General features: G+C 50.4%; 5 protein-coding genes and 3 long non-coding RNA genes across 16 annotated transcripts; 5 read left to right on the forward strand and 3 right to left on the reverse strand.

Annotated features, from left to right (window-relative positions):
* Nucleotides 1-232: 232 nt before the first annotated feature.
* On the reverse strand, nucleotides 233-7,946 carry PGAM5 (PGAM family member 5, mitochondrial serine/threonine protein phosphatase). 5 transcript variants are annotated; one of them, XR_011994609.1, is made up of 6 exons: nucleotides 7,657-7,946; nucleotides 5,228-5,406; nucleotides 3,636-3,761; nucleotides 3,471-3,559; nucleotides 3,075-3,368; nucleotides 233-1,216 (listed from the first exon to the last, which is right to left on the reverse strand). XR_011994609.1 is itself a non-coding variant. In XM_025988232.2 (6 exons), the coding sequence occupies exons 1-6, from the start codon at nucleotides 7,845-7,847 to the stop codon at nucleotides 1,066-1,068; spliced, it is 867 nt and encodes a 288-aa protein (XP_025844017.1). In that variant the 5' UTR covers nucleotides 7,848-7,946; the 3' UTR covers nucleotides 233-1,065. The 5 variants fall into 5 exon arrangements, 3 of the variants coding, with proteins under 3 accessions (XP_025844017.1, XP_025844016.1, XP_025844018.1); XR_011994608.1 differs by having other exon boundaries at nucleotides 3,075-3,371; XM_025988232.2 differs by having other exon boundaries at nucleotides 3,238-3,368.
* Nucleotides 7,947-8,021: 75 nt separating this feature from the next.
* On the forward strand, nucleotides 8,022-10,972 carry LOC140594118 (uncharacterized). The gene is made up of 3 exons (XR_011994610.1): nucleotides 8,022-8,161; nucleotides 8,675-8,872; nucleotides 9,589-10,972. It is a non-coding gene; the product is annotated as an uncharacterized lncRNA (long non-coding RNA).
* PXMP2 (peroxisomal membrane protein 2) lies at nucleotides 10,805-20,886 on the reverse strand. The gene is made up of 5 exons (XM_072722524.1): nucleotides 20,709-20,886; nucleotides 18,975-19,091; nucleotides 17,223-17,385; nucleotides 13,701-13,820; nucleotides 10,805-11,141 (listed from the first exon to the last, which is right to left on the reverse strand). Exons 1-5 carry the CDS (start codon nucleotides 20,828-20,830, stop codon nucleotides 11,073-11,075), a joined length of 591 nt encoding a protein of 196 aa, XP_072578625.1. The 5' UTR covers nucleotides 20,831-20,886; the 3' UTR covers nucleotides 10,805-11,072.
* Nucleotides 16,421-18,687, forward strand: LOC140594119 (uncharacterized). Its single transcript, XR_011994611.1, has 4 exons — nucleotides 16,421-16,556; nucleotides 17,171-17,405; nucleotides 17,594-17,726; nucleotides 18,208-18,687. It is a non-coding gene; the product is annotated as an uncharacterized lncRNA (long non-coding RNA).
* A 140-nt stretch (nucleotides 20,887-21,026) lies between the features above and the next one.
* Nucleotides 21,027-71,778, forward strand: POLE (DNA polymerase epsilon, catalytic subunit). Of its 2 annotated transcripts, none has more exons than XM_072722519.1 (49): nucleotides 21,027-21,243; nucleotides 24,357-24,498; nucleotides 24,869-24,949; nucleotides 25,350-25,394; nucleotides 25,544-25,636; nucleotides 25,911-26,065; nucleotides 27,014-27,155; nucleotides 27,287-27,367; nucleotides 28,180-28,287; nucleotides 28,840-28,950; nucleotides 29,193-29,278; nucleotides 29,607-29,726; nucleotides 31,083-31,215; nucleotides 31,308-31,421; nucleotides 31,532-31,744; nucleotides 31,938-32,045; nucleotides 35,639-35,767; nucleotides 35,846-35,948; nucleotides 36,053-36,199; nucleotides 36,600-36,745; nucleotides 39,924-40,072; nucleotides 41,280-41,372; nucleotides 41,572-41,716; nucleotides 44,004-44,161; nucleotides 44,491-44,686; nucleotides 45,915-46,129; nucleotides 49,425-49,527; nucleotides 49,986-50,066; nucleotides 50,147-50,269; nucleotides 53,719-53,931; nucleotides 54,211-54,420; nucleotides 54,655-54,798; nucleotides 56,012-56,152; nucleotides 56,300-56,453; nucleotides 56,530-56,636; nucleotides 56,798-56,974; nucleotides 57,054-57,277; nucleotides 57,376-57,596; nucleotides 57,907-58,111; nucleotides 58,520-58,693; nucleotides 59,630-59,755; nucleotides 61,132-61,264; nucleotides 62,713-62,884; nucleotides 63,673-63,801; nucleotides 63,902-64,095; nucleotides 69,886-70,086; nucleotides 70,234-70,359; nucleotides 71,184-71,273; nucleotides 71,415-71,778. In XM_072722519.1, the coding sequence occupies exons 1-49, from the start codon at nucleotides 21,182-21,184 to the stop codon at nucleotides 71,526-71,528; spliced, it is 6,837 nt and encodes a 2,278-aa protein (XP_072578620.1). In that variant the 5' UTR covers nucleotides 21,027-21,181; the 3' UTR covers nucleotides 71,529-71,778. The 2 variants fall into 2 exon arrangements, 1 of the variants encoding a protein (XP_072578620.1); XR_011994607.1 differs by having other exon boundaries at nucleotides 21,062-21,243; nucleotides 63,902-64,082.
* A 2,477-nt stretch (nucleotides 71,779-74,255) lies between these two features.
* On the reverse strand, nucleotides 74,256-77,402 carry P2RX2 (purinergic receptor P2X 2). 4 transcript variants are annotated; one of them, XM_072722526.1, is made up of 12 exons: nucleotides 77,145-77,398; nucleotides 76,896-77,031; nucleotides 76,737-76,808; nucleotides 76,578-76,653; nucleotides 76,402-76,498; nucleotides 76,166-76,246; nucleotides 75,915-76,053; nucleotides 75,420-75,550; nucleotides 75,179-75,269; nucleotides 74,982-75,047; nucleotides 74,813-74,890; nucleotides 74,256-74,668 (listed from the first exon to the last, which is right to left on the reverse strand). In XM_072722526.1, exons 1-12 carry the CDS (start codon nucleotides 77,360-77,362, stop codon nucleotides 74,564-74,566), a joined length of 1,290 nt encoding a protein of 429 aa, XP_072578627.1. In that variant the 5' UTR covers nucleotides 77,363-77,398; the 3' UTR covers nucleotides 74,256-74,563. The 4 variants fall into 4 exon arrangements, with proteins under 4 accessions (XP_072578627.1, XP_072578628.1, XP_072578626.1 ...); XM_072722527.1 differs by lacking the exon at nucleotides 74,813-74,890 and having other exon boundaries at nucleotides 77,145-77,399; XM_072722525.1 differs by having other exon boundaries at nucleotides 74,256-74,890; nucleotides 77,145-77,399.
* LRCOL1 (leucine rich colipase like 1) lies at nucleotides 77,361-105,319 on the forward strand. The gene is made up of 6 exons (XM_072725247.1): nucleotides 77,361-77,537; nucleotides 87,099-87,198; nucleotides 93,923-94,164; nucleotides 94,278-94,403; nucleotides 94,486-94,608; nucleotides 95,774-105,319. The coding sequence occupies exons 1-6, from the start codon at nucleotides 77,361-77,363 to the stop codon at nucleotides 95,777-95,779; spliced, it is 774 nt and encodes a 257-aa protein (XP_072581348.1). The 3' UTR covers nucleotides 95,780-105,319.
* A 6,589-nt stretch (nucleotides 105,320-111,908) lies between these two features.
* Nucleotides 111,909-120,327, forward strand: LOC140594120 (uncharacterized). The gene is made up of 3 exons (XR_011994613.1): nucleotides 111,909-112,027; nucleotides 114,395-114,632; nucleotides 115,131-120,327. It is a non-coding gene; the product is annotated as an uncharacterized lncRNA (long non-coding RNA).
* The last annotated feature ends 862 nt before the right edge of the window (nucleotides 120,328-121,189 follow it).

Consider the following 121,189-nt stretch of genomic DNA (forward strand, 5'->3'; position numbering starts at 1 on the left):
GTGCATAATTGATGCCTGTGGAAAACCGTTTATCTAGCTCACATCCTGAGTCTGGGCCTTGGCCTAGGCCTAGTGAGTGGGCAGATGCCCAAGGAAGCTGTCAACTCTGGGAACACAAAAACACTGGGAAAGAGCTTGCTGCTACTGTGGCTACAACTGTCCCAGCATCTGGGGCTGCCGTTTGTTGCAGTACATGGGCTTCTATTTTTTTAAAAACACTCACAATTAATACTTTGAAAAGTTGGTAAAATAAAATTTTATTTTGCAGTTATTTCCAAAGTTAGAGAAATGGATTAAATGTCCCAATCAGTTGTACCAATTGCAAAAAATGTTCATAACCACTTCATAGAAATTGTAGTTTCTCCTAAGTTAACAGAGTATTTGGGAGGGACACATCACATCTAAACAGTTTAATCCATAAGCATAAATTTAGGATAAACAGCCAGAGGCAAAGACTGAGCTGTTGAGTATTTTATTGAAATGGGATGCCCTGCTGTCCCATCAGCATCCAGCCACCCCCCCACCTGCTAAAGTGGCTGGGTTCAGACCCAGTGGTGTCGGGCAGGGCTCCAGACTGAGAAACTGGTTATCAAAGCAGGAAACCAGATGAGAGTCTTTAGTTGACAAATATTTAAGTGGTAAAAGGCTCTTAAAGAATGTAGGATGAGTTCCGAATGGAAGTGCTGGCGGCCCTCCTCGGAGCTGAGTGCCGGGAAGGGCCCATGTGGCCAGCTGTGGGAGTGACTGAAGACACCCGTGTGGACTGACCGTGGTCCCTGCACACGGCATCGGTGAGGCCTCGTCCTGGTAGACAGGGCAGGAAACCCCAACAGGGAAGTCAGGCTGCTCTGCTCAGGACAATTCCCTTTTCTATCCTGGGCTGCCAAGTATGGACCCAAATGCCACATTTTAGATACTTGAGATATTTGTACTTTCTCACTCTCCAGGAAGAGTGCAATGTAACCACAATGCGGCCTGTGGAGGGAAGATGGGGAGGAGCCATGTCCTGGGTGACACCCATGGGAGCCACAGGGGCTAGAGGAGAGCAGGTCCTCCAAGCAGCTCTCAGGAGCGCGATATCTTGTCTGGAGGCATGAACCCCGTGTCCCCGAGGGTCCTGAGCGCCACTCGGCCATCTGGCCGTACCACCAGGTGGGTTATGCTGCCATTGTTGAGAGACAGGCGGAGCCAGCCTTCAGGAGGGAACTGCAGTGCCCTGGAAAGAGAAAGAACGTGCTAGAACAGAGGGCTCAGCCACCAAAACAGGCTGGGGTCTGGGCAATGCGATAGCCCCCACCCCAGTTAGGGTCTCAGAGATTTTCTTGGGGCTCGGACCCATATAGCCAAGTCTGTCCCTCCTGTTTCTCAGCAAGGGGTCTCTCAGAGGACAGAGCTACTGGGCTGATGATATCCCATCAAATCAAGGGGGATGGGGACAGCCCAGCCCCTCTTTGGGTCAGGGGATCAACCCAACTCCAGATGCGCATGTGAGTCAGAAATACATGGCTTCCACTGACTTCTTTTTCCAGTGTAACCAAAAGGGGGCAGGGGCGCCGGACTGTGCAGTGGACCCATTCCTATTCCACTCTTGCCCAGGAACAGGGTGGTATAATCCACAAGCCCAGAGCCTTTCCTTGTCCTCAGGAACACTTTCTAGGTGCAGTATTTGCTGAAAAGCCCAGTATCATCATGGCTTCCCCAAGTCATCAGACATCCTTTGTGCCCTAAATGGTAAGGGGCATCCCCTTGGCTCACTCTGCAGCCACCCTGGTGCTTTTTAGTCTTCTCCTTGTGTCCCTCACAAACTCCAGAATAACCTCATGTATTGTGACAGGGATGCTCTGGTTCCTTCTAGCCCTTTATGGCACACAGGTCACCTCTACTCCAAGTCCCCAATTCTGATTAGTTTTCAGCATTGGGGTCACTTCTAGTGGCTGCTGGGGTCAGCCTGTCACAGGGTGTTAGATTATGGTGTTTCCACGGTGCAGAGACATCCAGAGCAGCAATGAGGGTGGTGCCGGGGAACAGCATGTGCTGAGCAGAGGAGCTCTGAGACTATGCCCTCTGGAGGCATGAAGTGCTGAGCACTTCAGAGTGTGTGGAGGCCTGTCTGAGGCTCACCCCTCTTCCCCAGCAACACTCCACCTGGCCTGGAGCCCTGTGACCAAGCTGAGAAGCCTGACTCCTGGCATCCGTGTGCCCCCTGCCTCGGATGCCCTGGGCTTCTCACCAGAGGCCGTGCATGGGACATTGGAGGAGAAATGACCCCGTTCCTGCCAGCCCTGGTGAAAGGTCCAAGGATCAAGCATGGTGAGCAAGGACCCTGGGCCTACACTTGGACAGTGCCATGGGCCAGCCGGTGGGCTGTGTCCTGTCCTGCCACTGTCAGACTCATCACAAGAGGAGATCCCGCAGCTGTTAAAATGCCCAATGCACACTTTCTAATGGGTCCAGAGGGTGTCTGGGATTCCAGTTACTTCAAATTTTTCACTAAGTGAACTTTGGTTAAATACATAAGCACCCAGCTGGCCTAACTACCTCCAAGGGCCTTTGGTACATGGCTGCTACTCAGGGCAGGCATCACTCATGAGGGCTCTGGAACCTCCGTTAGTGCCAGGAAGTGAGGCAGGTCCAGAGGACACAGGAGCCTCCTTCTGGGGGCCCAACAGCCAGCGCTGGGGCAGCCCGAGCAGTGAAGGGACCAACATGGTGACGGGTTCTAATCCACAGTGCTAAATACAGATCTGTGAGTCTATAATCCTACAAATAAACAGAGAGTAAGAGTGAGCTCTTACAGAAGGATTTCAAATAACAAATGACAGACAGAAATGCAAAACCACCATTAGGTGAGCACCAGCACTGTATCTGTTGTGGCAGGAACTCCCAATGGGCTAAAGTCAGTCGGTATAAATCAGAGGGACAGAAGATTTGCGCTGTCTCCCAAGACGCTTACAGATCACTGAGGGGGAAAAACCGACTGTACGGTGTGAGGTCCAGCGCACAGTGCCTGAACCAAGTGACCGCGTTAGCATCACCCAGAATGTGCCACTGACTTCTCGGGCACCCCGACCTACCCTGGACAAGTGGATCACATTTGTGCTATTCCCGCCATAAATACACGATCATGGAAAAACTCCAAACTGACATTCTCCCAGAAGGCTAAGGTCTCCAGGGAAGAGGCACTGGCACAGGCTGGCAGGAAGGATGGTGGGCCAGGGAGCCTATGTCACCCCTCACCGGCACACGATGTAGCGGATGACATTGGCATGGCAGATGAAGATCTCGTAACTGTCTTCCTGCTGCTTGACATCTGCCCGATGGATGTAGTTCCGGAAGGCGGCCTCAATCCGGGCTCCATCTTCATAATACTGCTGGGGGCAGAGCAAGGAATCTTAAGGATGGCCACGGCATGCAGGCCGCAGGGCATGCAGGCTGTAGGTCGGGGGGCTCGGGGGGAGTGGGGCTTTTACCACAGCCTCTGGCTTCCAGTGGGACACGGGCGGGTCGGGCTCAATGGGGGCGCCTTCCCTCAGCAGGTCTGTGCTGACCTTGCAGACACCTGCAAGAGATGCCGCAGCTAGGTGCTGCCCCTTCAGGACTAGCCGCCCAGTGCCCTGGAGATGCGGGGCACTCACCTGGCAGGTGCTTGCTGATGATGTCAGTGGTTTCTATGGCTCGGGTCATAGACGAATGGACAATCTTATTAAACTTCAACCCCAAGCTTGCAAGTCGGAGCCCAGTTAGTTCAGCCTGTTCACGACCTTGAAAGTCAAACACCAGAGAATTATAAGTTGCTGGAGTTCCTCTTTTGTTTACTTCAGAAATACTCCAGTCCTTTACCAAGTGCCCTTACGGCTGGGGAACAAGACGGGCAGACCCTCCTGGGGTTTGGCCCTAACTAGGGGCCAAGCATTCGACAGGCGGAACCAATGAGATAATGCCGTTACCTTTAGCTCCATACAGAAGGAATGTTAACGACCAAGGTTGAGGATCCCTGAGATCTGGGGTCCTGTTCCTATCTTTGTGTCCTTTATGCCACTTTTAATTTTGTCCAAACATTGAGTTGCAACGTGCCATGGATCGACCAGTTGTGCATTATCACAGATGTCAACATGTAAAGACCAAATGGCCTCAGCATTACTAAGTTCAGTCTGTGTGCAAATACAAATCTTTCTTCTCAAATATATATTTTAGGGATGCCTGGGGGGTTCAGTGGAATAAGTGTCTCCCTTGGACTCATGATTTTGGAGTCCTGAGATTGAGTCCCAAGTCAAGCTCCCTGCTTAGCAGGGAGTCTGCTTCTCCCTCTCCCTCTTCCCCTCCTCCTGCTTGTGCTCTGTCTTGCTCACTCTCTCAAATAAAATCTTAAAAAAAAAAAAAAATATATATATATATATATATATTAGATCTAGATGAAAATGCTCTCAGAAGGTCAGTTTCAAGTGCATGTGGTAGCACTGAATGTGCACAGATGGCTAATATCCTATCCAACAAAGACATCTTTAAAAATGTAAACCTTATCTCAGACCACCCTGTACTTCCTCTCCTAGGAATTTCTTCTACAGATATGCTTGCACATGGGCACAAAGACCACGGTGGAAGGGCATGCCCCGCAGTGCCGCTCACGATGGCAAGAAACTGCAAGAAGTAGCACTCCTGCCAGGGAGATGGTTAGAGCTATCACTCAATCCTGTCTGTTTACCATTATGAAGCAAACTTTAAACAGATCTGCAAGTGCTGAATAGAAGGATCTTCAGCAACAGGTTAAGTCAAGCAGAACAGGGTGCATGGGCTATGCCACTTACAGAGCATCAGGGAGTACAGAACACCTCTGCTGTGCTTTGGATCTGATCACCTGTGAGATCCACCATACATTTTTTAAAGTTGAGGATTTTTTTTTTCTCAAGGATTTTATTTATTTATTCATGAGAGACACAGAGAAGCAGAGACACAGGCAGAGGGAGAAGCAGGCTCCCCACAGGAAGCCTGATGCGGGACTCGATCCCCGGACAATGGTCATGCCTTGGGCCAAAGGTGCTGCTCAACTGCTGAGCCACCCAGGCGCCCCTAAAGTTGAGGATGTTTTCAATGCCTGTCTTGTATCAGTTAGGCTGATGATCACTGTTAATGACAATTCTTGAATCTGGGCCAAGCCCCTGACACAGGTCCAAAGGGGCCCAGCGCCACTAGGACAAGTGTCAGTTGGGGCTTGAGTCCCAGCACGTACCCAGGGGTGTTAGAGTGCGGTCCTTTTCCAGGGAGGCATCCATGTGGTACTGGGAGTGCCTGATGAGGAAGATGTGTCGTGTGGCCTTTGCTTTGCAGTGGTCCAGCCTGGACGCCAGTTCTTCTTCTCCAGAGTCTAGGTTCCTCTTCCGCAGGTTGACCAAGGATAGTGGTTCTCGCCTAATGTTGAAATATGAGAAGTGTGTCCTTGTGATCTCTGCTCACAAATCAGCCTTGAGTTTTTTTGACAAGACGGTATTTGTGTCTTGGGAAAGCGCCGGGACAAACAATACCCTCTGCCCTCTGCTGTGGCCCCTAAGAGCCCATCCTCTTAGAGCACATCGCATTTACCCAGAGCTGAGTGCCAGGCCTGCTTGGGGTGATCAGTGAATGAAGTGGACAAATGAAGCTCTCATGCAGTTTGTGTTCTAGTGAAAAGAGACTGATAAAAACGGCCAAGTGATAAGAGATGTGTAGAAAACGAAACCAGGTACCAGGAAGGGGTAGCTGGGGAGTGCCCACAAAGCTGGTGTGGCCATGTTGAAGCAGAGCCTGCAACTGTGCTGTCCAATGCTAGATACCGGCCATGTGGCTACTTAAATTCAAAATAATAAAGATATTACTCCATTTCCCCAGTCACACTAAGAACATTTGAAATGGTCAGTAACCCATGGGATAGTGGTGATCACATTGGATAGTGAGGAAGAGAACATTCCTGTTGTTATGAAAAAGCCTATTGGATGGCACTCCTGGAAGGTTGCGGAGCTGAAGAGGTGGTGGGGGGTGAGGATGGGGGGCAGCACCAGTGAAGATGCTGAGCAACAACCTAAGATTTGGTTGTTGGAAGACAGGGATGTCTGGTGGCTCCCAGAACGGAAATTTAAAGAAGCTAAAGGTCTGTGGTATGGGCTAGGAAAAGAGCATCCCCAGCTGGGACAAAATGGTGGCAGGGTAAGTTCTGAGGAGAGCAGTGGCAGCCCAGGGGTCCCGCTGGGCGAGCCTAGGGTGCCCTAACACAAAGAGGCTGAGATGCCACACAGGAGTCCAGGGCTGAGCCAGGGAAGACACGTGGGGACACCAGGCGCACACACAGGAAGCCTAGACTGGATGAAATTCTCCAGGAAGAGGCTGGACATTTCATCAGATGAGGCTCTAGAACTTTCCAGCACACCCTCCTCCTTCATAAACCCGGACCTGGTGAGCAAATACGGTGTGTCGGCTTCCACCAACAGAGCTAGAGTCCAGTGCTGCTTCAAATACATACTTTATTCTCACAACCAATGTCTCCTTAAAAAGAAATTCAGAAGACTGTACCGAAATTTGAAAAAGGGAATGTGACCCTTGACTGAATCCTGAGAAAAACAGACAAATCCCAACAGAGGGGCAGTCTTTAAAACTCCTGAGTGTCAATATTCGAAACTGTCAAAGTCATCAAAACAAGGGAAGTCTGAGAAACTGTCGCACCCGAGAGAAGCCCGAGGAAACACGACTAACTGTCAAGCGGGATCCTGGAAGAGGCAACAGACAATAGCTGGAAACTGAGGAAACCTCGAAGTATGAACGTCAAGTCGATAATAACAAACGGCTATTAGTTCACCGACTGTGACCACTACGGCGCCGCGGTATCACCAGGAGAGCAGCCTTAGCAGCAGGCAGAATCGGGGGTGGAGTGACTCTTCGGAGCTTTCCAACGTTTCTGTAGAGCTAGAACTATTCGAACGTTTTCTTGAATTAAAGGCCTAAAGCAAAGAACAGCCACGCAGTTCCCGACGAAACGGGGCTGACAGGGAATGCTCGTTCTGTGCCCCTCAGTCAGAGCAAAGCCGTCAGGGGCTGCGGCTGGGGCTGGGGCTGGGGCCGGGGCCCACGGTGACCGCCCCCGGGCCCCGCAGCTGCGCCACCAGCAACAGACGCGCTTTCACACTCCCAACGAGCCTACGTTTAAAAAGAAAGGGACGGGCGAGGTCACGAGAATTCACTTTATTGGATCCGACGCATCAACGACGCTATCACCGCGACACAGAAGCAGCGTGAAAACCTGCGCCGTTTGGTCTTTCAATTCAGATTCACGAACATCCACCACCACCGAGCAAGGCTCCCTGATCGGAGGCGCCGCTTCTCGCGTGTGGCCGCGCGCGGCAAGGCCTGGAGGCTCGCGCTCCTCCCGCGTGTCCTCGCACGTCTTCCGGCGGAGCCTCCTCGGGGCCCAGGCCGCCCCGAGGGCCCCGCACCCACCTGCGCTCCGCCCTCGGGCATCGTCCAATCCGAGGGCTCCCGGCTGACGGCCTGAGTCTGGGCCGCGCCGTCCCCGGCCCCGCTGTCCTCCTCCGGCCCGCGCGCGCCCCGCCTGCCCTCCGCGGAGCCGACCCCACGGACCCAAGGCCCTGCCGCCCACCGGCCCGCGCGCCCCACGCCACCGCGGCCCCGCACCTGTCCCAGTTGGGGTCCCAGACGCCCGGCCCGGGACGCGCGGTCCCCGCCCACGCCGGCGCCTCGACCACGCGCGGCTCCGCGTCCCCGCCCGCGCGGGGCTTCCCCACCGCCACGGCGGAGAAGAGCACAGCTGCCGAGCCCCCGGCCAGGCCGCAGGCCGCCAGCTGCAGCGCCTGTCGGAACGCCATGCCCACCCGTCCCCGCCGACCCCGCGCCGACCCCGCGCAGGGACCCACGGCTGGACGGCGCGCCGCGAGGGACACGATTCCTCAGGGGTCCGCTTCCGGCCGGCGGGCCGCGCGGGGCCGGAAGTCCCGCCCCCAGGGCCAGCGGGGCGGGGGCTGCAGGGGAGCTTCCTGGCCAGAGGTGCGCAGCTTCCGGGGACAAAGCGGGAGAGGCCTGCCGTGCGACGGTCCTTTTTTTTTTATTTTTTTATTTATTTTTTATCCGTGCGACGGCTCTGAGTCCTTTTCCCAGACTCCGTGCTGAAGTCCCGGGGCAGGTCAGTCCCGCCTTCGAGCGGCGACGTTACGCGCGGCGTCTCGGGTTTGCAGGGCGCCGCGTGTGTGGAGCCGCCTTCCGGGGCACAACCGGGGCACCTGAGCTGGCGGAGGGCGTGTGTGCGTGAGGGAGACGAGGCCGCGGCGCCGGCGTGTATGAATGTGCGCGACGGGGCCGTGGGTAGGGTGTGTGTGTGAGAGAGGGCCGCGGCGTGATGTGGAGAGAGAGCGTGACCCGCTTGTGTGACCCGGCCGCGGTGCGCGGGTGAGACACGGGCGGGGCCGCACCACTCCCTGGGGGGGGGGGGGGGGGGGGTACTGCGGGGCGCGCCAGCCCGAAGCTGCAAGGAGCTGGGAGGCGGGAGAGCCGCACGGATGGAATTTAGGATTCTAGTAAACTAGAAGTGAACTGGGAAACCTCTGCAGGGTTTGTTTCTACTGTGGTAAAATACATGTGACAAAATTTACTGTCTTGCCCACTTTTTAAAAAGATTTTATTTATTTATTCATGACAGACAGAGAGAGAGAGAGAGAGAGGCAGAGACACCGGCAGAGGGAGAAGCAGGCTCCATGCGGGGAGCCCGACGTGAGACTCCATTCTGGGACCCAAGGATCACGCCCTGAGCCGAAGGCAGACGCTTAACCGCTGAGCCACCCGGGTGTCCTGTCTTAACCATTAAAAAAAATTTTTTTTTAAGTAATCTATACCCAAGGTGGGGCTCAAACTTACAACCCTGATGTGAAGGGCCCATGTTCTACTGACTGAGCCAGCCAGGTGCTGCCCCACTCTCTTAACCAGTTTCAAGCATATAGTTCTGTGGCATGAAGTACATTCACACTGTTGTGCAACCACCACCACCAACAACCAGCTCAGAACCTAAATCTTCCCAAAGTGACACTCTGTCCCTATTGAATACTGACTCCCTGACTCCCCCAGCCCGTGGCACTCACTATTCCCTTTTCTGTCTTTTGGATTTGACAAGTCTAGGGACCTCATGTAAGTAGAATCACACAGTATTTGTTCTTTTGAGACAGGCTTATTTCACCTAGCATAGTGTCCTCAAGGTTCATCCACGTTGTCACATATGTCAAAATTTCCTTTTTAGGGCTGAATAATATTCCACTTTATGGATGGAACACATTTTGTTTATTCATCTGTCAATGGACACTTGAGTGGCTTCCATCCTTTGGCTACTGTGAATAATGCTGTGAACATAGGTGTGCAAATATCTCTTTAAGTCCCTTTCAGTTTTGGGGCATATGTACCCAGAAATGGAATGGCTGGGTCCTCTTTGTAGGTTTTTAAATTAGGAATTGACATGATCTGACTTACATGGTGTCCTGAACCCATACGTTTATGCCTACTTCTTCCAGAAGGTTGTTTACTAAAATGATAGTATAAAAATAATTTTTTTTTTTTTTTTTTAAGTACACTCCACACCAGCATGGGGCTTGAACTCACAACCCTGGGATCAAGACCTGATCTGAAATCAAGACTCAAGATACTTAACTGAGCCACCCAAGTACCCAGTAAAAACATTTTAAGAGGAAAAAAAAAAAAAAAAAGATAAGCCCATAAGAAGAAATAAAACAAAAAGATTGGTTGACAAAATATTGGAAGCTGGAAATCAGATCATTTTTGACCTGAGAAGATGGAACATCAGCTGCCAGCATTGCAGGAAGCCAAGAAGCAAGCTCAGTTAGTTCAGTGAGTCTGGGAGAATCTGGGAGTTATAGGCTGTAGCCGCACCTCTGAGGAAAGGTGTGGGATTGAACAAAGGATGATTGAAAAACCTATAAGAAGCTGTCCTCTATACTCCCTCTGTTACCTGTATCTTCAAGTGAATACCTCACCTCCATCACGGCTGAAGACTTTCATTCCAGAGGATTTAAACCAGAAGGACTATGGATTGAGAACACCAGACAGCTGAGATTAGGATGCATAGTACAGCTGAGATTATACTAACAGGACCTCTTTTCCTCTAGTTAGCTACAACAGTGTTGGCCACTAGACTTATACCATGCTCTACTACAACCATGACCCTTCCCCTAGGCAAAAAATTAAAGAATTCTTCTCTGGGGAAACAGGCTAGTCTAAGAGAAAAGGCCTCAGTTACTCAAAATGAGTGATCTTCAACAAAACTAGCTCCATGCTTGGTTAGTCCACAGTGAAGGCACTGCCTGAATGGCTGACTCTTAAGGACTTAGGTACAATCAGTAGATTTTGGGGAAATCCTGATTGGAAAAATAAAGAGCAAAACAAACAGGAAAAAAGACCCATGAACCCTGAGAAAATGGCATATGAGACAAAATTTTTTAAATTAAATATAAAATTAAGATCCAAGGGTATTGTATCCATAAAACAAGAATGGGATACTGAAAATGAAAAAATGTGAGTAGGGTTAACAAAAGAGCAGTAAGAGCAGAAAAAAGTCAGCTGAAAGGGTGGCATACACTTCTCCTAAGGCCTCCAAATGTCAAGGTAAAGTCCTGTTCTGGAAGGGCCCTTTCCCAGTGGCTCCATGTAGATAAGCAATAGCATTATAGATTTTACAACTTTTTTTAAAGTAAAAAAGTCTGCGGGCAGCCCTCTGGCCACCCATTTCTACCAAAGTGACAAAAGCGTTCTAAAAAAATCACACAGAGAAAGCTACATAATTTATTGCCATCCTAATTCAATTCAAGGTGATAAGAGAGAGGTCAACACTACTGTATTTTATGATTCTAAGGCAGCATTGCCTGAAGACAGTTCCTGACTTTTTAAAACACAAGATTCTTACATTAAAAGATTTCTGTTTCTCCATCTTCATTCACATGATCTGGAATCAGATATTTATTTCTGTTCCCTCACCCTAAGCAGGTGGGTCCCTAGACCCACATGGGCAGTGCATCTGCATTCACTCCAGGTCATCTTCACTTCCCCAGAGAGGCCAGGTAGATGTACCAGAACAGAGACACCAGGTTGGCAAAAAGCACTCGGAACTGCCAAAGAGAACACAGACCACAGTAAAGTGAAGCCCTGACCATATTTACCACTCACTGATCTCCCAGGACAGCTCATTCACTGGTCAGTCCACTGATCTGCCCACTATTGTATTCACTGAGCCTTTATTTCATACAAAGCACTGTCCTAGAGGGGTGACCAGGACACTATGCCTAGCAATGCTACAGGCCAGTAGGGAAAACAGACAATAACTGTCCCATATCCTTCTTCACTGAGCACCAGCTCCAGGCTCAACTTCTGACCCCAAGACCGGCCATCATGCAGCGGTTTCACCCAGCCCATTGGTGATACCCCTCCCCCAAGCCCAGACCATTACCCTGATTTGATGATCTGATGGATGTACTTCCACCTGATGCTACCTCCCTGGCATATAAGCTCCATGAAAGTAGGAGTCTGTTCTATCTTACTAATCACTGTATCCTTAGAGTCTAGAGCAGTGGTGCATATAGTAGGTGCTCAGTAAATATTTAATAAATTCCACTGCCTCTTAACGCTCACCTGCAACCACCTAAAATAGAAACTAACCACAGCCTCCAGTATTCTGTCCCTAGGTGGCCCAGAAGGGTCCCATTTACCAGGCTCTCCTGCTCTTCCATCCATAGATCCCTTAACATCCTCAGCCATTCTGCCTCTCCAGGTGTTTTTATTTCCTTTTCTATATGCATTAGAATCCATGGCCGAAAGCCTTTGTTGCCTTTCCTTTCTGTTCCTTAGTTGTCCTCCCTGGAGAAACTTCCATCCTCCCTGATTCCCTGGGGCCCTATGCCCAAGAGGGTCTTCAGTTAGCTCTCTCCACTATTCTCTACAAGTTTACCCTATCTTTTCTCCTCTCAAGACACCCATCCTATCTCCTCTCTACTCAGTTTGGCCCTGACCTGCCCTCTGCCCTCCAGAGTAAAGAGGTATAGAAGGCAGTCCCCAGTGTACAGGCACCTCTCTCCTGTCCTAGGAAAGAAGGGCCTCTGCCTAAAGCACCTCTCTGCTTATGCCCAAATCCCATGCCTCCCTCTTTAGGGTACATATGGCCTCTCCTAGCTTCAAAGCCCTGTCCCATCATTTCTCCCCATATCTTCACAAATTTTTTTGATAGAATTTTACAGACTTCTGATTTCTTCATTCACTACTCAATTCATAGCAGTCTGGCTCTAGCCCTCATTGAGCCACTGAAATTGCTTTTGGGAAGGTCACTGATAAGATCATTGTTAAAGCCAATGAAACTGATTTTCATTTTGCTTTAATCCTGCAATATCTGTGGTTGTGTGTCACTGCCTTCTGGTTTTCTGCTACTCCTTGATGCGTATGGTGTGTGTGAGAGAAAAAGAAAGAGAGACCCTGCCCCTCCCTTTCTCTTCCCATCCTTCCAGTGGAGCTGTTGCTCAAGGGAGTTCTGCCCAAGTCTCTCTCCTCTCTAGAACAGGGGTGAAAACAAGCAGGTTACCTAAATAGTGTGGGGGGAAAAAAAAAGCTTGAGGCTGCTGTCCTTGGAAAGGTCTGTTTGAGAGGCTAGCCCTTACTTGGAGCTTGGGAACTTAAGAGTTCCTAAGGGTTCTCACCTTTTTCCAACTGGTAAGAATGGCTCCCTATGCCTAGACTGCTTGCTAAAACATGGGTCATGCTGAGCACTTGCTCTCTTTCTGGGAGTTTAGAATTCTGATACATGCCAAGCAAAGGGTGCCTACATGACCAGCCTTCCCAAAAAACCCTAGGTGCTGTGTCTCTACAGGGCTTCCTTGGGCAGAAAAATGGCCTACGTGTTGCTGCATTTTGGTGGTGTATGAGAGCTTGCTGTGTGACCCTCATGAGAGGGAGGAAGCACAGGAAGCCTAGAGTGGATTCCTAGGATCTAGTTGTATAACCTTGCTTTGAGGCTGTAATATTCCCAGGCCGTGCGCATGCAGATATGCCAAACCCCTCTACCAGATCTCCAACCTTGGGTATGGTCTTAGGGCCGGACATAGATGATCTGTACTTGGTGTATAAACGCAGTGCTCAGCCTTACCCTGGTAAGCTGTTCCTGAAGCTTAGAGTCCCTCCAGGCTCCCACCTTGCTCAGATCAGGGGTTCGAGGTGTGGCATACAGGGCAGTTTCAGCAGCCTGCCTCAGATCATGACCTACCTGGTGCCCAGACGTGCTGAACCCCATGTGCATGGCACCCCAAGGGCTGCTCCACCCCCATGTCCCACTCTCTGCTAGGGTGCACTCTGGTGTCACTGCAGGTAAGGCTGCCCTTGCTTCTCCTGCACATCCTGCTGGGCACTGACACTGCCTGGAAACTGTGTGAACTTTCAACTGACCCACAGGGCCAGGCACTGGCAGTACCACATCCCTGGGATATCCAAGCTGTTCCTGGACTGGGGGCTTTTCAAAAACATCTCTGGGACTAACAGATGAGGTGTGGACACCTGCTTCATCTCTCCAAATCCAGAATTGCTGATTCTGGGCAGAAAGAAAATCACCAATCATTCTAAGCAAAAATAAGGCTGGTAGTAGAAGATAAGGCCCCCTCTGGTTCTGCATGGTGTCAGCTGGCCCTCACCTGCAAAGGGACGTAGTTGATGTTGATGAACTGCGCTGGGGTCCAGACTCGCCAGTTCATGCACAGTGCTGGCCAGAAGCTTCTCCTTATCTGGACAGCGAAAGCAGCTGTGTCTCTCCCCTGGAAAGGAGGGGAGTATGGGTGGTGAGCAGTTGCTACTGCCATCAAAACAAGCTGGGGTTGCAATGTCTGGAGGGCCCCAACATGATTTTTAAAACTGTATTTTATTCCATTTGTATGTAGACAGCACACCTGTGTGCCTAATTAGTGTTGCAGCTATAAGGAGCCAACCGCATGGTTGGGAAATCAAGAGTGAGATAGTCCACTTGCTGACACTGTACCGATGGCCCTCATGGACTTTCATCACTCTTTACAGAGCTGACTGAATGGTGGGATTTGTGCTGCTGGCCAGGGGCAGCTATTTATGGCTCAGCTGTCAGTTCTCAAAATAATCTCAAAAACTGATGGATTTTTCAGGCAAAACTTGAAGTGTTTAAAAATTGAACCCCAATAAATTGATTCTAAAAGATAAGTGCAATACTCTGGTTTCTTTTCAGATCGTATAATCTTTTGCCTTTTAAAAGATAAGAGCATAAGAATAGCCATCTTGAAAAAGAATAGCAAGGGGAGGCCTAAATCACTAAAAATTTTAAAAATACTTTGAAATGATGGTAAAAGCTAAAAAAAAAACTCCACCATACCATGGAAATCAATAGAATTCAGCAAAAGATCAGAGGTCCAAATAAAGGCCTGCATGTATGGGAATGAGAGAGTGATAAAGTGGATGTTTCAAAGTACAGGAGATTGTTCAATAAATGGTAACAAGACAATCTGCTATTAAATGGAAAGAAACAAGACAAGTATATCTCCCACATATAAATAAAAAAGGATACTAGACTATTTCCATTTATCTGTTTATCAAAATGTACACAATAAAATCATAAAACAAACTATAGGAGAATATTCCCAGTATTTTCCTTGAAGGAAGCCCACAAAGGAAAAGAATGACAGATTTGAGTACATATATTTTTTAAATCCTGTATGGAGTAACACACTATAAATAAGCTTTATTTATGTAACTTCAAATGTTTAACTTTATCTGTAGCTAAAAGACAAAAACTTGAAAAATGGGAAAAGTATCTGCAGTCTGTATTTGGCAAAGGATTGAGATCCTTAATATACACAAATATACAAATCAGTGAGAAAAAAGCAAACACTGATAGAAAATAAACAGTTCAGGGATCCCTGGGTGGCGCAGCGGTTTGGCGCCTGCCTTTGGCCCGGGGCGCGATCCTGGAGACCCGGGATCGAATCCCACGTCAGGCTCCCGGTGCATGGAGCCTGCTTCTCCCTCTGCCTGTGTCTCTGCCTCTCTCTCTCTCTGTGTGACTATCGTAAATAAATAAAAATTAAAAAAAAAAAAAAGAAAATAAACAGTTCATAGAAGAAATACAGCAAGCATATAAAAAGTTCAATCTCATAAGTAAAGATGTATATGTTATTTTTTATGTGTCAAATTGCAAACTATTTAAAAGAAAAATACAATCATGGTTATCAAGAGTGTGTGGAAGCCAACCACACAGGACAAAGCTGCGAGGGTTAGGTGCTCTGGGATCATAAAGCCTGGGTTTTACTGGACTCACAGGCTTGCAAGTTATGGCAACTTACGCTGTGGGCCTTAGCTTCCTCAAATATGGGGTTGACTTGCGGCTCAGATGACACAAAGCACTCAATGCAGAGCTTGGAACAAGTGCTCAATAAATGTCAGTTGTCCGTACTATTCTGTACCACTGCAGGAAGGACAAGCAAGGACAGCCTTTTTGGACAATTCTAGGAATTAACCAAACAGGAATCCTTACACAAAAGGGACAGGCAAATGGTGGAATACTATGCAGTCCAGATATGGTATCCGTGATCAAAAAATGCTGGACGTTGACACAACACAGGGAATAGGGTCAATGATATAATAAGAGTTGTGGTACACATAGTGTAATGTATAGAGAAACTGAATCACTGTGCTGTATAACTGAAACTAACATAACATTGTCAACTATATTCAAATTTTAAAAATTTTTGTTAATTTTTTAAAAAAGATTTATTTATTCATGAGAGATACAGAGAGAGAGAGAGGCAGAGACACAGGCAGAAGAGAGAAGCAGGCTCCATGCAGGGGGCTGGACATGGGACTGGATCCCGGGTCCCCAGGATCACACCCTGGGCTGAAGGTGGCGCTAAACCGCTGAGCCACCCGGGCTGCCCCTTAATGGTTTGTTTTTTTTTTTTAATATTTTATTTATTTATTCACGAGAGACACACACACATACAGAGAGAGAGAGAGAGAGAGAGAGAGAGAGAGGCAGAGATACAGGCAGAGAGAGAAGCAGGCTCCATGCAGGGAGCCCGACTTGGGACTCAATGGGCGGGGGGGGGGGGGGGGGGGGGGGGGGGGGGCGGGGCTCCAGGATCACGCCCTGGGCTGAAGGTGGTGCTAAACCGCTGAGCCACCCGGGCTGCCCCCCCACCAATTTTTTTTAATGCAGATGCATAGGTATCTGTAGTGTGTGTGGTATAATGTGGTCCCACATATATCATTTATTTGTTGGGTACTTTACACACTTTGCTACCTCAGATTTCCTAAGAGCTTCTCTGACACTTCTTTTTACTATCAGGGACTCATTACTAACCAGTTAAGTTGAAGCATCTTTCCTGCTTCCCCCCAGGAATGCTTTAGACCACAAGAGGTGTTCTCAGGAACAAAAACTCAAGATGCTGTTTCAAAATAAAACCTGAAGAAGGATTTACCTGCTGTGATTGGTTGGAACATTTACTTTCAGAGCAGAACATGACACATCCAGGGTAACACATCCAGGGTATACACAGTGAATGGAGAGATGGGTGGAGGTGCTAGTGAACTGGGAAGGGACTTCGGCTAAGCACAGTGAACAGACATGCCTGGTGATTAGAGGTGAACACACCTCTCATGTGGTGGGTTTTAATGTTTTAAGTCTACGCTGACATGTTAACCTCTTCAGAGCACTTGTGATGTTCAGGCATTGAGTTAGCGTAGGCTTCTGCAATACCATCAGGGGCCTAAAATTTCTGTTTCATGAATCTCACGGACCCCCTTCTGAGAATCCTGTTTGTATAAAAAAAATATATCAACTACACTACTGTACTGAAATATACTTTTCAAAATATTCAGGAAAAGAATCCTATGATAGACCAGTAGATGTGCTTCCATATTAACCTATGCAGTAATGAGCCTTGAAGGCAAGTACGAGGAGTCACAAAACAAAAGATATCCTGTCGAGGATAAATGATGTGTGATATCAAGATATTTGTGACTTTACTGTGGACCAACACTTACTGCCAGTACAACTGTGGTTTACGTTGATGTTTACACAGAGAAGTGAAAAATTTCAGTTTGAGTGTACTGAAAAGTTCACAGACCCTCTCAATTCCACCCACAGATGCCAAGTTAAGAGCTGCTGTGCCAGACAAGGAGCTATGGCAGAGACCAACCTCCAGGAAGTTCATGATGAGGAAGAACAATAGCAGGAAAGCTGGTGCAAAGAAGAGGCGGTCCAGGAGAAGCCTCTTGACCCCAGCCAAAGGGACCTCAGGAGGAATCCAGTGTTCCATGAAGAGGTAGAAGAAGTGATTCAGTGGCCCTGTGAAGAAGAACCTGAGGCCCCCCCGGTGATGGTGAGCAGGACTGCCATTCTCTGGATGTACCCTTCTTGTTCCAGCTTCACCTCCAAACCCTGGAGTCCTAAAACCTGCCTTCCTGGAGTTCCCCATCACTAACCACACAGGCCTGTGTGGTCCTTCTAGAAAACAAGCTCTCTTTGAATCTGTTTCAAGAATTCTTTTTTTTTTTTTTTTGTCTCCAGACTTGTTCCTGCCTTGGATCTCTAATCAGTCTCTACCTGGCCAGCATCTTCTCAACATTGTCAGCTTGGAGACTTTGTTCATGATTTTTCTGGACAATGAACCCACTGCTCTCCCAGCCATTCTCTATTCCAGGTCCTGTTTCATTGTCTTGATAGCATGTATCACTATGTCATGATCTCATTTGTTTAGTCATATGGTGCCCTCTTTGTCACTTAGAGGTAAATGTCACAAGACAAAATTGTGTCTGTCTATTCACTGCTGTGCTTGCAGTGCCTAGAACATGGCCTGGCTCAGACTTGGTGCTCAAGAATAAAACCTGGTGCTGTGCATTGACTTGTCTGTACTGCTACTATGTATTTCAAAGTGTAGAGTACCTGGGACAGAACTGAACCCAGCCACTCCATCTCCTGGTGCAACAAAACTGTAAGTCTGTAAAATTCAGCAATAAAAAGATGGGCAGGGACCCAGGGGTCTTCCAATTTTTGACACTGGGAAGTTCTTACACCAGTGGTTCTCAGCTGTTATTTCCTATCCTGCCACACATTAAGTAGCCTAGAGCAGGGGTCCTTAGTGGGAGAAAACAGAATTTTAACTGTATTTATTTTTTTTTTAGTGATCTCTAAACGTGAAGCTTGACCTCATGACCTCGAGATCAAAAGTTGCATGTTCTACTGACTGAGCCAGCCAGGTGCCCTGAAAAGGAACAGAAGTCTTGAAGATGGAAACTGAGTGGATAAAGCCTCCCAGGGATTCTGACATGCTCCCTCCTTCCCGGGTGATTATGGCTTTAACTATAGTATGGAAACTTGTGATGACTGCAACCAACATGCTTACAAATACAAAGTGATATGTGTGAACTTTAAATTGAAAAAATGACTCATGTTGCAAAAGACTTCAAAATAATCCATCTATACAAACACTATTGTTGGCCAGAGAACTCAGCGTGGATTTAATTGGTAAAACTCCTGAATCTCTGTGGTCTCTGCAATTCCAAAAGTGGTTCAGAAACTGGACATTTTTCAGGATACCTAAGTATTTATTTTCTGGATGTTTACACTATGAAAATAACAGAAACAACTGGCCATATTTGAGTCCATTTTCCTTTTTCATGGTCTTTGTGTCTTGAAATCTCATTCAGGTTCAAGTGAGTTATCTGCTCTCAGGTCTCTCAGCCCAATGAAGATAGCCGCTCCCACCCATGCAATTCAAATGAAAACCATAAAACCAGTTCACATTATCCACCATTCTGGTTTTTTTCCCCATGATAACTTCAGTGCTTTTTAAAAATTATTTTTCCAAGTTAGATTATTTCAGAAAGTTGGTCTTGATACCCTAGCTTTGTTACAACTAGTTTTCTACCAGGTCCTTTATGGAACTCACCCATAAATGGCGTATCTGAGAGGCCCACTGACATCTAGCTTTTGAGAGCAGTTTTCTTTTTCCCGCTTCTTCTTAATCATCTGGGCCAGGAAATTCCCAAGTGCTGACAAAATGCCACTGTGGACAGAGATATAATCAGAAAACAGGAGCAAGGGACGCCTGGGTGGCTCAGTGGTTTAGCACCTGCCTTCAGTTCAGGGCATGATCCTGGAGTTCCGGGAATCGAGTCCCACGTCTGGCTCCCTGCAAGGAGCCTGCTTCTCCCTCTGCCTGTGTCTCTGCCTGTGTCTCTGTGTGTCTCTCATGAATAAATAAGTAAAATCTTAAAAAAAAAAAAAAGAAAAAAAGAAAACAGGAGCAAGCAGCAGAAGTGTCTCATTCCTGCATGTAATCAGCATAGCTGTTCTGAGATCATGGTGGCATGGGTGGAGATAGGTCCTTTTTTTTTTCTTTAAATATTCACTATTTTATTTTATTTTTTAATTTTTATTTATTTATGATAGTCACACAGAGAGAGAGAGAGGCAGAGACATAGGCAGAGGGAGAAGCAGGCTCCATGCACCGGGAGCCCGACGTGGGATTTGATCCCGGGTCTCCAGGATCGCGCCCTGGGTCAAAGGCAGGCGCCAAACAGCTACGCCACCCAGGGATCCCTGGTCCTTTTTTTTTTTTTTTTTTTTTTTAAAGGCAGATGCTAAACTAAGCCACCCAGGGATTCCCCCGCTCCCCACCCCCACCCCGCGGAGATGAGTCCTTTTTAAAACAGCCCCAGTGTAAGGTCCCTACATCTAAAGGTGGAGACTGTAGAGCTTTACACACACGCACCCTTAACCTGTGGACTGTGCCCATGCCAGTGACCTGCACGTGACATTGTACCACAGTGTTACAAAGTGTTACCAATGGGGGAAGGTGGGCAAAGTGTACAAGCAACCTCCCTGTATTATTTCCTACAACTGAATGTAAACCTCCAATTACCACAGTAAGAGTTTCAGTAGAACGGTGGGGACGGGCCCAGGTACTCCAAGGTTCGGTCTATAGCTACCTTCTGGTAAGCCCTGGGCACTTAAAGACTCCAAAATTCTTTGTATGGCGGATAAGGACCTTTTTGATCTGCTTCCTGCCTCACTGTTAATTTTCTGCAGCAACGCAGACCTCCTGTCCACTGCTCCATTACTGGCTTGCTCCTCCCTGAGGGCCTTTGCACTTGGCACCCTCTGTCCAGGGAGCCTGTTCCCTTCCTTCAGGTCTTGGTTCAAATGCTGCCCCCTCAGATAAAACCTACCGACCGCTTACCTGTGCGATCTGTTTATCTGGCTTTTCTCTACTTTTTCAATAGAATAGAAGGTCCGCTGAGGGCAGGGACCTTCCTTCACTTATTTGCTGCTGATGCTGGCACACCGGGGACATGCCGTACGTATTTATAAAGGCTGCATTTAATAAAAAGGGACGAACTTATAAAATTAGCTAATTAAGCTAACGAGGCAGAGCGACGTCCCATAAAACGTCAGAACCCGATTCAGAGGGTGCAACGCGGCAGCCGACCCGGGGCCTTCGGGCACCTTCCTCCCAAATTCCAAGCCGCTAAGACCACGCAGGTGCACACAGGCCGCCCCGCGGGCTGCGGCCGCCGGCCGGGGAGGGCGCAGGCGGGCACCGGGCTACCCGGGACCACCGTTCAGAACCCGCCCGCGAGGAGCTCCCCGCCCGCCCGCCGCCGCGGCCGCTCCTGCCGACCTGGTGGCCGCCTTGGTGAGCACTGGGTAGAGCCGCAGGAGGCGCAAGTACTGGGCGAGCGCCCGCTGCAGCAGCGCCCGAAGCCCGGCGCCCGCCCGCAGCCTGGACGCCGCCGGCGCCATCGCCTCCCGCTCCCCGCCGCCGCCGACCCCGACCGCGACCCCGCCTCACGCCAGCCGGGCCGCGGGGACCGCCTCACATTTCCCGCCCCGCCGCGTCCCGCAGCTCCGCCCCCGGGCCGCCCCGCCGTACGCGCCGGGCGCGTCCTCACACTTTGCCCGGAGTCCCTGTCCGGCCGCGTGTCCCCGCCCCCGCCCCCGCCCCCGCCCGGCCCCCGCCGCGGCTCCGGGAGTTCGCGGGGGGCGGCGGCGGCGAGCTTGCCGATTGGGCGGCAGGCGCTTCCGGTCTCTCGCGAGGCCTGGTGGGACGCGCCAAATTTCTCCGGGAGAGCCCGGCGGCGTCGGCGCGGCGCGATGGTTTGGAGGAACAGCGGCCGGCGTCGCGCGGAGCCGGGCCCGGACGGCGAGGCCAGCCGGTGAGGGGCGCGGGGAGGGCGGCGGGAGAGGGGCGCGCGGGCCTCTGCGGAGCGCCTAGCGCGTAGCCGCGGCGGTTTTCGGCAGACGGCTCCGAGCGGCGCGTTCCTCCCGGGCTAGCGCTGGGTCCCGCGGACCGAGCGCTGACGGCGACTCCGGGCGGAGCAGGTACCGCGGCCTCCCGTGGTTTGCAGAGCGGGGCCGGGGAGCGCGACCCCGCTGGGTCATGGCGCGTGCGAACGCTTCTCCCTCACCTCTCCCGGCTGGCTGCGGGGCGCCGTGGAGCTGTGAGGGGACCGGGAGGGCTGTGCGGGGGGCTGTGAGGGGACCGGGAGGGGTGTGAGGGGGGGGAGCTGTGAGGGGACCGGGAGGGGTGTGCGGAGGAGGGGACCGGGAGGGGTGTGCGGGCGGGGAGCTGTGAGGGGACCTGGGCGGTGTGTGCGGGCGGGGAGCTGTGAGGGGACCGGGAGGGGTGTGAGGGGGGGGAGCTGTGAGGGGACCGGGAGGGGTGTGAGGGGGGGAGCTGTGAGGGGACCTGGGCGGTGTGTGCGGGCGGGGAGCTGTGAGGGGACCGGGAGGGGTGTGAGGGGGGGGAGCTGTGAGGGGACCGGGAGGGGTGTGAGGGGGGGAGCTGTGAGGGGACCTGGGCGGTGTGTGCGGGCGGGGAGCTGTGAGGGGACCTGGGCGGTGTGTGCGGGCGGGGAGCTGTGAGGGGACCGGGAGGGGTGTGAGGGGGGGGAGCTGTGAGGGGACCGGGAGGGGTGTGAGGGGGGGGAGCTGTGAGGGGACCTGGGCGGTGTGTGCGGGCGGGGAGCTGTGAGGGGACCGGGAGGGGTGTGAGGGGGGGGAGCTGTGAGGGGACCGGGAGGGGTGTGAGGGGGGGGAGCTGTGAGGGGACCGGGAGGGGTGTGCGGAGGAGGGGACCGGGAGGGGTGTGCGGGCGGGGAGCTGTGAGGGGACCTGGGCGGTGTGTGCGGGCGGGGAGCTGTGAGGGGACCGGGAGGGGTGTGGGGGCGGGGAGCTGTGAGGGGACCGGGAGGGGTGGGGGGGGGCTGTGAGGGGACCTGGGCGGTGTGTGCGGGGCGGGGAGCTGTGAGGGGACCGGGAGGGGTGTGCGGGCGGGTAGCTGCGAGGGGACCTGGGCGGTGTGTGTGCGGCGGGGGGGCTGTGAGGGAACCGGGAGGGGTGTGCGGGGGGGCTGTGAGGGGACCGAGTGTTTTGTGCCCCACAGGGGCCTGGACTGGGGTCAGTGAGCGCTGCGCAGCTCCACCGCCCGCCTCGCAGGCTTTGTGAATAGAAACCAGTGAACCGATCAGGTCTCACGTAGTGTCTTTCAGATAATGTCTTGGTTGCAGAAGTTCACCTGTAGACAGCAGAAAGTACACATATTCTTACGTCGTGTTGATCTTTAATAAGTATCTCAAATGCTGTTTGTTGAGTGTCCAATGTGAGCAAAGAATCCTGTCTATCATATGCATATGACTTGTCACTGCTCGTTTTTTTGGCAAAACTAGAATCCAGTCCAAATTGGTCATCAAGATTCTTGCTTTTTTTAGTACCCTGCTGCCAACGTTGCAGTTTTCATTGTTTCTTACAATATGCATCAAAACCTCCTATGGTAGATATGTTACTTTTTATTTTACCAAGAAACAAACTAATAATAAATTTGAACGCTGTCACTTTAGAAATAAATAAAAATACAAAGAAACAATTTCTTTGAGTTAGGTGTAGATTCTTATGCAGTTGTAAGAAATTACACAGATCCCATGCACCCATTAGCCAGTTTCTCCCAGTGGTAATGTAGGAAATTGATGCTCATACACTGAATGGACCCCCGTTCCGTATTATGTGTGTATTTAGTTCTGTACACGTTGTGTGTTTGTGACCCTGCCCGTAATCAAGACACAGAATAACCCTTTTGTAGCCATGTCCACCTTCATTCCTCCCTCTTCCTCATCCATGGCAGCCACTAATCTCCAACTCTAATTTTCTTTCAAGAATTCTACTTAAGTTGGATTAAAAGTGTTTAATTTTGGGAGGTTGGCTTTTTTCACTCAGCATAATTCCCTTGAGATCCATCCAAGTCATTGCATGAATCAGTTCAGTTTCTTCTGTTTTATTGATGGATAGTATTCCATGGGATGGATATAACATAGGTTAATTATTCACCTGTTAAGGGCTATCTGGGTTGTTTTCACACTTTGGCTATAATGAAGTGGAATGAATGTTCACACATCAGTATTTGTATCAATGAGTTTTCATTCCTCTGGGGCAAATGCCCAGGAGGGGGGCAGAGAAAGAGTTTTTTGTTGTTGTTGTTGTTGTTGTTGTTTTGTTTTAAGATTTTATTTATTCATGAGAGACACAGAGAGAGAGAGGCAGAGACACAGGCATAGGGAGAAGCAGGCTCCATGCAGGGAGCCCGCTGTGGGACTCAATCCTGGGTCTCCAGGATCACACCCCTGGACTGAAGGCAGCGCTAAAGCACTGAGCCACCCGGGCTGCCCCAGATTTTATTTATTTATTTGACAAAGAGAAAGGTTAAGGAGGCAGAGTGCTAGGCAGAGGAAGAAGCAGACTCCCTGCTGAGCAGGGAGGGGATGTGGGACTTGATCCCAGGACCCTGGGGTCACGACCTGAGCTGAAGACAGACAGTTAAATGACTGAGCCACCCACGGAACCCCAGAGAGAGAATCTTAAGCAGGCTCCATGCCCAGTGTGGAGCCCAGTGTGGAGCCCAGTGTGGGGCTCAGTCCCATGACCCTGAGATCGTGACCTGAGCTGAAAGAGTCAGAAACAAGAGTCAGGCTAAGAGTCAGGCACTTAGCCGACTAAGCCCGTGGGGTGCTCCTGGGCATTTTAATATAAGGCAGCAGTGGCTTGCCGTGATGGTTATTTTTATTAGTGTTCTGGTTACAGAGTTGAATAGGTTTTGAGGCTCCTGCCCCAGTCATGGTTCCTGCAACTTCTGTTATTTTAATGAACTGTTTGGCCAAGGCTTTTCAGGGAGGCATCTACTATGTGGCATCCAAAATGCTTACACTGGGTGAACTGAGGGTTGTGGGAATAGTGTCATGATCAGTGAAGACAGAATTTCCTTTCTCCTTTCATTCAGGGATGATGGCCTCTCCTCTTCTGTCTCAGCACTTAAGCGCCTGGAGCGCAGTCAGTGGACAGATAAGATGGATTTGCGGTTTGGTTTTGAGAGACTCAAGGAGTCTGGGGAGAAGACGGGCTGGCTCATCAACATGCACCCTGTAAGCACCTGGGCAGTTGCACTCTCCTTGTGGCTTAGGCCTTTGAAGAGTGGGTAGTGCAGCTGGAGATGGGATTGTTTGTAGCTCTCCTCCTTATTTAATGTCACTGGGCTGTATAGAGGTTACTGGGAATACAAAACTGAGGGGTGTCCCTGTTAACCTATAGAAAGTTTTCAAAGATGAGGGAGAGATTGAGAGAAATCCTCATTTGGAAGATGTGGTGTGGTTCTTGTGAGTAGGGTTGGTAGTGTTTATGTGGGGGTGGAGAAGGGTTTTGTTTTTGTGCTCAGTTTCCCAAAGAGTAGGAGCAAGAGGGTTCTTGTACTACATAGAGGATAACCTGTGCCCGTGTTGACTCATTCTCTCATAGACTGAGATTTTAGATGAAGACAAACGCTTAGTCAGCGCAGTAGATTACTACTTTATTCAAGATGATGGGAGCAGATTTAAGGTAAGCTCCTGAACCCCAGGCAGCTAAGACCCACTCAGTGATGAGGTATAGGTGGGGTCCAATATGGCAGGTGTTCATTTATCTGGGAGGGGAGGGGTTGGGAGGCTTCTAGTGTTCAGCTGCTTGAAGCATGTCAGGGACATGGACCCCTTGAAGCCACATGGGTCACTATTTAAGGTATCATAACCAGCTTGGAAAGACAGATTTAGTTTGTCTCAGACTTTCGCTCCTGCCATATGTGCAGGTCCTAATTCCTGACCATGTCATCTGGTAAAAGATGTCAAAGTCAAGGACATGTCGGATCTTGGCTGCTTGTGGGTATAACTGCAAATAGCCTGTCTTCACTTTTCTCCCTTTTTTTCTTTCTTATTGCCCCTGAATGGGTTGGTGGCTCTTGCAGGTGGCCTTGCCCTACGAGCCGTATTTCTACATTGCAGCCAGAAAGGTAAGTCTGTCGTCCATAGAATTAAGTCACATGACCTGTGCCTCATTTTATAGGGGGGCTTCAGAACTGAAAGAGGCCTCTAGAGGAACGTACAAGGAAAACAATAGTTTTTACTAATAGGAAGTCTTTTCATTCTGATCTTGATTTAGGGTTGTGAACGAGAAGTTTCATCTTTTCTCTCCAGGAAGTTTCAGGGTAAAATTGCTAAAATAGAGACTGTCCCCAAAGAGGATCTAGACTTGGTGAGTATCACCTGGACCTTCCAGGGTAAATGAGGCTGGGTCTACCCTGTTCCTGGGGTGAGATGGGAAGAAGCCAAGTTGAGCACCTATGCGATGTGACTGTCTATATGTCTTCTTAGAGAACTCTAGTGGTATAGAGTTGGACAAGATGCTTTGGACTTGCCAACTCTTCTACCTGTGTATTTACTTTTGAGTTGTTCTCCCTTTATTTTTTTTACCCCAAATAAAGTCCTTTTTCTCTTGAACTCATGAACACAATCTCATCACTTTGTAGCCAAATCACTTGGTGGGTTTGAAGCGAAATTACATTAAGCTGTCCTTCCACACTGTGGAGGATCTTGTTAGAGTGAGGAAGGATGTCTCCCCTGCTGTGAAGAAGAACCGGGAGCAGGGTCATGCTGGTGATGCCTACACAGCTATGCTGTCCAGGTAAGCCTTGTAAGCAGAGCAGCTAGGCAGTCCACAGGACTGTTTTCCCATTTTTCATAGGTTGACAAGATGAATAGGAAGCAGGAATGCTCAGCAATGAAGTTAGCCTTAAGGCTCTGTTCAGTATGGATACACTTGCAAGCAATTAGGTGGAATTTCTTTTTTTAAAATAAATTAAAATAATTTATGAGAGCAAGGGAGTAATGGGAGGGAAAGAGGGAGAAGAAGAGAGAGAATACTAAGGAGGTTCCACATCTAGCACAGAGCCAGGTAGGGGACTTAATTTCTGCATCTTGAGGTCATGACCTGAGCCAAAATCAAGAGTCGGACGCTTAACCTAGCCACCTAGGTGCCCCAGCCTAGGTAGAGTTTATGTGTTGCATTTGTGTTAAATGATTTCCTGGGTTGTAGTTTTAGCTGTGCCTCTTTTCTTACATAGGGGTGGATTTCTGGCTGTGATAGTAAGGACATTTTGGATTCCCAGTGACACTACTTTATTTCTTTTTTCCTTTTTAAGATTTATTTATTTGAGAGAGCGAGCAGGAGCTAGTGTGAGCCTGGGGAGAGGCAGAGGGAGAGAGAGAATCCCAAGCTGACTCACCGCTGAGTAGAGAGCCTGATGTAAGGCCTGATCCCAGGACTCTGGAATTATGACCTGAGCTGAAGGCAGACACTTAATCCACTGAGCCACCTAAGCACCCCAATTTTTAAAAATTTTGACTTACATTTTATAAGACACATGTCTTAAGTGTGCATAGAATTTCCTCTGTATGGCCTGCTGCTTGTGGGAGGATGTCATCCAAGGCCATTCTCTAAGAAGAGCCTCTTTGGTCATCTCTGCCACCTTGATTTACCTTCTGTGTTTATTCCACATAGATTCTGGTCTTCCCTCTTTTTTGACCCCTAGTAGGGTATAGTTGAATAAGCTGGCCTCTCATTGTTTTGCAGCGTTCTGCAAGGGGGCAGTGTGGTTATTGATGAAGAGGAAGCCTCTAAGAAGGTCACTGACCAGTTGGACAATATTGTGGACATGCGAGAGTATGATGTGCCCTACCACATCCGCCTCTCCATTGACCTGAAGATCCATGTGGTGAGTGGGCCATTACTTTTGGGCAGCCGGATGGACAGTCAAGAGGTGACCCTGAAAGGATAAATCTGTAGAGAAACACACCTCCCAGGACAGATGCAGAGCTCTTTATTAACGTGCTGCGTGTCCTGCAGGCTCATTGGTACAACATCAGATACCGAGGAAGTGCCTTTCCTGTGGAAATCACCCGCCGAGATGACCTTGTTGAACGACCTGTGAGCACTGCTTGCATTTCCTCCATCCTGACTTTTCCACTTATTTCTGGAGAGATCTCATTTGGTGCTGAAGGATGAATTTGATTCAGACTTGTTTTTCTTTTTCCTCAAATACTTTAAAAAGTTGCAGAAAAAATATTTTTCTGCAAATATTTTTCTGAAAATATTCATCCTTATACTCAGTCAGAAACTGACCACCCCCCCAAAAAAATATTTTTGGGGGGGTGGTCAGTTTCTGACTGAGTATAATTTCATTCTGTGCTTATGTATCACCATATGATGTCTGTGTTTGAACTGGGCTGGATCTGAACATTTGAGGGAAGGCTCTGACTTTGATTTTGAGTGGTTGATGGTGAAGTGTTGTGGTGAAAAATGAATTTATAACTGGCAGACCTTGATTCAGGATGGCTTTATGTTCTTGGGCAAGTCTGTACTCTGTTTTCTCATTTCCAGAATGAGAAAGCATTTCTACCACCATCTCCTATCTGGATTATCATAAAGGTCAAATTGAGGTCATGCATTTGCGTGCACATCGAGACTCAAATATTCTGTAATTCTAGGATTTTCCTATCATGCTCCAACCTCTCATATATGTTTAAGTTTTCATAACCATCAGTGAATCATAGAATTCTTGATATAGGTCAGTCAACCCCCAAATGCCCGTCTCACTTCTTTTGGAACCTCTCCCTGTGGCAGCTCAACTCTTGCTTTTAGCAGCTGGAGGTGGAGGGGTGGGTGTTGAGAAGACCATTGGGGTCTCTGGAGCTCGGATTGGTTTATGTCCAGCTTAACAAGACATCTCATCCCTGCAGGACCCTGTGGTTTTGGCATTTGACATTGAGACAACCAAACTGCCTCTCAAGTTTCCTGATGCTGAGACTGACCAGATTATGATGATTTCCTACATGATTGATGGTCAGGTAAGTGGTATCTTTTGGGATTTAAGCTTCCTAGGAGCAGGAACCTTGTCTGGTCCCTAAACCAGAGCAGTATCCACACTGTGGTTAATATATTTTGGGCGAAGGCAGCCTGGGTGGCTCAGCGGTTTAGCGCCACCTTCAGCCCAGGTTGTGATCCTGGAGACCTGGGATGGAGTCTCACGTCTGGCTCCCTGCATGGAGCCGGCTTCTCCCTCTGCCTGCCTCTCTCGTGCATTCTCTCTCTCTCTCTCTCTCTCATAAATAAAATAAAATAAAATAAAATAAAATAAAATAAAATAAAATAAAATAAAATAAAATAATACGTGTGTGTGTGTGTGTGGTGAAAAATTAGTGAGTTGAGTTCAGGAAAGTGAACAAACAAGCCATACTCCTTCCTTCCAATAAAAATTTGAGACACTTGGTGCTCTTCTTGGGAGAACTGGGGGCCTTCCCATTGCTGCAGATTCCTATAGTAGGGTCTTCTGCGCCAAAAGTGGAGTGTTTTGGCTTTGTGTGTCCTAACTCGCGCTGACTGGTGCACGCACTTTCTAGGGCTACCTCATCACCAACAGGGAGATCGTTTCAGAAGATGTCGAAGATTTCGAGTTCACCCCCAAGCCAGAGTATGAAGGACCTTTTTGTGTCTTTAATGAACCTGACGAGGTAAAGAGGTATTCCTTGGGAGACTGCCTAGTATTTGGGGTGAAATGGGAGGAAGAGGCACAACCCAGCAGTGTGCTGGACTGGATATTGAGTGGTGTGGTCCTCATTCACATTGGTGGCACAGGGCGAGTGTGAAAATAGTGACATGAGGTCCCTGCTTTTCCTAAACTTGGGGAGGGGTGCTTGGAAATATCTCAAAGAGAAACAGAAATTCTCTGACAGCTAAGAATCATTGAATTCAGGTTCATCTAATCCAGAGATGGTTTGAACATGTCCAGGAGATGAAACCCACCATCATGGTCACCTACAATGGGGACTTTTTTGACTGGTAAGTCTGATGTCTTCTTTGTGAGTAACTAAAATGCGTTTGGGAGGGGATGTTGCACAGTGGTGTGAATATGCTTACCAGTGTGAATATACCGCTTACTGCTGCCGAACTGTACACTTACTTACAAGTGGTTGAGATGGAAGGAAAGTGTTTGGGAGAGGAGGGAGGTATAGGAGGAATGCCACTTGGTGGCCGAAGAGGCTCCTTGTATTTTGAGAAGTGTGGGGGTTCCTGGCTTTGCTTGGGGGTATGCTAGGCGCAATCTTCTTGTCTCTGAGGGACTAAAGGATAACTGCCCATGTGCTTGTCGGTCTGCCCTTATCCCTAGGCCGTTTGTGGAGGCCAGAGCAGCAGTCCACGGACTAAGCATGTACCAGGAGATCGGGTTCCAGAAGGACAGTCAGGGAGAGTACAAGGCATCCCAGTGCATCCACATGGACTGTCTCAGGTAGGCCCGGCAGCTCATCGCACTATCTTAGGAGGGCCTTCTGTGACTGGCATCCAAAGCTCCTTTTTTGCACTACTGGTCCTGTCCACCTCCCTTTGAGGAAGGGGCCTTCTGAGAAGCAGCAGCCATCACCTTCGAGGACAGTGGCTGGGGCTCTGGCTAGGTCCAGGAATGTGCTGTCTTCATCATGTGCTCTTATTCCTTCTGCCAGCAAACATGTTAGCATTGGACCTGCTAGGGAAGCCAGAACAGAAAGATGGCCAAGTAGAGTAAGGTCTTGATGCTGTGAAAGCCCCCCACAAAGGTGGGGGTGCAGCCCCCAAGGATGTCCACACTGGAGATAGGCATTTGACGGGGCTCAGGGTGTTGAGAGGGAAGGCTGAAGGGAAAGGAGGTCTTGTGGGCCCCTGTCCCCTGTGGGGAGGTGAATTTTGGGGAACCATTGACACACTTAAAGTTTTATCTCTTTCCTCTGTAGCCTTGGCATTACCGTGCATGGGTTGGAAGGGGCAGGCCAAATCATAATTAGGATAGGGGTGAAGAGGGATGGACTTGGGGCCGGGGGCCTGTGGTCCTCAGGGTTTGCGGTGGGCTTCTGGGCAAGGAACACGTAGGTTCTAGGTGTAAGCAGGCCTGGGAACCCCATTCCCATGGGGCACGGTAATCAGCGGTCTCTGAGGAAAGGTCGTAAAAGGATGGTTGGGGGCTCTTAGAGGAGGTGGCAATACTGGGAGGCCCCAGGGGGCATTTCTGGAGACAAGGATGGCAAGAGTGTGGAGGCCAAGGAGGTGAGACTCGATGCAATCAAGAGACAGCTGTGAGTGCTAGAGACCTAGCTGTGTCAGTCGTGGGCTGAGCCATGGGGAGGATGTGGAAATGGGCACAGGGTGAGGGGTGTAGGGTGGCTTCCTGTTTCCATGCTGAAGGGATTGTGTGAGGAGAGAACAGGAGTTTAAAACTAGTTTAAAACAGGAGTTTAAAACCCCCTGGGGGCGGGGAAGAGCACAGCAGACTAGCAGCACCCACAGGAGAACCTGGAGAGGTTGAGGGAGGCTGGAGGTTATGGGTTCCCACTTGCTCATCTTTATATTTCTCCATGAGGGAGAAAGGGAAGCCATGGGGCTCAGAGGACTGGCCCTGGCATGTCCTCGTGTTTGTGGGCACATGGGTGAAGCCAGCTGGATCTGGGGGAAAGGCTTCACGGGAGGCCAGGGCCTGCACTGTGTGGGGTCTCAGTGGAGATCTTTGGGGTGCCTGTTAGGACTGCATCTTTCTGGGGTATATGCAGCTTTGCCATCTCTCATGGTTCTCGGTCTTTATCTCGGACTCATCTTTGACCTTTGGTCTCGTTCCCAGGTGGGTAAAGAGGGACAGTTACCTTCCTGTGGGCAGCCACAACCTCAAGGCAGCTGCCAAAGCCAAGCTAGGCTATGACCCAGTGGAGCTGGACCCTGAGGACATGTGCCGGATGGCTACCGAGCAGCCCCAGGCACGTGCATTTCCTCACCATGTCACTTTTAGCTTTGATGTTGTGCCTGCTTGGCTCCTTGTTGCTCTTACTCTCTAATGTTTTCTCCTCAGACTCTGGCCACATACTCCGTGTCAGATGCAGTGGCCACGTACTACCTGTACATGAAATACGTCCACCCCTTTATATTCGCCCTTTGCACCATTATCCCCATGGAGCCTGATGAGGTCAGTGCCTCTCCTGACCCCATGTGCGCAGTGGAGCCGGGCCCAGCAGCTGACGTGGATGTGGCTGTGGGATTTTGACATGTGATTGAGGCCTGGTGTCTCCCCCACAGGTGCTGCGGAAGGGCTCTGGGACGCTCTGTGAGGCCTTGCTGATGGTGCAGGCCTTCCACGCCAACATCATCTTCCCCAATAAGCAGGAGCAGGAGTTCAACAAGCTGACGGATGATGGCCACGTGCTGGATGCCGAGACCTATGTGGGTGGCCATGTGGAGGCCCTTGAGTCAGGCGTCTTTCGCAGTGACATCCCCTGCCGGTTCAGGATGGTGAGCCTCTCTCTGGTCTTCCTGGCCTCACCCCTTTTTTGCCCTGTGGATTCCTCCCCAGGCCTCCTTCGTTTGGCCTGCTCTGGACTTGGCTCCTCTGGAGCATTCTCTGCAGTGTCCCACCTGAGGCAGATTGGCTGGGGCAAGGGCACTTCCTATCTCATTCCTGTCCTCTCTTGGTCATTTGTGCTAGAATCCTGCTGCCTTTGACTTCCTGCTGCAGAGGGTGGAGAAGACCATGCGCCATGCCATCGAGGAAGAGGAGAAGGTGCCCATGGAGCATGTCACCAACTTCCAAGAGGTGATGTTCCACCGGCCAGGGGAAATAGTCTTTGCCTGCCCTGCCTGTAGACTGGCTTCTTTCAGTAGCGTGTTTGTCACGTACCTCCTGGGCCCTGACACAGATGACACAGGGTCTCTTCTGGTCTGGCTGTGGGGGGCAGGACAGTGTTGCGGTCACAGTGAATGACCCAACTTGGAGACGTAGGAGAGTTTTACAGGGAGATGGGGTTCTTGGGCTGGCCCTTGGAACATCATGGTGGGTGGATGTAGGGCAGAGGTGAGTGCTGGCTCTCCTGCTCAGTTCATTTGGACTATTCTATAGGCAGTGAGGAGCCATTGGTTTTTATTTTTTGTTGAAGAGACTTTAAAAGTGCTGAGAGTCAGTTCCTACGAGTGATGGAGTATAATATAGTGACCTTAACACCTATCAAATAACAGCACCATTTACAACATGCCCCAAGCCTGGAGACCCCAGGTACCTCCCAGCTTACCAGTCCTGGTCTTCAGACACGGCACTTCTCAGGTGCCTCTGCTGAGCACTGCTCAGCACTGGGGTGTACTGAGAGACTAGTGGTTTGGAATTTTTACCAGTTTTAGGATTAATTTCAGGAAACATTCTAATAGGCAGAACTCAAGTCAGTTTGCGTACTCTGGAAACTGAAGTGCTATGCAGCGGTTGTCAGCTCCAGTTGCCATTTGCTTCAGGAACTCTTAAGGGACAATATGTGAAGAGCGTCTAGCCTGAGTTAGCACCCAGAAGGAACAGATACTACTTTCAAGTTGAAGAAGTGGCAGTATGAGTGAGACCATGGTGTGCTGGGCAGAGGCCTCCCGACGCCTGGGGAAGCCCAGCAGGGGGCTGTCTCCACAGTGATCTAAAGGGCAGCCCAGGGTTTTTAGGGAAAGGACAACAGGCTCATCACGTTTCTGAGGGACCGTCCCAGCTCCAGGATGCTGACAGGAGGCGCCAGCTAGGGGTCTCAGCAGCGTAGGGCTCATCCTCTGGGAACTTTGCCTCCCGGGTAGCATTTCAGAACATGACTCAGGATAAAGAAGGATGGAGTGTCTGTTTTCCTAAAGATTCATTAGCTGAGAATTTAGTAAGAAACAGAAGGTATTGATGCTTCTGGCATTTCCCAATCTATAGGATAGATTTTACTTTTTTAGTTATGGTTTTTTATGATTTTTGGTGTGTTTTTTATCTTGACTGCTTTGGAGGACGGGTTTTAAGGAGTCTTTTAATTCTAAGGGCATTTTTGTGTTCAAGTGATATCTCTCACATGACTGCCGACTGTAACATATGGCCACTTTCCTGGTTAATCTTGTGTCTATTTAGATGTTTTCCAGTTTACTCAAAACGGTCTAAAACAGAAGTGGGCAGATGATAGCCTGTGAGACCCATGTAGCCACCAAGCTAAGAATGGTTTTCACGTTTTTAAAATGTTATGAAAAAAAGAGTATGTGACAGAATGTGTGGCCACAAAACCTAAAGTATTTATTATCTGGTCCTTTACAGAAGTTTGCCACATTATTAGATTAACCTGTGAATATACTAGTTCTCAAACGTGGGGATTGCATTCCTTGGTGTTGTGTACATTTGGTGCAGAATGAATTTACCAGATAAGTGCATGTTAATGCTCTGATTTAAGTAGATGTTATGTTTTGGGGAGTGGATAAAAATATCTGTTCATCAGAAGCCATACTTTATTTTTTAGGACAATATTTTTGTTTCTGGAGGCTCGGGATCCCTGGGTGGCGCAGCGGTTTGGCGCCTGCCTTTGGCCCAGGGCGCGATCCTGGAGACCCGGGATCGAATCCCACATCGGGCTCCCGGTGCATGGAGCCTGCTTCTCCCTCTGCCTGTGACTCTGCCTCTCTCTCTCTCTGTGACTATCATAAATAAAAATTAAAAAAAAAAAAAAAAAATTTTTTGTTTCTGGAGGCTCTGTTCTTTGTTCTTTTCTGATGTGCTTCATCTTTTTTTTTTTTTTTTTTTAATGGACTCTTTCTCTTCCTTTGTTTTAGAGTTTTAGTCTTCAGTATTTTTAATTGTGCTCATTTTCCCACATTTAGGAGATTTATTCTCAGATTCTCAGGGCTTCCTCCCACTGGGTATGCTCTTGGTCATGGGGTATTCTTCTCTCTGAGATTTGGAATGTGAATTTATATTCAGCAGAGAGTCTCAGGCTGAGACTATAAGGAGCTGTCAGGTTCTTTGATGCTGTTTCTGGCCTGGAGTCCCTTCTTATGTGGATCCATGGCTGGAGGGTTCCTAGACCAAGTGGAGAGTATAATGTCAACCACACACTTGTTGGAGGGACCAGCCTGTGGTTGCCAGGTGCTCAGGAAGACTTTCTCCAGGAACCCAGAAGAGATGTGATTCTACTGAGCAGACTTTTCTAGTTTATCCTTTCACAGAGGTGGCCTTTGAGGATCTGGCCTTTATTTGGGGTTCTATTTCGTCTCCCTGTTGTGTGCAGGTTGCCGCTTGCCAAGGAGGCATGGGAAATGTGTGGGAGCACTCACACTGAGGGCTGAAACGGCCAGCCTTGGGAAGGCTTGTGTGTGAGGCTGGGACTTGGGGTTCAGGGGTCCTCAACTTCCTTGGACAGGAGTGCTGCGTGAACTTTACTCACGTATACAAACACCGTTCATGCCGAGCATCCGCTTTCTTTCTCAGAGTCAGCAGTGTGTGTGCAAGCAGAGGACCCTACCTGACCAGCCCCAGTAGGGACCGTGAGCCCTGGGCCTGTGAGCCTCCCTGCACCAAGGCACTTGGCATATGTTGTCCTTGTTTGATGCTGGGAGCATTAAGCTCATCCCAGCTCAAGCCTAACTTCCTGACTCTGCCCCATGTGCCTTTTCCCTTGGCTGGTTGAGTTCTATGTCCTTTCACTGTGAGTCACTGCACTATGGTGTGGTCCTGGGGACCCTGACACAGCCTGGTGTCTGCCAGGGCATAACCAAATTAGCTGACTACTCTGGTTTTGAGTCTACTCTTTGCTTTTGCCCTCTGTGGGTAACTTAGAAGCTAACTTCTACATTTACAGGGTTCTCATATTTCATGCAGGATACCTGGGTATTTGGGATCAGGAGGGCTTTTTAAGCTAACTGCTCATTTTCTGGTTTATAAAGAAACGCTGGAGACCATCTAGCACCGAGGATCAGAGCATAGCATTTGGGCTAAGGGGGCCTATGCTTGAGCCCCTGCTAATCTCTTGTGACTTCTCATCTATCAGGTGAGGGGTTGCTGAGGGAGGGGTGTCACATGCCCCCACCATGCAAGGCACCCAAGAAGAGTGCTATTGATATTCTAGCCGGGTCTTATCCTCACTGGTGGACGGCCCTGCCGTGCAAGGCTACTACTGTCTTTCACAGTTTTCTCCCAACACTGAAGGTCCTCTAGGGTAGAGGCTTCTGCTCCCCGAGATGCTGTCCTCCTTAGGGCTCTGTCTTTTCTTGCAAGGGTCCTGTACATCCAGGCCCTGGTGTTGGTGGCCATTGTTTACTGTCCTTCTGGGACCTACGGTGCTTTCTTTGTAACCGACCATACAATGACCATACAATCTCAAGTTTTTGCCTTGGGTGCCACTCCTTTGTCCTTTCTCCTAGGTGTGTGATCAGATTAAGACCAAGCTCACCTCCCTGAAAGATGTTCCAAACAGAATAGAGTGTCCCCTTATCTACCACCTGGATGTGGGGGCCATGTACCCTAACATCATCCTGACGAACCGCCTGCAGGTGAGACAGATTCCCACATCATCATTGAGCTCTTTCTGCCCAGACCCTAACTGATGCCCCTGCTGCCCTGCCCTGCAGCCCTCTGCCGTGGTGGATGAGGCTACCTGTGCTGCCTGTGACTTCAATAAGCCTGGGGCCAACTGCCAGAGAAAGATGGCCTGGCAGTGGAGGGGCGAGTTCAGTGAGTGCAACACCAGGGCAGGGGTGGGGTAGCTCGGTGGGGTGGCTCAGTGGGGACCAGATGCGTAGGTCCCTGTCATGGACTCTCCTCTGTCACCCTCCTAGTGCCAGCCAGTCGCAGTGAGTACCATCGGATCCAGCACCAGCTGGAGTCAGAGAAGTTCCCTCCCTTGACTGCAGAGGGTCCAGCCCGGGCCTTTCACGAACTCTCTCGAGAGGAGCAGGCTAAATATGAGAAGCGGAGGCTGTCAGGTGAGCAACTTTCAAATGCTGTGCTGCCTCTGACTTGGGCCTTTGTTGGGTCGTGTTGGTACATCACTGCCAGAGGTCACTTAAAGGAGATGTTGCACTAGATGAGATCACTGTGAATGGGTTCTTCCTACAGCCTTTATTTCTTCTTTAGTCAGTGTTCAGATGATGAATTCTCCTTACTGTGCTCTTGAGGAATTTGGTCCAGTCACACTGGGGCTGTCCTTTTCTTGATAGGATAAACCAGCATGTATCTTCCTGACTTTTCTGCTGCTTTGTGTTAACCTAGAAAGCTGCATTTGTTGGCGTCTGTTGCTTCCTAGCTTTCTTTGGCTATGTCCAGGAGGCCTGGCTCCCTCCTATGTGGAGTCTCTCATGCTCCCCTGCTCTCTCTCGGCCTCAGATTACTGCCGGAAGGCATACAAGAAGATACACGTCACCAGGGTGGAGGAGCGCCTCACCACTATCTGCCAGCGGGAGAACTCTTTCTATGTGGACACAGTGCGCGCCTTCCGAGACAGGCGTTATGAATTCAAAGGTCTCCACAAGGTGAGCCTAACCTTTATGAGGTCAGGACAGAGTCTAGTTTCTGAGATGAGACTCTTTCATATGGGCAGTTGTAACTTCACCTAGGATGTATGACTCCCAACCTCTAGGCTCTCATGGGTTTGGAAAGTAACGAGTGTGCAGTTGTTTTTAGCTTTTAAGAATTAAAAACTTGAGGCCTTGAAACTGTTCTGAATGACTGCTTTTGAAATATTTATGTAGAGCCAGGGTCAACATACTATAGCTGAGTAGTCCATTTTTATCAACAAACTTTTATTGGAACTGAGCTGCATTCCCCTGCAGCAGGAGGTGAGCCCCTGGCACAGAAACAGGCTGCACGAGTACAGTAACCACCATGTGGCCCTTGAGTTTGCCAGCCTCTGATGGGAGGAGGCAGAGGACAATTCACTGACAGGTTTCATTCAGTAGGATCAAGGAAGGTCCATAGCAACACCTCAGTGATCGTCGCAGATTGTTATTTTAGACTTGAGCAGGTGGAGTTATTTCTCCTGAAAGACCTTTCACGACTAGGCTCCGTAAGGCCCCTGCTCTGATAGATTCTTGTCATCACATTTTATTATTACTACCTGTTTTGCTGTTTTTTCGTGTGGTCAAATAGACATAAAACTTAACATATTGGGATCCCTGGGTGGCGCAGTGGTTTAGCGCCTGTCTTTGGCCCAGGGCACGATCCTGGAGACCCGGGATCGAATCCCACGTCGGGCTCCTGGTGCATGGAGCCTGCTTCTCCCTCTGCCTGTGTCTCTGCCTCTCTCTCTCTCTCTCTCTCTCTGTGACTATCATAAATAAGTAAATAAGTAAGTAAATAAATAAATAAATAAATAAATAAATAAATAAATAAACTTAACATATTTAATAAGCGCACAGTTCTGTGGCATTAGAGACATTCACACTGTTGTGCAGCCCCACCCCGTCCCTCTCCAGAACCCTTCATCTGACAGATGTGCCCATCCTTCTTCCTGTCTCAGAATTTAACTCCTGTGGGGCCTCTAGGTCAGTGGAGTCATGTGGTGTCTGCTGATGACCAGCTCCCTCCCTCAGCATCATGTCTTCAGGGCTCGTCCTGGTCGTGGCAGGTGTCAGAAATTCCTTCCTTCTGAGGCTGAACAACAGTCTGTTGTGTGGATGGACCACATTGTATTCACCCTTCATCCATGGGTGCTGGGTGGCTTCCACGTTTTGGTGTCTGAATGATGCTGCTGTGAACGTGGGTGTGCAATACCTCTTCAGGTCCCTGCTTTCAGTTCTTCCAGGGGTTTGCCTAACTGGAATTGCTGGGTCCTATGGTAATTCAGTTGTTAATCTTTTGAGAACTGCTGTATCATCATCTCATTTTGTTTCAATTGGGTATTAAGTTTCTTATTCCTTTGTCTCTCTTCACATAAGCCCTAAAAGTATAGTGAGTGTATTTGTTTCATTTTTCAGAATGTAACTAAGTATATGGCAAGAAGTAGGTATTCAGTAAATATTTTGTTTTTTAAATAGATAACAAACTTTCAAAAAAATTTCCTTCTCATACTGGTGAGAAGTGAAATATTTATGGCCTGCTCTGTGTCTCTTTGTTAGTTGCTCTTACTAGGGGCCTCTTGAGTAGCTCTTGTTACCCGAAGTCCAGTTAATATAGACAGAGACATCTTGGCCTCAAGAAAGCCAGTCCCATCACAGAAATGCACCCCACAGTTTCTGCTAGCGAAGACTTGCTTCATCTCAGCGAAGCAGGTGTAGCTATTCTGCCACTGTGAGTCTCATCCACACACTGAGGATGTCCTCCGGCCTTGTCTTCTAGGCTGAGCATCTCAGGATGTGCAGCCTGTGGGTGTGATGGCCAGGTGTCACCATGTGCCCCCCTCAGCTGCACTGGGTGGTGCTAGAGTCTGGTACCCCAGGCCCAGCATTCGTGATCTGTGGCTTCCAATCTGATTCAGACTCCAGAGAGCCTTTCATTCAGTCAAGATGTTTGTTGTCTATTTTTTGCCAGGCTTCTTGGTATTGAAATGCATTAGCCGGGGGAATGATGGTGAGGTGTTATGGGGCAGGAGAAACTTCAAATGTTTGACAACTGTGACAGCAAGTAGGGACAGACATGCAGCTTGGGCAGGAGTGAGTTCAGGTGCCCCTGAGTGCCCATGCTGGTCACCTTTCCATGTGGGCAGTTCTGTGGACTTTGACAAAAAAACATACAGCTGTGTAACCACCACCACAGTGAAGAGAACATTTCGATCACAACCATTTAGAACAAGGTCCTTTGTTAGCTTGATCATGTCTGTCTTCCAGTGCTTGGTACAGGATCTGATGAGCAGCTGTTGGTCTACCTATGGGCTCTTGAGTCAGTTGTTATCTTGAGATGTTGCCTTTACTGCTGTGCATTTTGCTCTCTGCCTGTTAGTAGTTTCTGAGTTCTGTTGTTGGAGAAGACCAGTAACTCAGCTTATTGACTTCACTAAATCAGAGTAATTGGAATAACAGCACATGTTGGGAACCCTGATACCTCTTGGGTGGTGTGAAGCCTCCGTCTCTGTTGCTGGTCTCAGACTTCGGTTTCATAATTTCTCTAGTTTACTGTTGGGTTCTGGGTTCTGTCCCAGGAGACTGAAGTTGTTCCAAGTGTCCAAGAGAGTTGCCGTGGTATTTTCTCCCTGTCTTTGATCTCACAAGAATAAAAACATAATGTGGATACAATCCTTTGTGTTCAGAAGTCATTTCAGGACGTCTGCCTTACACCGGGGGCAGTACTAGGTTACTGATGGCTCAGGACACATGGGGCCAAGTGTGTGGTTCTGGCCTGGCTGCAGGATTGTGGGTTGTGCAGACCTGGGAGGGACATGTTGGTACCATACCCTTGTTGAATTTTTCAGGTGCAGCAATAGCGTGGTGGTTGTATAAAATGTCTTTATTCTTACAAATTGTGTGCTGGAGTCTTTAGGGGGGGTCAGGTCATGATGTCTGCACCTTTGCACTGGCTGTGCCTGTGAAAGGAAAGGGATAGAGTAAATGCTGAGGGTCAGCAGTGGTTTTTCTGGAATTGTCTATTGTCTTCAGTTCGGTTGATTTTTGAAGTTTTCTATAGATTTGAAATTTTCAAGCTATTAAACTTTTGGGCCTTTGTGTGAAATGTGAGCTGAAGAAGCTAGGAGGCCATCAGTGTTTTTGTTGTTTTCAGGTGTGGAAGAAGAAACTCTCTGCAGCCATGGAGGTGGGTGATGCGGCTGAAGTGAAGCGCTGCAAGAACATGGAGGTCCTGTATGACTCCCTGCAGCTGGCGCACAAGTGCATCCTCAACTCTTTCTATGGCTACGTCATGCGCAGAGGGTAGGCTCCTGCCTGAGGACATGAGTCAAGGGAGGGCCAGGAGAGTTGGTGCCTGTGGGCTTCATTCTGAGGGAGGTGGGAGAGATCTGGCTAGGGCGGGGGGCTGGGGTACGGCCACACTGTGTGGGGTGCCAGGAGATCCATACTACAGACATGTTGTCTCCAGGTCTTGGGCTAGAGATGGTGATTTGGTAGATTCCAGTATATTTATTTGACTTAGTGAAAGTCATCACTTGGAGGCTGTGGCGAGGCTCTAGGCAGTCCCTGAGCAGCACAGCGTGACGAATGAGGGGTGTGAGGCCATTCAAGGAGTCAGGATGGCCAGGAATGGGGGGCCTTAGAGCCAAGGTGGACTATTTCTGATGGACATGGGACCAGGTGGGACCTGAATGGTGGGCAAGGACCTTGGGGGAAGGGGGGGGGGGCGCGGGTTGTGGAGGCCTGGCCACTGTGGTAGGGGTCACGAGGAGGATCAGCATGGTGGCTCTGGAGAAGGAAAAATATGGGGCACTGGGGATTAGGTTTGAGGGAAAGTTGTTTTATTTTTATTTATTTATTTATTTATTTAAGATTTATTCTAGAGAGAGAGCACGTGCTCACATGTGTACAGGGCAGGGGGTAGGAGCAGAAGGAGGGAGAATCCCAAGCAGACTCTTCACAGAGCGTGGAGCCCAACACACGCCTTGATCCCATGACCTGAGCCAAAACCAAGAGTTGAATGCTTAACTGTCTGTGCTTCCCAGGCGTCCCTATTTTTTTGCTTTTTAATGACAGAAGGAGGGGCCAGAAACAGGGCAAGAGTGGAGGCCCCAGGGGCCGGAGGGGTGGACCTTGGGTCACCTGACACCTCTAGATGAGACTTAGTTTGGGAGCCGTGAGGCAGATCTAGCGGGAAGCTGAGGCTGTTGCGAGCTTGTGTTTTCCTTGAGAAGTCAGAGGATGAGCATGGTGTCTGGGAGATGGGGAAGGCAGGAGATGGTGCTGGGGATGGTGAGAGGGCTCATGGGGACACACAGTCTCTGGGCTGGTGCTGTGGCAGCCTGCTATATATTCCAGCTCTGCACCCTGAAGGAAGCACAGAGGTGAGTGCTTCTGTGGTTCTCCTGCCCTGCTTCAGACATCCCCTGCTAGGTGTCCTTCTCTTGCCCTCTAATGACCCTTTGAGGGGAGCCCTCCTCCCCCGCAAGGCTGTGACTCTCTTCCTCAGGGCTCGCTGGTACTCCATGGAGATGGCAGGCATTGTCTGCTTCACAGGGGCTAACATCATCACCCAGGCACGGGAGCTGATTGAGCAGATCGGGTGAGTGCTGTGCTCTGGTCAGCCGCTGTGAGTCAACAGCCTAGAAAGGAAGGGTGAGGAGTGGGAATAGGGAGTGAGCAGGTGAGTGTTGTGTTTCATGGGTCTCCAGCCAGGTAGGGCCTTCATGCTGGGTTTCTCCCTACATGGAGGAGGCCATGGTCCAGTATTCAAATGGCCTTGTTTCTCTGTTTCTCTGAAGGAGACCCTTGGAGCTGGACACAGACGGAATATGGTGCGTCCTGCCCAACAGCTTTCCTGAAAACTTTGTCATCAAGACAACCAGTGTGAAAAAGCCCAAGGTGACCATTTCCTACCCTGGGGCCATGTTGAACATCATGGTGAAGGTGAGCCTGGGTCTCCAGGGAGGACCTGCCATCTGGGCCTGGGTTCCTAGCATCCTCACTCTGATGGAGATTTGGGAGGGGGACTGCATTGGCTCTCAGGTGTGTGTATTCCCTCTCCAAGCATCAGACTACCCTACCTGTGCCATTCGGCTTTTCTGTAGCCTGGGGATCTATATAGAAAATGCTGTGCTCTTAAGTTTTCTCGTCTAGCACAGTGTCAGACTTTTTGCTTTTAACTTATTTTAAAATACTTGTAGACTTACAGAAAAGTCATGAAAATAGAACAGAGATTTGCATGTATCTTTTAGCCAGCTTCCTCTCACGTTAACATCTGTAAACTGTTATCAGAACTAAGGAACTCAGGTTGACACAACACTGACCAAGCTAGAGTCTTTATTTGGATTTCCCTGTTTCACCAGGGCTCCACACTGGTGTGCTTGTCCTGTCTCCTCTGTCCCTTCCAGGCTGGCCATTCCCTGTCTTCAAGGAATCCTGCTAGGTGTTTGTTGAAGGTGTCCCTTTTGGATCTGTGTGTTCTTTCTTGTCGTTAGAATGAGGTCATTACGGGACGCCTGGGTGGCTCAGCGGTTGAGCATCTACCTTGGGCTCAGGGTGTGATCCTGGGGTCCTGGGATGGAGTCCCCATCAGGCTCCTTGCAGGGAGCCTGCTTCTCCCTCTGCCTGTGTCTCTGTCCCTCTGCACTTCTGGTCACTTCTAGGTCAGCTCCTGCCTGGTGGCCTCCCCCTGTCCCACCCACTGTTCTGCTCACCTTCTCCCTGCAGGGGTAAGTCAAGGAGCCCACACTCTGGGGGACGAGCATCAGAGAGTCTGGCCGTGTGTAGAGACCAGCAGAGCCTTGAATGAACACTGGAGGAGATACTTGCGACTCTACAGTTGTCCTGTATCTCTCTAATTTTCCTTCGTTTGAGTATCTGTTGGTGATTCTCTGGTGGCTTTTCCCTCTGGCAGCTCTCTTTCCCACATTCCTGGTACATTTATTAATTGGAATCCTTGTGTAAGGAAGCATTATCACCTTTCCTTCCCACTTAACCCTGCTTAGTGATTTCCTCGTCCTATCCTGGTATGTTTGTGACTCTGATTGTTCCTCCTTCACATTTGCCTACATATTCTTGACACATGCCTCTGTTCTGTGGTTGGAGTTCAAGTGTGGATTTTTTTGTTTTGTTTTTGTTTTGTTTTGTTTTTTTAAATTGCACTTTCTTACTTCCTGGTCCTGTAAGATGCTCCAGCCTCATCTTGAGTTTTCTTAGTCCCAGCCCTGGAATCAGCCATTTCTCTAAGGAGCCAGGTCCCTTTTATTGGAAACCAAGGTCAGGTGCAGGTGCTTGTTGTTACTGGGTGTTACTGCTTCTAGTTGCTCTCAGTGAATCAAGCTAGGAGAGATGTGTATGCCTGAGACCCGCCTCACCCACACATGCATGTGGATTTGTTTGTCTGCATGTACACTCTAAAATACAGAACGTGAGTCTGCATTGATCTGTCCAGCCCCTAGCTGGTCCCCTTTCCTCATTCTTTCTCCTATAGTGAGAAGCCTATCTCTCACTTTATTGGTATGTTTATTTGCTTAGTGTGTGTGTGTGTGTGTGTGTGTGTGTGTGTAAAGTGGCTTCAGGATTGTGCCATCACGTGTGTAAACTTACTGGCTACAGCACAGTGTGTGTGTGTAGTTGTTTTTCTCTTTGGTTTGTACTACCCTGTCAAAACAGGGTTTGCAAGAGTGACTTCAGTCGGCCCTTTAGCGGGATTCTGTATATAATGCGGTCAGCTCGTGTCTTCCAGTCTGCAGTCCCTCTAAGGTCTGCCCCATGTCCTGGTTGAATATTTTTTCATTTGCTTCTGGTAAGATTCACTCTTTACAGAGTGCAGTTCTGTGGTTTTTGACCTACATGGAGAGTCATGTTTCTACCACCACAGAGCAACACAGGACAGTTCTATCACCCAGAGGCTCCTGAGTGCTGCTCCTTTATCATCAGCCCCTCTCCCCATCCCCAGACCTTGGCTACCCATTGTGTTCGTTGTGCAATAATTCTATCTTTTCTAGAATGTCCTGTGAGTGAAACAAGTCATAAAGCTTCTGGATTTCGCAGAATGCATTTTAGTTCATTGACGTCTAACATGTGTCAGAACTTTTAAAAAAGAACTTTTTTCTTTTTCTGGCTGAGTGGTGTCTGCTATACAGTTTGCTGGTCCGGCCAGTCTTCAGAGGGCACCTGTCACTTCCAGGATGGTTGGGAGTGAGGCAGCCCCCTTCCTCTTGGTTTGCAGGAAGGCTTCACCAATGATCAGTACCAGCAGCTGACTGAGCCATCCTCACTCACCTATGTCACCCGTTCAGAGAACAGCATCTTTTTTGAGGTTGACGGACCCTACCTTGCCATGATCCTTCCAGCCTCCAAGGAAGAAGGCAAGAAACTGAAGAAGAGGTAGGAATCTCATAGGCTTGTGTTTGGGAAGAAAATGAATGGATGATTGAACAACCCATCCAGGAAGTAGACCAGGAGGCCAGATGGGAATAGTGCTGGTTTTTTACCTTTTTGATTCAATTTGAAAAGGTAGTAGCATGAATACCACCAGCTCTTGCTCTCCACCTGTTAGATTCTGGTTGTACAGACTGTAGGCCCTTACAAGCCTCAGGTGGCAAGATGTTTGCTGCCTGGTAGATGCTGGAGGGGGAGGGTCGGACAGAGGGCCAGGACATGGAGCCAGCATCCCAGGCTCCCATTCACTGCCATGCTCGCCGGGGGGATTCCAGATATGCTGTCTTCAACGAGGACGGTTCCCTGGCTGAGCTGAAGGGCTTCGAGATCAAACGCCGAGGGGAGCTGCAGCTGATTAAGATCTTCCAGTCCTCGGTGTTCGAGGCTTTCCTCAAGGGCAGCACCTTAGAAGAAGTGTATGGCTCTGTTGCCAAGGTGGCTGACTACTGGTTGGACGTGCTGTACAGTAAGGTGAGGCCACCCCCTCCTTCCCTGGCTGCGAGGGTCCTGTGGGCAGAGCGGTGCTGTGTTCCCTGGGCTCCTGGAGAGCCAGGGGATCAGGGCTAACCCTGACAGAACCCTAGGACTGCCCTAGTTCTGGTGCCTCTCAGGATCCCTGTCAGCAGGAACCCCGTGTCCAGGGACAGAATTCTGTGAAGGAAATAAATGGCACAGAAAGATCAGTTGTGAGAGATAAATTTACCAGTGATCCCATCAACTTCTTTGATTTTCTAAATCTTTGTAGACTCTGTAAATGGGTATGTAGTTTCTACAGTGTAAACAATGGTGCTGGCTTCCCTTTAGAAACATCTCACAGAATTTTTTCTTCCCTCTTTGTTAATCATTAGTCTGTATTTCATCAAGTTCACATTACTTAACTCCCATAACTATCCACTGCTGCTGGGGATCAGATAGGCTTCTGGTTTCCACTGCAGTAATGTTGCCTTCAGCATCTCTGTACACATGATTTTCCTTCCTAGCTTGCATTGTTTGCTAAGAGGAGGCTTTCTAAATGAAAAGTATCCTGGAATATTCTGGAACATTTTTCTGTCTTCCTTTGTTTTGTGGGCTCCTGTAGCTTGGCATGTTGTCTTGTTCTGAGGGTTGGCCATAAATGAGAGTGAGTGCCAAGAGAGAAAAACACACAACACAGGATCCAGGCAAATATTACAGAATGTTGGGGGCAGAAGACCAGGGGTACATGTACACAGGAGCAGCTGGACAGAGAAGGCAGTGCTTGCATGTGGGAGCAGTGGAGCTGGGAGGTCAGGGGTGTGTGCACGCAGGAGCAGATAGAGCTGTTTGCTCTCGGCCTCTGACTCCTCATTGGTGGGGAGTGCTTCTACCCCTCAATGGGTCCATGGTTCTCCAGCTGGCATAGTAGCTCCTCCTTTCCCTTTTTTTCTCTTCCTTTTAGGAGAAAAATCACCAGTTCTGTCTCTCCTCTTTTTTGCAGCTCTGGTATCAGTAACCCAGTTGTTAACATTTTCTACATAGTTTAATGGTGTGGCAGTTAAGGGTTCGTGTATGGATTTGTAAGTGTTGCTGTTCGCTGGTGGGAGACAGCCCTGGTATACTTCTGCCTCCAGCTCATCTGGCTGGAAAAGGTCAGATGACTCCGGGAGGAATGTTGTCAGTGAGCCTGGGGTAGCACTCCTTCCCTTCTGTGTGATGTTGTACCTGTTGCCTCTCTCTTCAGGCAGCTAACATGCCCGATTCTGAGCTGTTTGAGCTGATCTCTGAGAATCGCTCCATGTCTCGGAAGCTGGAAGATTATGGGGAGCAGAAGTCCACGTCTATCAGCACAGCCAAGCGCCTGGCTGAGTTCCTGGGAGATCAGATGGTGAAGGATGCAGGGCTGAGCTGCCGTTACATCATCTCTCGGAAGCCCGAGGGCTCTCCGGTCACAGAGAGGTAAGAGTTTTGAGGTTGAGGAAGGGATTGATTGCTTCATGTCTTAGATGCTCAGTTTGGAAGCCTGAGTCTGTTATGGAACTTCTGTACCTTCATAGTGAAGTGAGTTTCCTTGAAAAAGGATGGTTAGATGTTAGAGGAGGTAAGGGGACTGAGCCTTGGGGCCCTGCAGAACCTGGGTTCTTAGCAAGGCCAGACTGAGAGTACCCTTAGGCATAGAAATGTGGGGGTGTTTGGGGGGTCAGCTACTATGGGCACCATCACAGGGTTCAGTTGAAGTCTAGGGCAGGGCCTTGGATCTCTCACATCCTCAAGGAGGCTGTTGCCACCCTGGCTGGAAAGGTCTCAGTGGTGAGCTGCACAGAATGCTCCAGCATCCGAGGCTCTGTTGTACTGCCAGTGCTGTATCCCTTAGCCATCTCTACTGACAGACGGAAGTGTCCTCCAGCTTCTGAAACATGTCCAGAATAATAGCAAAGGATTCCATCAGACAGCATCTTCCACTCTCGACTACAGAAGTTTCGGAGTCAGCAGGTGGTTCTCTTGTCTCTCCCTTGCTCATCAGGTTGCTTGAATTGTGCAGGGCCCACATGAACAAAATAGAAAACAGTGCATTGAAGGCATGGGCTCCTAGAATGATAGGTCTTATTCCTGCCCGTCATTGTGTGTCCGTGGTAGGGCTTCCCACCAGGAATTCAAGGGTTAGAAGTGGTTCTGTGGACAGGCCTTGAGAAAAGTGCACAGATGGCCCGGGGGAGGGCAGGTGGGGTTGGGGGGACAAGTACTAAGTACCAACAAGAGAAAATGTTTCAAAGATGGCCAAAGCTGTGCTTCTGTGACCCTTTGTAACAGGGCCTTATTGCTCCTTCCACAAAGGGGTGTGCCTTCCTTCTCTTGTTCTCTGAGCAGCCCTGTGACTCACTGTGGCCGATGCAACATGGCAGACACGACCCCTGGTTGCAGGAGGCCTTGTGGTTCTGCTCTTGCCCTCTTGCTGCCTGATTGGCCTGCTGGGGGCTGAGAGGTCCTATGCAGAGGGAGGTTCAGGTGACAGCACCAACTGCCACACCTGGAGGGGAGGCCATTGCAGCTACGTGAGTGACCTCACGCAGGACTACCTCAGTTACAGACTCGTAAGCCAAAAAAAGGTTATTGTTTCAATTCATTGAGTTTGGAATGGTTTGTAATATAACAGTAGACAACTGATAAAGCTACAAACATTGATAATCACTGTTCTTGCCTATGCTAGGAAGGTTGGGGGAGAAAAGCAAATGAATGAAATAAACAGCAAATATTTCTTTAAAAAGAAATCCTCAGAGTTCTAACAAAAAGAGAAGGAATTTGGTATAAGTCTAAATAAGGTTTTATACAGAGTAAAATAAAGAAGTCCTATATGTCAATAAAAAAAAGACATCATGGGATCCCTGGGTGGCGCAGCGGTTTGGCGCCTGCCTTTGGCCCGGGGCGCGATCTTGGAGACCTGGGATCGAATCCTACGTCGGGCTCCCGGTGCATGGAGCCTGCTTCTCCCTCTGCCTGTGTCTCTGCCTCTCTCTCTCTCTCTCTCTCTCTCTCTCTCTCTGTGACTATCATAAATAAATAAAAATTAAAAAAAAAAAGAAAAAGAAAAAGACATCATAAAAAGCAGGCAACAGATATGAGCAGGCAACTCACAAGTGACGAATATGATGGTCAGTACACGGAAAGATCTTTAAACTCAGAGTAATCAGGAAGTGCAGATTTTGGAAGCATCTATTGGTTGGAAAGGAGGAGTGTGGTGGTAGCAGTTGTCACGCATGTGGACAGGAGTGTGGGTGACAGTTACTTCAGAGCGAAGCCAGCAGTGCGTAGTGAGGTAGATGATGCCTGATTCCCCTCACAATCGAGCATGCCTGGGGATGTGCCCTGAATAATTGCCCCTGTGTGTTTACATTGTGTTGAAGAGTAAATGTTGGGAATGCCATAGTATCCCTCAACCAGAAAATGGACAAGTGTGTTTTTTTTTTAATGCAGTGAAATGCTATGAAGGCGTTGGAATGATTGAATCACAGCTACATGGTGTGCTGCCAGGTGGCACATGAATTACATTGTACCAATAACATTTGTATAAAATTTACAAACATGAAGTTCTTGTTTCAGGAACATATGGACAGGAGTAATATAGAAGTATTCATGGGATTGGTAAACACTAAAATGGGGATCACATTTGTCTCTATATATGAGGTCGGTCTGGAGAGCTGCACAGAACTTCATCCTTATATTTATTTTCTCATATGTGAAGTAAAAATGGCAGGCCATGAAGGTTGATAGGACTAGGTGATGTGTGCACAGGTGTTTGTTGTGTTTTAAGTTTCTTTGTTTAAAATATTCACAGTAACAAATATTTCCTCCATTGAAAGGAAGGGGTATTGACAGTTGCTCTGTTGCTTTCCTAGTGACAGGAAAGCTGGCTTATTCTTTCCAGAAGCACGTGGACTCTGCCTGTATCTTACTGAGTAACGTTTTAGAAATGTCTAATTGTGGGGCACCTGGGAGGCTCAGTGATTGAGTGCCTTCAGCTCAGGTTGTGATCCTGGGGTCCTGTATCAGGTTCCCTGCAACGAGCCTGCTTCTCCCTCTGCCTATGTCTCTGTCTCTCTCTGTGTGTCTCTCATGAATAAATAAATAAAATCTTTAAAAAATAAAAGAAATAAAGTAATAAGCTTCATGCCCAGAGTGGAGCCCGATTGGGGCTTGAACGCACAACCCTGATATCAAGACCTGAGCTGAAGGGACGCCTGGGTGGCTCAGTGGTTGAGCATCTGCCTTTGGCTCAGGTCCTCATCCCAGGGTCCTGGGATAGAGTCCCGCATTGGGTTCCCTGTAGGGAGCCTGCTTCTCCCTCTGCCTATGTCTCTGCCTCTCTCTCTTTGTCTCTCATGAATAAATAAATAATAAGAAGAAAAAAAGAAATGTCTGATTGTATGTACACACATGAATATGCGAGTTACGTAAGGACATTTGTCAATAGCTCTAACAGTGGCCAAACAACACAGACCAAATGGCCACGAGTTGGGATTCTGCATTAATTAATCCATGATACTTTAATACAGTGGAGCATTATGTAATTATTAATATGATAAATATTAGATGTTAGCTGTACTTTATACAAAGTGATGTAATTAAGTAAAAGCACGGGTTACAAACTAGGTTATGATCCCTTACTTCCATGTGAATTACACGTATGCTGGTGAGTGCTGTGACCGGAATCGGGGAGATTCCTGTGTTCCTGACTTTCGTGCCTCTCTTCACCCAGGGCCATCCCGCTTGCCATTTTCCAGGCAGAGCCCATGGTGAGGAAGCACTTTCTCCGGAAATGGCTTAAGAGTTCTTCCCTCCAAGACTTTGATATTCGCACGGTGAGTGCTGGCTTTGTTACTCTGAGAAGTTTAGGAGGAAGAGTCAACAGCAGAGTATCCCTGATTTGGGTCAGCATTTTGTCTGGAGTCTTCACTCTTGACATCCTCATTTCTCATACACAACGGGTGAGGAGGTAGTTCTGCTTTAAGGCAACCCAGCACTGGGGATGGCTTGGATTCTGGTGCAGGGTTCTTGTGCTTCTTCAGCCATCTGCTAAGTCTGGGATCCTGGGAGTCATCTAGGTGCTCTGCCTCAGTTTCCTCTCTATATAAAGTAAGTACGTTTCATCCCACAATTTCAAGGTGGGTTAATAAGTACAACACAGGAAACATTCAGAGCAGCACTTGGCCTAGAGTGGAGCAAAGCGCTGCTGTTGCTGCTGCTGCTGCTGCTGCTGCTGCTGCTGCTGCTGCCTCTTCTCCTATACGCTGTTGTTGTCTCTCTCCTGGACCCCCAGATTCTGGATTGGGAGTACTACATCGAGCGGCTAGGGAGTGCCATACAGAAGATCATCACGATCCCTGCAGCTTTGCAGCAGGTGAGGCCTTGCCAGTGTGGACGGCGTCTTGTGCGGCTCAAAAGCCATGCAGACAAATGATCAGTGTCCCTTTTGTGCAGGTAAAGAACCCAGTACCACGTGTCAAGCACCCTGACTGGCTGCACAAGAAACTTTTGGAGAAGAATGATGTCTGCAAGCAGAAGAAGATCAGCGAGCTCTTTGTCCTCGAGGGCAGGAGACAGGTAGTGGGCCTGGGACAGCAGAGCTGCCATTATGACCCCTGTGCGGCCTCCTGCTGCTGCTGTTTGAATGCTTCCATTCAAGTGTCTAGAGTGTTTCTTTTCTTTGTAGAAATGTGTGCCTGACAGTCGACTCTATTTCCCTCTGGGGATCTTCTGGGGTAGGACATACTGGATCTTCTGTTAGGGAGAAGGACTGTTTTCTTCTCTGTGAATAGGGTGGTAATTGGTCTCAGGGACTCTGTGAATTACTGTGCCAGAGACTTCGGTTTTCTTTTTTTCTTCTTTTTTTTAAAGATTTATTTATTTTATTTATTTATGATAGACAGAGAGAGAGAGAGAGAGAGAGAGAGAGAGAGGCAGAGACACAGGAGGAGGGAGAAGCAGGCTCCATGCCAGGAGCCCGATGCGGGACTCGATCCCGGGACTCCAGGATCGCGCCCTGGGCCAAAGGCAGGCACTAAACTGCTGAGCCACCCAGGGATCCCCAAGACTTCAGTTTTCTAAATTACAAAATAAAACCCTGTAGAAACCCTAGGAAATACTGAAGGGCTTAGCTAAAATTAGAAAAGCCAAAAGAAAATTCTCAGGTGCTGAAAATGAAAAGTGAACTTTATTATTATTTTTTTTATTACTGACTTTTTTTTCCCTAGAAAAGTGAACTTTAAACCAGAGCAGTAGGGATCCCTGGGTGGCACAGCGGTTTGGCGCCTGCCTTTGGCCCAGGGCACGATCCTGGAGACCTGGGATCGAGTCCCACGTCCGGCTCCCGGTGCATGGAGCCTGCTTCTCCCTCTGTCTGTGTCTCTGCCTCTCTCTCTCTCTGTGACTATCATAAATAAATAAAAATAAATCTTTAAAAAAAATAAAAAAATAAACCAGAGCAGTATACAAACTTACCTGCAAAACAGATTCTCAGGTGGGAATTTTGAAACCTAATTTTATTTTAATTATAAGAGCTATCCCTAGGAGGCGAGGGGAGAAAGATGAAAAGGGTGGAAAGTACACTATCAGTCAATACTAGCCTAAACAAAGGTAGTGTGGCTGTATTAATGCCAGCAAAATGATCCTTAAGCCAAAAGGTATTCGTAGGGTTAGGATGATTATTAAATAGTACTGAAAGTCCACAGTTTACCAGAAACTGTAATTCTTAAATTAAACCCAATTTAATTTTGAATTACATAATGTAAATATTTACCTGATTAGAAGAAATATTTGACATCCAGTCAAATTTGGGAGATTTTAACAAATCCCTTTCAAATGAAAGATCTAGCAAACCAAAACACGAATACATAAGGTTGGAGTGACATAGTTGACCAACTATGTTTAGTAACTAACCAGATTCACAGATTCAGTGAATAAATACTGGCTTGCACTCAGTGATCAGGAAATACACACATTCTTGTCAAGAACGTGCATTAGGGGCGCCTGCATAGCTCAGTCAGTGAAGTGTCTGCCTTTGGCTCAGATCACGATCTCAGGGTCCTGAGGTCGAGCCCCACATTGGGCTCCCTGCTCAGCAGGGATTCTTCTCCCTCTCCCTCTGCTGCTCCCCCTGCTCATGCTCTCTCTCCCCCTTTCTTGTGTTCTCTCTCTCTCTCTCTCTCTCTCTCTCAAATAAGTTAATAAAATTAAAAAAAAAAAAAAGAAAGAACTATGTACAATGACCATGTGCATACCAAAAATGACATCTGTATAATAATAACAGAAAGTAGATTGCAACAGATTCTAAATAGTTCGTATGCAGACCAATTTGTTTGGAAATTTTAAAAAATATTGTAAATAACTCATGGATCAAAGGAATCATAATGGGAACTAGAAACACTTAATGAAAGTACTAATCCGGGCAGCCCCGGTGGCGCAGCGGTTTAGCACCGCCTGCAGCCCAGGGCGTGATCCTGGAGACCCTGGATCGAGTCCCACGTTGGGCTCGCTGCATGGAGCCTGCTTCTCCCTCTGCCTGTGACTCTGCCTCTCGCTCTCTCTGCATCTCTATGAATAAATAAATAAAATCTTAAAAAAAAAAAAAAAAAAAGAACTAATCCTATCAAAATTTGTGGTATGCAGCTGAAGAGCACCTATGTGTACATTGTATCTGCACAGGTAGATATTAAGAAAGCAAGTAGGAAATTCAGCTTCCAATGAGTCAGAGAGCAGCAGAGTGAGCTGTGGAGGTAGAAAGACAGAAGGTACGAAAGCAAGAACAGGAATGAGGAAAATAACAGTAAAACCCAAACAATCGGGATCCCTGGGTGGCGCAGCGGTTTGGCGCCTGCCTTTGGCCCAGGGCGCTATCCTGGTAGACCCGGGATCGAATCCCACGTCGGGCTCCCAGTGCATGGAGCCTGCTTCTCCCTCTGCCTGTGTCTCTGCCCCTCTCTCTCTCTCTGTGACTATCATAAAAAAAACAAAACAAAACAAAACAAAAAATCCAAACAATCTTCGAAAAGGCTTAGAAAATGGACAAATCTTTGTCAAGGTAGATGAATCTTTTGAGTTTTATTTTAATGAAAACAGACACAATTGTAGACACAGTAAACCCTAAAACAACGTTAGGAATTACCTTTCCCCACTAACCATGTGGGTGAAAGCTTAGATGGAAAGGACTGAATTATTCAAACTGACCTGAAAACCTGACTAGAACTTAAGCCATTAAAACATTGAATCACAAGTGAAAGGAAACAAACCAAATGGTTTTTCATAGGAATTTTTTTTTAAAGATTTAATTTATTCATGAGAGATACAGAGAGAGAGAGAGAGAGAGAGAGAGAGAGAGATGCAGAGGGAGAAGCAAGCTCCATGCAGGGAGCTCGACATGGGACTCGATCCTGGGTCTTCAGGATCAGGCCCTGGGCTGAAGGTGATGCTAAACTGCTGAGCCACCTGGGCTACCCATAGGAATTTTTACCAAAGTTCTTAAACAGATTATTTCAGAGAATAAGAAAAGAGGAAGAGGCTCCTTAGCTCTTTGGAATGGACCGTATCTATATTATCTGTAGGGATCTATCTCAAAAACGCGTCATTGAGTGGGAAGAGCACAGGTTGCAGTGGGGCTGCGTGCTATGGGACTCTAGAACACCCCAGCCCAAGGGAGGGGAGCAGGTTAGTAGGCTTGAAGTAGAAGAACAGAACACATGGGAAGTGACAGATGCTGTGCTGGGGGCTGGGATGCAGAAAGAAGGTACCCATCCTTTGCAATCGTTTCTTACAAGAAGGAGAGAGTCTTGGAGGAAACATGGAAAAATGTAAATGTGTGCTTCATAGTTGTGGTGTTTGAGTGACATTTTGTTTAACCTCTTCACTATTAGAAATTAGAAATAGATCGGTCAATGACTACCCATCTTTGTGTACAATTATTTTATCCCATTCAGTTGATACCCATATGGTTTATTTCTAGAGGTGGAATTATTTGAGGGGTGGTGGCATTTTAAGTCTCCTTTGGGTCTTTGCAGGTGGGCATGGCCCAGGTTCCAGAAGGCACCCAAAGCCTGAGTGCTCCTGACATGGAGGATTTTGGCCTCATGAAGCCATTGCACTTGGCTGTTCCTATTGCCACTAAGAGGAAGCGTGTCCTCTGGGAGAGCCAGGAGGAGTCACACGACCTGGAGCTGACGGTGCCCTGGCAGGAAATCTTGGGGCAGCCTCCAGCCCTTGGAACCACCCAGGTGATAAGCCTTGGAGCCTGGAGGGGCCAGTGGAAGGAGGCAGCAGGGACACCAGCAAGGCCTGAGCTGTGGCAGACTGTCTCCTATGGAGTCTTACGTAGCTTGGGAGCCCCAGGATGGGTCTTGACCTCTGAGGTGGCCAGTAAGAGAGGTTTAGTCCTTATAAGAGACAGCCAGGCCAGGCTTGGAAGCTAGGTCATGTGATTGCTGAAAAAGGCTGTTTCTGATTCGCTGTCTTCATTGTGTCCTCTTCCTGACCTGTTCTGCCATCTGTCCTAGGAAGAGTGGCTGGTTTGGCTCCGGTTCCATAAGAAGAAGTGGCAGCTGCAGGCCCGGCAGCGCCTGGCTTGCAAGAAGAGGCGGTGTGTGGAGGTGGCAGAGGGCGAACCTCTGCCTGGGGCCATGCGAGAAAGGCCTGCCACTGGGTTGGGGGGCTTCCTGCGAAGGACCGCCCGCAGCATCTTGGACCTTCCATGGCAGATTGTGCAGGTGTGGACCGCTATCCATTGACAAGTGGGATGCCTCCAAGGGCAGCAACACAGCCAGTGGGGAAAGGGTGTCTGGCAAGCTCATGATCCTGGGGACCCTCCTGTGGTCTGGCAGGGAAAGGGCAGGCCTCTGCTTTGGTGCCCCGGTGATTGGGGCTGGTGCCGGGGAGCACCTCGGAGGCCAGCATTTCCTGTGACCAGATGACACACCTGCTGTGTGCTCTCTCCCTTTCAGATCAGTGAAACCAGCCAGGCTGGTTTATTCAGGCTGTGGGCTGTCATCAGCAGTGACTTGTACTGCATCAGGCTGAACATCCCCCGAGTATTCTATGTCAACCAGCAGGTGGCTAAAGCTGAGGAGGGGCCTTCCTATCGCAAGGTATGGAGTAGCAGGTATTGCTGGTCACTGTGGTCAGCTGCCTGCTCAGCCTCTGAGGTGCTCTCCACACCAATGGAGGGGGCCTCATGGAGAATGGGGCTTTGTGGATATAGAGCCTACTGAGCCAGGTGACCCTGAGCAAGGAGCCTCTGTCTCCTGAGAACCTTCTTGGGCTGCAATAAGAATTGAAATGGTGTCTTTGAAGCCCTCAGTGACCAGAGTTGCCAATGTCATCCTGGGTGCATTATCCTCTTGTGTCCGATGTCCATGTAGCAGGGCAAGGACGAGGTGGATATCTGTCTGGAGAGGCTGGAGGCCTTTCTCCATAGGCTTTTCTGATGTTAACAGCTTCCCTGGGATACACTTCAATGCCACATGACTCATTTAAAGTGTGCTATTCAGTGGCTCTTAATGTGTGTCTGTCATGCGGCATCTGCCACAGTCTGCCATAGAACCTTTTTATCACCCTCAAAAGAAACCAGGACCCTTAGCAGTCTCCCCTTCCAGCCCATGGTAACCACCACACAACGTTTTGCCTCTGGATTATCCAGTCGTGGATGTTTTATGTAAGTGGAATCCACATAACTTTGAGCTCCACCCAAAGCTCATTTACTGAGGCTGTCGGCGCACATTTCTCAGTTGGGCACTAACAAGCTGATGTCTAGTTTATAACTGGGAACTAGACTGTAGAGGCTTTCTGGAGAAGGTGAGATTTAGTTCTGACCAAGGATTCAGCAGAGTGTGGGCCCAGAAAGGGCAGCAGAGAACATATGATCTGAATTCCTATGCTTTTCTTAGATGCAGCGCAGCTTTGCAACTTCAGAGGGGAACATCTTTTGGGGGGATATTTTCCTGTTGAGTGCCCTCTCCTCTCCCCAAGGTCCCCCTGTACTCTTTGGCTCCTCTAGAGCAGTCTTCTGACCAGGCAAAAAAGGTTCCTCTCAGGTTAAACCCAGCAGACAGCAGGAAAATAAACTGGGAACACCTACTCCCTTGCAGTCTGAGCGTTCCTCTGCTTTTCGGGAAGCTTCAGGCTGCCTCTCAAAGTAATAGAGCTTTCGGTTTTGTTCATTAGAAGAAATGGGCTCTAGGTGGTTCACTCTGTGTGCTTGTGGGCTCCAGAAGCCCTAGGACTGTTTAAGTGATGCACATGTGAGTTTAACAGGTATCACCACTTAGCCTTGTGACAAGGTCAACCCTCTGTTGTCACCAGGTCAGCCGAGTCCTTCCTCGCTCCAACATGGTCTACAACCTCTATGAGTACTCCGTGCCTGAGGACATGTACCAGGAACATATCAATGAAATCAATACTGAGTTATCAGCCCCAGACATTGAGGGCGTGTATGAGACTCAGGTAACAATCTTCCCAGCTCAACTGAGCAGGGATGGATCCATCTTGATGAGATGGAGGAGTGGGACTCCATATGGCATGGACAGCCTTGTAGCCCAGTTATGTGTCTACTGAAGACACGGTGACCCTGCCCCATCTGCCCTCTTCCAGGTTCCATTACTCTTCCGCGCCCTAGTGCAGCTGGGCTGTGTCTGTGTGGTCAATAAACAGCTGGTGAGGCACCTTTCAGGCTGGGAAGCAGAAACCTTTGCTCTCGAGCACCTGGAGATGCGCTCTCTGGCTCAGTTCAGCTACCTGGAACCAGGTATGATGCATGCCAGCTACCCATGCCTGGTCCAACCTCCTACACTCCTCAGGGTGACGGCCATGTTCTCCTACAGGGAGCATCCGCCACCTCTACCTGTACCATCATGCACAGGGCCACAAAGCACTCTTCGGCTTGTTCGTGCCCTCCCAGCGCAGAGCATCTGTGTTTGTGTTGGACACTGTGAGTTCCTGGCAAGAGGCTGGGGGAGGGGCAGACCTTTGGGCAGATCTAGCCTTCACCGACCAGTGCCTGTGGAGATTGTGTCTGAAGTAGAGCCATAGAGGGGCCCTGCCACCCACAGCTGCACAGGGAGAGGGCTGACGTGGCCTCTGTTGGTCCAGGTGCGAAGCAACCAGATGCCCAGCCTCAGCGCTCTTTACTCAGCCGAGCACAGCCTTCTGATGGAGAAAGTGGGCCCCGAGCTCCTGCCTCCTCCCAAACACACTTTTGAAGTTCGGGCGGAAACTGACATGAAAACCATCTGCAGAGCCATCCAGCGCTTCCTGCTGGCCTACAAAGTGAGTGCAGTCAGGCTTCTGTGGGCGAGCCCCTCCCCTAGCCTGGGTCCTGCTAGCTGCTTTCTTCTGGTATGTCCAGGAGGAGCGCCGTGGGCCCACACTCATCGCTGTTCAGTCCAACTGGGATCTAAAGAGGCTGGCTGGTGAGGTTCCTGTCCTAGAGGAATTCCCACTAGTGCCTGTCCACGTGGCAGATAAGATCAGCTATGGAGTCCTAGACTGGCAGCGCCTTGGAGCCCGGCGCATGATCCGCCACTACCTCAACCTGGACACCTCTCTGTCACAGGCCTTCGAGATGAGCAGGTGAATGGAATGAAGGGAGTTTCACTGTGTTTCTGAGCTCTGACTTCTTTGCCATTTGCTCGTTGACTTTCTGGGGCTGACCCCATGTCCCTGTGCAGGTACTTCCACATCCCCATTGGTAATCTGCCTGAGGACATCTCCACCTTTGGCTCCGACCTCTTCTTTGCCCGCCATCTCCAGCGCCACAGCCACCTGCTCTGGCTGTCCCCTACGTCACGCCCTGACCTGGGTGGCAAGGAGGCTGATGACAATCGCCTTGTCATGGAATTCGATGACCAGGCCAGCGTGGAGATCAATTGTCCAGGCTGCTACTCTACAGGTGGGTGCTCAAGGCACATGGGGTCCACACCTGCTGGTGTTTCTGCCATTTATTGCCATTCATTGGTGGTGGGAATGCCTACTCATGGATGCTCAGCGCTTGGCTGTGCCGGTGTGGGAAATGAGTGTGCAGGAGCCTCTGCAGATATGAGATAAGCAAGGGAGGGCTCCATCGGCTGCTCAGTGATGGTTTTGTCAGCCACCCCTAGCTTCCCTGAGTACCTAGCAGTATGTTTTCTGAGATACTGCTTGCTGTAGTTGGACTGAAGATACAAGAGGGTTGTTGGACAAGTTCGTTTCTCTGTATGCAGTGTGTGTGGAGCTGGACATCCAAAACCTGGCTGTCAACACCATCCTGCAGTCCCACCATATCAATGACAAGGAGGGTGCTGACAGCATGGGCATCAGCTTTGATGTGATCCAGCAAGCCTCTCTGGAGGACATGATCACTGGCAACCAGGCCGCCTGCACCCCAGCCAGCTACGATGAGACAGCCCTCTGCTCCAGCACCTTCAGGTATCCAGGAACCTTCCTCCTTGAGAATGTCCCCTTGACTCTTTGTTTTTTTGTATCCTGTCCCCTTCCTAGGCAGAACAGCTGAGTTTGGGATCTAGAAGGAACATTAGAAACTCTTTTACCTTTCCCCTTGTTTTAGAAAATTAAGAACTAAGTTATTGGGGCTTCCCCCCGCTCCAGGTGGCAGAGCCAGAAGCTCACAGGGGTCCAGGCTCTTTCCTCCATTTACTGCTTAGCTATCCGTTGAGCATTGTGTTCTGGCCAGAAGCATGCTGTAGGTGTTGAGGCCTGAGGGTGCAGGAGAGGGCCCAACAATGAGGTCTCCACAGTGAGGAGGGAGGACACAGAGGGTGACGGAGTAGGGGGATGCTGGTGACAAAGGGGACACCCTGTGCACCTTTTTTCCAGGATCCTGAAGAGCATGGTGGTAGGCTGGGTGAAGGAGATCACACAGTACCGCAACGTCTATGCTGACAACCAGGTGATGCACTTTTACCGCTGGCTCCGGTCCCCATCATCACTGCTCTATGACCCTGTGCTGCACCGCACACTCCACAACATGATGAAGAAGCTCTTTCTGCAGTGAGTGCTGTCAGTGGCTTGCCCCAGGTCATGCTGAACTCTCAGTCCCCAAAACCAGAGATATGGCCAGCCAACACCTCTGATCAGGAGCTCACTTCTGAGCTGGTGGCCCATGGCAGTAAAGGTCCTGGGGAAGGGTTAGCTGCTGTCACAGGCTGCAGCATCCTTCAGAGGTGTGCTGTGTGGTACAGTCTTTCTGCCCCCTTGTGATACAAGTCATCCTGCCCTGTGTTTGCTGTTCTACACCTCTAGTTAACAGTAGACCTTGGAGATGCACGTGTGGATGTGTCATCCTAACGGGCACTCAGGCTGCTGTCAGAACTTCAGTTGCTGTAGATCACCAAGCAAGAATAGTCATGTGAAGGTATCTGGAGAGTAATCTCCAGCAAGTACCACTGATGCAGGTTTGGTAGATGTCATAACTAAATAGAAAAATACTAATTTGATTTATAGTGACACATGTTCTCCATGGAAGTTGTACAGCTGATTGTACTAACAGCAGTCATTAAGAATGTGTGTCCCCAGGCCCACCAACACGGCAGACACTGGTACCAGCCTCCTGCCATAAAATGCTATCTGGGCATACTCTTAATTTTCAATCCTTATTATAAAAGAATTTGAATTTTCTTTTCACATCCTTTGCTCATTTCTCTGTAGTTTTATTGGTTTTTTTCCTCATTGATTTATAGCGGTTCTTTCTACATAAAAATTAGCCATTTTTGGGTGATATAAATTGCATGTTTTTTCCTGTCTTTGATGATCTTTTCTTTTGCTTATGGTGGGTTTTTGCCCTGCAGAAATCTCCATTAATTGTTACTTCTGGATTTCAAGCATATTTAGAATAGCTTTTTAGCTCAGGATCATCAGCTTGTTTTTTATGGTGTCTTGTGGTTTCTCTGTGGCATTTTGATCAGTGGTTCTAACCTTGGTCTGCAGGCTCATCGCCGAGTTCAAGCGCTTGGGGTCATCTGTCGTCTATGCCAACTTCAACCGCATCATCCTCTGCACGAAAAAGCGGCGGATCGAGGATGCCATTGCTTACATGGAGTACATCACCAGCAGGTGTTCACATTTCTGGATTTCTGCTGCTTCTCTTGTTCTCCTCTGATACCATTTAACTTCTGCTGCGGGACTTCATGTCAGGAGCTTATAGTATGGATCTGTTCGCCATGAACACTTTCTGCCAGTGGATATCCAAAGATATCCAAAGGAACCTTTATTTTACCTTTTTTAAAAGATATTTTTGCTGGCATAGAATTATAGGTAGATCTGATTTAAAAGTTTTTTTTGTTTCTCTCTGTATTTCTTTTTGGGTAATTTCCTTAATTGCATCTTTAAACTCACTTATCGTCTCCTCAGGGTTCAGTCTGCTGTTCATCTTATCTGTTGGAGTTTTCATATCTAGATGCCTGGTGGGGGTCTTAGGTATTCCTAGAGTCTACTCGGCATGCTCTGTCTTCGTTCTAGCTCTGTGACTACATAGAATTCAGGTTTAATAAGCTTCACAGTGTCCTGTTTTGTGCAGTATAACACTTGTTTCAGCTCTAATTTATATTCAGTTGATAGATTTTTCTCTTGATTCTGGGTTTTCTCTGCTCCTTTGCTGACCTTGTGATGCCAGATTAGATGCCAGCAATTGTGAATCCATGTGAATGCTTGTCTGTTGGATACTTTTGCATTTTATTCTTCTGTAAATATTCTAGAGCTTTGTTACTAGGAAGCAGATTGACCCTTTCTGGCATTTTTGAAGATCTGTAGGCCGGGCAAGATCCAGGTTTAGTCTAGAGCTCATTATTCCTCACTGTTGAAGCAAGCCTGTTGCAAGCACAGCTTGGGTGCCTCATGAGTTACGAGGCTGTCAGTGGTGGGATCACGCACTCTGCGGTCCTTGTTCTAGCTTCATGTGGTCTTCTTGCACACATGTGCCATGCCCTGTGGCATGCTTAGGGCCAGCCTGGGGAGGTCTCATGGTCTTACACAGCTCTCACTTCTCTGGTCCCCTTTGCACCGGTTCTTGCCACTCCCTCCTGGTTGGTACAGAAATCGCCTTAGTGTTGGGTTTATCATGTTCTCTAGAAAGTTTGAGAACAGATATAATCTGAATCCACTAAGTTTTGTGTTTTTTTTAAAGATTTTATTTATTCATGAGAGACACAAGGAGAGAGAGAGGCAGAGACATAAGCAGAGGGAGAAGCAGGTTCCCTGTGGGGAGCGTGATGCGGGACTCAATCCCAGGACCCCAGGATCATGCCCTGAGGCAAAGGCAGATACTCAACCACTGAACCACCCAGGCGTCCCAAGTTTGTTTTTAAATAAGTGGAGGATAAGCAGATAGGTATGAAAATAAAAGAAGAAAAGTGGAGAATAAAAGAAGAAAAGTGGAGAAAAAGGAAAACTATTGATTTCATTTAAACAGTTTCTGTTTTGATTCTTTTTAGCATCCATTCTAAAGAGATCTTCCATTCCTTGACAATATCTTTCTCTCGGTGCTGGGAATTTCTTCTCTGGATGGATCCCTCTAACTATGGTGGAATCAAAGGAAATGTTCCATCTAGTATCCACTATGGACAGGTAAGACATAACCATCTTGGAGAGCTGAGGCTGGAATCTGAAATGACTTTGAGGTCCATATTTGTATCTTTGCACACACTGATGGTTATGGGCTGAGTGCCTGGCGTGGTTCTCGGCCACATCCTGCAGTATATTCAAGAGCATGCTGCTCCTCCTGTGGAGTCTGTGAGGGAAGATTAGCGAGTAAGCAGGTGTAGAGGGTGGAGCACCAGCAGTGGTGAGGGCTCAGAATAAACACAAAGCAGGGTAAGGGCAGAGAGCAGGCTGTGGGGCAGGGGCTGATTTAGATGGGAAGGTTGTGCAGGGCTCTAAGGAGAGGACAGGCAAGCGAGGCTGGAAGAACTGGGCCAGGAGCCGGTGTCAGATTGCCATGTCAATGGGGTAGGGTTGGGCTTGTGGTCACAAGTGCAGCACAGAGCGGCAAGGGCCAGGCCACTTGGGTACACAGGCTGAGTTGGAGATTTGGTTTTTAGTGATGGAGAGATCGTGAGTGGGGACATGTCAGGGCCTGACTTCTACTAGGGCCCCACATCGTGGACAACACCGTAGGTCAGGCCTCGAGTAGCAGCCCAGTTAGCATTGGCCCAAGGGAGGGTGTAGGGCGGGTAGGGTCAGCAAGACAGACTCAGGTGGGTTTTGAAGGTGGAGGGAACAGGTCAGTGGAATGGATATAGTTGACATCTGGGGGTTTGGGTGGTACCCAGGGGTGTGGAGCCATGTGTCTATTACAGATAGATGGGGAAGGAGAGCAAGTATGGGGTGAGGGGAGCATGCTTAGCCAGGGCATGAGGTGTGCACAAGGTCAAGCTGCCCTTGGTGCTGAGACTGGGTGGGAGACCGGGCTGGCCTCCGTACTAAGTGGTTGGGGGATGGCCGCCCTCCTTGCTGAGTAAGAGGTCCTGTGGGGACCCCAGTGGGAGTAGAGTGTAAGTATTGTAGCTGGATCAAGAGAAAGGCAGTGGTGGTTGCTGCTCTAAGGATACGGGCTCATGCCAGAGTTGATGTGTTGATGTGAAAGGCCCCCTTGAGAAGGGAATTTGGTAACACAGGAGGTATGTGTAGTAGGGTTGTATGGATAGAATTGTCTCCATCTCAGAAGACCTGGGGTTCAGACAAGAGAACTACACCCCAGGTCACCTGTTTGTGACTCTTCCCTACCTGGGAGGAGGGAAGTTGAAAAATTTTAAAGTGAGTTCTCTGGAAGAACAAAATGAGCATCACAATCACCATATCTGGAGTGTTTCTACACATTGGGTGCATTACATATGTGACCTCATCCTCAGCGCCATCCTATGGAAATCGTACCCAGGCCCAGGGATGTGGACTAGATGAGCATCACAGTAGGCAGGTGGGGTCAGTAGACCCAGGTGTAAAATGACTTGTGCACTTCCTGCTGTGTAATACTGCTACGGCAAAGTCACAGCTGGGTCTTTGTGTCTGTATTACAGCAAGACTCCCAAAAAGGGGGCAGAGTAGAGGAGGAGGAGGAGGAGGAGGAAGAGGAGGAGGAAGGCAAACAGGAGCCAGATGTGGAGGACATGCTGGAAAACAACTGGAACATTGTGCAGTTCCTGCCACAGGCAGCCTCCTGCCAGAGCTACTTCCTCATGATTGTTTCAGGTGAGCCATCCACACTAGCCACTGTGTCTGAGTTATGTGGTGGGAATAACATGGCTCTGGTGTGTTTGCATAGCAAGAAGGTAAACAATTGGAAAATAAACCCCGGCAACTAGAGTTCCAGATGCCCTGATTGCACACCTCCCTGCAAGGTGGAGAGGAGACCCCTGTCTTCTGCCCAGGGCCTCAGCCTTTTCCAGAACCCAGGGAGAGTGGCTGCCCTCAGACGAGTCACCAAAGGGTTCATGGTTCTGCCCTAAGACTTGTCTATGCACAAATAGGAGTAAAAATAAGTAGAAAAGATTAGAAGTTTCCTGAATCAATCCCCACTGGTAGGTCTTTAAGGCCTAACTTGTGTCAGAAAGTCCTAAGTCTGATGTAGGGCTAAGGGTTCAGCGTTCAAAAAATAATATGGTTCAGTATTTATACATCAAGGTGTCTGGAGTGGCTATGCACATGAAGTGTGTGAATTTTCCTCTGTAACAGCCCATTGCTGCACGAGCAGGTAAGGACAAGCACGGCAGAGAGGCCGGCTGATACATGGCGACCATGGCCGTTCTGTGCTGTGCACATTTCTGTGTGCTTTGGAATGGATATGGCTGCTGGAGTTGTCCAGAGAGGGTGTGCAGTCCAGCTTTGGTTCTGTTGTGGGCCATTCTGTGGCCCTGCCCAGCGTACAGGTGGATGGTGGTGCCAGGCATCCAACCCCCCAGGACCCCCCCGCGTCTCCAGCTGAGCGTGGTCCACCAACAGCCGCAGGCAGACCCCTCAAGGTTGCCCTCTCTCCACAGCATACATCGTGGCCGTGTACCACAGCATGAAGGAGGAGCTGCGGCGCAGTGCCCCAGGGGGCACACCCCTGAGATGGCGGGGGCCCAGCCAGCTCTCCCAGGATGCCCCGGCCTCCAGTGCCCTTCCTGGTGAGCATGCCCTCACCGTGTCCCAGGGATCCTCAGGGCCTGCCCTCCACGTCCTGCTGTGGCTCAGTGGGGAGCTCAACTATGGTCCTTGCCCTCCTAGGAATGATCACCTTCTCCCAAGACTACGTGGCCAACGAGCTGACTCAGAACTTCTTCACCATCACTCAGAAGATTCAGAAGAAAGTCACAGGCTCCCGGAGCTCCACTGAGCTCTCCAGCATGTTTCCTGCCCTTCCAGGTTCTCACTTGCTGCTCAACAACCCCGCTTTGGAGTTTATCAAGTACGTGTGCAAGGTGAGACTGCAGCACCCATGTGCGAGGCAGGGATTCTCACACTAGCGAGGGTGTGCTAGGGGCTGGGAGGGCAGGAGGGTGGCCAGGTGCCTGGGTGCTGGCATGCTGGTGTGCACAGAGGTGGGAGTATATTCTTGTGGACTCCCCCACCCCTCACTACCCATTCTGTGCAGCTGCTGTGTGAGTCATTTGGGATGAGAAGTGGATGGGACAGGAAAGACCCCTATCCTCATGGAGCCTGCGCTCCAGTGAGGGGAGGACATGTGAGGAAGATGGGGCCCCCAGTGAGACCCTGTTGACCCAGAGGGCCTGGTCAGGTGCACCCCGTGCACCCCAGGAGGAACAGGATGCAAAGGCCTTGAGGTAGCATGATCTGGGGTTGCTGCTAAAAGACACATGCAGAGTGGGCATGAAATGGCAGATGCTTGCAGATCTCATGGCTGGTGGGTCCAGGGACAGGCTCCCATAAGGAGTGGGCTGTGGTGGAGCCGCAGGGGAGAGCTTGCTCTGTTGCTAAATGCCTCTCTGGGAAGGCAGGCCGAGTCAGCGATGGGATAGCATTACTAGATGGCAACCATGCAGGCGTCACCTCTTACAGAGAGAGCACTTTGCTGTGCATCAAGTTACCTCCCCGCAAACTGCCTTTCGGTGACAATATGCTCCAGGCTCAGGTGACTGCCGCTGGTAGTGGAGAGGTAGTTTAGCATGCTGTTTCCCTGCTTTGGTGGACTTCAGAATTCTCAAGGTTTATTTATTTCTTTATTTTTTCAAGGTTTATCTTTAATTGAAGGATAACTTATGTACAATGAGATCTCACAGTTGTTAGTCCGTGTCCTGTGAGCTTTGGCAAAGGCATACAGTCGTGTCTCCAGCACAGTCAGGATGCAGAACATTTATCATCCTGCACACCCACCTCGGCATGCACTCCTCTGTCCCATCTGTCCTGTGTCCCTGTACTTTATGAAATTCACACACAGTAAGACCTACTCTTTGGAGGGCAGTCATTGGAGTTTCGCAGAGGGATGGAGCTGGGCCCCCAACAGCAAGGTTCCCACCATCACCACCTGGGTGAACTCCCCCTGCTTGCCTGGCACCACTGACCTGTCCCTGCACTGTCACCTCTTCCAGAATATGACATCGTGGATGATGTAGCCTTTTAGGTCTGGCTTCTTCCCCTTAGCAGAATGGGTCTGCAGTTCTTCCAGATTATCCCATGTTTCAGTATTTTGTTTCTGTGGCTGAGTGGCACCCCATTGTGCAGAAGAACCACGGTTTGTTGTTCACTGGTTAAAAGTACATCTGGGTTTTTATTTTTTTATTTTTAATAGCAAGGCTGCTATAAACATTCTTTTTTTTTTTTTTTTTTTAAAGATTTTATTTATTCATAGAGATGCAGAGAGAGAGAGAGAGAGGCAGAGACACAGGCTGAGGGAGAAGCAGGCTCCATGCAGAGAGCCTGACGTGGGACTTGATCCAGGGTCTCCAGATCACGCCCTGGGCTGCAGGCGGCGCTAAACCGCTGCACCGCTGGGGCTGCCCTCCTTTTTTTTTTCTTTTTTTTTAAATTTTTAATTATTTATGATAGTCACACAGAGAGAGACAGAGACAGAGACACAGGCAGAGGGAGAAGCAGGCTCCATGCACCGGGAGCCCGACGTGGGATTTGATCCCGGGTCTCCAGGATCGTGCCCTGGGCCAAAGGCAGACGCTAAACCGCTGTGCCACCCAGGGATCCCTATAAACATTCTTATATAGGTTGTTTTTTTGTTTTTTTGGGGGTTTTTTTTTTGAAGATTTTATTTATTCATGAGAGGCACAGAGAGAGAGAGAGACAGAGGGAGAAGCAGGCTCCATGCAGGGAGCCCAGCATGGGACTCGATCCCGGATCTCCAGGATCACGCCCTGGACTGAAGGCGGTGCTAAACCACTGAGCCACCCGGACTGCCCTCTTATATAGGTTTTTGTGTGAACAAAGTTTCATTTTATTGGATAAAAATGGAGGAGGGGGATTTCTGGGTCACATCCTAAGTGCATTCTTCTAAAGAGGCTGCTCCAGTGTGCATTCCCCCTGGTGGTGTATGACAAGATCCCAGCTGTTCCACATACCTCTAGGAACTTGGTAATCTTCAAAAATTTAGCTGTTCAGATAAGTGTGTGGTGGTATCTCATTATGTTTTTAATTTGTATTTCCCCAATACTGACAATGCTGTGTATTTTTTCACATGGTGTTTTTTGTCCATATGTCTTCAGTGAAATATCCAAAGTTTTTTGCCCATTATTAAAAATAGGGTTATTTTTCTACTTTCGAGGGTTTTTTTTTTTTAAAGGTTATTTTTATTTATTTCAGAAAGAGAGAACATGAGTGGGGGCAGAGAGAGAGGGAGAAGCAGACACCCCGCTGAGTGGGGAGCCTGACTTGGGACTCAATCCCAGGATCCTGAGATCATGACCTGAGTCAAAGGCAGACACTTAACTGGCTGAGCCACCCAAGTACCCCATTATTTTAGTTTTAAAAGTTCTTTATATATTGTGGATGTAAGTCCTTTATCAAATATGTGATGTCTAAATATTTTCTTCCAAACCTTTACCTACCTTTACCTACCTTTTCAAAATTCTCAACAGTATTTTTAGGTGAATGGATCTTAGCTTTGATTTGTCAATTTTTTTTTCTTTGGGGGAGGGGAGGAGAAGGGCAGACAGAGGGAGAGAGAATCCTAAGGCATAGAGCCCAACATGGGGCTGGATCTCACAACCTTGAGGTCATGACCTGAGGCTTAACTGACTCAGCCACCCAGGTGCCCCTGAGTTAATTTTTATAGAGTGTGCAGGCTGCAGATTGAGGTTAATATTTCTGTGTAAGTGTGTCTGATTATCCCAATACGATTTATTTGAAAAGATTGTCCTTTGTAACTTTTTCTTTTTCTTTCTTTTTTTTTTTTTTATTTATTTATTTATGATAGTCACAGAGAGAGAGAGAGAGAGAGGCAGAGACACAGGCAGAGGGAGAAGCAGGCTCCATGCACCGGGAGCCCGATGTGGGACTCGATCCCGGGTCTCCAGGATCGTGCCCTGGGCCAAAGGCAGGCGCCAAACTGCTGCGCCACCCAGGGATCCATTTGTAACTTTTTCAAAACGTAACTGGCCATATATATACACACACATACATATGGGTCTTTTTCTGAATCTCCATCAGTCTCCTTGTCTATTTTCCAACACTATGTTGTCTTGATTTATGTGACTGTTGAGTCTTAAAACCAGATGGTGTGAATGCCTCAACTTCGTTTTGTTGTTGGTCTTTTCAAGATTGTTCTGGCTTTTCTGTCTAGTTCATTTGCTTTAAATATAAATTTTTGAATCAGTATATGAGTTTTTTTTTTTTTTCCTTTTTAGATTTTATTTATTTAACAAAGAGAGAGCACAAGCAGAGGGAGCAGCAGAGGGGAGGGAGAAGCAGATACCCTGCTGAGCAGGGAGCCCGATATGGGACTTGATCCCAGGACCCGGAGATCTTGACCTGAGCTGAAGGCTCACCCAGCCGAACTACCCAGGCACCCCAGTCTATCAGTTTCTATCCAGAAGAAAAAAAAAAAAATCCCTTTCAAATGTTGATTGGAGTCATTTTAACCTATAGATTAACTTAGGGAGAATTAACATTTTAGTGCTGAGACTACTCAATTCGTGAACCATTGTATCTTTCCATTTATTTGGGTCATCTTTGGTTTTCTTCATCAGTGTTTTGAGGTTTTCAGCATATAAATAATTGCACACATTTACACCTAAAGTTTTCAGGTTGTTTGGTCCCATTGTGATGGCAGTGACTTCTTTTAAACTTGTTTCCAGCTGTTCATTGCTAATATATAGAGATACATGGATATTTGTATATTGACCTTGTATCTTGTATCACATCTTTTTTATCCATTCATTATCAATGGACACTTGGGCTGCTTCCATAATTTGACTATTGTAAATAATGCTGCAGTAAACATAGGGGTGCATATATCTTTTTCAATTAGTGTTTTCATTTTCTTTAAGTAAATACCCAGTAGTGGAATTACTGGATCATATAGTAATTCTAGTTTTAACTTTCTGAGGAACCTCCATACTGTTTTTCACAGTGACTGTACCAGTTTGCATTCCTACTAACTGCCCATGAGGGTTCCCTTTTCTCTGCATCCCACCAACACCTGTTCTTTCTTACATTGATTTTAGCCCTTCTGACAGGTGTGAGGTAATATCTGATTCTGGTTTTGATTTGTATTTCCCTGATGATGAGGGATGTTGAGCATCTTTTCACATGTCTATTGGCCACCTGGCTATGGCACTCTTTTTTTTTTTTTTTTTTTTTTAAGATTTTATGTATTCCTGAGAGACAGGCAGAGACACAGGCAGAGAGAGAGAGAGAAAGAGAGAGAGAAGCAGGCTCCATGCAGGGAGCCTAATGTGGGACTCGATCCCAGGACTTCAGGATCACACTCTGAGCCAAAGGCAGACACTCAACTGCTGAGCCACCCAGGCGTCCCTGACACTGATTTTTTTTTAATTAACTAATTTATTTATTTATTTATGATAGTCACACAGAGAGAGAGGCAGAGACACAGGCAGAGGGAGAAGCAGGCTCCACGCACCGGGAGCCCGACATGGGATTCGATCCCGGGTCTCCAGGATCGCGTCCTGGGCGAAAGGCAGGCGCCAAACCACTGCGCCACCCAGGGATCCCCCCTGACACTGATTTTTAAATAATGATCCAGCCTTGCATTCCTGGGATATATCCCACTTGATCATGATGTGCTATTCATTTTGTGTATTGGTGGGTTCAGTTTGTTGGTATTTTATTGGGGATTTTTGAGTGTACATGATGGTTGTTGGTCTGTTATTTTCCTGTACTGTCTTTATCTGGTATCAGGGTGATGTTAGCCTTATAAAGTCACTTAGATGTGTTTTCCTTTTGGTGTGTCCTAGTAGATACTGTGTAGAATGTTGTTTTTTCTTAACATTTGGTAATTTACCAGTGAAATCTCTTTTCATTTTTTTCTCTTTAATTCAGTCCAGTTTTTTAAATTGGAAATAAGTAATCTGTATGTTTTTAAGCTTAAGTTGTCGTTCTTCATTATACATACTTGCCTGTTTACTTGTTTTCCATAATCTACTTATCTCACTGAATAGGGTGGTGTGCTTCAAATTTGACTCTAAATAGTTATGCCAGGAATGTCTTCTAAGTGCTCTGTAGTTTTGTGGTGCTTTTGGCATTAATTTGACTATGGGAGCCAGAAAGATGTCTGTCCTGTCCTTCCTCTCCTTTAGGGACAGTCCTTCCCCTCTCATCTGTGGCTCTGTAAGCACCACCACGAGAGCCAGGCTTCCCAGCACCAGGTACAGGCTGTAGCGTGAGGTAGAAGAGGCTTCTCTAGGCGGGCATGGGACTCCCCCCACCATTGGGGGTCAAGATCACGCACTCTGCAAATGAGAATGTGATGTCCCGTTGATTTAGGACTGCCGTCATTGAGGAGGGAGGAATCAGTAGGAATGACAGGTAGAGAATGTCGGTATGCTCCAGGGTCCCCTGGAACTGGGACTTGGGATCAGGGTAAAGCCTCTGTGCAGAGGGCTCTGCACTGAGGAATTGCTGGTGTGGATGCTACCACACCTCTCCTCTGACACTTGCAGCAGAAAAAGCCAGGGGCGAGGTGATGCTGAGGAACTCCAGCTTCAGGAGTTCACCTCAGACTTTTCCAGTCCAGACAGAGCAAGGAGGCCCAAGGGGCCATCCCTGACAAGCTCTGTTCTCCAAAGGTTCTGTCTCTGGACACGAACATCACAAACCAGGTGAACAAATTGAACCGGGATCTGCTTCGTCTGGTGGACGTTGGCGAGTTCTCGGAGGAGGCACAGTTCCGAGACCCTTGCCGTTCCTACGTGCTCCCTGAGGTCATCTGCCGCAGCTGTAACTTCTGCCGGGACCTGGACCTGTGCAAAGAGTTCGCCTTCTCGCAGGTGGGCAGTCGCTGGGTTCTTGCGCTCGCATTGGGTGGGAGGTGCTGCCGGGCCCACTGTTGAGCTTCTGCTAGTTGTGACATAAAAGGCACTCACTGGCCTTGAGGACAATAGAAGACTGACCTGGCCCTGTCCTCCTCTGCCTAGGATGGGGCTGTGCTGCCTCAGTGGCTCTGCTCAAACTGTCAGGTTGCCTATGACACCTCAGTCATCGAGATGGCCCTGGTGGAAGCCCTGCAGAAGAAACTGATGGCCTTCACTCTGCAGGACCTGGTGAGCCTGATGGACCTGGCCTGCCCTCGAGTGGGCAGAGGGCTTTTTATTTTTATTTTTTTTTAAGATTTTATCCATTTACTCATGAGACACACACAGAGAGAGAGGCAGAGACACAGGCAGAGGGAGAAGCAGGCTCCATGCAGGGACCCTGACATTGGACTCGATCTTGGGTCTCCAGGATCACGCCGTGGCCTGGGCTGAAGGCAGCACTAAACTGCTGAGCCACCCGGGCTGCCCCAGAGGGCTTCTTAATAAGTAGTTTGCACCCGTGAGAAACTATGGGTTTGCACACTTCTCAAGTCACAACCCAGTCCTCTGAGGTGACCATCCCTTGGTTCAGGCATTGTCCTTGTGATTCATTCTCCTAGTGTCTTTGGGGTTCCTGCAGGGGCCAGGTGCTGGCTATGTGGACTTCTCATAGTGGGAGGGGATAGCAAGCAAGGTAGAGTGTGTGTCATGGTAAGTGTCAAGAGAACAGGATGGGGGAGAGAGAGACAGGGGTATTCTCACTGAGAGGAGACATCTGAGCAGAGATCTGAGGGGGTGTGATGGAATGGGGAGGCCCAAGGGAGGAGCAGGGGTGAGGGAGCAGAGTGAATGCAGCACCCTCAGTGATGGTGTTAGGAAGGAAGCGAATAGCGCATTTGGATAAATCCTATTGCAAAATCTTGAATTTTATTCATAGTTGAGCTAAAGGCCATGGCGGTGGAGAGCAGGGAGGGCCAGTCAAGTGAAAGCGCTGAGCTGCTGACCACTGCTGGCTGTTACCGTTACTGGCCTAGGCTGGGGAGACTCCTGACCAGGACTGCTCCTCATTGCAGATCTGCCTGAAGTGCCGAGGTGTGAAGGAGACCAACATGCCTGTGTACTGCAGCTGCGCCGGGGGCTTTACCCTCACCATCCACACCAAGGTGGGGGCTCCACAGCCAGCTAGCTCTGCAGCCCTTTACCATGTTCCTTTATCTGCTTCTTTTTCTACGTATGGGGCCTCTGCCGTGCTTCCCTGTTCCTCCTCTGGAACCAGGTCTCACTGTGATGGGTCATTTCTGCAGGTCTTCATGGAGCAGATTGGAATCTTCCAGAACATTGCCCAGCACTATGGCATGTCCTACCTCACAGAGACCCTGGAGTGGCTGCTGCAGAAGAACCCTCAGCTGGGCCACTAGCACCGTGAGCAGCATTGCCATTCTCTGCCCTGACTTCCCAAACTTGTCACCTTGTCTGGGATGGAGCACCAAGGAAAATAAGCCCCGGGGAGCTTCGGGGAGCAGGTCACATGGCTCCGGAGAGGCCTGACCTAACTAGTGCAGGAAGCGCCTCCATCTCTGGGTTCCCTGGGCCTCCAGCTGTGGTCAGGCCACCCATGTCAGGGAGGGGCCCCACCACTGTCTTGCTGAATAAACAGTCCTCCCTGCAGCCCTGCCCCCCTACCCTCTCCACTGCTGTTTCAGCGGGGCGGGGTTGGGGGGGGGGGTTGTCTTGTCTGTGTGGAGTCCTTGAGGGTAGGTGGGTCTAGTGATGCCTAGAGAGTCTGTGGCCCCTGGCCCATGTTTTCTGATCACTTGTTACCTTGGAGAACATGTCCTGGGGCTTGACGTCAGCAGGATTTGGGCCATTTCCAGGTACTCCAGAACCGAAACCTGTGGGGACCTGTATGTTTTTCGCACGATGAGTTCCCGAGACTTGGGCTTCTTGTCTGGAAACTTCCTGGACAGAGTAGGGTCTACTGGAGCAGTCCCCTTGTCTGCAGCACCCCTACCCTCTGATGCATCTATGCTGTGACAAGTGCCCTCCAGGTCCAAGCGCTGCTCCCAGACTAGCAGGGAGCCAGAGGGCCCAGTGGGGGAGGCAGGTGCACACCATCTACTGCAGACTTGAATGTCATCAAGTGTTAGCACCTGGGTTTAAGGAAAACATTTCTTTCCATGAAGACTTCAAGTTTTTTCCTTCAGCTCTGAGGGATCTGTGTCTGGGGAGAGACAGGAGAAACACAACAGCAGCAATTTTGTGGGGGTTGAGCAGTTCCATTCTGGCTTCTCAGCCTTAGGGATTGGTCCAAGCCCTCTTTCCCTGGTGAGGCCAGCCCAGCCTCCAGAGGCCAAGTGGTCCATAGATCTGGGACCTGATGCTGTGCTCTCCCCGTGGGTGGGGCTGGGCAAGGGGAGGAGCCCCAGGCCTGGGGGAGGGAGGGTCTGCCCTTCAGTGACCCCAAGAAGACTGCTGAGCATCTGCTTCCGCTGTTGTTTCATCAACCCCAGAAGACCAACTCCACGCTTCGTTTTTAACTAGATGAGACTGGAAGCAGAAAAGGAACAGCAGAGTTGGCAAGGCAACAAGCAGGCTAAGTGAGTCCTTTGCTCAGACCCCAAATGGGCAGCCCCCTGGGAAGCCCTGGGTGAGCCCCAGGCTGCTGTTGGCGCTGCATCCACCAAAAATTCACCCTTGTTGCCTGACTTCTCAGTATTACACTACACTTGGAACTCTCATTTTACTCTTTGAATTTTACGTTTCTTAAAATTTTACGTGTGTGTGTGCAAGGTGTCTGTCTCTACAAGGATAGAAGGAAGAGTAGCTACCATCTGTCCAGCTGGGTGCATTGGCCCCTGGGTCCTGTGCATGGGTGTGTCTAGGCCCCGTGGCCATGAGAAACTTGACACTGGCTGGAAGGTGGACAGAGGCTGCATCAGCCCCCAGATGGAGATCAAATCAAATTAGGGCTAGATGGTGGGGGAGGGGCACTAACTAGGCTTCCTGGAAGCAAAGCCAGGGAAGTCCCAGGGGGTGGGGGTGGGGCTAGGGACCTGGACACTGCACCGTGTGTCCCTGCAGCGGGGCTCGGGCATTTGGGGTGGGGTAGCTGTGGGCCCCAGGATCACTCTCATGCTTGGGAATGGGAAACCTGAACCCTGGCCACAGTCCTTGAATCACAGTCCAGCCCTGACTGGAAAAGCCAGTTTCTCCAAAGCTAGAGCTGGATGTCAGCAAGCCAGACACCTAGGATGTTGCAGGCTTTGGGTGACCGTGGAGTTATCACCTCAAGGATGGGAGGGTCTCTACAGGATGCCAGGCGGAGGCTTCTCAGATGTGTTATTGCTGGCCAGGTTGGGTGTGGGCAGGTGGAAGGGCTAGCTCTGGCCACTTGCTAGTGCCGCTTGAACTTGGGGACTTAGGCTGGGCAGGGTCTGAGCCTTCACTGGACCTTGGAAGTGACAGGATCCCAGCTGAGGTGATGTGCGCAAAGCATGACCCATGCTGCCTCAGAACTGTGTACTTGCCATCCCTGTTGCTAGGAAACCGCCGTCCAAGTTCTGGCAGCCCCTCAAGTGGGGGCTTGACCAGGCAGGCACCCAGCAGGGTTGCTGAGTGTAACGACTGCTGTGGTCTCTGAGGGTGTGGTGTGGCCAGCTGGCGCCAACATGTATGCCTCTTCAACCTGGCCCACCTTCTCCGTCCCCCTGACCAGCACTAAATTCCTGCCCTGCCCAGGCCCTGCTTTAAGTGGGGCCTGGGAAGCTTGTACCGGTATTTGAAGCAAGAGCCAGTGTTTGCCTTAGCACGACTCTCCTCATCTCCCTGGCCTCCCTCCTCCAGAGTCCCCATCCTTTCCCATGTTTTGGGTCTGGGGTGATAACTCCTGCCCCCAGGAGGCTGCTAAGCTACCTGAACCGTAGGCGCTGGGACCAGTCTGAGTTCCTCATGCACTGTCTGAGCCCAGCCTTGTGGCCCTGCTGCTGACCTTACCATGACCTGGCTGGACGTGGGGGTAAACATGCCTGTGCGCCGGGCTGGGGAGACAGGGCCAGAGGCGTCCACTGCCCCCACTGCAAGGATCCTCTACTACATGTTTGTATTCAGGGCCTCAAGATGCTTTTACTGAAAAATGAGGCCAGAGCTTCTGGTCACAGGTTTATTGGATTCTGGATGTGTGATTTCTTGGCCATGAAGCAAGCAAAGGGCCGGGTGGGGAGGGGTAAGAGGCCTGTGAGGAAGTCAGGGGAGAATGAGGCAGGGATCTGCCCCTCCCTCCAGGCCTAGGGACATGGCCAGGGTCTGGGTGCCACCCATTTCTGTCAGCCCGTCACCCGGTTGCACGGGGATCTTTGGGTTCCTGGTCTCCGTGGGCTACCAGGGAAGTGCAGACACCAGGGACCCCCCAGGTGGGGCCTTGCTCAAGCAGCAGGATGGAGAGTGTGTGGTGGGCTCAGAGCTGGGCCAGACCTCGGGGATCTGCGAGTGTGGAGTCCTGCCGGGGAGGCTCGGAGGCGCACAGCTGTGGTCCAGTGGTCTGCTCGGGAGTATCCACCATCTGCTTGGGTGGGGGCGGGACAGCCAGAGCTTGGCAGGCCTGGCTGGGGTCTGCAGGGCAGGGAGGGACTGGGGGAGGGGCCTGGCCCAAAACCAGAGCCAGAGTCACCGGCCAGCTACCAGGGGAGTGTCTGGGTGCGCAGACCTTGTCGAATTTCTTATGGCTGTACACCTTGTTTTTGTTCATGAACGTCAGCAAGATCCAGTCACACAGGAAGGAGCCCTGGGCCAGCAAGACCCACGTGTGAAGGCCAGGGCAACACCCTCCTCCCAGCCCCCCACCAAGACCCCAGGCCCAGCATGTATTTCCTTACCACTCCAATGGAAGTCAGTGCTGTGGCCAGATTAATGATGGTGGGAATCAGGCTGAACTTCCCTGCCTTGGGAGGGGAGGCTGCCTTAGATGGTTGTGGGGTCAGGGGCACAGGGGACTCAAGGGAGAATGAGGGAGATGGGACGAGCCAGCTCAGTTCTGGGCCTGCTGGAACCCCTGGAACCCAGGCTGCTTTACCTGTCCATGCACAATGACATCAATGCGGATCCCATAGGCCTTGATGAGTGTGCGGGTTGTGCTGCCGTTTGTCTTGTAATATTTGGCAAACCTGGAAAAGAACGACCCTGAGGAGCATGTGGTGGGCGCCCACTCATCACCTGAGATGAGAAGCTGCAAGACCCCACCAGCCCCTGGCCCGGTTGTGTTGGAGCTACTGCAGCAGGGCCAGCGAGGACCCTGCCCTCCCAAGGCTGTTAACCTGAAGTTGTAGCCAGACGAGGCTGGGATGTGCTTGGGGTCGAGCCTTCGGAAGGAGTATTTGGGGTTGCATTTTGACGCCGGCAGGTCCAGGTCACAGTCCCAGTTGATGACGACTCCAATGACGCCACCCTGCCAAGAAGTGGGCACAGAGACGGGTGTTAGGGAAGGACCCTCAAGAGCCAGGGGATCCTGCCCTGAGACTACTCAGATGGGGTGCTCATCTCTGGGTACCTGGGGCAACTCAGGGCTGAGCCAGGAGTGCTGGGGGAGTGTCCGCTGCTTCTGAAGCATGAGGGGACACCAGTGGCCAGCTGTGTGACCAGGAGTCAATAATTCAGCAGGAGCCCTGCACACCCTGCACGATCGGGTTGGCCGATCATGTTTCTCTCCTCTGCCTGGACAGCGCCAAGGTTGGCAGACCCTTGGTCTACAAGTGGGAGCCAGCACCTGGTCGGAGGGCTGGTTCGCCCACTCCCCTCTGCTGCCCCCTCACCGTATGTGCCAGCTCCGTGAAGTTCTCCCCTGCTTGCTCCACGATGAAGCCCAGCTTGAAGATGGGACAGTAGAGGTCAGAGACCTCATCGAACGTGCAGTGTCTCAGGTAGCCGTCCTCGCGGTGCTCTATGTTGCCCCTGAGGACAACATCGGGTGGGGGAGGAGCAGAAGCTCTGCCCACACACCCCACATTCCCAGGAGGGAGCTCCCATCCCTAGCCCGTTGTCACCATACCCCAGTGGCTCTTACTTGGAGAACTGGAATTTAGGGTAGTGGATGCTGTTCTTGATGAGGATGGTGAAATTTGGGGCCATCTTGCCGAGAAACTGGCTGAGGAGGCACAGACTGGGTGTGTTTCGGGTTCCTGCCCCAGCCCCCCTCCCCAGCACATCCCAGCTCTGGTCACTGAGGTGAGAAAGGGGCAAAATAGTCGTGCTGGGGTGTCCGCTGGGTCCCAGGGAGGTGGGGTCACTGGGCGTGCACACCTGACAGAGGCCCCATCTTCCACTGGGCACCAGCCAGACACTTCGCAGGTCTTGGCTGAGCCTTGGTAGTAGGGTACACAGCGCCCGGTCCGAAGGCCTGTGGGCAGACGTGGGCTCAGGGGCTGAGGGGTGAGGCCCTGCCCCGCCCCGCCCCACCCCGTCCGGCCTGCACTAACCGTTTCCCAGCATGTCCAGCTGCCCCCGCACACAGTCCTCGTCCGAGTCACAGGTGGCGTCGCTGACCCTCACACTCTGGGGAGGAGCCCGCTCGTCAGAAGCCCCACACCTGGGCAGAGTCCCCGCCCTCCAGCCCGCGTGGCCCTCCCCGGCCTCACCTCTGGGCAGTTGCCGAGGGTCTGGGAGGCCGTGACCTCAATCCTGGTGATGATGCTGAACACGCTGCCTCCCTGGGCTCAGAAAGAGGGGACGGTCGGCCAAGGTGGGCGGCGCAGTCACCCCTCGCCCCTTCCCGGGGCCGCGGGCCGCGAGCGCACCTCGGGGGGCTTCACGTACTCCTCCACGTCCCACACTTTGTGCTCGGAGTAGGTGATGCCCTTGACCTTGGTGATGACGGAGCTCTCGGGGCCCGTCTCGCTGTCCTGGTAGCTCTTCTGCACGATGAACACGTACCTGCGGGGCGGGCAGGGCCGCTCTGGGGGCGACCCGGGACCCTGCCCCGCCGGTCGCCGCTGCTCCCGGCCCGGCCCCGGCCCCCGCCCCGGCCCCCGCCCGGCCACACGCACCACACGAAGTAGAGCAGGATGAGCAGCTGCACCGCGCGGTACACGACGCCCAGGCGCCGGTTCTTCACCACGATCACCTTGGGCGTCTCGTAGTCCCAGAGAGCGGCCCAGCAGCCCCCGGCCAGGCGCCGGGCCGCCCCCGCCCCCGCCCCCGCCCCTCCTCCCGCTCCCGCTCCCGCTCCCGCTCCCGCCGGGGGCTTGGGCTCCGCGGCCGCCATGGCCCGGGACTCCGCCCGGGGCGGGAGGCGGCGCGCACCCTGCGGGCTCGGGGCGCGGGCAGGGGAGCCCCACGGCACCGCCCCGGGGCGTGGCCTGGCGCGCCCCGCCCCGCCCCCCGGCCGGGTCCGCGCAGGGCTTGGCGCGCGCGGGGTCTACCTGGCAGGTGCCGGCCAGGTAGGCCCGGAGCGCGGGGCGGGCGGGAGGGCGCACGAGGGCGCACGAGGGCCTCCTGGGGATGCGGGGACGTCCCGGGGGCGCGCACCAGGGGCAGCCCGGGGCACTCCCCTCCCCCGGCCTTGGCGGCGTCCACACGCGTAGGACGTCGTGTTGGCCCAGGGTCTGCGGGGTCCCAAGGCCGTTCTGGTTCCCGCCCGCCCTCGCGTCCCGGCGCAGCCCGCAGCCCTGGGCAGGCTCAGAGCCACTGGGTTCAAGCCCCTGCTCCGCCGAGCGTCCGACCCTCGCGTCTACCCAGTTGGCTGCGGCTCCCAGCTCTGCCTTCAGCCACTTCCAACCCATTTGGTTTCTTTGCGACCAAAGTTGTGGTTTTTTTTATTGATCCTTGTTATATCTTCACCCCATTTCATTATTTTGGAGCAAATCCCAGACATCATAGTATTTCACAGAATGACAAATTTCTTACTTTATTTAGGTGAAATTTACTCAGCCTCTAATTAACTGTCTTAACGAACAATTGTTTAATGAACAATTAAACACTGTTGTGCGACCATCGTTATCTGCTTCTAAGATACTTATATGGTTCGCAAATAAACTCCCCGTTTCCCCCTCCTCCCATGCATTGGCAACCACCAATCTCCTTTCTGCGGATTTATCTCTTTTGTGTATTTCATATAATGGAATCATATGCTGTTTTTCATTTTGTGCCTGCTGTTCTATCACCGGGCATAATGTTTCCAAGGTCCATCCAGGTTGTAGCATGTATCAATACTTCATTCCTTTTTGTGGAAGAATGATTCCAGTGAGTGGTTATTTCACAACTTATCTTTTTTTTTTTTTTTTATGATAGTCACACACACACACACAGAGAGAGAGAGAGAGGCAGAGACACAGGCAGAGGGAGATGCAGGCTCCATGCATTGGAGCCCGACGTGGGATTCGATCCCAGGTCTCCAGGATCGCGCCCTGGGCCAAAGGCAGGCGCCAAACCGCTGCACCACCCAGCGATCCCAATAAATTTGGATTTAGTAATCGATAATAGATTCTTAGAAATGACACCAGAGATGCAAGCAACAAAAGAAAAAAATAGACAAACTGATCTTGTTGAAATTAAAGACTTTTGTGTCTCAAAGAACATGACCAAGACAGTGAAAAATGGCCCACAATGGGAGAAAACACTTGCAAATCATGTATTTGACAAGGGCCTCATGTCCAGAATATATAGAGAATTGTTACAAACCAACAACAAAAAGGCAAATCTAATTTTAAAATTGGCAAAAGATTAAGTAGAAATTTATCCAAGCACATACCATTTCCCCCACTAGAATGGCAATGACTAAATGAGCAGAAACTAACAAGTGTTGACAAGGATGTGCAAGTACTGGAGCCCTGATACACTGCCGACTGGAACATAGAGTGGCTCAGCTGCTTGGATCACGACCTGAGCCAAAGGCAGACACTCAACCACTGAACCACCAAGGTGCCCTCCATTTTCAAATCTAAGGCCACAAATGTTTACTCCCATGTTTTCTTCTAAGAGTTTTATGCTTTTAGTTCTTACATTTAGGTCCTTGATGCATTTTGAGTTAGTTTCTGTATATGGTATGAGGTAGGGGGTCTAAGTTCATTCTTTTGCATGTAGAAACCCAAATTCCTAGGACTATTTGTTGAAAGACTACTCTTTCCCCATTAAATTATTTTGGTACTTGTTAAAAATCAATTTGTTTTATTCTATTTTACATATTTATATTTCACCTCTTGGCTCTCAGTTCAATTCCATAGATCTGCATTTCTACCTTTATGTCAATGAGAGTGGAATTGCTAGATCCTACAGTAACTTGTCTTGATTACTATAGCTTTGTAGTAAGGTTTGAACTTGGAAAGTATAAGTCTTCCACTTCTTTTTCTTTTTCAAGATTATTTTGGCAACTCCAGGTCCCTTGCATTTCCATATGAATTTTAGGATCAGTGTATCCATTTCTGCACCTGTAACTTTGATAGGGATTGTACTGAACCCTTTTTTTTTTAAATATTTTTATTTATTTATTTATTTATGATAGTCACAGAGAGAGAGAGAGAGGCAGAGACATAGGCAGAGGGAGAAGCAGGCTCTACGCACCGGGAGCCTGACGTGGGATTCGATCCCGGGTCTCCAGGATCGCGCCCCGGGCCAAAGGCAGGCGCTAAACCGCTGCGCCACCCAGGGATCCCTGAACCCTTAATTTGTATTTATTTACGATAGTCACACACACACAGAGAGAGAGAGAGATCTCTCTCATGATCTCGTGATCCTGGGGTCCTGAGATCTAGTCCTGTATCAGGCTCCCTGCAAGAAGCCTGCTTCTCCCTCTGCCTATGTCTCTGCTTCTCTCTGTATCTCTCATGAATAAATAAATAAAATCTTTTTAAAAATAAAAAAAAAAAGATTTGGTTGGGGGATGCCTGGGTAGCTCAACAGTTTGGCACCTGCCTTTGGGCTGGGGCATGATCCTGGGGTCCCGGGATGGAGTCCTGCATTGAGCTCCCTGAATGGAGCCTGCTTTTCCCTCTGTGTCTCTGCCTCTCTCTCTCTCTCTCACGAATAGATAAATAAAATTAAATATATATATATTTGTTGGGACGCCTGAATGGCTCAGTGGTTGAGTGTCTGTCTTTGGCTTAGAGCATGATGCCGGAGTCCCAGGATTGAGTTCTGCATTGGGCTCCCCAAAGAACCTGCTTCTGCCTCTGCCTATGTCTCTGCCTCTCTCTGTGTGTCTCTCATGAATAAATAAATAAAATCTTTAAAAAAAAAAAGATTTGGCAATGGATTCTTGTAAATTACAACAAAGATATAAACAAAAAAATAGATAAACTGGACTTCACCAAAATTAACAACCGTGCTTCGAAGGATGCCATTGAGAAAGTGAAAACCCCCACAGAATGGGAGAAAATATTTGCAAATCACATATATGATAAGGATTTGTATCTTTTAAAAATTTTTTTTTTTTTATGATAGTCACAGAGAGAGAGAGAGAGAGAGAGAGAGAGAGAGAGGCAGAGACACAGGCAGAGGGAGGCAGGCTCCATGCAGCGGGAGCCCGACGTGGGATTCGATCCCAGGTCTCCAGGATCGCACCCTGGGCCAAAGGCAGGCGCCAAACCGCTGCGCCACCCAGGGATCCCAAGGATTTGTATCTTAAAAAAACAACCCTCTTATAATGATGACGAATAATGGATTAAAAAATGGGCAAAGTTAAAAAAAAAAGGGCAAAGTATCTGAATAGAAATTTTTCCAAAGAAGATACACAAATGGCCCATAAGTACATGAAAAAACTCTCGACATCATTAGTCAGGAGGAAGATATCACTACATACCACCGGGAAAGACATCCAACATTGTTGGAAAGGATGTGGGAAAATCACATTCTTCTTACATCTGATGGGAATGTAGATATGCTGCAGCCACTGTGGAAAGCTGTGTGGCAGTATATCAAAAGATTTGAACCTAGAGTTATCACAGGATCCACAATTCTACCTTTAGGTGGAAATGAAATGAAATGAAAACATGTTTTTTTTTTTAATTTTTTTTTTTAAATTTATTTATGATAGTCACAGAGAGAGAGAGAGAGAGGCAGAGACACAGGCGGAGGGAGAAGCAGGCTCCATGCACCGGGAGCCCGACGTGGGATTCGATCCCGGGTCTCCAGGATCGCGCCCTGGGCCAAAGGCAGGCGCCAAACCGCTGCGCCACCCAGGGATCCCGAAAACATGTTTTCATGCAGAAACTTGTACATAAGTGTTCATAGCATTACACATAATGACGAAGATTGGAAACAGCCTGAATGTCTATCAACTGATGGATGAATAAATAATACATGGTATATCCATGCAATGAAATAGAACTCTGAGATAAATAGAATAAAGTACCTTATATGTTCCATATGTTACAACATAGGTGAACCTAGAAAACATCATGCTAGTGAAAAAAGCTAGTCCCCGAAGGCCACCTGTTGTATGAGTCCACTTATATAAAACATCCAAAATAGGCAAATCCATAGAGAGAAAAGCACATTAGTGGTGCCAGGGGCTGGGTAAAGGGGGCAGCAAGTACAGACTACAGGGTCATGGTGCTGCCTGGGTGCGTGGTGGGATGGGCCACTGCTCCCTGTTGCCTATGGCCTGGGGATGACAGAGACCCTGCCCCCAGACCTGCAGATGTTGGTGTTGGCAGAGAGGGTCTCTATGCCTTAGAAGGGGGTGCCTGGTGAGTATGTGCCCCTTAGGAGCACAGGGTACATGGCTTTCCCGCTGGCCAGGGGCTGGTCACTGTGTATCTGGTGCAGTGACCAGCCTGATGCCAACAGCCAGGAGGGGCACACATCCTCACTCAGCATCTGGCACACTGACCTGACCAATAGAGGCTTTTATAAAGTCTTCTGGATCCAGTCGAAATTCAGGTATGTCAGGTGAAGGAGAACAGCTCTTCCGGGAGGCCAAGTGGAGGGAACATCGCTGACTCCGAGCACAGAGGTGGGTGCCAGAGCGAGAGGACGGTTGGGGTGCGCAGGGCAGTCGGGAGCCTGGGACACAGGGTTTGAGAAAGAGAAGACAAGAAGTGATGAATAATTGAAGCAAATTTCCTGATTTGAGCAAAGACTTGAATCTGCAGGTGGGTATGGCTTGTTGGGTCCCAGGGAGGATGACTTTAGGAAAGGGCCCAGACAGTCTGGGTTAGATGTTTAAATTCCAGGGATGAAGACAGGTGGACTCAAAGAGTGTGCACTCCGTGGCTCACCTGGCTCCCTGTCCGCGAGGCCCCGCCCTGGCAGCGTGCACAGGCATTTTTGTCTTCTGCATACACTCGGCGCATCTTCCTCATCTTTTCTCAGAGAAAAGGTATGCTAGGTAACCTCGCGTTTGTCCCAGAATTTACTGATTTCTGTTCTTGAGATGGGTTTCCTGCCCTGTGTCATTAGGAATGACGTCCTGCAAGGAGAGGGAAGGGCCCCGGGGAAGGCTCCAGTTACTAGCGTACAAGCAGCGTCTCACGTTCAGTGTGGAGTCGATGTTCGACTGGCTCGGGGACGCGAAGCACTTACAGTGAATTTCTGACGTATCCAGTCTGCTGGAAAGAAAATTAAGAAATCAAATGGGAGCGGCTGGCTGGTTCAGTTGGTAGAGCGCGTGACTCTTGATCCTTGTGGGTTCAAGTCCCACACTGGGCAAAGAGCTTACTTAAGAAAATAAAAGTGTGTGTGTGGTGGCGGGGCGGGGGGGGGGGGGGTACCAGAAAACCCTCCTGTTTAATCAAAGAAAGCAGTAAAATGAAAACAGTTAATGCTAACTCCCCAGGCTGGGAGAAAGCCAATGTGGACTTTAGTCAAGGAATTTGTAAGAACAGCCAGTGTCCATTAAAACTCATAATTTGCATAATACTTTTAAGATATTTTATTTATTTATTTGAGAGGGAGACAGCACAAGCAGGGCGAGCAGCAGAGGCAGAGGAAGAAGCACATCCCCACTGAACGGGGAGCCCAGCTCGGACTTCACCTGAGCTGAAGGCAGATGCTTAACGGACTGAGCCACCCAGGCGCCCCATATAATACTTTAAAAAATAAGTTAAAGAAATTAGTCTTGGGATCCCGGGGTGGCTCAGCGGTTGAGCATCTGCCTTTGGCCCAGGGCGTGATCCTGGAGTCCCGGGATCAAGTCCCGCGTCGGGCTCCCTGCATGGAGCCTGCTTCTCCCTCTGCCTGTGTCTCTGCCTCTCTCTCTTTGTGTGTCTCTCGTGAATAAATAAATAAAATCTTTTTAAAAAATTTTTAAAAATTAAAAAAAAAAGAAATTAGTCTTAGGAGGACTGAGTCTCAATAGTTTTTCAAGTGGAGAAGTTTACAAATGAAAAAATTAAGTTATTCAATTGAATTCTAAAACCTTTGGTTAACAGGAAATATTACACTATGGCAAGAATCGAATAAAAATATCTATAAATAACAATATAAAACAACCAAGTTATAAGTAAAAGTTCAAAATAAAAAGTAAAAATAGATTTCCTTTATTGATATCAGATTCACATGCCTTATTTTTTTTCCATTTGGAGTGGAATTCATTGTTTCTAGTATCTTCCCAGGGTTGTGCAAACATCAAAATCTGACTTTAGAGCATTCCCTGCCCAGAACAGCAGCTGCATACCCATCCCCAGTGCCCGGCCCCTGCTCCTGGACCCCCTGGACACCAGGACACCAGGACTGCCTGAACCCCTGGACCCCCTGGACTCCCTCTGGACCCCAGGACCCTCTGGGCCCCTTGGACCCCAGGACCCCCAGACCCTGGACCCACTGGACCCCAGGACCCTCTGGACCCCCTGGGCCCCCTGGGCCCTCTGGACCTCTGGACCCCAGGATCCTCTGGGTCCCTCGACCCCTGGACCCCTGGACCCGCTGGACCCCAGGACCCTCTGGACCCCCTGGGCCCCCTGGACCCCAGGACCCCCAGACCCTGGACCTTCTGGACCCCAGGACCCCCTGGAACTCAGGACACCCCTGGACCTCTGGACCCTCTGGACTCCAGGACCCCTGAACTCCCTGGGCCCCCTGGACCCCAGGACCCCCAGACCCTGGACCTTCTGGACCCCAGGACCCCCTGGACCCCAGGACCCCCCTGGACCTCTGGACCCTCTGGACTCCAGGACCCCTGAACTCCCTGGCCCCCTGGACCCCAGAACCCCAGGTCCCCCAGGACCCCTGCACCCTCTGGATCCCAGGACCCCTGGACTTCCTCAGCCCCCTGGGCCCCTGGACGTTTGGACCCCAGGACCCCCTGGGCCCCCTGGACTCCTGGACCAGGGGACTCCTGTGTCTCCACCAGTGCGCCTGTGTGCAGCCCAGGCATCTGGGCTCCCTCCACACCCAGCTGCCGGGCTCCGGGCTGGGGTGCAGAGCCACTTGGACCCTGTGGGGACTTGGACCCGAGAAAGAACCACCCCTGCGCGCAGCCAGCCTACAGGGCCTGAGAAACAATACCGACAGATGGCCCTCCAGATGTGTGCCTCATTCTGCATCAGCTGTCTGTTGACACAACCATGTCCCCAACTGGACCAAGCACGCCCAGCTGGCAGGGGACGCACAATCCTTTCCTCTCAGAGCCTAGCACCTGGTTAATAAGGAATACGCTGGTGCACGTACCGATGGGTGAATGGTGTCTGCAGACACGAGTGAAGGCCACCCCCTGAGGCAAACAGGCCATTGATCCAGAACTTGGGAGCCAGCCCCCAGGTGGGACCGGGGAACCCACAGGTGGGGATGCTGTGCCCAGAGGAGAGTAGAGGGCAGCCCACCCGACTGGCTAGGGTGCATATTTGGCTGGTCCTGACTTGGAAAGGGGGAAGTGGGGGGATCTGGGGTCACTGACCCGGTGCTGGCTGTCCAGCCAGTTGCTGCCTTGGCTGTGGTCAGCTTCCCCGGCCCCTGTGTGCAGGGGACATGCCTGCTTACATTCGGTCCCTCCTGAGAATGGTGGACGACTCTCGTGGGGTGGAAGGTGGGGACAGGGTGGAGACAGGACGGGACGGTGGGACATGTTCCAGTGATGCCACGGCACTATGCCCTGGGCTCCCTTGGCCTTGGGCCTCCTGGTTCTCCCTTGGGGGTTAGAGTCTTTTCTGGAATTACAGCTTGGCTGGTCACAGAGGAGCAGCTGAGGCCCAAGATAAAAAGGTAGGACCAGGGACGCCTGGGTGGCTCAGTGGTTGAGCATCTGCCTTAGGCTCAGGACGTGATCCTGGAGTCCCGGGATCGAGTCCCATGTTGGGCATCCTGTGGGGAGCCTGCTTCTCCCTCTGCCTGTGTCTCTGCCTCTCTCTCTGTGTGTCTCATGAATGAATAAATAAAAATCCTTAAAAAAAAAATCCTTTAAAAAAAAGGAGGGGTGCAGCCTGGGTGACTTGGTGGTTTAGTGCCGCCTTCAGCTCAGGTCGTGATCCTGGAGTCCCAGGTTCAAGTCCCGCGTCGGGCTCCCTGCATGGAGCCTGCTTCTCCCTCTGCCTGTGTCTCTGTCTCTCTTTCTCTGTCTCTCATGAATAAATAAATAAAATCTTAAAAAAAAAAAAAAAAGGTAGGACCACCAACTACTTGAGCAATTATCAAGTGCAAGGGAGAGATTTCCTGCAAGAACCGTCCACTCTCACACATTCACCGGTGTGGCCTGCTTCTCTGTGTGTAAGTGGGCCAAGGCTGCCTGCCTGGGGCCAGTGCCCTGGTCAAGGCCATGCCACCTCTTCTCAGGCAGTGAAAGAGGCAGGGTGGGTAAGGCCCCAGTGGGAGGGGTTTGTGCTCAAAATATAGTAGTCATGATTCAGGGAGTAATTTATTGGGATCTGTAATCTTTGGCAAGGTTTGGCATCAAGATTTTATTTGCCAGATCAAAATACTGTGGAATCATACCTGATATTGGGGTTTGGAAGGAAAGATGTCTGGTCTGAGAGATTGATTAACAAATATCCAAGAAATGAGACTCCATTCATAGAAGAATATATTCTTTTAAAGATTTTATTTATGGAGGGGATCCCTGGGTGGCGCAGCAGTTTGGTGCCTGCCTTTGGCCCAGGGTATGATCCTGGAGACCCGGGATCGAATCCCACGTCGGGCTCCTGGTGCATGGAGCCTGCTTCTCCCTCTGCCTGTGTCTCTGCCTCTCTCTCTCTCTCTCTCTGTGTGTGACTATCATAAATAAAATTAAAAAAAAAATTTAAAGATTTTATTTATGGAATGCCTGGGTGGCTCAGCAGCTGGGCATCTGCCTTTGGCTCAGGGCATGATCCCAGAGTCCCAGGATCAAGTCCCACATCAGGCTTCCTGCGTGGAGTCTGCGTCTCCCTCTGCCTGTGTCTCTGCCTCTCTCTCTCTCTCTCTGTGTCTCTCATGAATAAATAAATAAAATCTTAATTTTTAAAAAAATATTTTATTTATTCATTTGACTCCCCTTATTTTAAAATACTCTTTTTTTTTTCTTTTTATTTATTTATGATAGTCACAGAGAGAGAGAGAGAGGCAGAGACATAGGCAGAGGGAGAAGCAGGCTCCATGCTCCGGGAGCCCGACGTGGGATTCGATCCCGGGTCTCCAGGATCGCGCCCTGGGCCAAAGGCAGGCGCCAAACGGCTGCGCCACCCAGGGATCCCCCATCTTAAAATACTCTTATATGGGGGTGCCTGGGTGGCTCAGTGAAGCGCCTACCTTCCATCTCAGGGTCCTGGGATCAAGCCCCATGTCAGCCTCCCTGCTCAGTGGGGAGTTTGCTTCTCCTTCTACCTGCCCCCTGCTGCTCGAGCTCACTCTCTTTCTCTCTCAAATAAATAAAATATTAAAAAAAGCAAAATAAGTGGGGGCCGTGAGCGCCCATTCTTTGAGTTCGGAACAACCATAGCCTCAGGGCTGTGGCCTGTGATTCACTGTGTTGAGACACACATAGGCACTTGGCCGTTGCAGCCACTGCATTGTGTGCAGTTCAGGGGCGTTAGGCGCATCCACACCGCTGTCAGCTGCCACCACCGTCCACCTCCAGGACTCTCTCATCTTTCCAGATGGATGCTCTGTCCCCACTAAACCCTGACCCCACCCAGACCCTGGCGTCCACCATCTACCCCGTGTCTGTGAGTCTGCCCGTGGCTCTGGGGCCCCCAGGTCAGTGGAGTCACGTGGCGTCTGCTGATGACCAGCTCCCTCCCTCAGCATCATGTCCTCGGGGCTCGTCTGGGTCGCGGCAGGTGTCAGAAGTTCCTTCCTTCTGAGGCTGAACCATAGTCCATTCTAGGGTTGGACCCCGTTTTGTTCATCCTTCATCCTGGACACGTAGACTGTTTCCCACTCTTGGCTGTGGACAGTGGTGGGCTGGAGATTCTCTGTGTGGACAGTGTGTTCCTGTGGGATGTGAACTGTGGGACGGATCAGGCACATCAGGCCCATTTTATAAACTGGTCTATGAACTTTTCAAGAACCCATGAAAAGGTCTGAGACCATAAAGTCTCTTTTTTTTTTTTTAAAGATTTTATTCATCCATTCATGAGAGACAAAGAGAGAGAGGCAGAGACACAGGCAGAGGGAGAAGCAGGCTCCATGCAGGGAGCCTGGTGTGGGACTCGATCCCGGGACTCCAGGATCATGCCCTGGTGCTCAACCGCTGAGTCACCCACGCGTCCCAGTTTGAAACTTTATTTTTTTTAAAGATTTTTTTTATTTATTCATGAGAGACACAGAGAGAGAGAGAGACAGAGACACAGGCAGAGGGAGAAGCAGGCTCCATGCAGGGAGCCGGATACGGGACTTGATCCCGGGTCTCCAGGATGACACCCTGGGCTGCAGGTGGCGCTAAACCGCTGAGCCCCCCGGGCTGCCCCAGTTTGAAACTTTAAAATGTTCAAGTTGTGATTCAGATTTAGCTTTTATATAGTTATAATACTTACATTCATTAGGTTTGATATGATATGGAAATAGGACTTTCAAAATTCATACAATGGCTATGGATTTGACCATTTATCTTCAAAATCATTTCTCCGACTCCATCGTCTGGTGTTATTTCTCCAGAATATGCGCTGAGGGGCATCTGGGAGCTCTGACCTACAGCGAGGGGGCAGAGGGGTTCCTGTGCCGTTCCCACTGTCCCTCCAGCCCCTGGCTCGTGGGGCTTACCCATCAGCAGAAAGGGGTGCCGCCCAGCAGGTAGCTCAACACAGGGACTGATGCGTCTGCACCCCAGGAGGGGAATGCCCTGGCCCTACCCTGATCTGCATGGCCCGCCTCCAGGACAGGGAGGCATGAATGTCTGTGGTTAACTTACCCTACTGGTGGTAGGATAAGTCAGGCCCCGGAGGACTGGTGTAGATGTACCACAGGACTGGTTAGGGCACTTATTGGGCTTCTCAGGTTGGTCCTGGGGTGGGGAGGCCATAGCCACTGGCCCAGTGCCGGTCATCCAGGGCCAGCTGAGAGACCATGGCCAGCCAACCCGGGTTGGCTTCTGTAGTCTGGTGCTCAGAGTTCCACTTTCATGGACGGTCTGGCCATCGTCTGTATGTTCAGTCTTCTGGAACCAAAAGGCGGGCCTCGGGGTGCACTATGGAGATACCTGGTGGCTTCATATAAGAGCTATTTCTGAATGGTGTGAACGAGAGCCCGACCTCAGGGGCCTGGGAGCCTGGGAAATGCTGGTGGGCGCAACAGGTGGGCAGCCTCAGGATCCCCCATGACCTCTGGGCCTGAGGCCACCCAGAAGGCCTTGCTCATGGTCACCATCCACTATGCTGGGCAGTGCGTGGGGAACCCCCAAACTACATCAACCTGCTAGCAGGTGAGACCCACACTAGCACGGATGTGTCTCTTCTTTGCTGCTGCTTCTTTTGAGACAAAAATATTTAGACACCATCACATACTGAAATAGGCCTTGAAGTTCCTTTTAAAAGGTAAAAAGTAGAAGACTAATGCCATGGTTTGTGCCAGGTCCAGTGGCTTCTCTCTTCTCTCTTCCTCTGTGTCTGTCATTCTTCAGCGACTGCGGATCAAGCAGGCTCAGAGTTTATGCTACCGCATCTCCTTTGAAACCAGTTAGCAAACTTGTGAATGAAATGCCCTAGCAGGGCTTCTGTTGTGTGTGGGCCACAGTTTATTGCAGATAAATTGAAGTATAAAGTTATAGAAAAAAAAAAAAAAGAAAAAAAAAGTTATAGAAAACCCCAAACGCAGACAGGTGATGTATCCTGTGACTTGCTATTTTTGCTAAGAAAACTATAAATGGTGCTAACCTCCTCTTGCCTTTCTGAGATGTCTTGTGTTGCTGAATTTGTCCTTACGGGAATTTGCATTTCACACTGGCAACAGGTAGTTCCTGGGTATTTCTGTGGAGGAGAAATGATACTGTGCTGACGCATATTGTAAGCACTCGGGGAAGATGCTGTCGTTGGTTGTTCAGACCAGCAAGTGCTCCTGTGGGTGTGAGATGAGCGGGAGGTAAACCAGAGTCACCGTGGCCCCCTCCCTGATGCTTGCTCCCCTACCCCAGCACCTCTGCCCGGCTCTGGCTCCAGAGTCTCCTCATGACCTTCCTATCCATGGAGCCTGCCCCCATCAAGGCATCACGGGGCAGCCCTGTGCCCTCTCCAGGGCTCTGCTCCCAGGCTGGCCTCCTCCATCTATGTCCTCTCCGAGCACGTAGGCCCCCGTGTGTCTGCCTTTCTCCCAGGGGGATTCTGTGTTTCTGAGTACAGGCCAGCCCAGGGGACAGCTTGCCTTGCAGTTGGGGGTGATCCGGGCCTCAGGACCTGAACAGTCTGGGAAGCTCAGCGAACAGAATTCCACTGTGCTTTGCAGCACACGTGACCCCAGCAACGAACCAAGGGGTAGAATGAGCATGGCTTCACTGGAATCATCTGGAAACCACACCAGTGGGACTGTGGGAACCCACCTCTCACCTCATAGACAGGGAGACAGGGTCCAGAAAGGCTCAGCTGTCCCTCTCAAGTCCCCGCAGTGAATGAGGGAACCTGGGATGGGCACACCAAGGTCTGAGTTTGAGACTCCAGGGCCTTGGCTTGGGGGCTGGCAGTCCTGAAGGGAGCCCTGCCACGGGTGCAGGAAGACAAATTCCAGGAGAGGTTCTGGAATGTGGACGAGGGGGCGGGGAGAGCATAGGCCTGGGGTAGAGGTTCAGAGTTGAGTTGGGGGGACAGCCAGTCCTGCACCACAGGGCTTTGGGAGACAGCGTGTGGGGGTTTTGAGGCATCAGTGTCAGAACGCTTCCCAGGGCTCTGACCGCTGGAGGTATTGGAAAGAATGGGGGGAGAAGGCTGATGGACTCCAGGTTGTACTACGGGATGATGGAAGGCTCTGGAACTAGATAGGGGAGGTGGTTGTGCAACATTAAGAATGCACTAGATGGAGGTGCCCAGGGGGCTCAGTCGGTGAAGCATCCAACTCAGTTCTGGCTCTGCCTGCATTGGGCTCCACACTCAGCAGGGAGTCTGCTTGGGATGCTCTCCCTCTTTCTCCCTGCTCCTCCCTGCACTTGCTCTCCGTGCTCGTGCTCTCTCTCTCTCCAAGTGAATAAATGAATCTAAAAAAAAAAAAAAAAAGGGCAGCAGCCCAGGTGGCTCAGCGGTTTAGCACCACCTTCAGCCCTGGGTGTGATCCTGGAGACCTGAGATCGAGTCCCACGTCGGGCTCCCTGCATGGAGCCTGCTTCTCCCTCTGCCTCTCTCTCTCTCTCTGTGTCTCTCATGAATAAATAAAATATTTATTACAAAAGAAAAAAAGAAAAAGCACCAAATGCCACTAAATTGTTCATTCTCTTTTTAAAAATTTTACAAAGACATGTATTTGAGACAGAGAGTGTGCATGTGAGAGAGCACGAGCCAAGGAGTGGCTGAGGCCGAGGGAGGAGCAGACTCCCCACTGAGCAGGGAGCCTGATGTGGGGCTCCCTGCGGTCATGACCTGAGCTGAAGCAGACACTTCACTGACTGAGCCACCCAGGCACCCTGAATTGTTCTCTTTCAAATGGTTGGCTTTGTTACGTGACTATCACCTCAATTAATTGAGAGAGAGCGTGCCCTTGTGCCACGCAGGCGGAGGGGCTGAGGGAGAGGGAGAACCCCAAGCAGTCTCCCTGCTGAGTGCGGAGATAGGTACAGAGCTCGACCTTGCAACCCTGAGGTCACGACCTGAGCCAAAACCAAGGGTCAGATGTTTCACTGACTGAGCCACCCAGGTGCCCCAATATCACTTTATTTTAAAAAATAAAAGAATGAGGGATCCCTGGGTGGTGCAGCGGTTTGGCGCCTGCCTTTGACCCAGGGCGCAATCCTGAAGACCCGGGATCGAATCCCACGTCGGGCTCCCTGCATGGAGCCTGCTTCTCCCTCTGCCTGTGTCTCTGCCTCTCTCTCTCTCTCTGTGACTATCATAAATAAATAAAAATTAAAAAAATAAAAAAATAAAAGAATGAGAGGCAAAAATGAGATCCAAACTGTCAGCTTCATGAATGACCAGGCAACCCGCCAAACACCTTCAGGTGGGTGCAGCTCAGGCTTCGATCTGAGGCTGACCTGGGATCCTAACCCACATGCAGGACAGGAGAGTCACCTGCGCCCACTTCCCCAACCTGCAGGTGCCCCTCCCCGCCCTCACACAGCACGATTGCGGGGCAGGTACTGCCTACCTGTGGGGGAGACAGGAGCTGGACTGAGCAGGGAGCTCAGCAGTGAGGCTCTCAGGGGCCCTGGGTGCTCTCTAATGCCAGAGCTTCCTGTTTCACTCAGAGACTCAGAAATCAGTTCCTGGAGAAAGGGATGTTGGAAATTCGTTTTCCGTTCAATGATAGAGATTTGCTATCAGGCCTTAGAAGACACAGGGAGGAACCTTAAGTGGGCACTGGTGAGTGCAGGAAGCCAGGCTAGTCTGGAAGGGCTGCATCTGGATGGTTCCAACTCTAGGACATTGGGGACCAAGGAAGATGCCCCCCAATCCGTGGTTGCCAGGGTGTCGTGGGCAGGAGGAACAGGTGCAACACTCCGTGTGCTAATGTGCTGGCATTTGTCCAACACACAGAACATCCAGTACCTGGAGCAAGCCTAGGCCGCAGTGGCCTTGGGGTTGTGATAATCGCCCACGTGAGTTAATGTGACGGAAATAGGCAGGGGGCACGGGCCCTATGGGAACTCACCGTGCCTTTTTTTTTTTTTTTTAAGATTTTAAATAAATATTTATTCATGACAGACAAAGAAAGAGAGAGAGAGAGAGAGATTGAGAGAGACACAGGCAGAGGGAGAAGCAGGCCCCATGCAGGGAGCCCGACGTGGGACTTGATCCTGGATCTCCAGGATCACACCCCGGTGGAAGGCGGCGCTAAACCGCTGAGCCACCAGGGCTGCCCTCACCGTGCTTTTTGCACAATTTTTCTGTAAACTTAAAACTGCTCTAGAAAATATCATCTATTAATTTTTAAGAATTTATTTTGCAAAAAAAAAAAAGAATCTATTTTGCAAGAGAAAGATTGGGCAGGGGTGGGGGAAGGTTGTGGGTGCCCACCCGGGGGCCGTGGGGACAGGGCTGGCGTCTGGGGCGCTGGCCAGCCGTGAGCCCAATGGCGTGTGCTGGGCATCTGGTCTTGCTGCTCCTCCTGCTGCCCACATCCATGGCCTGGAGGACCAGGATCCCGTTCCCGTCCCATAAGGTAAGTGTACACCCCACGGCGTTGCACCAGCGGAGGCGCCCCCCTCACGGGCTCTCTGGGGCCCCCAGCTCCTTTCCTGCAGGTGCATGCCCCCATCCACCGAGTCTCATCTGGGCTCTTGAAAAGGAGGGTACCTGGGAGCACGTCCCCTTCCCCAGGCATTTGGGCATCCAGAACGCCTGATTCTGGTGCCCAGGACTCCAACACCAAATCCAGGCCAGACGGCGTGGGAGGAGGTGGGGGGGAGCAGAGCAAGGGTCTGTACTGGGAGGGGTGTGGGCAACTCGGGAGGGCCTGTCCTGCTGTCCCTCCTCCCCTCCCTGCTGCACACGGTGGTCAGCCTGGGCAGCTGGCGTGGGCCGCAGGGCTGAGCTTCCTCCTCTGGCCGCTTCTCCCCGCAAAGCCGCCTCGCCCCCAGCCCTGAGCGCCTTCCCCAGCTCCAGCTGCACGAAGACCTTCAAAACCAAACACATTTTTCCTGTGTGAAAACGCGAGGAGGCAGCAGCCCCATGTGCTCCGGGGCCCTGGGCCCACCAGCCCTGTAGGGAGACCCCCGAGCTCCGTGGGCTGCTACTGACTGTGTTCAGGGCTCTGCCCTGCATCCCCTCCCCATGCTACAGGCCCCCGCCTCCCGCAGCAGGTAGGAAGTGCTGTACCCAGGGTGCAATGGCACCACTCTGTGCTCAGCACATTTTGTTTTGCTTTGGAAAATATACCTGTTTGTCATTTAAAAGTTGCTATTTATGTCAACAGTGGACGAGGATACTACTTTTAAGCAAGTTTATGCAAAGCTTCTCTCAGAGTTAGTGCCTACGCCGGAAAATTCAGTAGGTAGAACCCACACCAACGACAGTTTTGGGGCCCTTAGTAACTTTTTGAGTTTGCAAAGGAATTTTGACACCAAAAGTTTGACAACTTTGATCAAAGGCTTTGAGAGCAGGTGGCCTCCCGGGGCTGGGGTGGGGCCCCAGACACAGCTCTGGGCTGGCTCTGTGACCCCAGGAGGCACCTGCCCTCTCTGAGCCTGTAAAGCCACGAGACACAGTCTCCTTCCTGCCCTGCTCCTCCTTCACTCGTCTTCTGTACCTCAGTTTACCCTCCTGTCCAGGTAGCTCACGAGATACAGACCGTGTTAGCTCCCTTCCTCTCCCTTTCCTTGGGCTCCCCCAGCCATCTGACCCACCAGGTGGGAAATATTCCAGGAAACTTGAAGGAACACAGAGAGAAGGGGACAGTGTTCTTACACTGAGCCGCCCTGGAGGGAAGCTGGGCCTCTATATCACCTGGTGCTCGGCCTTGCAGGGGATTGGGGAAGCCTGCGAGGGTCACTCAGAGTGCCAGAGCCACTGCTGCGTCACCAATAGCCTGAACCCGCGGACTTTCTGCACTTCCAGGACCATCTTCCTCAAGTGTTTGTCCTGGCAGAAGGTGTGTTGGAGCAGGGTGGCCAGGGTGAGGAGGGGAGAGGGCCCTCCTGCCCAGAGCCACCCTGGGAGGGGGCAGGGGGGCTAGTAGAGAACCAGGTCTCCATTTCCTGGTAGCCCAATGGCCACACCTGCTCTGAGCACTCGGAGTGCCAGAGCAACTGCTGTGTCACCACCAACGACAACATGATGACGTTCTGCAAGCCTAAGACTATCTTCCTACAGTGTATACCTTGGCGCAAGGTGAGCCAAAAGATGAGCCACGACAGGTAGGGGCAAGGCGAGAGTGGGGGGCAAGTGCCAGGCTCCTGCTCTGCATCCCCAGCCCAACGGGCACGACTGCACTGACCACACTGAGTGCAGGAGCCAGTGCTGCATCATGCCGAATGAGGTCAGCCGCCACCGGTGCATCCCCCGGAGTGGGCTCCTGGCCCAGTGCCTGCCCATGGTGAGTCCCCTTCACACGTGAGGTGGAGGTGCTTCCCGGAGGAGGGAGCCTTGATTTGCCTGAGGTCCTGCAGCGAGTAAACATGGCTCTGTCCCCAAAGCCACTGGTTGTCCCCCTCCAGGAGAGGCAGCCACCTGCTGTCTGGAGATTGGCCCCCATGTCCATTTCCTTGAGCAGGAAAGTATGGGTGAGGCCCCAGGAAAGCAGACAGGTCATGGGCAGAATGAGGTTTGCAAGTCTGCCAGGGTTCCAGTAGGAAACATGTGCCACCTGCCATTGGATGTGTGGCGGGGTGGTGAACCCAAGGCACCAGGCAGCATCAGGATTTGCAACAGTGGGGTTGAGGGGTCCCAAGTGGGGGTCTCTCCAGAGCTGCTCTCTCCTTCTACCCTACCTCCTTCTGGACCTTTGTGATACCTGAACAGTAACTAGAAAACCCGAAGGACGGAGGTCAAGTGATGCAGCCCCAGGTCAGCCTCCTAGGGCACAAGACATGCATAGTGCCCTGGAGACCGCGGCAGCAGGCATGCGGGGACATGGGCAAATGGAAATTGGGGCTGGGGGTCAGAGTCAGGGTGATGGTGGTAGAAACATGGGAATAAAGTTGGGGGGACAGAGGTGGGAGTGTCAGAGACAGTGGGAGGATGGGGGTGGGTTTGGGAGACAAAGGAGCAGATGGCAATGCGGAGGGTTGGAGATGGCAAGGGGGTTGCTGACAGACACACGGGGACAGTGCCACGTGGGTGTTTAAGTACATGGTTTGATGCTGGAATCTGAAACTTCCTTCAGGTCATAAAGGGGTCTGTGCTCCCACAGGCCAAGGACCACATATCTGAGCACGTAACCGTGTCCAGCCAAGTGTGGTGTCAGCTCCTATGGTAGCAGGAGGCTCAGCAGGTGCTCACGGAAACGTGTTGAGTGCTGGGTGCCTCCGGCTGCCCTGCCCCAGGGGAACTGAACGCATCGGCGAGGATGGGACAGCCGCTGGAGCCTTGCGGGCCGCATGTCCCACAGGCGGTGACACCAAGCTGCGCTGAAGGGCCAGCATGGACCCGGGGAAGCTCACCCTGGGTCTCATGCCTGAGTTTCACTGGTGGCTCAGAGCTGCTCTCTCTCTGGGCTGTGAAGGCTTGTGGGTACCAGACACATACGTCCCCTCTCCTAGTGGTGACTCCTGAGGCCAACAGTGGGGAGTGTCTCTGAGGACAAACCACAGCCCCGGGAACGCGCAGCTTAACGACTTCGCATCAACAAACGCCGCTGACCGCCTGAGCGTGTTTTGTCCCTTCCGTTTCCCCCCAGACAACAAGGGTAAGAAAAACAATCCGTGGACCCCTGGGAAGGTGGGTCTAGTCTGAGATCAAGCCCTAACTGCAAGGGAAGAGCCCGAGCGGCAGCGTTTAGGCCGCGCCGTGACAGCCCGCCGAGCGCGCAGCCTCTCGTCCGGCACGTCCGTCCGTTGTCCCGCGCGGAAACGGCTCCCTAAGCAGTGCGGGCGGATGCGGATGCGAAACGCGGTGGAAGGGCCATTGGCGCCGAGGACGCCCTGGGGGGCACCTGCTTCCCTGGTCTTCCCCCTTTGGCCTTCTTCCCCCTTTGGCCTGAGTTTATGCAGCGTCTCCTGGAGCAGATGCCCCAGCCGCAGATGCCCCACCAGTGGCTTCTTGGTGGTCCCAGTCCCTAGGACCTTAGTGTGTCGCCTGGAGAAGCGTTTTCTGAGGCTTCCGTCTCCCACACCTGCTGACGTCAGACCCCTTGTCTGGGCTCCATTAGAAATAATTATCTTGTTCCTCTCCTCCTCCTCCTCCTCCCTGCTCCTTCCCCTTCCCCTCCTCCCCTCCCTCTTCCCATGTCCTCCCTTCCTCTCCTTGGCCAGCTGTCGGGGCAGAGGTGGAGGGGATGACGACCCTGAGACCCTGAGATCCTGGCGGTCCGTGCTTACACCGGCCCCACGGCCCAGAGTCACTCCTCCACGCCTGTATTTCTAGCAGCTAAACATGGTTCCTAAATGTATCATCCAAACGACAAGCTCCGTTTAATTGAAGATTTGGAAGAGGTTTCTCTGTCCTCAACTGCACCCGACGAAGGCCTGCGTTTAGAGGTCACGGTGGGTGAAAAGACGTCACATGGAAGTTGCCTCCCGGCTGAGGCACCGCCAGAGCCCAGCTGAGGACGGCCGGCGGCTCAGGCCCGCGGGAAGGCCTGGCCCTGACACGGGGTCCCTGAGCAGGCTCCTGGGGCAGCATCCCTGACCCCAGCATCCGCCCAGGGCCCACAGGCAAGGTAGCCTGGCAGCACTCAGTGAAGGCACAGCTGGAGGCCCACAGGTGGTGAGCCAATTGCCCATGGGCAGGCACCACAGGCCTGGGGTGGCCTGGACCTAAGAGGGCAGCCGATGCAGAGCGTGGGCCCGGGGATGCCTCACAGAGATGCTTGGCTGCGGCAGATCCGAGCCCGATCCCACACATGGGGCAGATGGGCCCCGAAGCCAGAGCTGGAGCCATCTGGACTGCCTGTGCCGCCAGGGCCAAGGGGACACCTGGGCGCCTCCTTTGCTGCAGAGGCCTGGCCTGTCACAGACAGGTAGCCCACCTGGGGACCACGTGCCACCTCGAAGACCATCCCGGAGTGGGCTCCGTCCACGCAGAGGCCGGTCCAGTGCTCTGAGGTCGACCCCGAGCTCCACGGGACTGGGGAGCCCCCTAAGCCCAAGGGGGGCAGGCAAGGGGCAGAGGGCAGGGTACAGGAGCGCAGGGGCAGCAGCTGGGAGACCAGGGACAGGGCAGCTGTAGGAAGAGGCCGGATCACAGGACAAAGCTATGGGGGCACAGGGAATTGGCCTCGTTCAAAGTCTAATAACACAGTGGCACATACACCCCCGAAAAGCCGATTGGGACACAACTGCCCTAGGTTTCCAGCCTCGGGTGAGGTGATGGTGAATCCTCCCACGAGAGACCCGGGGAGCCTTGAAGGCTGGAGAAGCCGGGGACCCATTGGGACACAAGCCAGGAGGAGACAGGCTGCTCCCACATGAAAGCCGCCAGCTTAGAAGGAGCCTCGGAGTTGGGGCCCTTCCACCTGGAAGGCAATCAGGGTGGTGTGGGTGTGGATGGAGCCCCCGGCACAGAGGGACCCGGCTTCCAGGGCACAGGAGAAGGGGCCCCTACCGTGCATACGCGAGCCACGCAGGTATGGGGATCCAGGGCCCCAGGGGAGTGTGAATGTGAGGAGCAGCCCGGGGGTCCGATCCCCAGGCCCAGGCCAGCCAGCTGTGCCCGTGTCTCCCCCAGAGGTCACCCGGAGGGGCTGGGGTGGCCCGCGGGGTGCTTCCCAGCAAGAGACCCCTGGGAGGCTCGATGCTCAGGAACCTGGGACCCCCTCAGGCAGCAGCTGCAGGCAGGCTCGGCACCACTACAGGCTGTCACCCCACAAAGTGTTTGGGGGGATCTTTTATTCCAGAGGCTGTGGGGTGGTGGCGGCTCTCCCGCACGTCCGCACGTCCACAGGGCCTCAGCTGGCTGCCCGGGGCAGGGGCGCCCACGACGCAGGCGCTAGAGTGTGGGGTGGCGGCGCCCCAGGCTCCAGGGTCATGGCCCACACACTCTGCCACTTGCAAGCCTGCACCTGCGCACACGGCTGTGCGTGTCCCTTTCAGCTGGAGCTGGAGGAGCTGGGACCGTGTGGCCAGGTGGGCCTGAGCCCACGACTGTGTTGTCTTTCTGTGAGACACAACTGGCGCCTGGACGTGGGGAGAAGGCAGGGACTTCCTTCCGCAGCAGCGCAAGTGGGCGAGAGTCAGCACATGAGAGCCACTGCTCAGAATCCTTGCTGGGCTTTGACCCCAACGACTCCCTGTCAAGGTAGGAGGCTCAGAGCAGGCTTCAGGGCCCCACTGCCACTGGGGGACCGGTGGGAGCGTACTGTGTGGGGACAGGATGTGGGGGGCCGCGTGGCCCGCAGCCTGGAACACACCGCATGGCTGGAGAAGCTGGGTCCCTGGGGTGGGCGGTCGGATGCCCCTTCCAACGACCTCCTGCATATTCTCCCGAAGGTGTGGCGGGGATGGGGGTGGGGGGTCAGGGCTGCTTTGCCAGGACACGGCCTGGTGGCTGCAGGAATAGCCCCCCAAGGACACACATGGAGCCTTGATACCTGGGAAGCCCGGACCCACCAGGCAGCCAGTCCAGACGGGGGCTGAGCTTGGCCACTTGAAAGGTACATCTAAGGTTTGGGGGGGGCGGGCTCCCCACGGCCTGGAGGCTGCGTGTGTGGTCCCACCCCCACCCCAGCTCCCCAGGGCGGGCTGATGGTGCCTCCTGAACATGCTCCAGCCACACACATGGGTGCCTGGAGGGGCCTGTTCGCCCCTGGGGCATCTGCCTGTTTCCAGGGGCCAATCCACACAAATTCATCTCTGCCCCACGAAGGCAGAGTGGAGGGACCTCGAAGCCTTGCAAGGACTGGCTCTAGAGTGTGACCATGGTGTCCTCGAGGAGAGGCACCTGGGTCTCGTGTGCTGCAGAAACAGTGAGTCCATCTGGGGACGGACTTGCCCCATTTCCCTGCTGCCTCGAAGGCATTTCAGGGGAGGGGGCTCCATGGTTGACGCATGCAGAGGTGGTGGGAGGTGGGCGCTGCTCCCAGGGCAGTGACAGCGTGAGTGATGTGCCTGGGTGAGCCTCCCAGGTCAGGGGACCAGGAGCCTGGGACAGGGCCAGGCCGGCGGGGGCGGGACACAGGAGACCCCTGTGTGGACCCCATCCAAGCCGGAACCTGCAGGAAGGCACTTACCCCCTCTAAGGTCTGCGGGTTTCAGGGGCCGATGATGCTCAGGTTGCTGGTCTTTGCCATCCCCGTCGCCTTGTGGTTGCTGTTGTTCCCGAGAAACGCCTCCGTAAGGCCTCAAGTGCAGTGTGGCTCCCCGCGGTGTTGTTAGTTTGGGGCGCACACCCCGCGGTGCTCCCGGGGTGCTGTGTGCTTCACCCCGGACCTAGTGCACGCTCCCCCGCCCCCTGCGGACCCGAGTTCTCTACACGGAAGGGTCGGTGTCCCGGATTGTTTCTCGTCTTTCCTTTGCTCGTTTTGTTTCTAGAATTCCACACCCGAGCGAGGCAAGCGTGTTTCCCTTCCTTTGACCTACTCCACTCAGAACCACGCCTGCTGGGTCCACTCACGCTGCCGCAGACGGCAGGATCTCCCCTTTCCGACGGCCAATGTTCCCGCGTGAACACACGCCACCTCCTCTCTGTCCATCCGTCTGTCCACAGGTCCCCGAGCTGCTTTTCCACATCTTGGTCATTGCGGGTCGTGCCGCAAACCCTGGGCCGCATGTGTCCCTTTCAATGATCGATTTTGTGTTCTTTGGGTAAATGCCCAGTAATGGGATTACCGGCTTCTGGGCCAGCTCGGTTGCTAACGCTCTGAGGAACCTCCACACAGTTTCCCGGGGTGGCTGCCCCAGCCCGCGGTCCCACCAGCAGTGCCCAGGGCTCCCCTTTCTCCGCCTCCTCTCCGACACCTGTCGATTCTGGCCTCCTGACAGGTGTGAGCGGACGCTGTGGTTTTGCTTTGTATCTCCCTGGTGATGAGCATCTTCAACAGACACATGTCTGTTCGCCATCCACATGTCTTTTTTGGACAAATGTCTGTTCATGTCTTCTGCCCATTTTTAAATTAAATCTTTTTTTTTATTTCTTATTTATTTATTTATGATAGTCACAGAGAGAGAGAGAGAGGCAGAGACACAGGCAGAGGGAGAAGCAGGCTCCATGCACCGGGAGCCCGATGTGGGATTCGATCCCGGGTCTCCAGGATCGCGCCCTGGGCCAAAGGCAGGCACCAAACCGCTGCGCCACCCAGGGATCCCCCATTTTTAAATTAGATTATTTGCTTTTTGGGGTATCGAGTTGTATCAGTTATTCTTTGGATACTAGCCCTTTATCAGATACGCGCTTTTCAAATATCTTCTCCCATTCCTTGCTTGTCTTTTAATTTCGACGACTATTTCCTTCACTGTGCAGAGCTTTTTATTTTGATGAAGTCCCAATAGTTCATTTTTGCTTTTGTTTCCCTTGCCTCGGGAGATGCCTCTAGAAGGACGTTGCTACAGCCAGTGCCAGAGAAGCTACTGCCTGTGTCCTCTTCTAGGATTTTGATGGATTCCTGACTCATATTTAGATCTTTGATCCATTTTGAATTTACTTCTGTGTGTGGTGTAAGAAAGTGGTCCAGTTTCATTCTTCTGCACGTCCAGCTTCCCCAGCACCATTTGTGGGAGAGATTGTGTTTTCCTCATAGGATATTCTTTCCTGCTCTGTTGAAGACGAGTTCTCTATTCGGTTCCATTGATCTCTGTGTCTGTTTTTGTGCCAGTACCATAGTGTTTGGATCACTACAGCTTTGTAATATAACTTGAAGTCTGGAATTGTGATGCCACCAGCTTTGGCTTTCTTTTTCAACATTCCTTTGGCTATTGAAGGTCTTTCCTGGTTCCATACAAATTTTAGGATTGCTTGTTCTACCTCTGTGAAAAATGCTGTTGGTATTTTGATAGGGGTCGCACTGAATGTGTGGAGGGTCTCGGGTAGTAGAGGCATTTCAAGAATATTTGTTCTTCAACTCATGAGCATGGAAGGCCTTTCCGTTTGCTTATCTTGAATTTCTTTCATCAGCGCTTTCTGGTTCTCAGAACACAGGTGTTCCACTCTTTGGTTAAGTTTATTTTAGATGTTTTAGTGTGTTTGGTGCAATTGTAGATGGTATTGTTTTAATTTCATGTTCTGCTGCTTCATTATTGGTGTATAGGAAAGCAACACGTTCTGTATATTTATTTTGTTTTGTATCCTGCAACTTTCCTGAATGCATGTGTCAGTTCTAATAGTTTTTTGGTGGAGTCTAGGCTGTCCCCGTTCTAGCAAAGTCTGGACACAGTGTCCGCAGATCAAGGGTTAATGATCTAATCATGACTGTTGGTCTGCAAGCTCCTGGGAGCTTCCCAGATGTAATGTGAACCCGGCCGCTGTTCTGAGGACAGGGAGAGGGCAAAGAAACAGGCCCCTCCAGGTTGGTAGGTGGCAGTCTGGAGGAGCCAGGGAACTCACAGACGTGGCTTGTCTTGGGCAGCGGCCAGAGGGGTAGGTCTCCACACTCCCCGCCACCTCTTAGAGGTTTGCGCAGAGCCCGGAACTGGGCTCAGTCACGTCTACTGTCCAGAGGGTCTCAACACCACATCACTGTCTTAGGGCCACATCCTTGGAGCAGCCACTGGGAGTGGGGAGGGCAAGGAAACCCACATTCCAAGGACAGGGGAGAGGTGGGGAGCCTCTGATTGCCTGGGTCCGGGTCACGGCCGCTCTGACCTTTCCCAGCACCTACCCCTCGTGCCTGGCTCTTACAGCCTCACATGGAAACTCTGTTCTGCAGTGGCCCCTGAGGGGCCAGCAAGGGCTTTCACGAGCACGGAGATGCCTCCTGTGGCAGCTGTCCTGCTGTGTTGCAGGCAGAGGCCGCAGCAGCGATACAGGTGCATCCAGGAGAAAGCAGAGAAGACAGCAATTCCCCAAATGAGCAACGACTCTCCCACCAAGAGGCCCATGATCCCAACCACTGATTTATGGAGACTGCCCTGGAAGTACAGTGACCGGGATGAGGTCCGAGAAACATGACACAGTAGCAGGCTCTGTCAGGCGCAAACCTGCAAGATTCTGCTTGGATAATGACCCCGGTGCCTCCCATTCGATTTGGGAGAACAGCTGTTCTCATTAGAGATGCTTGGGTGTTCAGTCAAGACAGACTTTCTGCCACCCCCCAAGGCTCACTGAAGCAATTCAGTCAGGGCCGTCTGTGCTGCAAAGTCTGCAGACCGATGGAGTAAACGCCAGCATCCAGGTGATCCTGCCGTCAGAGTGTGTTCATTCGGCCTTCAGGAGAGGGGGCTTGTCAACTGTGCCCATGGGGCAGATTCTCCCCTGTGCCTAGGGGAACCCCAGGGTGCAGCGGCCCAACCACCCAGGTGGGAGCCATGACCAAAGATTTGTGCACAAAACCGTGGAGGCCCATTAGGAGCTGCCCTCTAAATACCCGGGTGATGGGACCAGTCAGTGCCAACCAGTCACTCTCCCTTCATCTGACAGGGTCGCTACAGTCCCAGGGGTGCCCATCCCACATGTCTGGTACAATTGGGTGGCTTCTGTTTAGAGTGACTTTTCTGTTCCCAACATAGGGGTGACTGGGTGTGCTGATGTCTCTGACCCAGAGGAAGCTACATAAATCCGTTCCAATTCTGAGCATAGCCAATCATGACTCTGATGGAAGACTTTCTGGAACCTTCCAGTGAGCAATCTGTTGGGCTGCCTTCATAGTTTGTTTGACAGGAAAACCATACCCATACCAGTGTTATGGACACGCTATTGGTCATATTAGATGACCAGGGTGCTAGTCCTCCCTGTTCTTGCTTAACGCCCTCCAGCCTCTCCCCGGAGGGGTAATACCCACCAGGACTCCCACCCTCTCCCCTCTTTGACGGTGGTGCTCCACGGCAGCTCTAGTGTGTTTCCGTAGGTCTGGCTGCAGCAAGACAGTGGGATTCCAGCAGAGACTGGGTAGTTTCCCTTCAGCCAGGGGTGGGAAATGCCTGGTCTATCCCAGTGGGACTTCCCAGTACAGATTCCAGAGCCTCGCTCCTTTCCAGGTGTGATGGGGCTTCCTGTCCTCAGCAGCAGAGCGTGTGGATCCTCCGGGGAGTCAGGGCATTGATTGTGTCCTGCAGCTTCCATAGGTTTATGGAACTGGGTGCCTCAGTGGGGATTCCCATCTGGCACACGGGGCAACGGGCCCTACTGGTTGACCCTTCCAACGTAGTAAAGCCTGGACAGTACTGTGGTCCACCTGGCCAAGATGGTTTACCTGTTAGTGATTTAATCTGCTGTTCTCATATTCCACTGTTCCTTCCTACCAGCCCTGATGCTGTGGTTATAGGACAGATGGATGCTCCACGCACTGTCACGTTCCTTCCCCCACTCTTCCACATTATGATCCTCGCAGGGTCAACCGTCCATCACCCATACATGGCACCCAGCTTCCCTAGTGGGGCAGCCTGGTTTGCACAGTGATGCAGAAAGCTTGGGTGAGGCCAGATGCAGTGTCCACACAAACCAAGGCACATTTAGCACCCTCACTCAGAGGGAGGGGTCACGAGAATCCATTTGCCAAGCCCACCCCAGGTGGGGACTTCATGGATGATCCTGGAATCCCTTCGCAGCTGCCCTGGGCATTGTTGAGAACACACGGGACGTGCTGATACTGCGGTAACCCGGTCACTGTACTTCCAGGGCAGTCTGCGTCGGTAGCTCTAGGCCACCCCGTCAGGCACTGAGGTGGCCACTCTGCCCGTGTCCCCAGTCTGCTGTCTCTGCTGAAGAGTCTGTTAGCCGGCGCTGAGCCTCAGCTGGGGCGTCTGCTGCCTGATGGCAGGGAGCTGGCAGAGCCTTGTGAGCTGGGATACGAAAACTGAGGATCGCCTCAGGCTCCTGCAGATGGACCTGCATGTCCCTGCACGTATCCTGGCCCCGGAGCGGCTTATCAGTGATTATTCACCCCCTTGGGTCCCACTGTCCAAGCTGCGGGGTTCATCCCTCTAGCACAGTGGGCGGCCGGCCAGGGCTCACGTTTTACCAGCAGGCCAGCGATCCCGAGTCCAGCCGGGGCTGGGCAGCCTGCTGGGGCCTGTTCCTGTTTCCGTCCATAGGGTCCCATTGTGTGCTGAGTGGTGACTACGGTCCGGGTGGTAGACTGCATGGATTAGACCCATTTTACAGGCATCAGCCAGGACTTCCATGCCTCCTCTCCTAGGCTACAGGGATGCCCCAGGAGGAGGGCCCAGGATACGCGAGGATCTACGCACTCTGTGGAGCTCAGCGGCTCCCCCATTTCTAGGACGGTCGGCTGGCAGACAGCTGCGCCTCTGCTGCGGACGGGTCTGAGCCTTCGTCACAGTGGGAGGTTCAGCCACCGTGGAGGTTTGTCAATGGGACATGCCCTCACCCCACTCGTTGACAGGCAGGGAAGCTCCTACGAAATGAGCCGTTCCCTAGTGGGAGGCTCTACTTGGAGGAGCGCCGTCTGCACTGCTTGGAGGTAGTGACCCGCGAAGTATGTCGCCTTTCTGCCCTCTCCAGATCTGAGACCAAAGTCCCAGAGGCTCTTAGCTTCTCTTGTTTCTGCTGCGGCGCCAGCCCATGTCATCTGGAGTCACGGGCACATCTAACTCAAGTGGTGACCCTGTTTGGGAGACATGTGTCCGCACAGATCGGTGTCACTCTACTTTTATTTATTTATTTTTTTTAAATTTTTTATTTATTTATGATAGTCACAGAGAGAGAGAGAGAGGCAGAGACACAGGCGGAGGGAGAAGCAGGCTCCATGCACCGGGAGCCCGACGTGGGATTCGATCCCGGGTCTCCAGGATCGCGCCCTGGGCCAAAGGCAGGCGCCAAACCGCTGCGCCACCCAGGGATCCCATCACTCTACTTTTAATTAACATGTTTCCTTTTGGTTTAGGTTCTGGCGGGTGCTGTGCTAAGTCTTATTTCTGTGGGGGCCTGTGGTGATCTTTCGGGAGTTGGTCCGTCCTTTTTGTATCGGTGGTTTACAGACCCTGCCGCCCCCAGGCTGGGTCAGCCCAAGCTTTGCTGTCTAGATGGTTAGCGAGCAACCCAGAGTCTTGCTGCAGAGCAAGCCCCGGGGCCTTTCAGCTCAATCAGAGGCACCTGGGTCGTGGGGTAAGGGGAAGATGCACGTTACAGCGTCTTCCTCAGCCCGGTCTTGTGTTTGCTTTCCTGACGTGGGTGGCCTGACCGATGCAGTGATGGTTGGGCCATCATGGCAAACGACCCAGATTTCTAGCGCTCTGACGGTGGGCTGCGTAAAATGTTTGTGGTGTCGGTAGAGGATGCCTATTCCTGACTCTGTGTCTACTGCAGCCCTTGCATATAGTTTGTCCCCATAGAGGGTCCATTAGGCCCCATTTGTATAATCTGGAAGAGGCTGCCAGCTTTGACCTTGTCTAGATTATTCATTACTGACCTCTGAACTGTAACTGTGCCCGTTCTCTCCCGTCTTTGATAGTGGACGTGTTTGGTGGGAGTGTACAAGCTCCTGTTCTCCCACCACGTTCTCCTGCTGCACGTGCCAGAGTGACGTGTTGGTGAGGTGCCCATGTGTGCTCCCAGTTGTCCTTCTGACATGCAGGGACATGTGTGATGAAGTCGGGGACAGCAGCCCGTGCTGCTTTCTGCCATACGCCCTTACCCCACATCTGTTTCCTGCTGCATGGTCATCTCCCCACCACGCTCCACACCAAAGAGCAGGTCACTAGCTCTGCCCAGAAGTCTGAGAACAGATATACCCCATTCTGGTTTCCCTTAGTAGATTCTTTCGTTGCCAATTTTATGGCTATTTGTTCAGCATATTGTGCCGATTCTCCTGATTCTGAGGCTGTTGGGGTTAGACCATCGCCAGTTCTCAGGGCAGCAGCCTGGCAACTACTGTGGTTGGTGTCGCGGCGGCAAGTCTGTCTGGAAAGCATGTGTTGTGGTCCATGCACCAGGGTGGTCCTCAGACAAACCGCTGGAGCGTGCACGCGCTCACTGCTGGAAAGTTCTGCAGGTCTGCTACTGGCACAGCTGGGATCTCCTCAGCTGATGCAGAGGGCCGACCTCCCATGTGTGTCCTGCTCAGAAATGTGCCATCTCCCTGTCAGGACTTGTGCTCAGGACGGGTTCCCCTCTGTCCGTCAGGGCTCTGCTGTCAGGGGCCACTCCAGATTCGGCCCCTGGAGTTGACGGATCGTTGGTGTATTTTCTGGTAGTGGTTCTGCTGTCTGTGGGGCCTCAGAGAGGCCTGGGGGAGCCACGGAGGCAGCTGGTATCTCTTCTCAGCACCCGGGAACATCTCAGTGTAAAACCCACCGCGGTAAAGCATGTTTGTGATTTCAGTCCCTGCTGTGTTGCAGACCCTTGTGCACGGTGACACTCCCGTGCGTGTCAGAATCTTTGTTCACTGGTGCTGGTGTATCACAGGTTCTGACCGCGTTTTCCCAATAAGTATTGGCAGTGTCGTGAGTCTCCATCCACGGAAGTTCCCGACTCTTCCTAGTTATTTCATTCACAAATGTGTTTCACATTCTCCCCATATGTCATTTGTGCTGTGTCCTATCACTCCTGTCTGTTCCTGATGTCATTCGTCTGTGGTAGGGGTGGGGATGCAGCTACGTTGTGTGGAGGCTCTGTGGTATTTTTCTGCCTTCTGAGGACCACGTTATGCCTCGAAGCTTTACTGTAGTGTGAGATACGTGGCCTTTACTTGGGTCAACCGTCCATCCCCTGAATGTAAGGAATTCCATTGACTTTATGTGTGTAGACATTGGTGTATTTTCCAAGTTGTCACCAGAAATAAGGGCATCATCAACGTAGGAAATGCTGGTGTGAGTGTGTGAGTGTGTGTGTGTGTGTGTGTGTGTGTCTGTCTATGAAAGGCCTGGAAGTCTTGAGCTAGAAGGTTGTGGGCTCTTCCTGGGCTGCTAAGGTATCTTTGTGGTTACCTAGTGAACTGATTGTGTCTGCCTTCCCATGTGAATATGGTTATGCGTTGGTTCTTTGCATCCATGGGAAGAAGAATGGACTCGTCCAATCATTCAACCAGCGTGTACTGAGTTTTAGATCCAAGGGGGATGTGGTTTATGATAGAGGTTGTATCTGAGACTGTTCCCTCAATTTTGCAGCGTTAGTTTAAATTCCGATAAACTATTATAAATCTATAGGACTGTGCCAACTTAAGCCCACAAGGTTGGTCTATTATATGAAATATACCATAACTCATCCTTTTAGGAATTTTTAAATTTTCCCCATAATTTGAATATGTCCTATTTCATCCATTCCAAGAATATTTTCCCAATGGGGCCATTTGAGGCACTTACCCTCAATGGCTGCTCTATGACCAATTGTTAGGAATCCAGGTACTCATGTCCCTGGGCTTAATTTTCCAAGTAACCCTTTAATTAGCTGCCATATCAGAAGGATATTTGGGGTGGGCTTCCTCTGCCCTGGAGGCTATGCAGGTTGTTGGGGACTGACCAGAGCACTCCAGTCGTGGAGGCCTCAGGTGCTCAAGGGCAGTTGATGGCCTGTGTACTGTGAGTGTGGGGGCTGTGTAGGAAGCCAGAGACCTACACCTGGTATGTGTCTGAGAGTACAGGTGCCAAGGGTGAGGTCTTAGGGGCCCACATACCTGCTTAAATATATCCTCTCCAGCACAGATGCAAGTATTCCTCCTGAACACAAAGCTGGAGGAAGCTGCACTCTTCTGGGAGTCTCTTCATTAGGTGATACCTTGACTATGGGTTTAGGGGAGGAAAGCATTTTATCTCTCTTTCAAGGTTCTTCTAGCTGGTTTAAGAATTAATTCAACATGATTAATAGGAGGAAAAAACAAAGTTTTATTTCACACACATGGTAGCCCAATGATGAAATTGAGACACAGAAAATGACCAAGGCAGGCAGCTTCTGTATGTTCAGCATACGGAAGCATAAATCTGTGAGATTTTAGCAGGACAATCAATTAAGTAATCAGGTATTAAACCATAGGCATTTCAATGGAAAGGGTAAAAAACAGTAATGAGTGGAGCAAATGATACACTAGTTTCTGAGTTTTGAGGGTGGCCAGTCAAGATTTCTTTTTTTTTAAGATTTTATTTATTTAATCATGAGAGACAGAGAGAGAGAGACAGAGGCAGAGACAGAGGCAGAGGGAGAAGCAGGCTCCATGCAGGGAGCCCGATGTGGGACTCGATCCCGGGTCTCCAGGACCAGGCCATGGGCCAAAGGCAGCGCTAAACCGCTGAGCCACCCGGGCTGCCCAAGAGGATTTCTAGACGTCAGGGCTGACGCATCTTTAGATGGAGTGAAGGCAGGCAGTGGTGACTGGAGAGCCTTCCCTGCTTAGCAGGTGGAATTTTCTGGTGATCTCTGAGTGCAATAGGCTCGGAGGTTGTCTAGGAGCTGTTGTAGTGGTTCTTCTGTAGCACACGCAAATCATTCACATTCAGTTTGCAAGACTGCAGGCAAAGGGCAGTTTCCATGTTCAATGATTTCAAGTAAAATGATGGAAGAAAATTGGGAATGTGTGGAGAGTTGTAGTCTGACATTGAAAGAATTTGGAGAAATCAGGATACAGAGTAGTTTACAGTCAGAAATCAAAACTTCAGGGACACCTGGGTGGCTTCGGCTCAGGGCGTGATCCCGGGTTCCGGGATCAAATTCCGCACCAGGCTTCCCGTGGGAAGCCGGCTTCTCCCTGTCTGTGTCTCTGCCTCTCTCTCTCTCTGTGTCTCTCATACACGAATAAATAAATAAATAACAAAACAAAACCCCAAAACTGTGAGAATTAGAATCTAATATCCAAAAGAATGTATTATAGTTACAGTGGAATCATTTTTCTCTCAACAATTACTCCCATTTCTGTCAACGGTATTCCAATAAGACTGTTTTGTAGGCAAATTAGATCGAGTTTCGATAAACTTGGCTTCAGTATTTACATCAGTGCAGCAAGAATAGTAACTGTCATATGGGCTCTTTACATATGTTTTGCTTGGAACTTTTTTAAGGAATCAGATTGAAGTTTTTGAAAATTTTATTTCTCAAGTGTAGTTGACTCACACTGTTACTTTACTTTCAGTTTTATTATATAATGACCCGACAAGTCTACACAATATACAATACTCACCACGATAATAGTCACTGTCACCACATAGCGTTATTACTCTGTCACTGACCGTGTCCTCTATGCTGTACCTTTCCTCCCGATGACTCATATTTGGAACTTTGTACCTCTTCATCCCCTTCCCCTATTTGGCCCATTTCCCTACTGGCTTGCTTCTGCATGCGATAGTTTGTTCTGTTTATGAGTCTGGTCTTGGCTTTGGTTTATTTTTGTTCTTTTGTGTTGTAGATGTCACATATAAGGAAATCTGTAGGGTTCTGTTTTCCTCTCTCCAACTTATTTCACGTAGCATAATACCCTCTAGGTCTATCTGTGTTGTTGCAAATGACTAGATTTCTCTCTTTTTATGGCAGAGTAATACTTCATTGTGTACTTGTATTACATCTTTATCCATTCATCTATCATTGGACACGTAGGTCGCTTTTATATCTGGACTCTTATACATACTGCTGCATCTGCATAGGGATGCATATATCTTTTTGAATTTGTGTTTTCATTTTCTTTGGGTAAATACTGAAGCTAGAAACACCATCTGATCCAGTAGTTCTATTTTTAAGTTCTTGAGGAACCTCCATACTGTGTTCCTCAGTGGCTGCACCAGTTTGCATTCCCACCAACAGTGCACGAGGGTTCCCCTTTCTCTGCATATTTGCCAACACTTGTCCTTTCTTGTCTGTTGGAGACTAGGTAGGATGTGATATCTTATTGCGTTTTGAATTCAGTTTTCCTGACGATGATGATTAGTGATGTTGAGTATTTTCTCATGTGGCTCTGTCTTCTTTGGGCCTACTCACAGCCTCTACCTTTTTTTATTTTTATTTTTTTTTATTTTTTTTTATTTATTTATGATAGTCACAGAGAGAGAGAGAGAGGCAGAGACATAGGCAGAGGGAGAAGCAGGCTCCATGCACCGGGAGCCTGATGTGGGATTCGATCCTGGGTCTCCAGGATTGCGCCCTGGGCCAAAGGCAGGCGCCAAACCGCTGCGCCACCCAGGGATCCCTCTACCTTTTTTTAAAATTAATTTTTAAATTTAAATTCAATTAGCCAAGATATAGTGCATTAGTCTCAGATAAGGCCTCTACTTTTTTAAAAGTTCGATTATTTCGTGGGATTTCTCTTTCCCACCCCCCGTGGGATTTGTGTGTGTGTGTGTGTGTGTGTGTGTGTGTGTAGTTGTAGTTCTTTGTATATTGGGATACTAACCCATTATTGGATATGTCACTTGCAAATGTCTTCTCTCATTCATTTTCATTGAATTTTCATTTGTTGAGTTTCCTTCACTGGGCAAAGCTTTCCAGTTTAGTGTCATCCCAATACCCAGTTTTTGGTTTGACTTATGTTACGTGGGGAGACACATGAGAAAGATGTTGCTGAGGCTAATGTACAAGGTTTTGCCTCTTTTCTCTTAGAAGTTTTACGGTATCGGGGCTCACACTTAGGTCTTCAATCCTTTTGGAGTTCATTTTCATGGATGGCATAAGCACGTGGTCCCATTACAATCTTCTGCATGTAGTTGTCCAGTTTCCCAGCACCGTGTACGCCTTCTCCCCACTGCATATTCTTGCCTCCTTTGTCTTCGATAAATTGACCATAAAATGTGGGTTTATCCCCGGGCTATCTGCCCTGCTCCATTAATCTATGTCTGTTCTTTGCCAGTCCCATGCTGCTTTGATCACTACAGCTTTGTGGTAGATCTTGAAACCTGGGATTGCGATGCCTCCAACTCTGTTCTTCCTTCTCAAGGTTGCTTTGGATATGTGGAGTCTCTGTGGTTCCATGCACGTTTTAGGATTACTTGTTCCAGTTCTGTGAAAAATACTGTTGGCATTTTCATAGGGATTGCATTGAATGTGGAGAGTCCTTTGGGGAGTGTGCACATTTTAACAACATTAATTCTTCCACTCCATGAGCTTAGTGTAGCTTCCCATTTGTAGTGTCGTCTTCAAGGTCTTTCATCCATATTTCGTAGTTTTCAGAGTACAAGTCTTTCACTTCCCTGGTTAAATTTATTCCTAGATATTTTATCCCTTTTGGTGCAATCATAAATGGGATTGCTTTCTTAATTTCTCTTTCTGCTACTTTGATATCAGTGTATAGAAACAACACATTTCTGGGGACGCCTGGGTGGCTCAGTGGTTGAGCATGTACCTTGTGGCTCAGGTGTGATCCCGTGATCCGGGGATCAAGTCCCACATCGAGTCCCGCATCGCTCCCCGCAGGGATCCTGCTTCTCCCTCTGCCTGTGTCTCTGCCTCTCTCTCTCTGTCTCTCATGAATAAATAAATAAAATCATAAAAAAAAGAAACAACACATTTCTGTATATTAACTTGGTATTCTACAATTTTACAGAATTCATTAGTTGTAAAAGATTCTTAGTGGAGTCTTCCAGGTTTTATATCCATAGTATCACACCATCTGCAAATACTGACAGTTTTACTTTTTCCTTACCAATCTGGATGTCTTTTATCTCTTTTTCTCGGTCTGGTTGCCAGGATTACACCTCCCAGGACCACAGTGAACAAAAGTGGCACCAGCGGGCATCCTTGTCTTGTCTCTCATCTTAGAGGAAAAGCTCTCAGGCTTTCACCGTTGACTTCGATGAGTGCTTGGGGTCTGCTGCATACGGCCTTCATCATTTGAGGTGTGTTTCCTCTGATGCCCCTTTGTTGAGGGTTTTATCAAGAACGGATGTTGTCAAATGCTTTTTCTGCATCTGTTAAGATGATCGTGTGTTTTTTTCCCTTCATTTTGTTAATGTGATGTGTCACCATGATTCCAGTATTGAACCATCCTTCCATATCTGGAATGAATCCCACCTCACTCTGGTGAATAATCCTTCTAATGTATGGTTGAACTTGCTTTGCAAATAGTTTGTTGAGGGGTATTTTTGCATCTACGCCCATCAGGGATACTGGCCTGTAGTTCTTTTTCTGTGATGTCTTTGGTTTTGGTGTCAAGATAATGCTAGCCTCGAAGAATGAATCTGGAAGTTTTCCTTCCTTTTCTGTTTTGGATTTGGCTTGAGAAGAATAGTTATTAATTCTTGTTCAAATGTTTGGTAGCACTCATCTGTGAAACCACCTGGTCCTGGTCCTTTGTTTGTTGGGAGTTTTATTACTGATTCAATTTTGTTACTAGTAATTCATCTGTTCAGATTTTCTAATTCTTCCTGATTCAGTTTTGGACACTTGGATGTCTTTAGCAATTTATCCATTTCTTCTGGGTGGTCCAATTTGTTGGTTTATGATTTTTCATAGTAGTCTCCTATCGTTATTTCTGTGCTGTAGGTTGTTATTTCACTCTCATTTGTAATTTTATTTGAATTTTTTTCCATAATGAGTTTAGCTAAATGTTTATCAATTTTGTTTCTTTTCATAGAACTAGGTCTTCATTTTATTTATCTTTTTTGGTTTTTAAGCTCTTTCATTTCTTTCCCCTCTGATTGTTTACTACTTCCTTCCTCGTGCCAGCTAAACTTCTCTCTTAAAAATTTTACTGCTTCCCAAAGATTTTACATGATTGTGTTTGCAATTTCGTTTGTCAGGTATTTAGCTTTATTCTTCAATTTCTTCGATGACACATTTGTTTAGTAGCATGTTAGCCTCCATGTCAGCGGTTTTTCTATTTTTTTCTTGTCACTGATTTCTAGTTTCATGTGGTTTGAAAAGATGCTTGATGAGATTTCAATCTTCAATTTGATGAAACTTTATTCGGAGTGTCTAGGCATATCACCTCGGTCCTTAGGCTCTCCAAGTAATAGACACATACTAGGGACCCAGCGGGAGTTCCTGGAATGGCTTTTTCGGAGCTGATACCCTCACCAGGGAGCCAGGACAGAGCACAAGTGTCCTCAGGTTGATTCTCAGCACACAGGCCAGGGAGGGGGTGACACTGAGCACATGAGGGCAGGGAGAGACATGGGTGGGGGCCAGTGCACAGAACATGCCTCTGCATACATGGCGTGTCTTGTTGGGAAATTGATTCTCTACCCCTGGGAGTGATTTTTACTGTGAGAACTGGGGGGAGCTGTGCCATAGCTGGGGACTGGGCTTTGTCCTGGCGCAGGCTGGTTTGGTCCCGTCTTCACCGGGCTCGGGGGTCCCTCCTCAGTGAGCACCCTCCTTCCACTCCCCTGCAGGAGGTACCATCAAAGGGCACAACCTTCTGGCTCTCCTGGGAGCCCCACCACTCAAGCAAGGGGCACAGCAGTCCTGGAGCACTAGAGCTTGCGGTTCAGGCTGGGGTCCGAGTCCAGTCCCTGCTTTATCTCCTAGGCTTTCAATGGATTTAACTCATCACTTAGCAAAACATCAAGATTTCAGGTTACCAAAAAAAAAAAAATTGGGAGAATTACTTTTAAAGCTTACCTACAAACATCTTATTTCTACCTACTTAATTCAGGTAATATGTTCCCAACAGCCATGTGTAGATCACCCACGAAAACTGCATGAGCTCTCCGGCTACGTCCGCCGTTCTCTGCAACTATGTTTTTGTTATTGTTGAAAAATTTTGTGACCTAAATAACAAACTCATCTTTGTTATCTAGGGCTTTTAGTAAACCCAGGAAACATGAGTTTTACCTTAAGGCTGATAACTCTGAAGGAGTTAGGATTGAAACTTAACTCCTCAAGATTAAAAACTCAGGCACCTGGCAGTGGCTGAGCATCTGCCTTCAGCTCAGGTTGTAGTCCGGGGTCCTGGGATCGAGTCCTGCACCAGGCTCCCCGCAGGGAGCCTGCTTCTCCCTCTGCCTGTGTATCTGCCTCTCTCTGTGTGTCTCTTATGAATAAATATGTAAAATCTTTAAAAGAGTTTTCAGTCTTTTTTTTAAAATTAAACCCATAATCTTAAATTTGTCTTTACTACCAAACATTTTTCCCAGATCATGTGAACTTGAAATTCATTTGAATTTAGTTTCTATTTTTGAGAATTTTTATGAGTACTAAATGTATATAAGTGCTCAATTTTCTTTAAGCCAATTAAATAGAGTTTTTTTTTTTTTTTACAGTGTGATTTTGTTCCAGTAACCTCACTTTCTGTAATACCTACAAACCTTTTGAGTCGAACAGGTGAGCTTTCAGGATTGGTAAAGGTAGGTGGGCTTTGACTCACTTGTAGATTTGCATTTCTGGTTTGTAGGGTTTGCAAGACAGAGAGGCACTGGGTGACAGCCCGGATGTCACAGGACGGCCCAACTTTCTAACCTCGCTTGGCTTCTTCACATCAGGGAGAACGCCAACCAAGACGTGAGTCAAAACATTTACACCTTCATAAAAGTCTGTATAAAGTGCTTGTAACACGAGTTTTCTGAGTTCAGAATTCGACCTTGGCTCCTATCAGTGCCTTGAGCCTGTTATTTGCAGGAAGGCCTTGGGGAGACTCTGCTCCTTTGCCTCCTCCACGGGAACAGTTTGTTCTGACAAGCACTGATCATTCTCACTTCTCCCCACACTTGGGGAGATCTTCTGGGGGATCTGGCCTATTTTGGGGTGGGGCGGGGCATCTAGGATGCATCTGCAGGGGACACTGCCTGGGTCTGTGAGGCCAGCAGTGCCCAAGGACAGACCCTGAACCATGCCAGGAATTGCAAACTTCGAGCATGGATGTAACTAGCCTGCGACCTCAGGGCTGAGAGGTGAGGCGAGAGTATCGTGTAGGGGAAGGCCAGGCCAGAGGCAGGTAGGCCAGAATGTGAGAAGCAGAGCTCACCTTGTTCTAATTCTCACTTCTGCTGTTTTGCCAAGGGAGCCCCTGAGGCCGACCGTTGGACTTGTCAGACAACTGAGAATTCTCGACAGAGAACTTGCTTTCTCTCAAATACAGCCACTTTGAAGGGCCTGTCATCGTGCCAGTGGCGAGGAGGATCCTACTAATCTCAGCAAGGACTCAAAGCCATAAGCTATGAGAAATACCTGGAGGCCACTTGCCAGGCTCACCATGGACACGAGAGGCATCTCTGAAAGGGACACAGGTGACGTGGCTCATGCGAGCCACACGTTTACTCCTGGGAATAGTCTAAGAAAGCAAAGGCCTCGGTCCCCAGGCAGTGAGGACGGTGTGTGAAACACGCTGTCTCCGGTCTCCCATGGACATGAGAGGCCTCCAACCACCATCCTGCTCCCCTGTGACATGGGGCAGGTGCTGCTGGAAGGGGACTCTTCCAGCACTCACAGACACGGAGTTGAGAGGACAGGCCCCTGATGTGCTGGTGCCTCTTGTGCCAAAGCCGCAGGGAGCTGGCACAGCCAGACCGCATGCTGCCCGTTGATGCACGGAGGGAAGCCCCTCACTGGGCCAGAGGGCCAAGGCCAGAGAACATTGCCACCGCTCCCGAAGCCAGGCTCTCAGGACATGGAGCCACACGGAGGGAAGCCCCGCATTGGGTTTTCAGCCAGGGAACACACTGCGCCAACGGGCTGCTTTCCACTGGGGATGTGCCCATCGATGCAGCTTGAACCCCAGGCTCAAGGTCCTGTGGCTGCGTGTCTCCCTAAGGTGAGTCCTCTTTAGGACAAATGTGCAGATAACAGAACCGTGACGATCTCTGGGAAGAAACAGTGAGTTGGCCAAGAGAACTCAACCAAATTCACCAGAGTCGCTCAGCCCAAGGAACTAGCTCTGCAACTATTTTCTCCTGCAGCTTAAGTTTAGGAAGCAAGAGAGAAGGGACTCGCACAGCTCTTGTTTCTGTCCAACCCAGAGGGCGACCCAGGAAGGGTCTGGCCTGGCTCTGTGTTGTGACTCAGGTTAATGGAGAGGAATCTCCATTGTGCTATGCCAATGTGCACATTTTTGGGTGCCCTGCCCCTCTATAGGTGCTGGAGGAGGTCAGGGCCTGGAATCATCCAGATTCCTTGGACACATGCTTGTCCCTTCTGGGTCCAGCCCCTCTCGACCCTGGTGTTGTTTTAGGTCCCTGGCTAAACGAAGCTGGGCAGCCAGCGCTGGTGCCATACACACACAGCAGCCAACCTCGGCAGCCAGGACACTCCAGGCCTGTGGAACTCAGGCTGTTCCGCCAATAGCGTAGCCTCCAAGGCAGGGGGATGCCCGGAAAATCCTCCTGTCGTGGCAGCTGTAAGCTGACAGCAGTCACTCCCTCTGTGGACTGGCTGCCTGACGAGGGCCCTGGTGACCCCAGCTACCAGGGCTCCCAGGTGTCTTTTTGGCGCTAATTGCCAGGATAGTTTCTCCAGCTCTGCCTTCACAGGGAGAAGGCACATGTGTAAGGTTAGGGCTTGAGAGAGGCAGGTGCCTCCTACTGCCGACAGCTGGCACCGTGATCAGGCTTCGACTGTGGCAGGTCCCTGGCCACCCTGAGTATCGATGCAAGTGTGTGAAAAACATACCCCGTCGGCCAACCATAGGCAGCTGGGACATGCATGGCCCCAGGGTGGAGGGAGCACAGCCCCCAAATCTTTCTTTTTTTTTTTTTTTTTAATTTTTATTTATTTATGATAGTCAGAGAGAGGGAGAGAGAGAGAGAGAGAGAGAGAGAGAGGCAGAGGGAGAAGCAGGCTCCATGCACCGGGAGCCCGACGTGGGATTCGATCCCGGGTCTCCAGGATCGCGCCCTGGGCCAAAGGCGGGCACCAAACTGCTGCGCCACCCAGGGATCCCACCCCCCCCCCCAAATCTTTCTGAAGATTCCTTTAAACTAGGAAAAGTCAGCCACCATTTCAAGCGGCCGTTTGATGGGGTCCCGGGCTTAGCACTCATCAGGGTTCCAGGAGTCTCTTGGTGAAGGGGACCCCAGCAGCCAGACAGGCCCCTTCCTGGCCAGGCAGTCCAGCTCCTGCCCTGGCATCTGTGTGGGATAGGGCTTGGAAGGAGCAGAGGTCTTGTGCCCACCGAGAGGACCCATGACCCAGGCTCTCCTGACACTTGCTCTGTTTCAGGGCAGTAGATGCAGATAAAACATTAGACAAAATTCAACACCAATTTATGATAAAACCCCGGCAATCTGGAAGTAAGGGGGAACTCCCTCAACTTAATAAAGAGCAGCTAACATTATACTTTATAATCAGGGCCAAGGCAAAGATGTCCTCTCCCACCACTGCTTTTCAACATCATAATGAGAGATGATGACATTTTGGAAGAGGGAGAGTGGGCAGGTGATGATAACTGACTTAGTGGAGAGACAAGCCCAGCTACTCCAACTAGACGAGAATAAGATCCCAAATTCTCAGCAAGTTACTTGGTGGATGTCAACACATGGATTCTAGTTTATACGGAGAAGAAAAGATCCAGAATAGTCAGCTCCATCTTGAATGACAAGAAGGAGGCAAGAGGACTGGCCCTATGACACCACCCAATATCCAGAGCCTCTGGGAAGCGACAGGGATGGAGACAGTGAGGTCCTGCTGAACGGACAGATCAACGGGGCAGAAAATGAGCTACAACATAGTCTGCTGATCGCTGCCAAAGGTGTAAAGACCATACGACAGAACAAAGATGGGCTCTTCCATACATGGCGCTGGGACAACGGAACAACCATGTGCAAAAAAATGAAGAACCACCGAGATAGAGGCCTTACACCCATTATAAAATTACCTCAAACTGGAACACTGGCCCAAGGGTAAGACACAAAGTGACAGGCTGCTTATCATTCTGCTTTGTAGATCTCATATTTTCTACACAGTGAAGGTGTGTGGCAACCCTGTGGCACCAAGGCCATCAGTGACATTATTCCTATGGCATTTGCTCACTTCATGTCTCTGGCCCCATGCTGGGGACGCTCCCCATATACCAAATGCTTCCACTGTTACGCTGTGTGTTCTGGTGATCTTTGATCTACTGTAATTGTCTGGGCCTCCTGTATCCGTAATGACGGACTTCATATGTGCTGTGTGTGTTGTGACGGCTCCATCCACTGTCGTCCCCATCTCCCTCCTTCTCCTCAGGCCTCCTGGTCTCTGAGACACAACAGTACTGAAACCAAGGCAGCCAGTGATCCTACTGTGGCTCCTAGGTATTCAGGTGGAAGAGCTACCTGCCTCTCACTGTAAATCAAAAGCTACACATGATTAAGCTCAGTGAGGAGGGCATGTTGGAAGGGAGCTATGCTGAAAGCCAGGCCTCTTGTACCAAACAGACCAGTTGTGAAGGAAGAGTAACGTTCTGGAAGAAACTGAAACAGCCACACCAGTGAGCACATGAAGGATACGTTGGCACCAGCTAGTGAGGATTCTGACGCACACCAGAGCGTCTCCACACAGCAAGGGTCTGCAACACAGTCAGCAGGGACTGAAATCACAAATATGATTTATCGCGGTGGGTTTTACACTGAGATGTTTCCCGGTGCTGAGAACAGATACCAACTGCCTCAACGCCCGCCCCCCCCCCCCCACCAGGTCTCTCTGAAACCCCACAAACAGCAGACAGAGCCACTACCAGAAAATACACCAACAATCTGTCAACTCCAGGGGCCGAACCTGGAGTGGGCAAAGCAGAGCCCTGACGGACAGAGGGGAACTAGTCCTGAGCACAAGTCCTGACAGGGAGATGGCACATTTCTGAGCAGGACACACATGGGAGGTCGGCCCTCTGCATCAGCTGAGGAGATCCCAGCTGTGCCAGTAGCAGACCTGCTGGAACTTGTCCCCGCTCCAGCAGTTTGCACTGGGGACCTTCTGCTCTCTGGGAAACCCCAATCGCTGGAGAAGCAGGATATGCAGGGATGCATCAGTGGAAACCTCCACTTGACTCTCCACAAGGATCAGTGAAGCACCAGAACACCACTCTCTTGCACACTGACCTGGAGGAAGAAGATTGGACAGAACCACTAACTGGCAGCTGGTATTAGAACCCAGCAACTCCACCAGGTACCGGCTTTTGTACTTCTCCCTTATCTCACCCGACTGAATTGAATGTAGCATTGGGCACAAGGCAGAGACTCTGAAAACACCCCCAATTCAATTCCTGATTTGCTTTGTGTGCTAGCATTTCATTGTAGAAGAGCAGCTGCTGAATCTGCGTAAAGGGCAATTAGATCTTTAAACAGAAATAGGCAAAAAAAAAAAAAAAAAAATCATTTATCACTCCCAACTTGCAACATTTAATCCATAGTCACCAATTAGAACGTTAATAATAGATCCATGACACGAAGTCCCGACTTTATTTTTATTTTTTAAAAGATTTTATTTATTTATTCATGAGAGACACACAGAGAGAGAGCGAGGCAGAGACACAGGCAGAGGGAGAAGCAGGCTCCATGCAGAAGCCTGATGTGGGACACGATCCCGGGACTCCAGGATCATGCCTTGGACCGAAGGCAGGCGCTAAACCGCTGAGCCACCCAGGGATCCCCGAAGTCCTGACTTTAAAAGAACAGGGACACCTTGTAAGGTGCATAGAGGACACATGAAAACAGCCTACAATACACATCACTGCCCCATTGGTGTGCATCAGGCTTCAATCTCACGTCACAGATTTCTACCCCAAGAATATGGGAACGTATGTTAAGGAAACCTCTCACAGACATATTGGAACCTACAGTAGAGGCCATGCCTTGACATTTAACATACAGGAGCTCAGATCAGATATAAGTCCCCAGGTGGTGTTCAGGGTTATCCGTCTATCTCTGTGCCTAACTTAAAACCTGTATCAAAGCAAGGAAGGAAACAGTTGATGTTGACTGGCAGGAGTTTCAATTGGAGGAACATTGGCAGCTGCTTTTTTCTGTATCAGATCATTCGAATCACACTTTAAACATTTTTGAAACCAAATAATCTCAGAATGACACATGTTGGGCCCAGATGGACAAAACCAGCAATGTGTGACAAAACAGAAATCAATTTTACACGCAAGTAAACAGGGACATGGAAATTTGACATGAAGCAGTTGGAGAAATCACTATAAATAACAACATACTGAAAAAAACGACATGAAAATATCAGGAAGGGAGACAGAACATGAAGACTCCTAACTCTGGGAGACGAACTAGGGGTGGTGGAAGGGGAGGAGGGCAGGGGGTGGGGGTGAATGGGTGATGGGCACTGAGGGGGGCACTTGACGGGACGAGCACTGGGTGTTTTTCTGTATGTTGGTAAATTGAACACCAATAAAAAATAAATTTATTATTAAAAAAATAAAATAATAAATAAATAAATAAACTTTGGGGGAAAAAAAGGTATTTCTCTGACTGTAGGCTGACAATTGTTGCAGTAGGATAGGTTAATATGGAGAAAACTCTTGAACAGCTATAATCTTGGGGGCAATCCTGGTTGTCTGAGATGCGAGACAGCTCAGCCAGAGGTGAAGGAGACACCACACATCCCTGTGCCTGTGCTTCCTTGGGAAACTGTAAAATTACACTATTGGCACTTCCAAGAGGAAACACGACATTGGTTGACCATACTGTTGTGGTTCCTCAATATGAGAAGAGAGAGCGGAGCGAGCCTTATGACAGAAGGCATATTCCTGCTCTGAAAACTATGAAATATGGATGAAAGACATTGAAGACGACACTACAAATGGGAAGATACACTAAGCTCATGGAGTGGAAGAATTAATGTTGTTAAAATGTGCACACTCCCCAAAGGACTCTCCACATTCAATGCAATCCCTATGAAAATGCCAACAGTATTTTTCACAGAACTGGAACAAGTAATTAAACGTGCATGGAACCACAGAGACTCCACATATCCAAAGCAACCTTGAGAAGGAAGAACAGAGTTGGAGGCATCGCAATCCCAGATTTCAAGATCCACCACAAAGCTGTAGTGATCAAAGCAGCATGGGACTGGCAAAGAACAGACATAGATTAATGGAGCAGGGCAGATAGCCCGGGGATAAACCCACA

Source organism: Vulpes vulpes, chromosome 10, assembly GCF_048418805.1.
Source record: "Vulpes vulpes isolate BD-2025 chromosome 10, VulVul3, whole genome shotgun sequence".
NCBI classification, from domain to species: Eukaryota; Metazoa; Chordata; class Mammalia; order Carnivora; family Canidae; genus Vulpes; species Vulpes vulpes.

Coding starts and splice junctions, on each gene's coding strand:
- LRCOL1 (XM_072725247.1), top strand. CDS start 77,361: ATGGCCCGGGACTCCGCCCGGGGCGGGAGGCGGCGCGCACCCTGCGGG. Junction 87,199..93,922: donor CGTGGCTCTGGGGCCCCCAG/GTCAGTGGAGTC, acceptor CTGACCCACCAG/GTGGGAAATATTCCAGGAAA. Junction 94,404..94,485: donor AGTGTATACCTTGGCGCAAG/GTGAGCCAAAAG, acceptor CTGCATCCCCAG/CCCAACGGGCACGACTGCAC.
- PXMP2 (XM_072722524.1), bottom strand. CDS start 20,830: ATGGCGCCGGCGGCGTCCAGGCTGCGGGCGGGCGCCGGGCTTCGGGCG. Junction 17,386..18,974: donor CTCAGATACGCCATTTATGG/GTGAGTTCCATA, acceptor GGGGGGCCTCAG/GTTCTTCTTCACAGGGCCAC. Junction 11,142..13,700: donor TCAACTACGTCCCTTTGCAG/GTGAGGGCCAGC, acceptor TCTCTTTGGCAG/TTCCGAGTGCTTTTTGCCAA.
- PGAM5 (XM_025988231.2), bottom strand. CDS start 7,847: ATGGCGTTCCGACAGGCGCTGCAGCTGGCGGCCTGCGGCCTGGCCGGG. Junction 5,407..7,656: donor TGGGACCCCAACTGGGACAG/GTGCGGGGCCGC, acceptor TTTCAACATTAG/GCGAGAACCACTATCCTTGG. Junction 3,762..5,227: donor CCGCACTCTAACACCCCTGG/GTACGTGCTGGG, acceptor TTGACTTTCAAG/GTCGTGAACAGGCTGAACTA.
- P2RX2 (XM_072722525.1), bottom strand. CDS start 77,362: ATGGCGGCCGCGGAGCCCAAGCCCCCGGCGGGAGCGGGAGCGGGAGCG. Junction 76,809..76,895: donor AGTACGTGAAGCCCCCCGAG/GTGCGCTCGCGG, acceptor TTCTGAGCCCAG/GGAGGCAGCGTGTTCAGCAT. Junction 75,048..75,178: donor ATGTCATTGTGCATGGACAG/GTAAAGCAGCCT, acceptor TCCCCTCCCAAG/GCAGGGAAGTTCAGCCTGAT.
- POLE (XM_072722519.1), top strand. CDS start 21,182: ATGGTTTGGAGGAACAGCGGCCGGCGTCGCGCGGAGCCGGGCCCGGAC. Junction 29,279..29,606: donor AATGGGGACTTTTTTGACTG/GTAAGTCTGATG, acceptor CCTTATCCCTAG/GCCGTTTGTGGAGGCCAGAG. Junction 56,153..56,299: donor AGGGCGTGTATGAGACTCAG/GTAACAATCTTC, acceptor GCCCTCTTCCAG/GTTCCATTACTCTTCCGCGC.